Genomic DNA, 117,254 nt, shown 5'->3' with positions numbered 1-117,254 from the left:
TGATGGTCTAGAACATTTCAAATGTGTATTTAAAGTTAAGTTCATGTGGCACAATTCAGAGTAAACTTTAGAAGAGAAGCAAAATAATACATTAGATCCTCTAAAGCAAAATTATTTGGGGGCTCTGCCCCCACATCGTTAATATTTGGGGGCTCGAGCCCCCCCAAGCCCCATGGAGTCGGCGCCTATGGCATACACACAAAACGCAAGTAAACCTAGTAATAATCCAACAAATATGTCGAAGATTACTATCAGTGTCAAACCTCTTAACCCAACAAAACAAGTAAAGTAATTGAGCATCAAACCCAAAACCCCTAACCTAACAATGTAAAATTAACACCGTTATATCTAAACCAAATAAAACCGATCACATCTAAAAGAAAACCATTGTCAAGAAATATTCATACATGCATTGAAAATATGCATTTTGCACTATGTGGTTGAAGGGTGAAATGTTTCAAGTGGCACAAGAATGATGTAGTACGAACGAGTGGCATATTCTGAAAATTTGACCTGGTTTACGATGACAAATCTTATTTATTGTACATATTTCTTATATGTTAATTAGATATAATATAAAACACCAAATGCAGGCATGCAAGTGAAACATAAATCCGACAACTTATAGAAAGGAAAACAAATTAACCTTCGTCAAAAAACACACTTCACGATTCCTGTACACAGAACAACATTCTATGGGAATTCTTTCATAGTCACCACAATAAAAGAATTGAATGACCTCCCCTCACCACTGACCTCAGGGGAGCTCCACCCTGTAACATACAAAATAAATCTAAAGAAGTATCTTCTGTCCAAACAATAGTGCCTGGCTTTGTCTTTTCTGTAATGAATGGGAATGAGGTATTGGTTGTAGTTTTAGTTGTAATAATTGTATTCTAATTGTGGTTTTAGATTTTACTCTGTACCTTCAGTACATTAATTGTTTACATTATGAGTATGAATGTTTTTTTTCTTTTTTGTATTTTTATTCTTTGTACTGCAACAATGGTCCTCCTCCGTAGTCGAGCGGGTTAAGGCGTTCACTCGTCTTGAGATCGTTCGCTGCGGGACGGCGTAGGTTCGAATCCGGCTCTGGTCGGAATTTATTCGGCCTACGTATAGGGCCGGTGGCAACCCACCATCGTGAGGAAATTGGGGAGCTGTGAGCGTAATCCGGTCGATAACGGCTGGGGATACGTCGGGCTGACCACCCGACTATTCCAATACTGGTTGAAGATCTCCATGCTTAGAGGTGACGAAGGAAAGCGTGGGAGGGAGACCGGCAGTCGGTAGGTATGCCTAGGCCCTTCATGGGCTGTTGCGCAACGGATTATTACTGCAACAATGATTTTCAAGAAGTGGAAAGTGTCAATTGTAATATGTTTTTTTAAAGGGTTTGTTGTAAGAACGACCCGCGAGGCCGAAACATGCCCTCTCAATAAAGACGATATTATTATTATTATTATTATAGAAATTGCCTGAATATTTTAAGGAAACAGTTGGTTAAACGGTGGTATAGCAGATAACATCACTGCAACAAACACAAAAATATCAAAAAGATATCATTGAATGTTCACAAATAAAAAACAAAAATGCATGGAAATTCTTAACGACAGTGAACATAACATTTCTAACCTAACAAAAATGAAAATTTACTATTATCGCTGGAATGGCACTGCAAATCATGGTCACTGATGTCAGGTCAGGACTCCCACCTATTAGTACGAAGTACTCACCATAATCATTTTATAATAGAAGCTGAAACATAATGCATTCACATGCAACTTGCTTTCCTATTCTTCTCTAAACCATGATGCACAAAACCAATAACATTTTGTAAACAAAAATCCAAATAACAATGCATGTACTTTTCCACATACCTATTCGCGATTAAAATTACCACCTGAGCGCTAGTGTCGCTTCCAATATGGCCGCTCTAAGTAGGATAGATCTTTGTTTACATTCAGCAGTAGTATAAAAGAGCAGCGTGTTGGCATGACTGGTATGGTAGAAAACGTTTAAATTACGCATTATTTTTAAATATTGCGAATGCGATGTGAATTCCAGGTACTCTAACAAACGTGAAGCTGTACTGAGAACGAAGCATTTAATTATGATAGGCAAAAATAACACGGAAAATGCAGACGAAACTATGTATACGCACTGGTTGTCCAAAGCAGTGCTGTATCATCTGCACGTCATGTAACTGCGGTTCTCGGAAATTATTTGAAAATAAAGGAATTGAAATTGACCTGTACTTGAAAAGCTGAGACAGAAGAAAATTGCGAACATATCGTTGCAGTTCTTTCTCGAAAGAGAAAGGCTGGTTTAATAATAATATTCACGATTTCATGACCAGGCTACACTCACTGAAAAAGGACATCGTACTGAATGAAACAGTAACATTAGCACGTCCACTTTTTTTCTGGTTACATTTGACATTAATTCATTCTCAAACTATTTTCATCTTCCCTCTTAATCGACTTGCACCTGTTCCAAATTTCACATATACGTAACACCGGTAATACATGGACGCATTGGTTAAGACGCTTCATGATTTTTCGAAAAAAAAAAAGGTTTATTTATAAAGTACAATTTAAAACTTTACTTTCATGGAAATATATATTTATCTTTCGATAAATAAAGTAAGCAGACTCGTGCATTCTTCGTAATTTCCTTGCCGAATTACAGTGTTATATCCCCCATACCAATCTTCTGTCAATTACGTTTTCCCTGATTTATTAACAAATTTCACTTTGTTGATTCCACGGGGTGGAAACACATGAAAACTTTTAATTTGTTCTGACCCATAAAACTATTTAGAGCAAAAAAAAAAAAAAAAAACCTGAACAGTAGACCTTACTTTCTCGCATATTCACCATGCTTTAAACGACTTCAACACAACGTATCCTACTTAGAGTACTTCTTGAAAATCCCGGCAGATGGCATATCGGTTAATTTTAATCGCGAATAGCTCATATCACAATGATGTAATGAGGTAATAAATAGTACCACACAAAACTATCCATTACTTCATTAAGATGCATCTCCACGGGGTAAAAACAACAGCAAATATTCATAAACAATCTAATCTTCACAAACAATGCAAGATTGTACCTTTATTAGATTTTGCACTTTTGCAGAAAATATTTTTCATGTATTTCTATCAATCCTGAAAGGACCAGATATGATTTTATTTGGGCTCTTTACGTTTTTTCTACTTTCTACTGTCATTAAAATTATCACTTATATTTACTCTCTCAGGACTATCGTTGCCACAGCATTGGGAGCATATGTGGAATCAGGCCAATGTGTATTTCAGCCAGTGCGTTGCTTGGATGCTGTTGGTGCGACTGGAATATCAGGACTTGCATGGAAGAAGAGTATACCAAATAACATCACTGTGACAATAAATGACTGCCACGACAAAGCATTTGATATAATAACTCACAATGCTAATTTAAATAATCTGGATGTCACTCTACTTAAGGAAAAATGCTTGTGTATTACTTAACGAACAACCATTCAACTTTATGTATGTAAGGAAAACCTGACTGAATTTTGTTGTATAGCGTGAACAGTATATTGAACAGCAGGCCTGTACCCAGGGAAGGGGCCATGGAGGCCATTCTGTGGCGGGGATTGGAGGAGTATGGGTGGGGTTAGTTGCCCCCCCCCCCTCACTATGGCCTCTTAATGCTAAGCTTTGTCTACCCAGGCCTGGTGGAGGCACATAGTGGTTCGGATCCCACTTTGAAATGTAGGTCATGTCTCAATTAGACTGTGGATAAAAGTGGACATAAAACAAAAATTCCAACTCAAACTTGTCTACTAAGGGAAAATAAACGGTCCTTACCCTCCAGTTTTGGCACCCAGTCGCAGCTACTGACTCTCAGGTAAAAATGTCTCTCTCTTTTTATTTTGGTTAACCATAACTCACATTTAGAAGTCTTTATTGTAGTAGTAATTGCTAATGCGCATAATTTAATTTATAAATATATTATTTTCTAAACATAGAATTATCGTGGCTGTTCAATGGTTCTGGTATAAGGAAATTTGAAATTTTTAATTTGCAAAACTCAAAACTATCCGAATACTTCTGCTGACCAGTATCGGCGATTGGGTGCCAAAATTGGGGAAGGTGAGGGGGCAAGGACAGATATTTCCTCTTGGTAGACAAGCATTAAGAGGCCATGGTACGGGGGCAAAACTGGCAAAAAAGTTGAGGGCAATCGTGCCCGGGTTTACCCAAGTAGCCGCCACTGTACTGTCTGGCTGCCTTAGCTGAGACTATGGACGGAAGTGCGCATGTGCCAACTGGACGTGTTCATTGGCAAAATAGGGACCACGGCACTTTAGTCAGGAAGCGGGTTCCGTGAAAATGGTCTGCTGTGGAAACAACAATGAATTTTCAAACATAGAAACATCGTCCCTAAAATACCTAGAGATGTTTACGAATTATTTAAGGGTACAGAATGAAAAAATAGCCATCCATATGCTATATAAGCAACAGAATATATCAGGAAAGTATTCATCACGTCACATTAGTAGATAAACTTATTTTTAAACCAGTAACCACAAATGTACACAGCAGTAATCAGGGTAGTATTCACTAATAATAATATTACTATTATTGCACATAGTATTATAAATATAATAAAGAAAATGTAGTAACTGAATGGTTTGTGACATTGTGTATTATATCGAGGGTGTTTTGTAGAATGTGCAACAGTGACCAAAACGACACAGTTTTCTTTGTTCCACTTCGAAACGGTTTGTTACGAATTGTAAGAGACATCACAAACACAGCAAGCAGTAATAAAGCCAACAAGGGAACCCATACAAGCAAAATGCCACAGGGTGGTTTGGTGTGTTCTACCTGCTCCCTCTCTCGCGTTTAAAATCACACTTTCCAGCTAGTTTCGCTTCCCTTGGCCGGACTGTATGTGTGTGTGTGTGTGCGTATATATATGTATATAAACACGGATATTGCTCCTCCCTCAAAAAAATCCTTGGTACAGGTCTGTTGAACATGATAAAATAATGTAGCACCTGCAGAAAGTGGATAATTGCCAAAAGTGTGCTACCCACAAATACATTCAAAGTGTCTATCTGTTGTTGATTTAAGACTACCAAGTAATTTGAAGGCCCACACAAGAAGATGTGCAGGCTGCATATGGCCCTCAGGCCCTGTAGTTCGCCAGCCTTTCTTTGTAGAATACATTAGAGGAGTTTCCTGTACCAATAAAGTTATTTAAAATTTAATGTACTGTATTTCAAGCATGACCTTTTTCAGTTCAAGTCCGTGAGTACATTCGTGAAAACAGCTCAAATCAATGGAATTATTGGATGTGTATTTATTTTTTACCAGTTTCTGCTATCTTTGGATTATGGCGACAAAGACGATGAATGATGATTAGATTAAATTGATGAAAGGTCTTCCAACTATGCCCAAACCAGGAACCTACGGGTCGCAGATGTAAGACAGAGGATGAGAACACCCGCTTACACGGAAATCTCCAAGAGACTCTCTACAACAGATTTGACCCAGAAATTAACTACTAACCATAATAACTATTTCCACTTTAACATGTCAAGTATTCTTACTCCTATAACCTCTTCTATTACTAACCCCCTTCTTCTTCCCTCACCTTCCCAGCCCTAACCTTTCCTGAAGTATCCCGGGAACCTTATACCATTGTGATGTTTCCAGGAAAACCATCTCCCGCATTGACGACCTTCCCAGTATGACCACTTCCTGCTGGCACCTCAGCAAGATCACCTCTTTTCTCTTTATTATTATTATTATTTTACTAATTCTCATATTTTAGAGACTTTAAACTTATTTAATTAAAAAATAACACTCGTTCTACTCCCCCTCTTGTTCTATTACTAACATACTGATAAATACATACAAATTTCATGTTTTTGCACTACTAGCACATAAATCTTAGCTGTAAACCAAGCTTGTATGTGGTACGCCGAAACAATCTTAGTCCACAATATCCGTGAAGCATTAAGCAGTTGTGGGTTATCGCCTCAAACATGTGTAATTGGAAGTATCAATAAAGTAAAAGGAAAACGAGGGGAACAAAATTCTGTGAATCTGACGGCCTTAACCCCTTAAGTGTGGAATTTGTTGAACAGTCGCTACCGGAAAATGTAGGTTTTCGTCAAATTCAGTATACGCCTTCCACATTGTGCTGCTGTAGTGCGGAATGCATATATATATACACTGTATGTTTGACGTTTGGTGAGATAGTTCTAGCTGTAGTAGTAACAAAAAATAGTAGCAAGAGAGGAAGAAGAGGAAGATAAAAATTAGTTTCGTCTTCTTCTTTTTCCTCTCTTGCTACTATTTTTTGTTTCTACTACAGCTAGAACTATCTCACTAAACGTGTGTGTGACTATATACGCCACAGTAAATCGAATATAGTTGAAACTACAGCAGCACAATGTGAAGGGCATATATATACGCCATCCACACTTAAGGGGTTAAGCACCTACCCCTGAATGTATGCTGGTGGAGGTTGGGCATCTATGGGTTCTCCCATTTTTCTTTTTTCTGTAGATGACGAGATTGTGAGTCAACCACCCAGGTGACTAGATGATAAAATAATATTTTAAAAAGTTTTACTCTATTAGAATTTTATTGTATCATGTATGTATATACACAGTATATATTTTTTTCTTTCAGTTTCCTCGATTGCCATTGGGCATCAGGGATGTATATGGATTCAGCATTCAGGAACCTATCCAAGAAAGGTATTCTGGCTGTTTCAGTAACTGACGATGCTGCCTTATATGGAAAATTGCCTGAAATGGCTCTAAGAAATTATGGAGGATACATCAAAAACATTTTACTCCAAGGAGTTGGTTGTTCGACTGATAATCTCGGCCATAGCAAAGTAAGAACTCTGAAAAGTTAAGGTTGTAGTTAAATTATTGCCAAATTTACAAAAGTTTGTTCATAAACAATAGTATTTACTAATTTTATGGGATTGAAGTAAATTTTCCTGAACAGTTCAACATTCTGTATAACATCGACTGGTCCTTGTTTCAGGTTCTTGTCATCAGAAGACTTCACTTAATTCCTGTTGCTCTTTTCAGAGCATAGGGCATCTGTGAAACTTCTCCATCTGGTCCTGTTGACAGCCATCTTCTTAATTTCATTCCATGATTTTCCCATTTCCAAGGCTTCTTCTTCAATGACATTTTCAGGTCTTCCTAGGTCAGCCACGTCTTCGGTTGCCCTGAGGATTCCGGTCTAATGCAGATTTCTTTGGATCCAGCAGGTTTCTGAAGAATATATTCAATCCATTTCTACTTCCTTTTCTTTTATCTGGATATCAATTGGTTCTTGGTTGGTGACTTCCCATAGATCTTCATTCGTTATTATATAAGGTCATTTTACATGTATTATCCGCCGTAGGCATCTATTAAGAAAAGTTTGCAGCCTTGGCTCAGTCTCCATGTCTCGCGAGAATAAAGCAGGACTGAGTTAACATTCGTATTGAAAATGCGGATTTTTGTATTTCTGGAGATATTTTTATTTGTCCACATTAGGCGTATAGTTTGTAAAAAGGCTCCATTTGCTTTTTTGATTCAACTTTGGACATCTTTATCTGCTCCACCATTCTTGGTGAATACACTTCCCAGGTATACAAGTGAGTCGACCTGTTCTATTATTTACCCTCATCTCCTTTGTTTTATTCACAACTGGTTCGATACCCGGTACAGGCACAAGTGGTTGGGATCTCACTTTAAACTGTAGGTCCAGTCCCGATTAGCCTTTCTGTGCATAAAGTGGACTTAAAACAACAAATCAATCAATCAATCAACTTTAGACCAGGCGAACGAGAACAAGTCTCTGTGCAAGTAGTGACGCGAGATAGCTCCACCAATGAACAGCGAGAGGAACGGGATTGTGTAATGAGCAAGGTGAATTACCCAATTTCCTGTAAGTGTTGAAAACTTTTGAAAAGGATAATTCCGAATGCACATGGCAAACGAACCGTATTTTCATCTCCAGGTCCGTACAATTGGTTTAAGAATTTCTTAGGGAAATATAAGGTATAAAACTGCAAGTGCAAATTTTGACAAGCCGTGCATTTAGCCTACGGACTAAAGTCTGGACCGTACGTCCGTACATGCCATGAAATTACCATACATGTACGGTTAGGACCGTACGGTTGGCAATGTTGCACTTTCACCACTCGATTTTGCTCCTCCCCCTTTGCCGATATGCGTCTACAGTTAGCTGGGACAGGGTATAGCATTCTTACCTTAAAACCTTCCCATTGTTCATTCATATTAACACAGATCTAAAGACTTCTCTAGTAGTTCTGGAAAATAAAATTCTAATATTAAAGTTGAAAAAAATATTTAAATGGTTTCCTTATTATATTTGTTTCAACATGGTAGCATTGGTATTTCACTCCATTCTTCATTTTAGTTGTGTTGTAGAATTCTAATTTTTCTATTTTTTAAAACCATTTCTTCTGGTTTTGCATCTTCCTTTTTCTGCACATATCTTAAACCTGTACCAATCTAATATTGTGAGTGTTCTTGTTTATTTCAACTAATGGCTCATTGTTACCATATTATATTGTTACCATGGGATTGAATAATAAATATTGACTGGTAATTTTATGAAGCCCATGATTCTACCATTTGGCTTTAATTCTGACGAATGTAAAAGCATAATTCAGCTACCTTGTTTTTGTAAAGTAAGTTACTGAATATGCAGTGGACACTCCATTGAGTTTCTATTCAGCCAACAATGCCTTTAGGCTTTGCACTTTCAATAGAATACGTACCAATAGTCACAGGCCCCTGAAAATCATATAACTGAGGTCCTAACAATGTGAGAATTAAAAGGAGAGTGATACACTTGCACCTAAATAAGAAAGTAAGGTAAATTTTCCATATCCGGAAAACAGATTTCTTCACATTTACAGGAGAAATTACTTACCGAATGCAGTTTCTTTAGAATTGTGGAAGTTCGGGGAAGTGTTTTCTCGCATCGTTCATTGAATTTTGCCGGTAAATGATCTATTTTTCGATATAAATGTGTGACCGATGCACAAAAGCTCTTGCATTCATTTACTTCCAGGTGGATTTAGTCTGTGTGTGATGACGTAATCCTGGTCAGTGTTTCCAAACACGTGTTTTTGTAACTGAAGAAGGTACAGTTCCGCAAATGGTTTGTGGGGCTATGTGTCAATGGTTCGTGGGGCTATGTGTCAATGGTTCGAGGAGCTATGCGAGAATGGTGTGTGGGGCTACGCATATTTTTTTCGAAACCAATTTTTAACTATTGTAACCTATACGTGACCCTACCTAACCTAACTTTACCGCAAATGTTTTGTGGGGCTATGTATGAATGGTTTGTGGGGCTACGTTGGTATTTTTGGGTGGAGTGGGGTGGAAACACTGCATGCCAACTACCATAGTGAAACTGTGACCACCGTTTAGCGTGTTACTGAAGGGAATAAGAAACAAACAAAACTTACTTCATACGTCGAAAATATAGATTATTTCCGTGAAAAATGCTAAATGCCACCTTCAGCAATGTTTCTCAATGCAGAATTCGTAAGTAGGAATATGGAAAGTGGCATAAATAGCGAGTTTCAGTCATTTTCCGGATACGGAAAATTTACGTTTAGAGTATTATTTGTACTTGATGTTCAAAAATAGCCTACGTGCTGACGCACCCAAAATTCTAAATTCAAATTCAAAATATGATTGATCTTTTTATATTTACCAATTTTTTTTATAATACAAAGTTTTTTGACAGTGGCAAGTTCATGTTAAACATCACGTGGTGTTATTTGGTTCATAAAGTAAAAATATTGAAAGAAAGCAATGTAATATTGTATGATTTTGTTTTTAGCTCTGTACATAGTTAATAACAAATTATGTAAAATAAAAAAGATCAGTAGTATTCAGTAAGGGTACAAAAATACATCTATAAAAAAAAAACAATAAGCTGTTGAGGCTTTGTTGTTTGTGCATTAGTCCAGTCAGTAGGGCAAATGACTACCACATGAAAAACTTGAGTTTCGTTCCTGGGTTAGGTGATACTGGGTGGGAATTTTTCCAATCATTCATTAAGCAAGCAACTGGGCAACCATGCGTATGTAGAGACAACCAGAGTATGGTGCTGGTCACATCGCTTCCACTGTTGCCAAGCTCGAGAATGTGTGAGGACCCTACTGCCACACTGGCTATTTGCCTTAATGGCATGGTGAAATGCACAGGGGATATCCTTACCTTGTCCCATTAGTATTTATTGGACAAGCAAGGTATTTTTTTTGCAGGGGGGAAGGCAAACAAAGCATTTTGCTCGTAAAAACACTCCTTCACTTTGAGGTAATCATGTTCCTGGCAATGCACTTTTATTAAATAAACATAAATTTCAAATTACTGCGACTGAAATGGAATTATACGAGGCATATTTTTAAAGTAAGTTCCGTTTTGCAATTAGGCCGCTGTGGCGCTGCACCTGCCGTTTCGCACATGCACGCTGAGGATCTGCATCTATGGGCTTGCCACAGACGGCGGTATGCAAACGTTCACCTGAGTAGGCAGTTGTTCAGGTGTGGTTACAATGCCTCAGACGATTGAAAGTCCCACGGAGTGTGAACTATGCGCTGTCATTTGTTTTCTAAGTGCAAGAGATGTGAAAGTGGCCGAAATCCATCTGCAGATTGTAGAAGTGTATAGAGACAATGCTATGAGCGATAGCATGATAAGAAGATGGGTGAGGGCATTTAAAGATGGCCGTACAAACGTGCATGACGAGGGACAAAGTGGCGACCATCATTAACGATGCAGCAAGTTGATGAAAAAGTGCACGAAAACAGACGCTTTACGATTTTATATCCTAGCGCCCAGTGACTATCACTTGTTCCTGCACTTAAAGAAGCACCTTGCCGGTCAGCGCTTTAACACAGATGACTACGTGAAAATGGCCGTGCAGCAGTGGTTATCAAATCAGGCGGCCGATTTCTATGAAGATGGCATTCAGAAGCTGGTCGTATCATACGATAAGTGCCTTAATGTAGGTGGCAATTATGTTGATAAGTAGATGTAGGCCCAGGCTTTCATGTAAAAATAAAAATATTACAACATGTATCCTTGTGTTTATGTAATATCAAAACTGAACTTACTTTAAAAGTATGCCTCGTATGTGTGAAATGTATACTTGTAGGTTGACGTTCATTTTCCAGGGGCTAAAATTGCCAGTTATGAGCCAATATTTCTATAAATGGAGTTGAACAATTCTGACATTTTGTTGTTGTTGCTATTTTTATTAATGTACATCAAGGTGTAATTAGTGTTCTAGGTTTTAAGTAAATTTCTAAGTAAGTAGTTTTTTTCCAAGGCAAAATCCATTGTAATTGTGTGGTTACATACATTAATTGAGAAGGTAGATGAAGCAGTGAAGGTCTTGACATAACATTTGCCACTCAATATGAGATTAGTAAAATATGAGTTATTGGTATCAATAAATAAATTTTATATCAGGGATTATCAGAATCAGCCATAAATCATATTGATTCAACACTAAGTTTTCTTTTTTATATACATTTTGATGTTCAGTAGATACAAAGTAAAGTATGAGTACATTTTTTGGAAGTAAGAACGCTATTTCAGTAGATATCTGATGTAACCAAGCTATTGTAATTATTTAGGGGAGCAGCTCATTACAACAAGGGCATCAGAGGTCTCTGTACGGTGGCTTTCAAAGTCTACAAGATAACCGCAAGCTTATCCATTGTAACATCTGCGAAGATGGAGCTTTCTACCCAGCTACAGTGTATCCAGTAGGTGAGTTCCGAGACTACCAATCAAAGAAATGCAATAGTTGTAAGAATAATTTAGTATGCTTTAGTATAATTTTTATCTGTTCCAGAGCCTGGTTGCAAATCACAAAACATCATCAAAAAACTAATAATGATATTTCCATTTTTTTATACATACGGTTTCATGACACACTTGAATAACTAAACAATACAGTTACTTTTAGTGTTTTTTAAAATTGCTTTTACTCCTGGAATGGAATAACAACAATAAATATATATCTTAATAATGAACCCCGATGACATGACACTCCTGTCCCCCCATTTTTTTTAAAAAAATACTTAAGACAATTTTCTGGAAAAATTAAATTTTGTGAAAATTTGGAAATTTGTATAGCCTGCTCAGTGTGAACTGCAACAATCTGAAAATGGTGCACACCGAAAAGTGCTTGCTTTGACAGGTCATTAGCATAGAGCATTTACTTCATTCCCTATGAACTTTGCATACTGTTCAAATTCCTTATAAACCAAACTCGATATCAACACTGGTATCTGTAGTGAACAAGCTTGTTCACTTTGCCCAACCGTTCCAGGATAAAGCTTGCTGAAAGCCACCACGATCTGCCAACACTGTCATGCAACTTCGTTCCAGTACTTTTGATGATAACGCAATGCCATTTCCGCAACTAACAGTCTCCTATCCCTTGTGACATCACTCGGTTGCCAGCATAGTCACATGCAACGCCACCATTTGCAAACTGTAACAGTCTCTCCGTAGAACACGACAGCCTGCTGTGACAAATTGTCTCTGTAGTGGCGGTCCTGGATACAATTATTCATCCCGCTGAAGATTCGCCAAAGTTATCAGTACGACAGTACCTTCGGATTTTCAGCGCTGAAGCTTCAGTTGACATCATCGCCTATTCCACCACTTACATTCGAATTTTCATCACAAATTGTTTCAAAATGGGGGCTAGAGTTGCTCTTTACTCTGCAGTTTTGGCTGTTGCTTCGGTTTTTATGGAAACATCGTCGTTGGAATGAAATTAAAAGAACGACTAAGGTTAGTACGAAGGAAAAGGAAGATTTATTTCTACTTACAAGTGCAGTGGCAGAACACACACATTTATTCTGTAGATTTCCAGCCCGTAATTCACTTCCAGTCTTCTCATGACGCCATTGTAGCTCATCGTTAGCAGACTACAATTACCCACAATTCCTTAATTCCACCGCTTGCACCAGCCCCAGTTTGTGGTGGAAGAGATGGAATCTGATGGATTCAGCGCTGAATCCATCGGTGAATATCCGAATGAAAATGCTTAAGCGCTGAAGTCAGCGCTGAAAATCTGAATGTGCGGCAATGCTCGTGGCCTGCTCGCACACGGTACAGTTCGGTAACTATGCTACCTGGCCTGTGTTTGCTTTGCTTGGGTGCATGCAGGAGTGCGTCCCAGATTGTATGCAGCGAAGACAAGAGATGTTGCTCCTCGACTGTATAGGTGGTAGTGCTTACGCCCTCTAGGTTATTCAACAAAATTCCTTGTTGGCAGAACCAAGCTCCAAGTATGGCATAGGGAAAAGATTTGTCAGTTTCGTCTCGTTATCGGTTTAATCTCGTTCGTGTCTTGGTCCCGAGTCTCAAATTATAATGGTATAATGGCTGCCTCTGTGGGGAAGTAGTCAGAGGATAATGCTACGAAGCAAGCCAAAGGCCCCAGGAACGAAGCCTGGACAAAACCCGGATGTATCATTGTGTTTGTCGAGCAAATTCATATGTTCATCCTCCGTGGTGAAGTGGTTAGTACAACGTTCCGGGTTCAAATCCCAAAGATGGCAATGAATGGCAAAAAGATTAAATGGATGAAGGGACAACCACAAGCATATACCAGGTTTTCGTAAATGATTGTCGGGGTTTCCTTATTGTTATAATCGATCTGGGTGAATGACACGGTGAACACAAATGCACGATATTGTTGGGAAACTCAACAAGTTTTGTTCCTTATTTGTTTCATAGAGCTCTGTTTCCCGATTCTGCCTCTAGGCAGCAGTTTTCCAAAATGGTGGATATTGCTAGTGAGAAGGCGTTCTGTGTCCTTGAATATCACGCAATGAGGTCCGTTACAGTTGTGCAACGACATTTTCGTGCGCGATATCGGAAAGATGCACCGTCAGACAATTGGATAGAAGGTGGTATGCACAGTTCAAAGAAAAAGGTTGCAAAAGGCAAAAGCAGTGTCGATCATCAGTGTTGGAACATGATGTGGAGCAAGTTTGTGAAACCTATCTACGGAGCCCAAAGAAATCGATTCCTGCTGGATCCAAAAAACTAAACATTCTGAAGACAACATTATGGAGTGTTCTACGAAAACGGCTAAACATGAAACCATACCGCCTAAGTCTGCATGAAAAGCTAACATGTAACGATCGTCGTGTACGGGAAACCTTCGCCAGCGATATGCAAAATCTCATGGCTGACGATGACAATTTCATCGAGAATTTCGTTTTCACTGACAAGGCGACATTCCACCTAAGTGGAAAAGTAAACACACACAATGTGCGCATATGGGGAACGGAAAATCCTCATCAGTTTGTTGAGTTGGATTGGGACTCGCCTAAAGTGAATGTTTTTTGTGCTGTGTCACGAGAAAAGGTGTACGGTCCATTCGTCTTCACGGAGAAAACGGTTACTGGATTGACATTCCTGGATGTGTTGAATGAGTGGCTATTTCCTCAAGTGGAAGTAGATTCTAACACCTTCATCTTGCAATTGGATGGAGCCCCCCACCTCACTTCCACTGTGAAATGCGATCATTGCTCAACAGAAAATTACCACAACGTTGGATTGGGTGCGGGAGTGATGAGGATGAAAACCTTTATCATGGCCACCTCGTTCCCCTGACCTTTCTCCTTGTGATTTTTTCTTTGGGGATACGTAAAAGATACGTTATTATCCTCCATTACTCTACCATTCAGGAACTGAAAACCCGCATAACGAATTCCATCAACAGTGTTACACGTGATATGCTATCCCGAGTGTGGCAGGAAATGAACTATCGCTTAGATATCTGCAGAATATCGCGGGGCGAGCACATGGAACATTTGTGACTTTGTTATAAAAACTTGGTGAGTGTTCTAACATTTTGCAAAAAATTGCATCTATCTATCTTTATTACGTAAAATACAGTGCTTGTTTGTAACCCCGACAATCATTTACAAGAACCCTGTATAGACAACACAACACAAGCCCAAAGAGAGAATTATAGTGGATGTGAGTCCACTCGCCATTGCCTCGTTGTTCTGCAACCTTGGAAGCGATTTTGACTTTCGGATGCCTTAAGCAAAGGGGACCCCTTAGCCCCCAATTCAAAAAAAGATTACAATTTTGTTTCTTTCTTTTAGCAAACCAGAATTTTCTTACCATCCATCGAATCCGGACACTGCATATCTATGATGATTCACAAAGAACATCATCACTCATATGATGCACGATTTGATGATAATATCAAATTGGCAATAAATCAACAGCTCTTTATTATTTTCTTATTAGTAGTATATAATAATGATTTCTAGCATTCGATTTTATGTATTCTCTGCCTACCTACAAATATTTCTGATTTTTACCTTCCCTGTAATGGAAAGGAAGTGTTTATCAGACTTATTCTTACCGAATCGCTCCCAGCACATCCATTGTCTTAATTGTCCGATTGAAATGTGTCTGGGTAACGGATTGTTTCTTGGTAATATTTTTCATGGAGTGCAAAAATAAACTATAGTCTTAATTTCCTTTTTTTGAAGTTAAAAGTACAGTGAATAATTTTACCATCCTTTTCGATTAAATCTTCCTTGCAACAGCTTACCGCATTCCATAGCTTCGCCATTTCACTGACCCTCAATACTGTCGTCACTGTCATACAGTTAAGTTAAAACCGTTCTAAAAACTTCATAATAGAAGTCTTAAATCTAACAGTTAAGTGTACTTTCAAGTCAATAGGCATGCCGCTAACAATGCATTTGTTACTGCTTAAGCCAAGATCAACTGGTGAATGTTTTGTTTAGGGAGAAATATTGATTTCTTGTCAATAAATCGACCAAGGAAGATGTTTATTACAAAGGGGGAATATAGGCTGAAAAACTAGTCAATCAGAAAGCAAAATGTATTTAAAAAAGAATTCACTTTTTTAAAAAAGGGCTGAAAAAGGAGGAAAATGGAAGTCGAAACCATGTAATCTTGTTGATGGAAGATAATTATCAACACTCTTGTTATATTCCATGATCCGTGTTGAAAAATTAAAAAAGGAATTCCCTTTAAAATCCAGTCTCTAGTGATAATGATAAATAAACATAGTATGTGTGTATTTTTGTTATTTAGCGTCCCTTTCTGCTAATTTGACTAAGGATGAGTGATGATTACTTAATCCACCAGTCAAGAATGATAAGAAAAAGTCAAGAAATTATGCTTATGGTCAAGAATTTTTGCTATATTTTGACAGTATAGTGAATTCACATTGTTGAATACCTGTACTGGGATTTGATAATATTGAATTTTTGGAAATCTAAAATTGTATTGAGTTGTAGTTTAAGATTTTTTCTCTTTGTTTCTAAAGAACTACATTCTTGAAAGCGTGGTTTTGTAAATATATTAAATACAGTAATGTGGCCATTTCTCATCCTGAATGAAGTCTGGAGCATTAATTTTTACATGCATTAATAATTAAAGCAAGTCTATATCTCTTGTTAAAGTATAGCTTCAGTGTTCACCTTAAAACGGCCTTCTGGATAGCGTTTTTACATTCAATAAAAATATCTATTATCTTAATTTCCAACTATATCTTAGTAAGGGGGGGATGAAATAAATGTTAAGAAAAAGAGGTTCATCTGGTCTAGTAGCTACCTAGCCAAGTTCAACCATATAAGTAAATCCTACTCCATATATACAATGCCATATGCTCACTTTGTACGACAGTTGTGCAAAATGAATAACTGTGCCAAGAAAAGGAGAAGACATGACAAAAGGCCAAAATAACAAATAAGAAGCCAAAATTGCAGGTGAGATGAGAGCCCCATGAGCTTACCTGAGAGCCATTTTTTTTTTAATATAAAAAATGTTTATTGGTTGTGGACAAAATCCATGCACCAGTTTGCAATTTATCAATTGGTATTATATACATGTATGCACATAATGTTTACTCGCAATTATCCCTGTCATAATAAATAGTTACCAAATTTCTCTACACTTTTACAGATTTATATTCGACTTATTAAGATATTTTGTAAGAATATAGATTACCGAGGATGACGGCGAAGTCAGTAAACAAGGCAGTGTCAGTGGAGCTTGATGTCCACTCCTGTACAATTCCTGTAAAAATGGTTCTCTGTAAGTTTCATAAAGTTTGGATTGAAATATAATGTGGTTCAGAGTTGCAGTATATTCATAGCACAAACAAACTGGTGAAGTCAGTAAATTCTTCTTGTAAAGGTGAGCTGCGGCGATAGTGTGATTTAACCTGCAGCGCATTATAGTTGTGAGGGAACTCCGGGAGAGTTGAATTTGTTTAAACCAACATTCCTTTGGAATTCTTTCTTGTATAGAATAGTAGGCCTTACCGCATTGAGTGCCAGTATCTGTCCACAAGCTTTGCCAGTCAGTAAATAGTATTTTCTTAGTGTGTGATTCCAAAACTACAGATGGAAACTTTATTGAAAGCAGCCGTTGGATTGTTTGCTTCGCTGCATATTTTGCCAAAGTATCTAATATAATGTTCCCTTCTATTAAAGAATGTCCAAGTGTCCAAATAAAGTTGATACCATATCCCAATCTCGTTAATTTCAGTGTGAGTATTCTTATGTTAACAATGTACCATTCCGTATGACATGGCCATGGTGCAAACTGTAAAGAATTTAGCACAGAGGCTGAATCTGTTGCAATTAGAACTGAATTCAACTTCTTCTCTTGTACATATTGCAATGCCTGTCGTATTGCAATAGCTTCTGCAGTGTAAATGGACAGATAGGATGGCAAAGGAAAAATTTTGAATTCTGCAGATTTATCACAGCAAAATGATGCTCCTGTTTTTCCAGATGTTGATTTTGAAGCATCTGTATATACATATGTGATATTCGCATTGTAATTTTGACTGTATGTAGTCTTGATATATATTATTTGAAATTGTAGGGATTGTCTTCGTGAAATCTCTACTTGGATAGCAGGAAAATGAATCCTCATGGGAGATATCATATTAAAGAAGTCTGTCATGAAGCATTGTGCATTAGGTAAAGGAATAATATTAGCATGAAATTTATTACCCGGTGGAGGTACATAGTGGTTCGGATCCCACTTTAAACTGTACGTCCAGTCCCAATTAGCCATACTCTGCATAAAGTGGACTTACAACACCAATTGAATCAATCAGCCAATCTTCCTTTTTCGCAGAAATAAACTGTGCCTTTAGATCTGTTTACGCAGTCTAAAAGCAACAACAATTTTGGTTGCAATAAAATACGGCAAAAAAACTCAAATAGATTCTCACGGAATCTGTTGACCTTAAATGCCGTTAGAGAAAAGAAAGACTTGCTTCATACGTCAATATTCCATTCCTTCTAAATAGGCTTCTGTTCCCTCTGTTCGCGAAATCGTATTTTTTGTTGACTGGAATTCAAAATGTTTTGGCCTCCTCCTTTTTTTGTGTGCTTACCTAAGTTCTTAATATCTCGAATGGTTTTGGCCGCAAGACGGCTAACGAATAACCATTGCGTAAGCAAGTATGCCCAGCCCTTCTAGGATAAAATGATTGTCAGTGTTGCCAGGTAGGTTATATTTAGACCTTGGATTTTAGGTTTTTAAACTATTTTTTCCTTTACATGTATGTAAGAAATAATAAGGTATGTTGCCTCCCTGATGGCGCAGTGGTAGTGTTGTTGCCTTGTAATCAAGGGGTCCCAGTTTCGAACCCGGTGGAGGCACATAGTGGTTCGGATCCCACTTTAAACTATAGGTCCAGTCCCGATCAGCCTTACCGTGCATAGAGTGAACTTAAAACACCAAATCAATCAATAATAAGTTATGTCAGTGTTACATTAAAAAATGCAACAACTGATGAAGTTTTATTGTGCCTAAAAAACTATTTTGCTTGTTAGAACCTATTTTAGGCTTATGCACCTAAATGAAGCCTTTTTTTAGGTTTTTGTATATTTTTAAAGGTTTTACAGGATTTTTATGTCACACAGAGGCATTTGCTTTGTTTGGTCACGAAGAAATTCAATGACGAACATGTTTGAAACGTACTCTCTGTGGATTTCCCTTCCTCCAAGTCCATGCGATTTTTAAAAGCTCTAAACAAAGCAAAATGTCTGTTGCCACTGTTACCTGCACAATCCAAAGTGGTCTTGCTCACTTTTGCGTCATTTTGGTGCTTTGTGGCATTAACGCCTAGCAAACTAACATTTCAGCATTGAAGTTTGCACCAGTGACTATGCTTTGGTTGAATGATTATTTTCAACATCTAAGATGATCCTCGCAGACAAAATTGCGGAGTTTGACTGTAGATAACATGAAAAAAGATTGTTGCCTAACTATAAGACGAAGAGTGGATTTTAATAGCAAATTTCCAATGGTAAGTTCTGCCATCGCCGTAGGGTTAGGCAATACACATAACGTTATGCAAGATAGTGCGTATTTCAGGATATAGATGTCCCATTTTCATTGCCAGGAGTTTTGAACTATTTTAAGTTTTTTTGAACCTACTTCAGGATTTTTCAAGCCTAACTTGAGATTTTTAGGACCTATTTTAGGATTTTTAGAACCTATTTTAGGATTTTAGAGCCTTTTTTAGAACCTAAAAATCCGAGGTGGTCATAGTTCTCAAAATAATGTTAGTTTTTAAATTTTCTTACCCTTTACGTTACTGTTCTACATCTGTAAGTAAGTCGTACAATGAGGAATTCATGAAGATACAAAGCATTCACATGTCAGAAGCCAAACCAATGGCGTAAGCACTAGTGACAGGAGGTGGGGGGGGGATAGACATGTTTGTGTGTGTGGGAGTGAATTTGTGTTGTAATATAGTGTGCGTGTGAATGTGTATGTATGGACCATTCCATTTTGAAATAGGTAACATACCTCTAAATTGTTTAAAATAAAATTTGCAATTGTAAAAACGTTATAGCTTGATAGATAGTAATAACATATAGTCTCACCTCAGTACTCTGGCAGTTTGTTTATACAAATGATTCAATTCAACTGCGTTAAAGTCGTAATAATTTGCAACGTCCCCCCCCCGGTTGTACACCAGTCGTCACAAAGTTAGTCCGCTGCTACTTTTGTCGGGAACATGAGACGCTTTTATCACTCATCAGGGCTTGCTGGGTAGAAAAGAAAACACAACATTCTTTTCAAAGTTAAACACAGTTTTATAATCGCTTATATTTCCTAATCACTTACCAATAAAAACACTAGAACATTCAATACTAACGTGGGCAATTCACTCACATATAACGAAAGTCAAATGACATAATTAATAGTTTACTTTGAACTTATCGGCAAGAAGAAAACTCGAAAACCAAAATCTATACTTCAATTCTCTCCGTTTTTAAGTTCTTATTATTTTTCACCTTCACCTGTTTTTCAAACTCAGTCTGTCGTCAGGTGAGGAACATTCAGGTGGGTTCACTTCCTCGGCTGAGATTAGAAAGTGTCGTCAACACGAACAGATTTTGACGTATTTATAAACATATATAAAAGTTCCAACTACAACTGTATCAGTCTAACTATAATTATCTGTGACAACTTGAACATTATTTGAAGTAACAAACATTTTAAAAATCTTAACTTCTTACATATATAAAATCTTAAACTCTCAGGTTCGTTACAAATTTCTCTATTTCATTGTTATTTATTAGGTGAAAAAGCTTCTAACCATGCATACAAGGACTCGTGGACCCTGTACAGTTGCGGAACAGATAAAGCTCTGTCTCTTATTCCGTATAGCTCGTTTCTGTGCTAGTGGTTACAGCGAGTCCAAGTGCGGACGAAATATTTTTCACGTGAACTCTACTTTGGGAGTTATGGACACTAATTCTTTATTTTCTTGCTCTTTTCTTACTCTTTTTCTCCATCTTTCTCCACTCTTTCTCACTCCCCCCTTTTTCTATTTCTCTCTCTCGCCTTCTTTATCTCGTGTTCTCTCTGTTCTCTGTATCATTCTTCTCGTTTTTTCTTTCGCCATATCTCTATTTTTCTTTCCCTTTCACAGATTTCTTTCTCTTCTTCTTTGTTTGTGTATCTGCTTCTTCATACCTCTTTTTACTGTTGTTTTAATTCCTTTTTATCTTTCTCACTCTTCCTCCTTCCCCCATATCTCTTTTTTTTTCTTTTTATTTCTTGTTGTCTTCCTCCGTGGTATTTCTTTCCATTTTTCTCTTTTTCTTTCTGTCTTCCTCTGATTTACTTTCCTGTAACTATCTCTTTTAGTCTCTCATTGCTTCACTCCCTCGTTATCTCTATTTGTGGGTTAATCCTCCTCTACTGTAAGTAAATGGTTCAGAAAATGTCTTACCCAGGACATCAGCTTGGACAAGACTATTCCTTGGTGAACTTGGAACCCATCATCTCCCACACACCCTGACACACCTGTGTTGAACCAAGAACCTTTTCGTTGTGAGGTTGTTACTAGCACCAATTGAGAAACAATCGCCGGTCTCGTTCTAAAGCTCATGTCTGAGAAGTTTAAAAAAATACTTATTAAAGAACCCCCAAGGAAATATATTTTTTGTTTGTGTTGGGCAATCCATATAACCTGAACATTTCGCTAAGCGTGTCGTTGTAGACATGGGGAGGCAATTAGAGTTGAGAAGACCTGATGTAGAGTTCTGTAGAGGCGGGTAGAGTTTAAATGGTGTGTCAAAATTGGATTGATCTTGCGATTTGTGAGAGCAATGAACCTTCTTGTGTGGAAATGTGTTATATCCGCTGAAATTCCGGCAACTCTTCTGGTCCTTGCAACCCTGCTTCGACATTTGTATGTCTCCGAAAAGTATTAGACATGCAGTCATCAGACTAACTGCTGATGGAAAATTACAGGCCAGGAAAGGAAGAAGAGAAGTCCATTATGGAACACTTCCCTTGAGGTTTCAGTCCTGCGCTGCTCTTGATGTTCGGCTCTTCCTCGGACCAAACCATTCTTCAGGTTGGGATGAGAATTTCTCTGCTCATTCTCTTCCAGGAGTCATTTTTGTGGAGGTGAATTCTTTCCATCTTCAGTGAAAATTCTTGAATAGTCATTAAATTATACAGTCTGTCTTTCAACCAGTAAGCTCATTAGGTAGGTTATTCTGTTCCATGTGTTACAGAGCCTAAGCGGCGCCAAAGGAGGGTGCGACGGAACTGCCTAAGCATTCCTTGCGCACCCCCAGTTATTCTATTTAAAAAAAAATGATCGGAATTTTAAAGCAGTAACGCGAAATTTTCTAATTGGATTATGTAGTTAATTACTTATAAAATTAATATCTAAATCATTTATATTATATTTATTTATTATTTTATTACTATTGTATTTATATACATATTCCTTTACGTTATGAGCATGTAATACCTTAGATAAGTATTGATATTATATCTTTAATGAGCGTAGAACAAGAAGCTTATCTGTTTCGTCATAAAAAGATGCACATTCAAAAATGCTAGCAAAAGTGCAATTTTTAATAATAATAATCATATGCTGTCACAGTATTAAAGAATAAACAGAACCCGAAATAATACACCCGGGCACACCCTAGCGGCTAATTTGTAAACTAAGCAAATGATCCATCTCTCGTAATTACCTTATTGAGTGGAAAGAAAAAATCAGAATAGAAATTTTAATTTGAAAATAAATTGAATATAGACCAATGTTTAAAACTGATCTAACTGGTCCCCGTCTTCGGACTGCAATGTTCTCATCAACATCCAATGTCTAGATTCAAGTTACTTCAAATTCTGCATTGCGTAGACAATGACAAGGATAACAGTAGGCAAATTGTCCATCGCAACGTTCACTCTATTTTATTCTACAATGGAATTCTGTTGATGCATATTTTGGAAACAGATCGAATGAAATTTTTGATAGATAATTCATCTACCTTTACTTTTGCCATTGTGTAGAAACTAGAGAGTGGCATGGATAAGTATTACCAAGGAAATTGTCCATCCTCATGTTTATTCTCCTTGTTTTACACAGAGAATCAGCTCACCTCTTCACCAGCATGCAAGAGGAAAGTTAATCGTAATAATCGGACAATTTGCCTAGAAAAGAACAGATAGGGAGGAGGAAAGACTTAAACAGAGAAACATAGGCGAGAGGGAAACAGAGAGAGAGAAAAGGAAGATAGCGAGGTAGCGAATAGAAAAGAGAGAGATATTTGACTTCCTTCTATTTGTCTCTCTCTTTCTACAATTCCTTCTCTCTCTTTCCTTCGTTACGTGCTTCTGAATCTCTTTCTACAATTTCTTCCATCTTTATCCTTCATTCCCATGTTTCGCAATACTTGTCCATCTGACTGTACATTCCGCATCCGGATCCTTGTCCACCGTCCGGTGTGGCAAACCAAACGGTAGATAATGGCTCGAGGCTCATTTCCCTAAGGCATCCGTAATGCTGTTTAACCTCGCATATGAGGTTAATCTCTGCTTTGTGCATATTATATTCAAATAAGCAGTAATGGTCGCTGAACCGTTGAGATATTATGTGAGACCACTTGTGGAATCCGGAGGAAGATGTTTTGGTCTTCAGCCGGTATCAGATGAAGAGGAGGGCATTGACTTCGTAAGAAAGTTTATGTTCACTTTGGAATTTTAGGGAGTGTGTTGCTGGGATGTTGAGCTAGATAAGCAGTGGTTCTCAACCCTTTTCAGTCCTGGACCCAGCTTGAAGGATATTACACTTCATGGGACCCATAAGACTGGTCGTCGGCAGAATTACTTGTATCGGTGTGCACCCAGTTTATGATCATAAATTTGCTAACATCGAGTACTTTAAGAAGGCCTTTTTGACCTTGTTCAAGAATCAGGTTTACAGTCTGATGCATTTTTGCATATCATTTGTAAAGTTAACAACGAAGTGCATCGAAAGATGCAAGTGAGTCTGTCTATGTCGAACTGTTCTTTAATTCATCAATTGCTGCATTTTAATGTACCTTGCTGCATCCTTCTTGATGATGCACTTAAACATTTAGTCTCAGATACAGGCTGTATGCATTATTTTGTTTCGTCTGATGCATTTAGTTTTGTGCGTGCACCGGGGCAACAGAGTGACAAGAAACAAAATCATAGACGGTTTTAAAGTATTGACGGGGGACAAATTATTGAGTGGGGTCGAGGCCTGTGGTCCCCTTAGCTCACGCCGCTGTCTAGGCAGTAATGAACCCAATCCATGTGCATGTTTGACATCTGATTTTAAACAATATAGATTACTGCATTGTTGGTGTGTAATAATGCTTGCAAGTTAGTTGTTTCCATAGCAATCAAGATACTAAAGAACTATACAAAATAAATTCAAGTTGTTATTAATAAATAACACATTGGCCTTTGTAACTCTTGCAATTTTAACCAAACAACAAAAAAAGAAAGGTATGTAAGATTCATACAATAATATAAATACTATAAGTAACAACGAAAATATGAAGTGTCAAAAATTGGCTGTTTAAAATTCCGCATGATATACCTTATCAGAACTGTATTATGAATTGAATATTCTGTGTTGCCCCATTTCCAAAACCACGGGTTCGAATCCTGGCCTGGATGTTTGTGAGTGTCCATTCATCAATTTCATCATATCATCATTCATCCCCATCTTTGCAAATTAACCAAAAGTGGCACGAAAAGCGAAGTAAAATAAAGCAAATCAATGAATCCATTTCCAAAACATAGGTTTGTTGTGTAAGTTAAGATTCCAATGGTAACAAAAGTTGCTCATACACAAATTAGATAAAGTAAATTGTAGCTCATTTGTCATTTTGTTGTTTTAAAGTTCAAACTTGCCTTCAACAGTGAAAAATCTAAGGGAGAGTTTGGTATACAGTAAGCTATTGCGCTACGGTTAGTATTATTTTTATTCTGGAATATTTGAAATAAAGGATTGGGCAGGACATTTGGAATACTATTTTTGAAATTTTGGTTAATATTCCTTTCAAAGGTCAGCCTGGATTAATTGAAAAGATTAATTTTCTTTCTTTTCAGAAGTATTCTCTGTACGCTTCAAGACTTGAAGACAACCTGACTTCCAGATTCGACTTCAGGGCGTCTCCTTAGAAGCCAATGGGACAACGGATTGGTTGAACAGAATCCATTCAGCAGCACCTGGCAAGAGGAGTACTATATACGCAGTAGGTGAGAATACTTCCTTCTCTACCTATATATATATGGGCATCCCCGATTGCGCAGTGGTTTTTGTCGTCGCCTTGTAATCAAGGGATCCCTGGTTCGATACCCCTGGAGGCACATAGTGGTTCGGATCCCACTTTAAACTGTAGGTTCAGTCCCGATTAGTGGACTTCAAACAACAAATCAATCAATTTACTTATATACAGTGATGAAGATGGTTGATCTGGGATAGATTTTCTGTTGTTTTTTGTGGTCAATGCTTCATTCTTAACAGTGTGAATCGCAACTAGGGAGCCTTCTCTGCTGTCAAATTTCAGTTATCTTTAACTTTAGTTCAATAAATAACATTACAGCATGGGTTATTTGTCTCACCTTGTACCTTTCAGAGGCAACACAGTGACACGCGGACAGAATGGGAATGGAAAGCTGTGCTTCCGGAGAGGGACAGCCATGAAGGGGTTGGTGAGTACATGCATTTCATGTTCTTTGTCTCTTTGATAACATAAATGCCCTTGACTAAGGAAAAAATTAGAAAAAGTCATGTTATCCCTTGAGGGGTTTCAAGAACGCTACAATGTCTTTCGTGAAATTCACAGTGAATGTACTGGAGCAGATGCATTGCATATGATTGCAAAAGTAAATGCGTTTAAATGTTGATGTTATATGTGAAATGTCCGAAGAATGTTAATCCATCTAAAAATTGCTGAGACTCCGAATTGCACATTGCCTAAAGAGCCTACCTCAAGGGGTATTTCTCGAAGATTAGAAAAATGCAGTTGTGACACTTATAATGAAAACGACTGCCTCCCTTGATGTTATAGATCTAAGACCAATAAGCGTACTACCAATTATGTCTAAAGTTATAGAACGCATAGTAAAGAAAGGGATGGATAATGATAGGTACTACTTGATTATACGAAGGCATTTGACTCCATAAAACCACAACCTCTTGGCAGAGTAATTGGAACCAATGGGCACAAAAGATAAAGATTTGTTATGGATTCAGTCGTCTTTATCGAACAGGCAACAATGTGTACAATTAGTACACGAGAATAAGTCGTGCATATCTAAATGGCTTGGTATCAAACAAGGAGTAGTCTGTGACCTATTCTCTTTTCCCTATACATCAGAGGATTCCAACGAAGCACCAAAGCACTGCAAATAAAGTCAGTATGCAGATGACACACAAATACTTGTATATAAGTTGCAAACAACATTAAGAAACAATGCAATGGCCCTAGAAGCTCTGCAACAGGACCTCAATTCAATATCTAATTGGAATTGGATATGAAATTTTCATTTGCCGAGAAAGTTTTGTAAGTTTTAGGCTGGCAGGGAACAAGAAACCAGTCCTCTTCACTGGTGCAAGTGCATATCAAAAATGGCGTTTTGAATAGTGTTGGAGCTTTGAGGTTGTTTTTTAAATAACAATTCATACCTCATGTAAATTTGGCCTGAAGACAGTCTGTCCTACAATTTTTATTAGACTTTTAAGGTTTTCATGTGAATTAATCTCGCAAGTATAAATGTTTTTTTTTGTATTGTTCTTCTACTTTAACAGTAATTTTCAGAAAGTGTCAACTGTAATATGTATTTGACAAGGGTGTGTTGTAAATAGAAGGAGAAACACGCTCCTTCAATAAAGCCGATTCTATTCTATTATGTTCTATTGTATTTATGTTGCTATAATCGAATTCATGTAGGTAAACGATTTGTTTCAAGAAGAAAGGAAGTAATCAGAATAAAGTAGGCTAAACAACTCATGATTTTAGGGAAGTGGCATAAGCAGCAATCGTGCAAATTGATCGCACAGTTAGAGGCGTACTTTCAAACCGAATGCACTTGCCTAAAATACAGGGTGCACATCAAGTCCTCTAACCATTTTAATAGATCATCGTGTTGCAAGGATACGAGGTACAGCAGAGTTGTATTTTGTAAGTTTCTTTCCCTTTGACAGCATGCTTCATCTGAATGGAGGACACATCCCACGGTGCCTTGGACTACGACATTGTACGCAGGAAAATAAATGCATCAAATCTATTTCCCAAGAATCAGCTTTACAGCTTGATGCATATTTGTATCTCATTTGTAAAGCTCGCGCCAAAGTTCAACACATGAGCAAGTGAGAATTTCTTTCTACGTCAAGTTGTACTTCAAAGCATCACTTAATGCATTTTTTATGCATCTTCCTGCTTCTTTCTTGATGATGCACTGAACTACATACTTTATGCATTCTTATGTCTCAGCTGATGCATTTACTTTTCTGTGTGAATAGAGAGATATTTTCTCCACAGGAAGACTGGAAGGGCCGATATGCAAATCGAAAACTGCTCTCCTTCGAAAGTTAGTTATTAATATCTAGGAAAAATGCATTAAAACTGCTAAGTCTGCATTGTATTTTAGATCATTCCCCATCAACAGTTTTAAAGTGAACATTGTCTTCTCTTTCAGGTTCCAGAAAAAAAATTAATAATTTGAAAAAGATCTCTGTTCTGAGTTGTTATTTCCCTCCCTCGCTAGAAAGCCTACTCAGGGGCAAAATAAAAACTGGGGTTTGTTTTCCAAGGGTTTCTTCAGCTTTAGGGGAAAGGGGTTGGGCAGGGGAGGGTTACAGAGGGGGGAGAAACAGCACTGCGGAGGGGTGAATGGTCCTTGGGGGATGTAACCCAGGCCGGGAGGGACGTAGGCACCAGCGGGTTGCTGAAAAAGCAATCGTTGGTGAAAACTCCATACTTCCACCCTTTAACGAGCCATGTCCTAATGGCTCCTCCCGAGCTCCTGGGTGTCATTGAGGTGGTAAACAGCTCTCCTCTGTTGGCGTTCGTGAGAGGCAGGGCAGACAGCCCCCTCTCCCCTCTTAGTTGTGTTAGGTTACTTTAAGCAGGGGAAGGGTTGCAGGCGATGTAGTGGTTGCATGGAAACTCGCACGACTCTCTCTTCTACACTTTACGCTGATTGGTCTTCTGTCGCCTGGAAGCAGTTCGATCTCCTTTTCCCTTTCTCCAGTGACTCATGGTGCCACAATCAGAACAGCCAGTTGCAAGGAAAAAGCAGTCTCTGTCCACATTCTAGTTTGGATGTCGTACGTCCATTTCTAGCTCTGTAGGTTAATAGAAACGAGCACGAATGAAAAAGCTTCAGTTGAGTTTTTTGTCCACTTTTATGCACAGATAGGCTAATTGGGACTGAGCTTAGAGTTCAAAGTGAGATCTGAACCAACATGTGCCTCCACCTGGTACCAAACCCTTGATTACAAGGCAACGACATTGACCGGAACGACGAGACAAACACACTCCAACCTATTTTCACATCGCGTTACTCTAACCGCTCTGCCAATGCAGTCACGGATATGGAGAGCATATACAATAAATAAATGCATTCAGCATTTTCTAACATAGCCTAGAAGAACATTTTCGGGGTAAGATTTCTATGCTCTGTTTGGGGGGGAGGAGATGAGGAGAAGGTGTAGCTTCAGTCACTGACACAATATATGAGACAACATCCTTCTTTGTACACATTGAAACAACAATTTGCGTACGAGTACATAAGCCTCCATTTCCATCCTTATACCATTCTAAACTCAGTTTAGCAATCAAGGTATTGTAGAAAACACACACTAACTCAAGGTCTATTAATCTTGCCTTTACAAGCAATATTCCTCTCTTAGACCTAAACCTCTTCGGGCAGTCAAATTTATTTATTTTTCTTGAAACACCTCTTCTAGTGATAGATATTGTACTTTCAGCAGTTTATATCCTAACACTAACTTATATGAGTCTGTAGGGCTCGACACAACGTGACAATTTGCCTGATATATTTTATTTTAGAAAAAAAAATAGAGATAAAAGTTTCTCTAAACTTAATTACCGACTGGGTGTTATCAAAGCATTTCATAACAATTTCTTACAGTATCCATTGTCACATCGTTATTAGCAAAGAAAGGGAGGATATGGGCTTATGATAAGCACTAAAAGCTCGCAATTGGCAGACAAAAAAGCATCGCAAAATACAAAATTCGCACTGACATTGACTGATTTCTCATAACATTCTCGGATGAGAAACTTAGAAACCCTTCGAAATAGGCTCTTATGACTGAAATAGATGAACAGAACAGCCACTAAGAAATTCATGTGTTCTTCTCAGAAATGGCTGAAACATTTACATTTTATGTCCAAGGAACAAAACAGGCCTTTTAGGTCAAATCATCAGCCTACGTAAGTCTTATACAACTTGTATTATTGAATAAAATTATAAAAGTAATGTCAGAGTTCAGCCCATGCAATTTTTTTAAAAGTTGGAGTGACTGAACATTACGAAGATATTATACATTAACTTCACCTAAGAACAGAAAGTTCCTTCACTCGAACTACTTTCACATTCACATTCTCCCCCTTGGTATAATGATTTAATACTTAGGAAGTACATCTCCCATTTACTCATGGTCATAACATCTATGCACGTACATAAGGTATCACCCAATGTGTTGAATGTTTCTTCTCAAGAACATTAAGGGCATAATATCATTTACATTTACAGCTAGAGATAATTGGCTTGCAATAGAGCAAATGGTGAATTTCTTCAATTTTGCATCCCCTTGTTAATTGTGACGAAGAGGTATTGTTGAATACTGATTGATCGATTCATTTAGGTCATTTTGCATAGCATTTCTGGCACTTTTGACAAATCACGACGATGAGGATGCGATGATGATGTCATCAAAGGACACTCACAAACAGCAATCATGCTCAGAACGACATTCGAACACAGGGTTCCTGGCGTCGTTGCGTGTTATGCTACCCACTTCACTACCGAAGTAACCCCCGTGCCCATGGCTGCAATAAAGCAGTAAGATCGTTAGTTCACCACTCGACACTCTCGACCACCATGTTCTTTTTACTTTTGGTCTTTTCACGTCTGCTTTCTCTCTCTCTTCGTTATTGGAAGTTTATGAAATAGACGGGGAACAAACTCTCAACGTTCATGCCTACACCGGACGTAGACATCTAAAAGCAACTGGCTATTGAATGTGGCCCACCACGAGCCACTGGACCAATCATTCTCTCTTCTGTCACTTCTATTCATATTCATATTTTCTCCAATTGAACCGGTCTCATGAACAACGATGTAATCAACATTTTTTTTTTGAAATCATATTGGTGATGGTGATATTAGTTCTAACTTTGCTACACAGATAACAGCACTTTATGTGACACTCAAAGAACAACGTTGTCACAGAACTTAATATCGCTGAGTGTTACATCTTGACGTCTTCTGCAGAAACAAAACTCAACAAGGGCAGATGGCGTGAAATAAATGTAATACAGTTCTCTGAGAAACTGATTTTTTTTTTTTTTTTTTTTTACACCTTAGCGTATTTCACTGACAAAATCGTTACTACGTTTACCGGTATTCGCATCTCGCGTGGCACAACCAATCAGAACTGAGCAATATGTCACAAGTGCAGATATAATGGCATAAACAATTTATCACTTTGCATTTAAAGAAAAGCAATAACTATTCAGTTGAAATGAAAAAAGTTCCCTATGAAACGTTTTTGCGTACAAATAAATGAAGCTGCTTAAATAAATATTTTATAGCCCGAACAGTATACGTATGGAAGAATAGTTAGTTACTTCGATTGAAAATGATGGACATTGCCTCGTGGACAGAAATGATTTATGAGGTTGGTGTTTACATAATGTTCCAAAAAGCATGAAATTTTCAGTTTGTTTGCACAATACGTCATTAACTAAAAGAGACTATTTCTTCTCTTAAATTACATCTCTTTCTCTTTCAATTTATTAGTAACAGCGTAACTAGAATCTGCCTTTCGTGATGTATACATTATTTAATGTTCTCTGCATGCTTCGCATCGCAAATGTCAACCGGAATGTTACATGAAATGCTTCCGTGTAAAATACTGTCTTCTATAAGATTTTTCGGGATCATTAATGCAGCAAAATTGTTAAAGGAAATGCATCCGCCTAATCTGCTAGCCATGCAGGCATTCTAATGCTTTCATTCATTGTTCTTGAAATTCTCGTTGCTGTCATACCTCCTCTAACCACAATGACATGGAGTGATGAAATGAATATGAATAGGGCACACACAATGGAACATCTATGCCAACCCAGGATTCGATACTAGAACCTCTTACTTCTTGAGAGAGATGCTAACCGACCCGTCACACAGACCTACTTTAAACAGATGACGAGATCAAAGTGCCTCGATGCCACTTAAATATAAGTAAATTTATTTTATTTCTTAATCTGTCCATCACAAATCACACTCATGTCATTTCTTACATCCGTTGTTCTATTACTCACGATCTTACTCTCATTTCTCGTTATTCCTATCTCCTCTCTGTTCCACCATAGTTTCTTCATGTCACTTGCCTCGTCCCTGAATGTTACTTTTCTTCTAGAGCTGGAATTTCATTATTTTACGTCTCTTTTCTACCTCGTTACATTAATCGTGACAATCAGGATGAATGGGGAACTGACGAATCGTCCATGTCCTATCAAGGATGCGAACCTTCGAATCACTTTTCGGTGGTTGCTTTTGTTCTGCGTCGCTTGAGACGTCTCTGTGATAATCACGAATGACGAGGATGGATGATGAGTGATGCAATGTCCCAGCCTTGCCCAAATTTCGAACCTAGGACACCTAGCTTCCGGGCATGCTACGCAACCACTCTGCTACAACGGGTGGCATTCCCTTATGTTAACAAACCCCTTAGAAAAGGAGATCGGGCTGAATCTATGTTCCTTCTTTGCCTCTCGTTGCCATGCTTTCAATTTTTCTCTAGATTACTCTCTTTGTGAATGTCCATGTTTCAAATCCAACAGTTCTTGAGTTCGTACTGAAACCATTCTTCATTATGGCGTCAGACCTTCTGCATCAATTCCCATCATTATGCAACAACTAAACTCTTTGTTACACGATTAGCACCTTAATATACCTTCGCGAAAATGTCTCTAGGTTATAGTCCAACATTTATACTAGTTTTTATACTACTTAGCTCTAAGGTTAAGAGGGGGTGATTAAAGTTATTGGCATGAAGAAAATAAGGAAATCGACCAAAATAGGTCACGCTGCACTGAAGTTAGTAAATAGGGAAATCTAGGAAGTATATTAGGATAGAAATATAAGTGGACATGATTTCTATGTATTGAATAAGGCGAGATGAATGTTGATATAAGTACCAGCAGGAAGAAAATAAGGAAATCGACCAAGATAGATCACACTGCACTGAAGTTAGTAAATAGGGAAATCTAGGAAGTATATTAGGATAGAAATATAAGTGGACATGATTTCTATGTATTGAATAAGGCGAGATGAATGTTGATATAAGTACCAGCAGGAAGAAAATAAGGAAATCGACCAAGATAGATCACACTGCACTGAAGTTAGTAAATAGGGAAATCTAGGAAGTATATTAGGATAGAAAGGTCCATGGACATGATGTCTATGTATTGAATAAGGCGAGATGAATGTTGATATAAGTACCAGCAGGAAGAAAATAAGGAAATCGACCAAGATAGATCACACTGCACTGAAGTTAGTAAATAGGGAAATCTAGGAAGTATATTAGGATAGAAAGGTCCATGGACATGATGTCTATGTATTGAATAAGGCGAGATGAATGTTGATATAAGTACCAGCAGGAAGAAAATAAGGAAATCGACCAAGATAGATCACACTGCACTGAAGTTAGTAAATAGGGAAATCTAGGAAGTATATTAGGATAGAAAGGTCCATGGACATGATGTCTATGTATTGAATAAGGCGAGATGAATGTTGATATAAGTACCAGCAGGAAGAAAATAAGGAAATCGACCAAAATAGGTCACGCTGCACTGAAGTTAGTAAATAGGGAAATCTAGGAAGTATATTAGGATAGAAATATAAGTGGACATGATTTCTATGTATTGAATAAGGCGAGATGAATGTTGATATAAGTACCAGCAGGAAGAAAATAAGGAAATCGACCAAGATAGATCACACTGCACTGAAGTTAGTAAATAGGGAAATCTAGGAAGTATATTAGGATAGAAATATAAGTGGACATGATTTCTATGTATTGAATAAGGCGAGATGAATGTTGATATAAGTACCAGCAGGAAGAAAATAAGGAAATCGACCAAGATAGATCACACTGCACTGAAGTTAGTAAATAGGGAAATCTAGGAAGTATATTAGGATAGAAAGGTCCATGGACATGATGTCTATGTATTGAATAAGGCGAGATGAATGTTGATATAAGTACCAGCAGGAAGAAAATAAGGAAATCGACCAAGATAGATCACACTGCACTGAAGTTAGTAAATAGGGAAATCTAGGAAGTATATTAGGATAGAAAGGTCCATGGACATGATGTCTATGTATTGAATAAGGCGAGATGAATGTTGATATAAGTACCAGCAGGAAGAAAATAAGGAAATCGACCAAGATAGATCACACTGCACTGAAGTTAGTAAATAGGGAAATCTAGGAAGTATATTAGGATAGAAAGGTCCATGGACATGATGTCTATGTATTGAATAAGGCGAGATGAATGTTGATATAAGTACCAGCAGGAAGAAAATAAGGAAATCGACCAAAATAGGTCACGCTGCACTGAAGTTAGTAAATAGGGAAATCTAGGAAGTATATTAGGATAGAAATATAAGTGGACATGATTTCTATGTATTGAATAAGGCGAGATGAATGTTGATATAAGTACCAGCAGGAAGAAAATAAGGAAATCGACCAAGATAGATCACACTGCACTGAAGTTAGTAAATAGGGAAATCTAGGAAGTATATTAGGATAGAAAGGTCCATGGACATGATGTCTATGTATTGAATAAGGCGAGATGAATGTTGATATAAGTACCAGCAGGAAGAAAATAAGGAAATCGACCAAAATAGGTCACGCTGCACTGAAGTTAGTAAATAGGGAAATCTAGGAAGTATATTAGGATAGAAATATAAGTGGACATGATTACTATTTATTGGAGCATGCAACAGCTAGGGTTAGGTGGAGAGCATGAGGATGTTAAGGAGCGATAAATGTAGGTAATAACTGGGGTGGTGGACACTCCATAAATGCAGGGTGGTTCACTAGTTATATTTCTACCTAAATAGAAAAGCATAAATCAGGAGTGGTGACATCGATAAGATCTTGAGTGCATTCATAACTCTTATCACTAGATGCAATAGTAAGACGTAAACAATTTATAGTTAAGTGTTACGTGTCTTTAGATAGAACTATTGATAGTAATATTCCAGATGAAAGAAAGAGGCAGTTAGGTTAGGTTTAGGTGAGTTGCAAGTTAGGTTATGTGAAAATTTAGGACAAGTAAAAGATAGTTTGCTGTACGTTTAAGTAGTTTTAGACGTGGTGACACCCATCTCATTCTGCATCATCATGAGGTTCTGGCATGGGCGTCTGCAGGGTTTCCAACTTTTAAGTTAGGTGCAACAAGTGAAAGGAAAGGAGGGATGGTGAAAGACCAATAGCAATCAAATGGTAAGTAAATGTTCGTAGTTGTGAATAAATATGCTATTTCAGGACACGGTATATGCAGGCACGTAGCAAGAGTAGAACACCATTCAACGAAGAAAACAAAATCAGAAAATGTGACTGGGAAATTTACACTTAGCAGAGGAATATTTCGGGAACAAACTGTAAGAATTTTCAGTTTTCCAAAGAAATAGTAATTGTATGTTTTTAAAGATGTTCTTCGTGCAGTAAAATATGACTAAAATATTCTTAGAAATGCTAAGCAATTGTGAACACAAATGCAAGCTACGAATCTTTAAGAATGATCTATATTATTTTTATGAGTTTCTTCTTGCTCCCTCAATTCAAAATTTGTAGGATGTGGTAAATTATGGCATAAAACAAAAATATCGAAGGATGCACATAAATTGTCAGTGCTTGGTAGTGCAGGGGGCCAAAATATCTATCCACGTGCCAGAGAATATATAGAGAGACGAACAGGTCTACTACTTGTGTCATTGATGGCAGTCTGCGGTTATTAAATTCACAAAGGTTGACCAGGGCCATTGACTATGAAATTGTGCATTTCAGTTGAAAGAAAATCTGAATCTGATAGGCTTTACTGTGCTGTATATATTATTTCACAATCTTTAAGTGAATCACCACAGATGGGTGATTCTGAAAATAAGTCAGTGTTCATGCCTTGTCTATGTTTGAAACCCAGGATTTTGTGCTTTCAAGATTATGATAATATCAGTTCAAAGTGTGCATAGGCATTACCCTCCTGCAGGCGTCCATGGCCTCCAGCCTTGATAGTTTCCAGCATCTCTTCTTGGTTAGGGATAGCACTGGCATCGAGAGACAAGTGGGAATGGCGAAGAGGCTGGGTCTAAACATGCTGTTACACTAAAACTATCTCCACACACCAGAGAATTTCTGTGCTACCACTATTTCTGAGGAAGAGTAAGGGTCTTTATGCTTACTTTAGTGAGTAAGGGTGGTCTCCGGCTGCTTCGAGGCGGCTGGAGACCACATAGTGTGTAAGGGTGGTCTCCGGCTGCTTAGAAGTGGCTGGAGACTACATAGAATAAGGTAAAATGTTCAGCTGCTTTCAGCTGACACTACTGTAGTTCTCCCTCCAATTCCCACTTAGTTCTTAGTAATTAGCTAATAACTTTTTCTTTTTTGTGTGAGTGTGTGTGCTTGCGTTTTTGTGTGTGTGTGTGTGAGTGTGTGTGCTTGCGTTTTTGTGTGTGTGTGTGTGTGTGTGTGTGTGTGTGTGTGTGTGTGTGTGTGTGTGTGTGTGTGTGTGTGTGTGTGTGTGTGTGTGTGTGCGCGTGCGTGCGTGCGTGCGTGCGTGCGTGCGTGCGTGCGTGCGTGCGTGTGCGCGCGCGCGCATGCATGCATGCATGCCTGCGTGTGTGTATGTGTCTCTCTTGTCCCTTTCGGCGCTCACTACGGATTGTTGGGTACCGGGCACGCCTCTCTTGCACGACACACGGTAACTCGGGGGGACTCATTCTCACGTGGAGGGGGGTTTAGGTGGGAAGGAGGGCGGAAGGCATGGAGGTACCCCACGTCCCCCTCCGACCTGGGCTGCTCCCCCATTGTCCAGGATCTCCTCTGCATGCTGGTTTTCCCCCTAGGGGAAACTGGAGGGTTCAAAGGGGTCTCCAGGGGCCCTCAAAGGGGCCTAGGGAAACCCTGAAAGGGGCCAAGGGGACTAAAGGGCCAACCGGGGTCTTAAAGGGCCCATAAGGCACTTAGGTCTTGGGAAGGGAAGCTCAAGGAGCCAGGGAGGGAACATCTAAAGCTGGGGGAAAAAAAACTCATGAGAAAATGAAACTCCAGTTCCGTGGAGAATAGCCTTTGGAAAAAAAAAAAAAAAAAGGAAAGATAGAAAAGAACACAGGACAGTGATCTTGCTGAAATTATGAAGTTACCAGGATCGAGGAGTGCAGCATGCAGAAGTAAGTTCATTTTAAAAATTATTGTTTGGTTAAGTATACATGGAAAATACGTATCTCTTGGAAAAAGTAAAATAGTTTGAACTAAATTGCACTATAATGTAAACCTGGTTACTGGAGGAATTATTATTACATGATATATATATATATATATACACACACACACACACACACACAAATGATGAAGGAGACAGTAAACACTTACCACAAGAAGAGAAATAATTCTATATTTCGCGATCTGTGTCGCATTTTCAACGTAGAAGAAAAAAAGATCAGCGTCTCTCCATCATTTGTATTTATCTGCCCTTCTGCCACCTTTTCTGATCCTATTCCTGATTATATATTACATACATAAAAGTAAATCACTGTTAAATATATATATTCTATCATATATGCCTAAAGTAGCAAACTAATTACTTTACGAATAGCTTACAAACTATTTGAAATAGTTTTATTTTCTATGAGATTATGTCTAGTTATTGCTTTCTATTAAGATAAATAAGTAGATTTAATATTTGTATGTGTCTTGCACTCTTCTTTAATTTCTAATGTGCATTTAATGTTGTTGGTGTAATTTGTTAATGTTCTCTTGAAAGAGAAAAAACATGCAACATTCAAATATGCATACAGAAACATATCCTTAGCTTTTTGTGTGAATTTTGAATATTATCTTCAGTAAAATATATCTGGTCAAAACTAATTGCTTATTTTGTTGTTACAACAGAAATCACCCTCACAATGATTTGAACGCAGAAATATATTGAATGTTGTTACTATTTCTGTAGAATTCAAACACAAACATGCATTCAAGCTTTAGTTAATTTGTGGGGGTAAAATTAGTATTTTGTTTACACAAGCATTTAGTAAGTGAAGCTTCACCACTGAAATAAAATTCCACCTGGGAGTGTTTCAGTCAAGAAATTTCAGGTTCTGACAAAGTGTAACTAATTAGAAGAATATGGAGATACCAAAGTCCGAAAAGTTATCTCCGAACGCGAAGTAATTTGGTTAAAAATGCTGACGTTTCTGACTAGATACAAAGACAACATAACTTTATACTATAAGGCTAGGTACGTGATTAGAGTATTTCATTCTTCTTGTATTTTTATTGAAAATAATTTAAAGTTTTTCTTTCAGAGTGAAGAGAGATGTCCTACAAGATGAATGAATCACTGAACCAAACTCGCCTCATCTGATCCCAGGTGCAACTGTACATTACAGGAAGAATAAATATTACTACTAGCAAACAAACCTTCGATATTTATTACTTTAGTATTTTGTAGGGTATATAAAGACATATCTATTGAGAGGCTCTGCAGATTGGAGTGTAGATATAATATATTTCTCTCGTAACATGAGATTTTAATAACAGGGAATATTTAAGGACGAGTTGCCTCGAAAATGTATATAATCTTAAATTGTTAATGTTACATGAAAAAGTCTATTCAAATGATAATATAACTATGAGCAAATGTAAGTATTAAGTATGGAGTTTATAACATACTGGGATACACAATGCATTACTCATGCCCGTTTGCACGAACATTGAACAAAGTCGCAAGTTTGAAAATCCACTGGTCAGGGTAACACTCGAGTTAGGATAATTTTTCATTGCGCCACTCTGAAAGACATTTCACCCTGTGCGAGTCACAAAACCCCGACTTTACTCTAGGATAGCAACTAGCCTCAAAAAAAGTGCCTAAATGTCATACAGATGGAAGCATGTGATTGGTTACCTGTTTGGAGGAGGCGTGTTTCCACTCGTGGTGTGGCAGCATGACAGATAACAAGAGAAAAGTTGGAGGTAACGGTACTTTGGTATCCCCATATTCCTTGGGTATCTCCGTAAACAGTGACAAAGGACTGCCACAACAAAATTTCAAGCACGTGATAAAGATGAGGGAAAGTATTTGCGTGAATAAATGTTGATATTTTATTGCAGCTTGCGATCATAGTAAGTAGTTTTACAGTTATATTTGCAGGAGATTTCGATGTATATATGTACCTTCACGTAGTATTCACGATCGTTTATGGCTAGGGCTATTCCATTTTCTCCGGCTAGGAGGCTTATGTTCATGTTTGTATTGAACGTTCAGATTTAGAAACTCTGTACTGAAGAATGTGCACAGTACGCATCTGCCAAAGTATATACTTAATAACATACTATATATTTATAGCTTTTCACATTCGCAGTTTGAGTCTGTTACTTCCCATTTTATAATTAGTAGTTTTGAAATTCTGAAGTGATACATTAGCGGTTGCGGATGGCAGCCATTACTCCGCTGCACGTGGGTTAACTCCGCTTTTACTCTCCGATCTCGGAGGGTAAAGTTTACCCTCTTTTTACTTCCAGGTTACCAGTCGTTTCTGTTGGTGCAACAGATAATCAGCTGATTCGTGGGTTAACTGTGCGTTTACTCTTACTCGAGAGTAAATAGTTGTTGGTGCAAACAGGCATAAATCACGCCACCTCAAGCAGCTGAGACAATTAGCACGCAATGTTAACTGAACACTATCCATTGTGTAGTGCTTTAAACTATCCTCATTCTAACACTACGTTTAGCTTCTCTAGTCTTCAGGTGAAATTTCTTCTTACTTTACTACAAACCCTGTGCTCTAACGAGCTACTCGACGGCATCCCACAGAATTCTGTACTAATTCTCGCTTCATTTATGCTACTAATTCTAATCTTTGAGGAGAGGGGACCATATTTGCTTGAGTTCTACACTGAGATGACTTATAGGATTTTGAGTCAACTAAAAGAGCCATACACAGCCAGAGGAGCAGAGGAATTAAGACTGATTCAAACGGCACAGTATCCACACCATACATCCATGGGTTATCAGTAGAGGCATGCATATTTCGTTTTTGATGAAAACACTAAATGTGGAATAAGAAACACATTGTATGTTTCTGAAAGGTGTGAGGTGCATTTTGCTGCCCTGTTTTGTCACAAAATGATGTGAAATAAACTGCAAAATACGAAATAGATTCTTAAACATGAAATTTAAGGTTTATATACAAACGCGACACTTTCTGAAGTGTGAATTATCCCGCAAGTTATGCAATTCACGGAAAATTGATTAATACTGCTGTAAATATTGCAGAAGCAAAAATGAACACCTTCATGCAGGAATAAACTTAATACTCTGATAACTACATAAGTGTGCTATAGAAAGGATATGTTTATTTTGTGTAATGAGTGCAGTTTTTAAATCAAATTTTGGATTATATTCACAATTTTAAAACCAAAATGTCATTTTATATACTGCTTTTGATCCGATTTTTCATCGCTATTCACGATTAAAATTACCACCTGAGCGCTATTAATATATATTGCATCCTATGAGATTCGATTGGCCTCTGCCGAGAAGGGCAATGATCCCAGCTTCCCCACAGTGGAGGATTTCCAAGGAGCCAAATTCAAAGTCACCAGAGGTGATTACTCCAAACTTCTTCAGTCGGTAGCTGAAAATCTGGAGAAAGCAAAGGTTATTTGTATTTTATAACTGTATTGCATTAGTATCGAGAGAGTCGAGTTTTCATGCAACCACTACATACCCTGCAACCCTTCCCCTGACACAACTAAGAGGGGAGAGGGGCTGCCTCCCCCGCCTCTCACAAACGCCAACAGAGGAGAATTGTTTACCACCTCAATGACACCCAGGAGATCCGAGGGATTCATTAGAACGCAGTTCGTCAAAGGGTGGAAGTATGGAGTTTTCACCAACGACTGATTTGTTAGCAACCCGCTGGTGCCTACGTCCCTCCCAACCTGGGTTAGGCCCTCCAAGGACCATTCACCCCTCCGCAATGCCGGTTCTCCCCCCTCTGTAACCCTCCCCTTGCCCAACCCCTTCCCCCTAAAGCTGAGAAAACAAACTCCAGTTTTTCTCTTGACCCTGAATAGTCTTTCTAGCGAGGGAGGGAAATTACAACTGAGGACAGAGATCTCACCTATTTTTTGCGCAAATTTTTATGTTTTTTTTCTTTCTGGAACCTGAAAGAGAAAATACTGTTCACTTTAAACCCGTTGGTGGGAAATGAACTTAAAAACAATGTAGACTTAGCAGTTTTAATGTATTTCCTCCTAGATGTATATTAATAACATGTAATTTATAGGAGAACTTTTGAAGGAGAGCAGTTCTCAATTTGCATGTTGGCACTTCCAGTCTTCCTGTGGAGAAAATATATCTATTCACACAGAAAAGTAAATGCAGCAGCTGAGACATAAAAATGCATAAGGTATATAGCTCAGAGCAAATTTTTTAAGTGCATCATTGAGAATGAAGCAGGAAGATGCATAAAAACGGAACCTAAAAATGTAGTCTTTGTTTTTGTATTAGTGACACTGGATGTGAGGAATTCTGACAACTTGATTCCTTTGACAAAGATTGATATTGGAATTGGTGCCAAAGATCTTGTGTAGTATCGGTGGTGTGTATGTATGTGTCTTGTGTTGTAGTTGTGCTGTCTCGTATGTTGGTTTTGTCTTGCGTAGTAGTTGTGCTGTCTAATTTGTTTGTGTTTGTCTTGTGTAGTAGTTGTGGTGTGTTTGTGTGTGTCTTGTGTAGTAGTTGTGCTGTCTAATGTGTTTGTGTTCGTCTTGTGTAGTAATTGTGCTGAGTTTGTGTTTGTCTTGTGTAGTAGTTCCTCCATTCATATTGGGGGTTAGGCGTAGAGCTGACAACTCTGCACTGTAAAAAGACATGTCAAGAAACAACAATATAAGGCCATGGATGTTCCCAAGGTAAAATATTCCGGAGGTAAAATAGTCCCCCGTTCGGATCTCCGGGTGGGGACTACTTTGGGAGGTCCCTGGACTAAGGATAAGATCTACGTTAGGAATAAGGATATTAAATTAGGCACCTGGAATGTTCTGAGCCTTTACCGGCCTGGGGCATTTCAGTGTACAGTTAATGAGATAGTTAAGTATAAATTAGATGTAGTAGCCGTCCAGGAAGTTAGGTGGCCAGGAGAAGGGAATTGTAAAACTAAAAATTATACTTTTTTCTATGGTGGTACTGAAAATCATAATTTTGGAACAGGCTTTTTCATAAATAATAGAATTATCTCGGCTCTTAAAACAGTAAAATTTATTAATGATAGGATATCATATGCAGTTTTACAGGGTAAGTGGTGTAAAATTATTTTAATAAACATACATGCACCAACGGAAGATAAAGATGATAATACTAAAGATGATTTTTATACAGAGTTAGAACAGGTCTTTGATAAATTTTCTCAGTATGATATGAAAATTCTGTTAGGTGACTGTAATGCACAGATTGGCAAAGAAGAGACATTTAAACCCACGATTGGTAAAGAAAGTCTTCGTGAATTAAGTAATGATAATGGTATAAGATTGATTACTTTTGCAACCTCAAAGAATTTAATTGTGAAAAGTACCACTTTTAAACATAAAGATATCCATAAATATACCTGGTCTTCTCCAGATGGTAAAACTCATAATCAGATAGATCATATTCTCATTGATAAGAGAAGGCATACTAGTATAATTGACGTTCGTACACATAGAGGTGCTGACTGTGCCAGTGACCATTATTTAGTAATTGCTAAATTAAGAGAAAGACTCTCAGTGATAAATCATAAGCAACAAAATCTAAAAATTCTAAAATTTGATACAGGAAAGTTTACTGATGAAAGAATTAAGAAAGATTACCAAATTAAACTGTCAAATAGATTTGATGTTTTGCAGGATTTAAGTGATGATGAAAATATAAATGAAACAGACGTAAATAAGAATTGGGAGCACATACGTAATGCAATAGAATCAGCAGCTAAAGAAAGTATAGGATACCATAAACCGAGAAAAAGTAAGCCCTGGTTTGATAATGAATGTCATAATCTAATAGAAATAAGAAATCAGGCTAGACTTAGGTGGTTAAATAACTCTGATGATACAAATCTAAACAATTATAATAGAATAAAGCGAGAAGTTAACCGCACATTTAGAAGTAAAAAAAGAGATTACTTGAAAACCAAAATTAACGAAATTGAAACAAACAGCAAAAATAAAAATATCAGAGATTTATATAAAGGTGTAAATGAGTTTAGAAAGGGGTGGCAACCTAAAGTAAACTTGATAAAAGATAAAGACGGTGATTTTCTAGCTGACCCAAGCGATATTCTAAATAGATGGAAGAACTACTTTAATGACCTTTTAAATGTCCATGTAGGACAGGCATGTCAAACTCAAAATCTGAACTGGGCCAAATCGTCAGTAGTGTTAGATAGGGCGGGCCGCAAAGAAAAAATTAAATTATCTTTAATACTTTATTTTAAAGAATGACTAACATAACACTTAATAAAGTATATTGAACATTCATTGAAACTTGATCGTTGCTTCTTGCCTGACAGCTGGCATCTTTTTTCTGCCACCAACTTATCAATATCAGGAGACATCTTATTTAAAGCAGCTACTTTCAGAACACGACTAAGATGAACGTCTGATAATCTGGATCTCGTTGGTGACTTGTTTCCTTTCACGAGTGAGAAAAAAATTTCACACTGGTAAGTGCTACTGAACATGGAAATTATTTCACACGCAAATTTGCGGCTTTCTGGAAAACGTGCAGGCAAGTACTTGTAAAAGTCAGGGATACCCACTTCGCTGTACTTTTGTTTCAAAGTTGAGTCGCACTGAATTTCAATTACTTCCATCTGCAAATGTGCTGCCACTTTTTCTAAGTCAGTTGTAAACAGGGCTGAAAACAAGGAGATCTTGTCTTCGAAAGAACGAACATCGTGGAACCTTTTCCCGAATTCAGTATTCAAAAGCTGAAATTTTTCGGCGTACTTTTTGTACAAAACAGGGTCCTTTGAACTTGATCTGTATTTAGAACAATTTGGAAAGTGCGTCAAGTCTTCGTTTCTTAACTGTTTTTCCCAAAGCACTAACTTACGCTCGAATGTTTTGACTTGATCATTCATGTTGGTGATTAATTGATCTTTTCCTTGCAGTTTCAAATTTAAATCTGACAAGTGTTTAGTTATATCAACAAGAAAGGAAATATCTTGTAACCACGTTCGTTGCGAAAAAAGGCTGGTGTTTTGTTCTTTCATTTCTAAAAATTGGCATGTTTCATCTTTCAAGTTCCAGAATCTTTCAAGAACCATAGAACACGATAGCCAGGACACTTCTGTGTAATAGGACACTCCAGAATATTCGCTTTCTAAATCTGCTAAGAAAGCAGAAAATTGTCGCTGGTTTAAGCCACGGGATCGTATGAAGTTGATAGCTTTTTTCACAGGCTTCATCACACTTTCCATGTTGATTACTTTTGAACACAAGACCTCTTGGTGAATGATGCAATGCACATGATGGAACATCTGTTTATCGCAGGTTTCACGAAATTAGTTTTGCAGTTTTGTCACAAAACCATTGTTTTTTTCCCGTCATTGAAGGGGCACCATCCGTAGCTACACAGGATAACTTTGACAGAGGTAAATCATACTTCCGCAAAAGTTCACGAACAGTAATAAATATATCCTCACCGGTAGTAGTGTCATGCAACGGTACAATGTCCAATAGCTCCTCATCACAAGCACGAAGAAACACAGCTAAGTGAGCTACACCACCGATGTCTGTACTCTCATCACAAGCGATGGAATAAGCAATGAAATTTGACACTTTTGTTTTAATCTGATCACTCAAATCACAGGCCAGTTCGGTTACTCTTTCAGCAACCGTGTTGCGGGATACTGAAATGCCTTGAAAAGCTTTTACACTTGCGGGATTAACTATTTCAGCAGCTTTTGCCAGGCACCGTTTAATAAACTCGCCTTCGGAAAAAGGTTTTGAGTGTTTAGCTATCAACTCCGACAATGCGTATCTTGCGCGTACCGCAGCTTCGCTTTCTTGAGCTACTTTAGTAAACATACCTTGTTGTTGTTTTAATCCTGCCTTCAACTCTCTCAGCTTGTCTTGCCCCATTAATCCGTCGTATTGGTTGTATGTAGCTCTGTGTTGCTCATAATGACGTTTGACATTATATAACTTCGGTACACTAATGGTTGATCTGCACACAAAGCAGGCAGACGACTTAGCCTTGGACTCGGAACAACTGGCAATCACTACATTCGTTAACCCAAGAATGCAACACGACCACCTTTTTGAACCTACCGACGGGTATATCCTGTTCAAGAAAAAAAAACGTGAAATTTCACATCGTGTTATATAATAACAGATATTTTAGCAACTACTACATTTGAAGGCTCTACTACTTAAAAACAGGTAATAGCAAAGGGGCCGCACAAAAATATATCGAGGGCCGCATGCGGCCCGCGGGCCGCGTGTTTGACATGCCTGATGTAGGAGATAAATCAGAAGTGAATGAAGTACACACAGCAGAACCTTTAGTTCCAGAACCTAACTTGACTGAAGTTAAAGATGCTATTAAAAGGCTTAAGAATAACAAAGCACCTGGCATTGATTTAATACCAGCTGAGTTAATTAAATATGGTGGAAATTCATTAATATGTCAAATTCATAAATTAATTTGTTTAATATGGAATAAAGAAGAAATCCCTCAACAGTGGAAAGAATCCATAATTATCCTTGTGTTTAAAAAAGGTGATAAAATGAACTGCAATAATTACCGTGGAATTTCTCTACTCTCAACAACATATAAAATATTATCTAACATTCTTTTAACAAGACTAACACCATATGCTAATGAAATTATAGGTGATTATCAATGTGGATTCAAACGCAACAGATCAACTACAGATCAAATTTTTCACATCAGACAGACACTTGAGAAAAAGTGGGAATATAATCAAAATGTCCATCAGCTATTCATTGATTTCAAAAAAGCATATGATTCGGTCAAAAGAGATAAATTATATAATATATTAGTAGAGTTTGGAATACCTAAGAAGCTTGTTAGTATGATAAAAGTATGCACCAGTGAAACAGAAAGTAAAATTCGTGTGGGTATTAATGTGTGTGACAAATTTACAATTCATGATGGGTTAAAACAAGGAGATGCATTATCTCCATTGCTCTTTAATTTTGCCTTAGAATATGCTGTTAGGAAGGTAAAAGAAGCTAACGAAGGATTAAAATTAAATGGTATGACTCAGTTGTTAGCATATGCAGATGATGTAGACTTATTAGGGGATGATGTAAATACAATTAAGAATAATGCTAAAATATATTTCAAAACTGCTAAAGAGATAGGTTTGGAAGTTAACAAAGAGAAAACTAAATATATGCTTACAGGCCGAAACCAAGTGTTAGGTAATAATCAAAATCTAATTATTGATAACAACTCGTTTGAACCAGTTTCCAAATTCAAATACTTAGGAGTAATATTAACAAATGAAAATTATATTAAAGAGGAAATAAAAAGTAGGCTCAATTCAGGAAATGCATGTTACTTCTCTCTTCATAAACTTTTATCTTCTCGTTTAATATCTAAGAAACTAAAAGTTAAAATATACAAAACAGTAATTTTGCCTGTAGTATTATATGGATGCGAAACTTGGTCCCTTACATTGAAAGAGGAACATAAATTGAGAGTATTTGAAAATAAGATCCTTAGGAAAATCTTTGGACCTAAAAGGGATGAGGAGACAGGTGAGTGGAGAAGGTTACATACTTTAGAACTACATAATTCGTATTCATGTCCAGATATTATTAGAATAATTAAATCAAGAAGACTTAGGTGGGCAGGCCACGTGGCATGAATGGGAGAGGAAAGAGGAGTTTACAGGATTCTTGTTGGGAAACCTGATGGTAAGAGGCCTGTAGGAAGGCCAAGACGAAGATGGAGGGACAACGTTGAGATGGACCTAAAGGAAATCGGTAGGGATGGAAAGGAGTATATAGATCTTGCTCAAGATAGGGAAAGATGGAAGGCCTGTGTTGCTGCAGCCATGAACCTTCGGGTTTAAGAAGGCTAGAGAGTTAGTTAGTTAGTTAGTTACCTGAGCGCTAGTGCCACTTCCAATATGGCCGCTTTATGTAGGATAAATCTCTGTTTACATTCAGCAGTAGTGTTGTCATGGTTGGTATGGTAGAAACGTTTAAATTACGTAATATTTTTTAAATATTGTGAATGCGATGTGAATTCCAGAAACTCGAACGAAGGTGAAGATGCTGTCCTGGAAACTAAGCATTTAATTATGATAGGCAAAATTAACATGGAAAACGCAGACGAAACTAATGTATATGCACTGGTTCTTCAAAGCAGTGCTGTATCATCTGCACCTCATGTTGTAACTGGGGTTCTCGGAAGGAAATCATTTGAAAATAAAGCAATTGAAATTGGCCTGTACTTGAAAAGCTGGGCCAGGAGAAAATTGTAAACATATCATTGCAGTTAAACGTATAAACGGCGGGGGTCGCATCCCCAGAATGTCAATGAAAAAACATAAAAATGTGGAGTTTGCCCCCTCTTCTCCAGCTATTTTGGAAAGAAAACCCGAACATTTGCCTTTTTTTGAACGAATGGACCTTTCGCAACAGAATGAAACTTGTTTCATGTTTGTGGGTGCAATACAATTTCAATAATGAGCCAAAATGTAAATCTCTGTTTCTTTACAAAAAATAGCCAATTTGCATATTACTCATAAAATTGTTATCACATGGACACTATGGGACCAATCTACTTCAGATAACTTTTGTTTTGCAGCTAGAATATCAGCGCATGCAACCGTGTAAAATTTGGAAGCCCCAATCGCGGGGCCTGAATCCCCCGAATGTCAATTAAGAAAAACATAAAAATGTGGAGTTTGCCCCCACTTCCCCTGCTATTTTGGTAAGAAAACCCGAACTTTTGCCTTTTTTTAAACGAACGGACCTTTTCGCAACAGAATGAAACTTATTTCATGTTCGTGGGTGAAATACAATTTCAATAATGAGCCAAAATCTAAAACTGTTTTTTTTACAAAAAATAGCCAATTTGCATATTACTCATAAAATTGTTATAACTCGGACACTATGGGACCAATCTACTTCGGACAACTTTTGTTTTGCAGCTAGAACATCAGCGCATGCAACAGTGTAAAATTTGGAAGCCCCAACTGCAGGGGGGGGGGGTTAACGGGCGGGGGCCGCATGCCCCGAATGTTAATGAAAAAAAACATAAAAATGTGGAGTTTGCCCCCCTCTTCTCCTGCTATTTTGGGAAGAAAACCAGAGCTTTTGCTTTTTTTCAACGAATGGACCTTTCGCAACAGAATGAAACTTGTTTCATGTTCCTAGCTGCCATACACAGTGAAATAAGTCGCAATATGTGGAACAATGCAATGACTAAAATACTATGTTGGGTTACAATATTTGGCAAACCGTTTGAAAAAGACATGATCGAGGGGTAGTTAGTTAGATATAACACAGGAAAATAATTAGGGTTATATAAATAGGTACTCACCATCTATTGTGTCGTGTGGAACTCCTTGAAACAGGGATCAAGGCACTCTACACTCCTCGCACTGAATGTATGACTGGCGGTGAACTTTTTTCTTATAACACACTTTGCATCACATGCGGTTACTAGTCTTTCTAGGCCAATGCTTGTTAGCAGAAGCTTCCAATCTTCCATCTGGGGAGGTGGATGATCAGCAAGCAAAGGTCTAGAAGGACCAGCCTGTTCCATAAATCCCCGCCGAACCAGCTCTTCATACAAAGCTATCCGTTAGTCTCAATGTCTGCGACTCCGGGAGACCTGGTTGAGGAGGATATGTGCATTGAGGATACTTTGGTTCAGGAGATAGAAAAAGTTTCTTGGTCCACTTTATTGTCCTTCTGTCAGTCAGGTATGTACACGTCATTCTGTCTGCCTTATCCACGTAACCCATATGTTTGTTGTAGTCTATTATGATCTGGGGCTTCAACGGGTTGCCGTGGTCGTCAGTGAAGTTTCCTTGTGCAGGGGGATGTGTGGAAATTTGTCAACACAAGGACGTCACATTTGCGCACCAACGTATAGCTGTCAGGTCCCCTTTCGTATGTACAACTAGGTCACCACGTTTTGTCTTGCCTGTCTTCAAGTCATTGAGCATGGAACGCTGATTCGTATTGACAGTTCCGCAACATTGGGTGCCCTTTGTTGCGAGATCATCAAAAAGTTCGGGAGAGGTAAAGTAATTGTCCATAAACATTTTATGACCAATTCCTAACTAACATATCAACAGTATATCCCAAAGCATCACAAAGCAAGTACAGCTTTATGCCAAATCGCTTGTGCTTATTTGGGATATATTGCTTGAAGAGCACCTTTCCCTTGTAAAGAACAATAGCCTCGTCAATGGCTACGTGTTCCGTCGGATGATACAAGTTCGAAGTAACGTTGTCTTAGATGTTCCAGAACCCATCGCAGTTTCCAAAGTCGATCGGTGTTGTCTTGAGGAGAAGAATTGTCGGTGAAGTGCAGGAAAGTACGGATGTGTCGGAAACGGTTGCGTGACATAACATGCCTGACCCAAGGTGTGTGAAAGGAATTTGTTTGCCAGTAATAGTTCATGTAGTTGTGCTTATTGTGTCCAAAATAGATCCACAGGGCAAGGAAAAGGAATAATTCTCCAAGGGTGGATTATTCTTATCGACAAACTGCTGGTAGTATCAGGTAGATTCTACCAGAAGAATGTCGAAAAGAGCATCCGTCCGGAATAGGCGGAAGGAATCAAAACGTGAAGATTCAGGTGTCAAACCTGATGTCTTGGGTCCGGGCCGGTCAGTAAAGGGTAAAGGCGTTGGACCCTGAACATGAGCAGTGCGCGGGCCCGAAGTTGATGATGACGCTCTTGGGAGAGGAGCGTCATTTTCATCAGAAGAAGAATCAGATACAGCCTCCAAATCAACATCGTCATCATCTTCATCAACATCTGATCCCATGCTCTCACATTCATTGTCCGTATCATATAAGAGCTCACCGATCTCCCTAAAGCACAATCATTTCCTTCCGGACATATTTCTACAAAGAGCCAAGTCAACAGGAAAGAAATGGATTCGCAGTACACAAGATGCAAGTGCGGACGAAAAAATCAGAAGCACATATGAAAAACAAGCTCAATACAGCCCAGGAAGCACAAAATGAGAAAACACAAAACACAGTCTTCCACATTCACTGCTCAGACCGATTCTGGTGAGGCCTCTCCTAAAAGTGCAGGGGGGAGCCTTTTCAATCCAGCTTCGTTTTGTCCATGCTTCTTCCTAGCTTCCAGCTGCATTCCATTTATAGCATAGAGGTGACAGAAATGTATGTGGAGGCATGAGCATATTCCACATGTATATTAACATCTTATAGTGTCTAAAATCCTGTAACATGAAATATATATATATGTATATAAATCAAGATTTAGTATTGTATATATTTTATTATACGAAGTTAGGGTTCTTTTTGTTTTTTATTATTTTTTTTTTTTTTTAACAAGATTGAACATTTTTGGGCAATTACAGTACATCAAAATATATCTTTACAACGTTCGCTTTTTTACATGCTTTTATGTAATCGCCATGATGGCATACTTTGCAAGCTTTTAGAATATTCAACAATTAATAAGCATAAGTTTTATGTTTATTTTACATTGCCTTTCTAGCTCTCGACATTATTTGTCATGAAATTATGTTATGGTAATTGCATATAAATTAATTCATACATTTTGGTACATAATGCACATATTATACAACTGAAAATAACAATGATTAGATTTAATTAGTGCAAATATATAAACACTTCTGGTAGTGTTCCTCAGTCACTTTGAACAAATGCTGGGATGGTATCTTTCACTGAGACCATGAACATTTTCTCCCACTTCTTGCAGTAGCGATTATAATGATACAAGCAATCAATGATAATTTAATCATGTAAGACTAAAACTGTGTCATGGAGTTACTTTGAAATAAGCAGAGAGCCTGTGCCAGTATTTAGAACCTTCTTTTATTTTTAATATTAATATGTAAACTTACTACTCACTTTAATACCACAGAGCTGTGGCGTAACCTAAAGTTTGACTTCCAGCGTATATGATCTCGGATGGGATTTTTCCCCCCAATAATGTCCTGGCTGAGTAAAGGTGGCCAGAGCATGGTGCTGATCACATCACCTTCCCTATGGCCAAGATCAAGAATCTATGGAGTCCCATCTAAACACACACTATGTGAAAGCATAGCATAAAGCAATGCATTGGGGAATACCTAGCTTTTCTTTTAAACAAAAAAAAAATAAAAAAATTCTAGCAGTGTCTATTCACCAATATCAGACCAATTTTTTAACAATGTTTAATCCTACATTTGTTCCCCTTTTACAGCATAATTCTAAAAGCAATAAAAAAAAGATAGTGCAACAAGCAGAAGGGTTATATTTCAGTACTCGTGAACCTTCTGATTGCAAAGCAATCCCAGTAAGGTTTCACGAACAAAATGTTAGGTCACTCCCTTTTTGAACGTACAAAAAATGTGGGGAAAATCCAAAAATACTGTGAATTACAAATAAAACAGTGTTTTCCATTATAAAGTGCAATTGATTACACAATAAATGCCAAAAAAAAAATAATTGTGACATTATAAAGACACACACACACACGTTCCATAAAAAAATGTCGATTAAAAATAGAGATTTGACTTCCGTTTTACCCACTACTACTACTTTGTTACAAATACATGTAAGGCCTTTAACGTTGTAAAAGTACTAGCAACAAAGGCTAAAATGCCTCGATTAGCTACTAATTGCACCTATGAATGGATGTGCAAAATTCATTGTACTTTCAGTTGCGTACACAGTTCAGCATCTGCTTTTCTGAATCTTATAGCAAAACTACGCACCGTAGAATTAAGACACTTGCGACTCATTTCAAATCAATATCGCTAACCGATGTATTCTTGGGCGAATCTTCTAGAATGGCAGAAATTTCTTGAAGAAACTCTGTACTTCTCCTTGGTTGAACTTCAGAAAAACCTGGACTATTACTTCTACGGTGTTGACGACTACTGCTTGGTACGCTTGTTGCTCTCGTAAACTCCCTAGGGGAATTATCTGCACACGTGTGATTCTTGCATGCACAAGGCACATGATGGCTCCCGTCAACATAACCATCCCTTGGGACGGACTGAGCGTAGCAGTGCGGACAGTCTTCCAAACTAACGTCTGTCATATCGTCCAAACTGCGAGATCGGCGTACTGGCGATGACGACGTAAGCTCCAGTAAAAGTCGCTCCAGACTATGCTTTGATAAAGGCTTGTTTGGTTTTTGTCTCACTATGACGTATGGCGAGTTTTCGTAAGCAGCATCCGAAGAATCAGATGTCAATCTTAACTCTTGTATTCTTGGTCTATCCTGTATGGCAGGAGGCTGCAAGAGAAGATATGGTCAATAAAAATATGCTGTTTCAATAATAACACCACATTTCTTTGAATTCAATAACCAAGAATGTAAAGCTCACCTGAAATACTGTATAATTGTCGTACCCTGTTTCTTCAGTAAAAAAAAAATCAGTTTTTAACCTTTCACCAAGCAATTGTTGCATCAGCACGTCCGATAAAGTCCACACTTCACAACACTGTAGTAAATTTTCTCAAGTGTAATATTTCAACTACTATAATGCAGAAATCAATAACAACCATTGTGTTAATATATATTTTTTAAACCTGAAAAATGTTCATAAAACTGTCCCAAAAAAGAAGTGTGTGCATCCTAATTTTTCACCAAAGACAGTTTAGTAATAATAAATAATTTTTAAGTACCGGTAATATGCTACTTTTTTGTAAAACAAAATACATATTAGCACAAAATATGGTGAAATACGAACTGATTCAGCTTTTTAAGAAAAAAAATACTTCGAACTTAAGGCACGCAGATTATATACCCGTATTTTACTACAACAATAGTGACAGTATTAAAATTGTTGTTATATTATTGTTTTGTTAAGGGTGATTTTTATTAACACTGGTATTTTCGTATAACATCAAGGGGAAAAACTTGATTCTGGCAATATATATATATATATATATATATATATATATATATATATATATATATATATAAAAATTCAAAATTTTCGCTAATTTATAGCATCATCGGTGTGAGAAGAAACAGAAGACGGAACCGACGGTTCCGTCTTCTGTTTCTTCTCACACCGATGATGCTATAAATTAGCGAAAATTTTGAATTTTCCTACTGTCCGGTGAGTGTTTCCTTTTACCTTATTTGATTTTTACTTAGCCCTTTTGGCCCTCCTTGCTTTTATCCATTATATATATATATATATATATATATATATATGTATGTATATTTACATATATACTTTAATCAAATCCAAGCTGCACCTCAAGAAAACCTTGGATTCAAAGCAAAATGGTAATAATAATACAAAACGATACAAGTCATAGTTCATTTGTAATGTTTTAGAGGATACGATTGTATTTTCAAGTGCTAAAATCTTTACATGGATCACAGACATGATATTTTGGTAGACAGCAACAATACCCTGTTAAGCTACAGCCTATATTTGAATCAGTATTTTAGAAACAAAACTAGTATTGAACTGAAAAAATAATATGGCACTCAACATCCCAAAGTTTTTTTTTTTATTGAACACAAAACAGTTGGTTTTGTGAAAAGACTAGGGTGACATTTGAATACACACATAAATTCTGATGATTAAAGAGCAATTATTACAATCCCCACAATGGAAAGAATATTTACATTTATTGTACTGGAAACAACATGATGAATGCACTTTCAATAAAGGTAATTTACCATAGTGAATAATAATAGAAAAATGGAACATGAACCTCAAATAGTAATGTTTAAATTTAAAAAAAATAAAAACAACAGATGCTCAAGAGACATTTTCAAAACTGGGTTATTTTATCAGTGCCATAACAGTTATTACACTCCGTGGCAAAAAAGAATCGCCCCCTAGTAATAAAGTGTAAACATTTTTTTGCACTGTTTGAACCGTTTCACTAACCATTTTCATCCTTTATGCCAATTTAGTTTCCTTCAAAATATCAACTTTCTTTCTATTGTTTTAAGTACATTCATGGCAGTGTGGGGGCATCCACCTTTACTTATTCTAAAACAATGAATTGTTGGCACCTTTTAACAATGGATTTTCACGCATCATCCAAATTTATTCTACTTCTGAATCTCAACTTTCTGCATTGTTTGAAGTATGTTGAAACCAGTTTGGGAGCATCCATCTTTACTTGTTGAAAATCCAGTTAAAAGGTGCCAACAATGGTCGACCAAGCCTCATTGTTGGAGAATTAGTAAAGATGGATGCCACCAAACTACCGTAAACGTGGATGAAAAAGTGCAGGAAAGAAGAGAAAGCAGAAGAAGAAAGAAAGCGACAGGTTAGGTAGGTGGAAAAAGGAATATGCCCGGTGTCCCAAGTTGACATTAGGAAGTTCAATAAATTTGGATAAAGTGTGAATATCCATTGTTATAAGGTTCCAACAATGGAGGAGCAAGATTCATGGAAAGATGGAAGCTCCCAAACTGGTTTCAACATACTTCAAACACTGCAGAAAGTTGAGATTCGGAAGGAGAATAAATTTGGATAAAGTGTGAAAATCCATTGTTAAAAGGTGCCAACACTCGAAGAAGTAAAGTAAAGTGTTCCCCTGTGCACAGCACCAACGCCATGAAGGGATATAGGGGGTGTGGGGGTAATGCCCCACACTTTCTTGATCCGGTCGTGAGTGGGGGTGATGTGATCAGCATCACGCGCCTGACCGCCTTTACCCCCCAGGGTTTCCCCCAGGTACCCATGTTATTCTATGCTGGGTGGGCGCCGGGGCCGCTTCCATCGTTAGATAAGTTTCCGGATTTGAACCGGCCGGGAATCGAATCCGGGACCTTTAGCATGGTAGTCAGACACGTTACCGACTGAGCCACCGTGGTAACTTACACGAATAAGTAAAGATGGATGCCCCCAAACTACCGTAAATGTACTTGAAACAATAGAAAGAAAGTTGATATTTTGAAGGAAACTAAACAATAGCGGGAGGCAATAAAGGTCATACAGCTTAACAATTAAATCAACTAACCGCTTTCTTTGTTGATTTCTTCATTATTACCTTCATTGTTAGAGTAAGTAAAATATCAGAAAATGTTAAAATTATGTACAGTATGTACAATTGTCAAAATAATTACAAAATAAAATAAAATAAAACACACTGCTTGAAAGAAAATATTAGATTTTATCACTAGGGGGAGATTCTTTTTTGCCGCGGAGTGTACTAGGTTAGGATTTTCATGACTATTTTTTTTAAGGGTGATGTGTTTCCTAAACATATAGAAATTCATATTAAGAAGAAACAAATTAAATTAAGAAGCTTTTTAAGGGCATAGTTGGCCATTTCTGCATGATAGAGCATATTTTGATAGATTTTCAGTCATATTCAGAATATTTTTGCTTTTTCGAAGTCGATTTCTTGAATTTCTTCCAAGTGTAGATCACTGTATATTTTCTGCCAAAGTATGAGAACTATCTTCCTCCCCTATTGCAATGCAATACGAATTTTCTCTCGATACTATAGAACTTCAGTCAAATGATGTTGTTTACTTTAAATACCTTTTGTGTCAGCCGAAGTACAGAAGCTTCCTTCAGTACAAGGCTTATACTGGTTCATAAAAGGCAATCATTTTCATTTGAAAATTTGCAGATAGTATTTATTGTAGATTGCAACTCAGGGTTTATAAGGTGAACTAAAAGCAGTACGTGAAAATATCTCAGCATATGTTAAATATTGATGTTTGAAACATTTCAGTTGTAAGGGCATATTTTTTAAAAGTTTAGGAGATGAGTATTTTTTTATTTTGCATATTTTCATGATTTTTAGATCTTAAGAATCCTAGCGGTAGTTATTAAATTAAAAGCATCATAAGGTTTTATCATCTTCACTGACCTGATCATGGGTGCCCGGAAGGGGGGGGGGGAGCAAGGGAGGCCATGGCCCCCCCTGGAAAATGAAAGTCAACCAAAAATTATATATTTTTGACATATAATTTCAATTCAGCCTGAACAATATTTATTAATTATTGTATGAATATGATAAATTCAAATTTAAGCAATGTTTTTCGAGGGAACAATACTATTATTGGGGAAAATGTGCCTTGTTTTCCCTCCCCCTGGAAAAAAAATACCTTCCTTGCCCCTCCCTGGAAAAATTCTGCGGACATCCATGGACCTGATAAACAATGTCATCTCACTGTGTGCCCAAACAAGAATCAGTGAAAAACAAAAAAAAGAACAACAACACTGCAGTCACAAAGTTAAAAAATACTAACTTCACTGACCATTAAAAAAAAACTACAAATTACAGACAACAATGAAAAACTTACCATTTTCCATCCCTGTGTCAAGAGTAAATTGTAGTGCTGAGCCGATCGGTACCGGCGGAAAGTATGGGATTGAATTCATATACCGATACCAGCCGATACTTTTCCGGCAAGTTGGTGTTTCACGGGGTTCGCAAAAATGCCGCACAACATTTTTGCAGAGCGTAATTATCCTGGAAATTATGCAAAATTCAAACTTTCCTTTTATTTTGCATCAAAAACTGTATTTTTTTATTACATAACATCTATTTTAATATTCTAATGTAATTCTTGAATATTCTAAAGCAAATTTCTTAGTAAATTCAAGCACATAATTGGAGAAGAATATTGACACAACAATATTGGTCAATATTTTGAACAAATTTTAATGACTGTAATTTTTAAGTATCGGTGTCGGTTCAAAGTGGTATCCGCTCAGGCTCTAGTAAATTGCCTTGTTAGGGACTCATTGGAAAAGTCGCTGATATTCCTGCAACTTACATTCGATCCGAAAAACATAATCTTGTATCATGCATTGTTTGCCAATAAAATAATACAATTACAGGTGTTTAGTGTACACTTCAATGATTCCATAACACTGCAATTTCCTCCTGACTGTCACATATTCTTACATGAATATAATTACCTGATTTGCTGCTGCGTACAGTCTTTCCGCTGGTACTCCAGCAAAATCTATGCTTCCAAGGAAAAAGGGAAGTCGGAGACGACCTCCACAACAGGCCAGAATCAGCACCATAAAAATGAACACAGCAACAACAACAATTATTGGGAATAAGATCCACTGGTAGGTCACAGGAAATTTCTCTGCAAGAGAACAAAACAGCGCATATTTACAACCATGATATTGATTCAAACGTGAAAAGGTGCCTTAGTATATGGTCTTAACTGTTAAAATCAGAAGATTTTTATTTATTAATTGATTAATTTGTTTGACGTGGGTTTCCTGCCACATGCGTCTAATCGCAAAGATGAGGATGAATAGTGATAAGATGAAATTGGAGAAAGGAAATTCAAAGCCAAAGCTATTACATCACTAAATCGTACAACTTCCAACTCTGTGTGTTGGTAATTGCTGTGCTCAAAAAAATACGAGATAAATAAATGACTGATCAGTTAATTCCTTGAACTTCCAAGAGATGGCACCACAGATTTATTTGCAAGATTTTTGTCGTAATCGCGCCAGCTGGAACTCTGATGTAACAGGAAGTGAAAGTAGCGTGTGTACAGAAACAGTCGCGCCTTGTTCTTCGTATCGTCGACTGTTCTTATTCACGCACTCGTCCGCAAACGTTGCTCGGGACATAGTTTGAACTTAACCATGTGTTCTTGCCATTTTATAACTAGCGATGAATTGTGGAAGTTTGCATGAACACGTTACTTCGATGTAAATAGACATCGCAACAGTTTAAAATATGGTACTAGTTGGATAATTGACGTATCAAAGGAACATGCCATTTAACAATATGCTGCAGGCAGTGATATTGGTAATGGAGCAACGAGGTACTTCAGTTTCCCATGACTAGGTATATACACCCATTTGGATTAGTTTCCAAAAGTGAAGGAAGTCGTCCCTTTCAGAACCTTAAGTTTTACATCACATAAATTAAGGTAGGCAAGTAATCTTCTTATTTTGGTGAACTTGGTGCGAGTGATAATGCCGATTTTGACTCTACAAAAACTACGCGTTTGACGTAACATTTGCGTAAAAGTGATTAGAATCGCTAGTTTGTCAGTAGAAATGTTCTATCTACCCTCAATATAACGATTTCCAAAGAAAGGATACAATAGAAACTTGTAAACGTTTGAGAACAGTAACTTAAAAAGGCAGCGTATTGTAAAAAAAAAATAAAACTGTACGTCACGTGCTGACTAGGAACTATTTCTTGGTTGAACATAAAGATGGAAGTTTAAAATGGTGATTTAAATGCGTGCGTGCAATATTGTTGATGAATTGCAATTCATTAAGCATGGTTTTGGAGAGACTTGTGTGATTTGTGAAACACGTCACAAAAAGTCACCTGAACTAATCGCGACAAAGTCTCACTTCTCCTCTTCCTCCCCATTTTTAAGTTTCAAATAATTACTGGCAAATTGAGTAACGTTAGTTAAATTATTTACTTAGGATGAGCATCTAGGCAACCTTCGACATAAAAAATGTTGATGTAAAATTTGTCACAAGCCTCTTAGTACCGTGCGTCCATTTCGATCTGCAGCCGAGAGATCGGGAGAAGCGTGGCGGGCGGCGCTGACGGAGGTGCCGACATTTGCGGCCTGAAATGCCCGCTTATTTTTATGGACATATGCAGACATTTATATAAATATTGCAAAACTAGCACTAACCTGTGTTATAAGAGTTGTTCAAAGTGATGTCCACCTACATTCACACATTCCTGGCATCGTTTGATGAAATTTTGATTCACACGCAAAAGTTCTTCTTCCGTAATTCTTCCTAGTTCTGCCCTTATATTGTCTTTTAGTTCGTCGATGCTATGAGGTTTATTTCGGTAGACTCTATTTTTCAAGGTTCCCCACAAATAATAGTCACATGCGGTAAGATCTGGCGAACGTGAAGGCCATAAACCTCTTGAAATTATTCTGTCATCAAACACCTCCCTTATAGCGTCCAAAGAATCAGCGGCGGTATGGGCTGTGGCCGAATCTTGTTGAAAATACCCATATTGTCTCTCATTATCTGATAACAACTGAAAAAAACGGCGCGAGTATTTGTGTGCGGTACCTCTCTGAATTTATTGTGTCTTCAAAAAATATAGGCCCTATTATTCTTTTGGCACTTACAGCACACCACACACCAATTTTTGCATCGTGTAACGGAACTTCGTGTATTATTCGGGGATTTTCAGTGCTCCAGTATCTATTGTTCTGTGAACAAACATGACCACGCAAGTGAAACCATGCCTCATCCGAAAAAATTATTAACTGTGGATCAACAATACCATCTACAATATTCTGCAAAACCCAATTACAGAAATTTACTCTACTTACGTTGTCAGGGGGCCGTAATTCTTGCACTATAGAAACTCTGTACGGTTTTAATTTTAGTAGCTTAGTGGCTGTATGTGCTGATGATTTTGACACGTGCATCTCCTGTGAAACACGGCGTAGAGGTTTGTTTGGAGAACGTTCTAACGCTGCATCAATTTCATCGAGTTTTGCTTCGGTTAGAATCCGTCGTTTTTGCTTAGGTGTTTTAAAATTTAACGATCCAGTTTCTCGTAATTTAAGGACAAGACGTCTAACCGTATCTATGTGGAGGTGAAACGCCTGGGAATTTCTGTACAAATTGCCTACACACGTCTCGACACGAGTCTGTTTTCACGTACGTGTCATACATAAAAAATCTTTGTTCTAACGTGAACCTTGCGGCTGGCATTCCAATCGTCTGACTGACACAACACACATACACACTGCAATAACACAAACAAGTAACGGCAAATAACCAAGAATAACACTCTTACGCACAGTACGAAATTAACACGCTCTTGGTTTACATCTGCCTGTTACTATATTCACAGCTCTGTGGTCGCGAAGGAACAAAAAACTTAAGCTAGGAGATTTCGGATTGCAAGGAAGCTCACGAACACCATTAGCTTTTAACGGTTCGTCTGCAGCGTAATCTTGATACAGTGTTGCACATTCGAAACCTCCAAACGATCCCCATCGACACAAAACTCTTTCAAGGATATAAACTTAAGCAGGATGTTACTGGTCAAAACTATGATTAAAATGTCTTACAGAGTATTATCTGTGGCTCTTAATATAATTTCTAAAGCGTATTTATTTGTGTATATAAGGGTGGAACTTGGAAGAATTACAGAAGAACTTTTGCATGTTATAACACAGGTTAGTGCTCGTTTTGCAAGATGTCCACAAAAATAAGCGGGCATTACAGGCCTCAAATGTCGGCATCTCCGTCAGCGCCACCCGCCACGTTTCTCCCGATCTCTCGGCTGCAGATCGAAATGGACGCACTGTATAAATTTCCGCAATTTAGGAAACCCATTAATAATGATGATGATGATTTGAAAGATTAAATTCATTGTATTTTGTGTTGATCACAAAACAGTAAAAGTATAAATTTGAAGGCGAGTTAAAAAAAAATAGTAGCAAGGTTAGAAAAAAAGACATTGTAGATTTATAATTTTGCTGGTTCAAATTTTGAAATCTATTAAACACTCAGATTATTTGAAATTGTTAATAGAAGCCATAGTAATACACGTGCTATAAGTTGTTTTATCCAATTGTTTCCAGTCATCGTAAAAATGACGTAACTTGTTGTTTGATTTATATTTGCCAAAGTATGTGAAATTGAAGAATGTTGTTGATGGTTTATACGGCACAATATTGTTATTGAAAATTGGAAGGGATGATATTTTCTTGTTGTTAAACTTTAATAATGAATAAATTGCGTGATTGAATTGTTAAAAATTTGAGATCTGAGTTTATCTTCATGTATATTAAATTTTCCATACCATGAAGCTCTTGATGAAATAGAACGAAGAGTAAAAAAAAGGCATTGTAGTAAGAAATGTTTCTAGTTTGGTGAAGGTTATTATTATATTGTAATTACAATAAGGTTTACTGTATTGTGTAACGCATTTTGGAAAATTCATTGCAGTATATTGTACGACATTCTTATTTTCTAGGATCAACTTTAAAGGGTAATATTCTTACGCATATGTACAAATTGACATTAGAATTTGTGAAGTTCTTAGGTAACTTTGAGGCGTCGCGAACAACGCGACAATAACCTACACCAAATTGATTTTGTAGGTTCTGTCAAGGTGCTTAAATCAGACCATGGCATTTGAGGTAGCAGAATTAACGATCCAAACCAGTCACGACTTTTAAAATAAAAGCACCTTGCAACTTGAACGTTACAAGCCTGTGGAGAATACCCAACATTCGATCCACTTGAAAATCTACTTTCAAAAAACAACTTCAGCAAACTAGCACTCCCACTACAGGTACGTGACTTGCCCTTTCTATACAAAGTAATTAATGATATAATTCCAATACTTTATCAGCCATAACATATAGTGTTCTCGTTTTAAAAGGAAGAGTGACAATTTCCCAGACGGCCTCCTCTCTGAGGCAGCTGAGGAGCACTGTTGCCAACTTAGCTCTTTTGGAGCCACATCTGGCTCTATCATGCACTCCTTTGGCTGTGAAATGTGGCACCAACCCCCCTATGATGCGATCACTGGCTCCGGCCCACAAAGACCAACTTTTGCCATGAGTATACATTTTGTACGTGACTTGATATTGCATCACCCCAAGCTCCTCTTACCTCAGGAAACGTTAAAAACTCCTATTTGATTAGCCCTAACTTGATTTCCCATAAGGAATACATGGGATTCTGTAAATAGTTATTGATCATATTTTTCCAACATTTAATAATCATCTTAAAAAACTGCTTCCACTCGCAACATGGAGAGAAATTCATACTGTCTTGTATACTTAAGGTTTATTTTTCGTAGCAGTTTCCATTCCGACGATACTGAAATACATGCACAACTACAGTGAAATTGTCACTCTTCCCCTTAAAAACACATCCCAACACAAAATCTTTCATTGCCAGATAGTAAAAATGTCAGTTCTTTCAACTTCGGTGTGAAGAGTGCAATGCAAGTGACATTTTTGCAATGAGTTTATACAAAGTAATTAATAATAAAAAAAATTACTGAAATATGCCAGTGAATGAATCTATTCCAATATGTAATATGTAAGTACAACACTTACATATTACATATTGCCCAGCCTGCTGGGCTCTATCAATAAATAAATAAAAGAAATCCCAAACACACCCAGACAGGATGCAACATAAGTCCTGCTGCCAAAATGCAGACCAGGGTGTACTATTTGGTCTAGGAATTAATTCGTGCGGTTGTTACGCACACATTGAAGCTGTAGTTCAAACACAAAATACATAAATACCTTAAGAAAAATATTGTCCATCGCGAGCCACCACTTTCGCCCATCTGTCAGGCAAGTTACGGATTCCGTGGCGAAAGAAGTCCTCATCCTTTGAAGCGATCCAGTCAGAGACCCATTTTTCGATATCTTCTGAAGAAGTGAACCGCTGTCCAATCAAAATCGTTATTCATGCAATCGAACAAGTAGTAGTCCGAAGGTGCAACGTCTGGTGAATACGGCAGGTGGGGTAAAACTTCCCATCCAATATTTTCTAAATAGGTTTTGACCGGTTTTGCGACATGTGGGCGAGCGTTATCATGTTGAAAAATAAGTTTATCATGTCTCTTCTCCCATTCTGGTTGTTTCCTGGCCAGAGCTTGCTTCAAACGCATTAATTGTCGTCGATAACGTTCTCCATTAATAGTTTCACCCGGTTTCAGCAGCTCATAGTACACCACACCTTTCATATCCCACCATATGCACAGCATAACCTTTGCACAGTGAATATCTCGTTTCGGTTGTGATGGACCTGGTTCACCTGGCTTCACCCAGGCCTTTTTTCGTTTCGGGTTCTCATAATGGATCCACTTCTCATCGCCAGCAACAATGCGATGCAAAAACCCCTTTCTTTTCTGTCTTTGAAGCAGCAATTCGCAAATGGTTTTTCGTCTTTCAACGTCTCTGTCTTTCAATTCATGTGGAACCCAATGTGACATCTTTTGAATCATTCCCATGGCTTTGAGGCATTTGGAAACTGTTGTTTGATCAACGCCTAATGCTTCTGCAAGTTCTTCCTGCGTTTGACACGAATCCTGATCGAGCAATGCTCTCAATTCTTCGTCTTCAAATTTTTTTGGCTGTCCAGGTCGCTTTTGGTCTTCCAGGCCGAAATCACCACTTCTAAACCATGCAAACCACTTCTGACACGTTCGCTCAGCTAGCGCATGGTCACCATACACTTCCACCAAAATACGATGACTTTCGGTAGCACCTTTCTGCATGTTAAAGTAATGAAGCAGAACACCCAGCAAAAACACTTTATCTGGCACGAACTGCACCATGTTCAGTTGACTACAAAATGCTGATGTTGATGCGTCAATCTACTGCCCTATACTACGAACGATGCGCGCTGACAGGAGTTTTCAACGCATGTGTGGATACACGGAACTGTGGGACGATATGCTCGTTACGCCATCTCTTGTCCAGGCGCACTAATTAATTCCTAGACCAAATACATGGAACAAAGGTTGACATTTGAGGGTGTTCTGACAGGGTTACCCCTTACTCCCCTTAAAATCAGAACACACAACTGGCCAACTGAAAGAAAAATACTTTGGAAAATCAAGGCTGTCCTAGCAGCATGGTTGTGCAATTATGGGTGAAAAGGTTTTGTACACGACATGTAAATTTTGCTTAAGAAAACAGTAAAATATGTATAGGTCAGGTTGCCCCTTACACCACATTATACAGAAATAAACTTAATACTCTAGCAAATACATAAATGCGCTATTAGAAGGGATATGTTTATTTTGTGCAATAAGTGCAGTTTTTAAATCAAATTTAGGGTTATATTCACAATTTTAAAACCAAAATGTCATTTTATGTACCACCTTTGAACTCGAAATTGACTGCTTTTGTACAGAAATTTTGCTCTCTTATTTACCAAATATATGTGCTTCTAATAATATGCTTCCAAGTAGCGATCATTCACCCCTTACCCCAATCCATCAATACCTCAGTACGGAAAGAAAGGAGAAAGCTTACAAATCAACCATGAGTGCAACCATACTCTGCCTCACACAACCTGAATTGGGCCACTTAGTAGAAAAAAAACTTTGCCCCTCATCACCATCCCAACTGAAGATAAACTACAGGATGTTCACAAAGTGCAGTGGCGTATCCTGAAAATTTGACCTGGTTTACCACAATAGTCCTTATTTAGTATTGGGCATATTTATTTCGCCCCTATCTATATGAATTACATACAATAAAAATAAAGCCCCAATGCAGACATGCAAGCAAAACAAAAATAAGAGAGTGACTACTCCAAATTTAGTGGCAAATTCGATATTTTTCATAAAATTTTCCTTTTCACTGAAAATTGCATCTAGATTTTCCTTGACCAAGGTTGTCGTGGAGTTGGGTGTTTTAAGTCCACTTTATGTACTGTAAGGCTAATCGTGACTGGACCTACAGTTTAAAGTGGGATCCGAACCCGAGACCCCTACATTACAAGGCGACGACGCTACCACTGTGCCATCGGGGAGGCCTTTCACCAAGCTAAATTCCTCTTCCTCTGTCCAGAAACAGAAAGTAACAAGCAGCTTCTTTCTCCTTCCAACTGTTTCCAGCGGTGGAACTGACTCCCGCAGGATACGTGATTTTAAATAGCCACTCGAATCGGGGAGGAAACCCAGTCATCAGAGGGATGCGATGGAGAACAATCAGTGGCATACATAAACCAGTTTCCAATTCTTTACATAATTTTCTTAAATTCTGGTTTAGAAAGTTGTTTCAATAGTTTGAATGAAATACCAGGTGTGCCGGTTAATAATTCTTAATTGATCCGAAAGAAAACAAGTGTATCTGGGGAGAAAGGTAACAAATGCTTTATTCAAAGTATGTGCCATCCTTGGCTATACATTTTGCCCATCTGTCCGTCAAATTGTGGATGCCCTACCAGTAAAATCATTCACATTTTGAGGTGATCCAGTCAGCAAGCCATTGTTCGACATCTTCGTAATTGTTGAAGTGTTGCTGGGAAAGTGAGTGAGACCAATGAAAACAAGTGGTAGTCCGAAAGGGCTAAGTCTGGTGCGTATGGCGGGTGGGGCAAGAATTCCCAGCCAAGTGCAGAAATGGTGTCTCTGACGCCTTTCACTGTGTGTGATGAGGCGTTGTTGTGCTGCAAAATCACTTTTCTGTGTCTTGTCGCCCAATCTGGATCTTTTCCATGGCATGAAGACAATCAGATATGGTTTGGCGACCAACATTTAACTTCTCTGCCAGTAGTTTTTGCGATTGCGTATCGTCTTCGTCCAACAGTGCTTGCAATTCGGCACCTTGGAATTTCTTTGGCTGGCCCGGGCAATCTTTGTCTTTCAAGTTGAAATCACCACTTTTGAATCATCGAAACCAACACACACATGTATCTTGCGTTAGGACATTGTCACCGTACGTTTCCACAAGGATACGATGGTTTTCACTCGCGTTTTTCCTTTAATTGAACAAGAAAAGCAGGACATGCCGCACATGCTCCTTATTTGGATTGAAGGTAGACATATTTCCCACACAAACCCAATATCACGATCACTCTAACTTAGTTGCACATCAACAGCATTTTGACAGGTACAGTCCTGGCAACACACCGATGTAACAGTTGAGACTGTGCACCAACCCTTGCTTCCAGCGCCATCCAGCGACGAAATTAAGAATTAATAACCGGCACACCTGGTATAATGAACTACATCTCAAATATTACAAGGTAAATGTATAAAGACGTGTGCGTGAGAGAAAAGTTGGTTTAAGCAGCGGTAAACGTGGTAACATGGAGAATACACCATTGAATACATATTTCTTATTTAATTTTTGTTTCTTGTGTTTTTCAATTATATAGGCACACTTGTAATTTTCTATATTTTGTACATTTATAAACATTTAGCTTAATTCTATAGCTTAACAAATTAATTCATGTAGGGCAAAAAGCTGTTTTTATATTAAGATAATCTGTGTAAAATACTGTAAGCTTAAGTGTAACCCTACTTCAAATAAATAATAATAATAATAATAATAATTGAAATTTCGCCATCTCCTGGGCTACCTTTTGACCCACACTATGTATAACGTTTCACACATACACACACACACACACAATGACATCTGAGAGCAAAAAATATAACACTTACCCAAGGCACTGAGGCTGAAATCTGCAAGGGCTGCTCCGAAATGCTTCAACGGAATGAACAAGACCACTGACAATGTCTCGACAACAGCTCTGATGGGAGAAACCTTCAACATGGGATCCAACATGATCGATTCGTGATACTTCTGACACGTATCTCCTGCAACACATAGAAGAAACTTACTTTCTTTCATTGCTTCATTTTAAAATTTGTTAGCATCACAATGGCTATTTAAATCCATCCAAGGTGGGAACTCTAAGAAAGAGATAAAAATTCAAGTATCATTCCAGACTTTCGACGTGAAATTTCCACATTTTCCAATGCTAAAATGGAATAACATACAAAGAAACTACAGTGGAACCATGCTTTTAGGGAACCAAGCTGGAAAAAAATTAAAATGAGGTAAATTTCATAACACTTTGCATGTTGGAACATCAAGATTGAATGTACAAGGTATGCCGAAATGAAAAGGAGACCTTTGCTGTAGCGGAATTGTATCTAATCGAAGAAGGTAAATGTGTTTGCCGAGAGATGGTGCGGTGTCTGTCCCAGTTTGCAGGTGTAGCGAACGGCTTCCTCAGTTGGCGAGAGTTGTTTTGCGTAGACGGGTGCATTATGGATTCCTCGAGATCAGCACAGAGAGCTGTAATCCAATTTGGAATGAAGGACCTCTACTCATCAACTGGCTGGAACGAGGTGAAGAGTGAACTCTGAACGGCACTGCAACACGTTGTTCAGGCTTAAACATGCCATCAAAAACAAGCGCAGACGTAAGCTCTCGAATGGGATAGTGCTGCTCCAGGACAACGCTAGGCCACATGTGGCCAAGAGGAGCCTCAACCTGCTGAGAACATTTCATACAGCCCCGATATTATCCCATGTGACTCCCATATCTTCGGTCCCTTAAAACAATCACTGAAAGGTCAATGATTCACCTGCGACAAGGAGAACACCGTGGAAAACTGGATCCGTAAGCAACCCAGGAGTTTCTACACTGAAGCCATCCACTCCCTTTCTACGCACTGGGATCAGTGCAGCAATTTCAATGGCAATTATGTGTAGGTACCACGTTACACATTAACTGTACTTCACATATTATGCAATGCAAATATTCTGTAATATGATATTCTTTAGATATAACTGTAGTCTCCTTTTCATTTGGGCATACCTTATATAATGCGGGGAACTGTAAAATCAGGTTCCAAGGTATTTGGTACATAAATATCAATACTACATTTTTTGTAGCTATTTCAAGTGTCTTTAAAAACTCAAATAGACTATTCAAGGCATCTACCAAGATAACAAATCTAGAATTCTTGACATTTTCTTGACCTTTCCCCCCCTTTTTCGCAACATTTATTTAATCTACTTAGGTATAGTTGGAAATTAAGACAATAGACAATTTTATTCCCTGAAAACCCCATACCTCAAGGCCAGTTACCATGGAAACTGAAGCTGTACTTTAACAAGAGATTTAAAAATTAATGCTTCACACTGCATCCTGGATGGGAATAGCCACATTATTTTATTTAATATTTTTACAAAACTTTGCGCATACAACAATGTAATTCTTAAAAAAACAAATTTTAACCCCAATCAGTGGCATAGCGGTCACTCCAGTGATGAGGTGTAGGGGCCCTGCAATGTGCTCCTGCGATTTACGAATAAGCAGTGGTGTATTATCTCAGACAGAGGGACCCGGGTAATTTACCACATGGGCCCCCTCCGAAATGTGGAATTAACTTACTAGCTCGCAGATGGACATCGATAGGAAAATATCCCTCATCTCATATGCAGTTTGTCGTAAACGTAGTTCAGTGTGCCAATTGTCTACAGTTATGAATCAGTAGACAGATTCAGTTGGTCAACCAGTTGATTCCTTTTTGCTACACAATAAACATCGAACTTGGTAATTCATGACCTTTTACCGCTAATATTAGTTTTACACGTGACGTTTAAAATGTAGTTTCACATTAAATATTTTCAAGGGGGTTCCAAGCCTTTTCATATTGAAATAAGAACTGAAATGAATTTCCCACATTGTCTACACATGTTACGTTTTACCTCAAATGGCCCCATAAACTCAGTAGAGCCCAGGGACAATTCCTTTACCATAAGGGTCATCATCCCCCTCCTCTCCCACACAGGCAGGGTGTAAAGCGTATGAGTTAAATGTGACCATTATTTTGTGTAATTTTGTAAGTTTATTTTTCCTACGTATTGAAATTTTGTGGACATTTCTGTCAAATGAGTTCGTATTTTCCAATGTGTTACGATTTTTTGATCTGCAGTGTTCGAAGTGAAAATTCGTAGCTGCAAATTTCCTTGTTCGAGTTTGGAGATAGAAGGAACAGCTTGAAGACAATGCAGTATGTGGAGGAGAATGCTTATGCAAATTTGAGCACCGATGATCTATTAATAAAAAAGTTCTTGTAACATATGATCAATGGTCTATCAAAATGAAATGGCAGCCAGAGGATTCAATTCAATTCAAATTTTGTTTATTGAAGGGCAAGGTTTAGCCTGTTGCTGTTTTCCCACATAACCCCGTTCATACATTTATCTGGTGTACAAAAACTAGACCATAAAAAAAAAAAAACATACATATGCATACTAAACATTTCCGAGCAGGACATTCACGCAAGGATGTTGAGATTGATGTACATGATTATGCTACTTTTATGAGGTACGATAGAACAATGCATACGTAAATATTACAATACAGTTGAAGATTTGTCAAGGATTGGCAAGGCTCGTAAGCAGTTTAAGCTGTATTGTGTAGTGTTACTCGTGGGAGCTTAAACAGAGATATTGCTCATCTCATGACTTACAGGCTGAAGGTGCATCCAGCTCAAAGTCCTAAAGAGGAGTGTTTACTATCCTTTAACAATTCTCCCAAAAATAGTATTTTTTAATATCTGTGTATTTTATGTAACCTCATTAAAAATGTTTTAAGCAAAAAATACAAACGATCATGAACAAAATATTTGGCAGCGGGAAGCTTCCTCCTCCTCCTCTCCAAGAAAGATTCCTGGCTGCGATTCCTTACTTCCTGAATTGAAGTAAGAGAAAATATTTCCAGTTTCTTCTTCCAGTTATTTATCAGAGATTCAGACCATCCTGATTTAGTTTCAAGAAGGTACTACAGTGATATATAAGTTGATAACAAAAAATGGGATGGCAGAGTATTTGGGGTAGAAGTTAATTTCTTGTGCGATTGAAAGGGGTTTACTGGCTATTGCGTGGCCGTCCCTCTCGGCATCATCATTTTCTTGTTACTAAGAGGAGCCCCGAGAGAACTGCGCTACGCCACCGACCCCAACTAAATACAATTTTAGATTTCCAAATATTCAGTTTTATCAAATTCTAGTACAGGTGTAACAATGTAAATTCACTATACTGTAAAAAAGAAAAAATAAGCATAATTTCTTGACTGGTGGACACCCTGCTATTGTTATGCTTACTAAAGTATAAGATTTAGTGAACATAATACATCACAGAACATGTACACTCATGCACTTGGGTATGCAGGATTTTTATTTATTTATTTGAAGGTGCTGGAATTGTGAAAGTCGGTCACATTGCATAGGGGCAGATACACTGTAAAGTATTTAGTAATTACTATTTTTAAGCCGGGATCGGTCGCACTCAGTATAGTCACGTCACCGGTTGCAGGTGAGAGCGGTGCTCACTCTTGCTTTTCAGGCATATTTCACCGTATTTTAATTTTTTTAAATTTATTTTTTGCACTTGTAATGATCTGTATATTATAATCCTTCTTATTCATTATGTTTATTTGTTTTCAAACAGCGTAGTATACACCGTCGAAGCCAACAAGTCCCAGCGTTAACAAAAAGTGCATGTTCCTCTGAGGTAGTTGCATCTGATCTCCAGAAATCTGATGATATAAAATCACTGTGACACTTTTTGAATTTTCTATTAACACGACAAGAACATATAGATACGAAAACTCACTAGAAACAGGATAGACATATTGACTAAATAATGCACAAATGTACATACAAAAATATATAATGTAGTCAGTTGCATGTGAGCTCTGCGCTCACTCTGACAACACTATTTCCACAACAATGGTCTCTCTAATAATGCCGTTTAAGTCATCTCATAAAAATGTGATCAGGTCGCTCGTGAAACTCTAGAAGTCAGCTAGAGAGTGCTACAGGCCAATATTTTACACACAGTTAAAATGGCACTTCATTAAAATTTAAAGTGAGCACGGCGCTCACCCACGAGCGATCGCGGGTTAACTGTCATTTTAAAAGTTGTTCAAAGACAAAAATGGAAGTCCAGTGTCATTTTAAGGAGGGATTGCATTTACCATTTTGGTTTATCTCTAGTTCTATGCTGCTTTAATTTGATATCAAAATTTTATGAGGGGCTGTAGCACCTTCAGCTCACCCCTAAATACGCCAGTGCAGTCACCAAAGTAAATTGCATTTAATTACAAAACAGATCCAAATTCAGTATTCCACATTTCTAGTTTACATTGCATTGCTCTTGATGCTAAATTAATAATAGTAATAACAACAACAGATTGGCAATAAAACAATAGCTTATCATGACCATCATCATTGCACTATTAAATTTTATGCCATGGTCTGACCACAGCTATAAACATTTCTGGCCATACCATGGGTCAAAATAACCAATATTCTACTGACAGATATAAAATTGCAAATATTTATTGAAGAACGTGAACGGTAATGTTTGTAGCTACCTGTCTGCAACGAGTTTTACCTTTTGGAAAATAACTATATTTAGACATTCACTTTACAAACCTAGGACATGTGAATTCTATGTTTATAAATAAAAATAATAAAATATAAAAATGAAATTTTGCCCTAAATTACAGGCCTAATAAAAATTTGAGTGGTAAAATTCTTAGTAAATTTACTGATACACAAATATGCCTATATCGGTCAGTACTGATAGCATAATGATTAAACTGTCCTATACTATCCATTTTCTTTGTAGTGACGAGACTTTTTATAAAGTCAATTTTACATGTGCCTTTTCCTCTGAAACCTCTTGAGGAATTAACTTTCCTCTGATACTGGTTTCAAGTGAGTAAGCTTTGCAGTTTCCCCTTCATATAAGGTCCTGTCTATCACATAAAAGTTCGTAAATGCCCAAATTTTAGTTCTTGTGCTGCTTTTACCCTGATGTATTCAGAGTAACTTCCAATAACAAACATTTATCGAACTCTACCCTGTGGTCCAAATTTTCCTCCAAACCCTCCCTGAGATGGTTTAGTGAAGACTCTCAAGAGTCTCCATGTTCAAGACTGCTGCAGCAAAGGGGAAAATAACTGGGGGGGAACGTAACAAAATGAATCCCCATAAACAATTTTTGATTTGTGGAAATGCCCCAGCCTTTCCCCAAATATCTTTGAAATACAATATTACATAAAAAAATTTAGGGAATGGACTCACCTAACTGAAACCTCGACCATAGTTTATGAAATGAATCGGACCAGGTTTTTGGTGGCATGCACTCTGGTGGGATCTGAAAACCATGTTTTTTGTGTTGGCTGTAGGCCTCAATCTCTGCAATCTAAAGAAAAAAAAATCGTTCAGTTACCAATGATGCATTGGAAAAAAATCTTCACTAGCATTGTTGATAAAAGAGCTTTCAGCTACTAAAAAAATAACTAAATGTCGTGTGGCCAAAATAAAAACTATTGAACAACATTATATTCATGAACTTTAATGTATTTTTTAAAAAAATGTTTTGGAATTCAAAATATCACTACTTAGTTATACATTTAGTCACCACGTAAATTGTCATTAACAATTTTACAGAGGGTGTTTCTATTTGCACTTGGCCCCTGATTTTTGCTTATAAAAATCAAACTATTGTCCATAATGTAATGAAAATTTGCTATGGTCATACCTTGGCATATGAGAAGTCATGGTGACATCATTGAAGATGGAGCCACAGTGTCTCTATACAACATATGCTTTCAGAAGGAACATGAGTTAAGCCAAATACACAGCCAGTGCTAATGCACTGTTGCCAAACTATACCCTGTCCCAGCTAACTATGGAGCAAGCCCGCGCATAGCGTCAGAGAAGCGAGGGAAATCTATTGGCCAGAGCGAAGCAGTCGACACTGATGGGAAGGCTGGTAACTTCAGTCTCTTTCCCCCACTCCATGCAATTTCGTTCCTCTCAAGTGTTCATTGGTGGAGCCGTCTCACGTCACTACTTGCTCAGAGACTTGCTTTCGTTTGCCTGCTCCACAGTTAGCTGGGACGGAGTATAACTGCTAGTGGAAGGGAAAGACTGAGCATTCACTGTATCCAATATTCAGCATTTTTTTATATACAGGGTGTCATTTTAATGGTGCCCACGGACCACGGAAATGTGTAGAGGACATCAAAACAAACAACTTTTCTCAGTAACATTTTTTCTCGTTGGTGCGTCGTTTCGGCACTACAGTCGTTCAAAAAAGCCTGTTTTGCCACCTGAATGCTGGCAACCACACACAACATTTGATTGCATTTGTGATGTCCCGCCGTGAAGAGATGTGTTCCAGGTTTGCCAGGAACACACATATTCTGTGAAAAATGACATAGTCACATTATGTACCATAAAACAAAACTAGAAAACACGTTCTGTAACCTAACAGGAAGTAAACAAACGATGCGAAAAATGGTAGAAAGAAAATTGAATTCAAGTGGAAGTGGTCGTATGGAATTTTGTCTCAGCTTACATGTCAAATATTTGCAAATCTAGTTACCAAGTTGGCATCTACAATTTTGTCTATCCACTTCGTCCTCTGATACTAGTTGTCTGTGACACACTGAACAGAAGACAAAATAGAAATGAAAGAACTCAAAATTCCAAAGGTAAGCAACACATAATATAATGTATATTCAGGGCATTATGAGGCAAGTCGCAAAAATGGTTGAAAATAAAGGGATATAAGTAGTAGCAATACAAGCTCTCTGACGACTGTGTTTATCTATGCACCGGATACACATGTAATAGTTTGCAACTGTGGACAGGGCAGTATATTCGCTACTGATTCATCATTAGACTGTTACTGTGGTTGTACGTATTTTAGCCGTAATGTAACAACGTGAACCTCGGATACTTCCGTTATCACTACAAAAGAGCCACAAGGCATCTGGACACAAACCTGTACATATCAACCTTGCAACAAGATTTGCAAATATTTGACATGTAGCTGGGTGTAAACAGCCACATGTAAGCTGCAAGTCCAATAAAATTTATTGTTGTTATTTGACACGTAGGCTGAGACAAAATCCGATATTGGCACTTCATTTTGAATACATATTTTACCATTTCTCATATCGCTGGTTCACTTCCCCCTTCCCCTGAGATGACTGCTGATCTTCTGGCTGGTAGGCTATGATGTTTGGTCTTCTGGACGAGTTTCTCGCTGAGTTTTACAGCTAATAATGTTGTTTGTACTTTGTCATTTTTCACAAAATTTGTGTGTTCCTTGCAACCCTGCCGTGCGCTGTTTCGCTGTCAAATCGACGCACGAACAAGAAAAATGTTACCGAGAATAGTTGTTTGTTTTGATGTCCTCTACACGAATCTGTGGTCCGTGGGCACCATTAAAATGACACCCTGTATAATGCATGCACATTATATTTGAGTACAGTGAAATAATATAGTGAATATTTCTACACAGGATTATAATATCATATCACTGCAGCATATAAGAGAAACTCGTACCTGAAAGAAGTTTGAAGGTATTTATTGTAGAGGAACTGCAAGGTCATAATCATCGCTCTCGTTTCTGTTTTCTAGCATGATTCCCAGGAGATTTGAATAAGGGTTCACCAATTTCTATGGTAGATATTTTACCCTGCTTTATAATACGCGACACTGTTTGCACACTACACCACTTGCTTTAGCTGTAAGTTCTAGAATGTGAGAAAACACTGTTTCATCATGCACTTCTTCCAACGTCAATTCCTTGAAGTAAGAATACACTTTAAAAATAAGATTTCTGTCTTGTGAACATATTATTTTTCCCTTAGTGCCTGTACTACTGGTGCTAACTTTCGAGAGTGACATTATTAAATAACACTCACGGAACACACACTATTGTACAAAAATTGAACATAAGGGTTGCATTTCACAGTGTGCTATGATGCCAGGAGTCCCAGGTTCGAATTCCGACCCGAATTCTGTTTGTAAGTGTCCCTTCATTAATTTCATCATATCACTCGTCCTCATTTTCACGATTAGCCAAAAGTGGAAGAAAAGCAAGGTAACATAGATCAAATCAATCAATAAGGGCTGTATTGAATTCTCTTACAACTGTTCTTCATGGCGTACGAGTAAATTCATTTCACCACCCTTGCTACTAAAATGCTGAACTCAAACTGACTCAGACTCGCAGTGTTCGTGAAAGCCCACAACAATGAAGTGTCATTATGTATATTCAGCCGAATTCAACACCCATAGCTTTCCCAAGACACAACTCAGCGACGTCAACACGGTGGCAACAAAAAAAGCAGACAAGGGAAATGTGTTATAGAAGGTTATTTTTGTGTGTGCATGTGTTTTTTTTTTGTTTCTTTGTTTGTTTGTTTGGAGACGTGCTATTTTCAGTGTTTCTTGTAGAAACAATAACTCCGGCTGTAGGCAACTGAAATTTATGGGATTTGACAGTCAGGTTGAAAATGCCGTGCCCCATCGTATGATGAACCTTCAACTGGCGAGTTTTCTGAAAATTTCTTGCATGCAAGAAAAATACAGAACACGATGTTTAACTTGCATGCCTCATTTTCCTAACTGTACAACACTGCACTTCTGCCATTGGCTGGTCGCCAAGGACACGCTCTGCTTGGCCCCGCCCAATATCGCTTCTAAAAACGTATGCTGTATAGTCCTTGCATTGGCAGGCGTGTGCATCTGAGCAATACTGCTGTTAAATTCCAAAACTAGGGTTGCCAGACATCAGGCTTTTTCTGGACATGTCCTACATTTTAACCTTATGTCCATGTTCGGGAGGAATTTGAAAAATATTATAAATGTCCTACATTTTGAACATCACATAATATTAATTAGGAAAATTCATTCATGCAAGTTACAAGTCTATGGACTGCAGTCCAAACTCAATAGTGAAATATATTTCGATTGAGTCATTGCCCAAAAAGAAAAGAAAAGTTTGTCCAGCCAGAATGAAAATGGAACCAATTAATGACCAAGTTTTGGAGCCACATTCTGATGATGTCACTGTTTAGTGACTGAGCGGAATGTCTTACCTTGGGGTTCATACTGATGGAACAAGATGTTTTCTATTTCTATTCAATATTTTGATTGTAAAGCAAAGGGTCTGGAGAACTACCCTAGATGAAACTTCTGGAACCATTTCAAGCTACTGAATAGTAATTGCTGAATATTTGTTTGACATTACAGGTCGTAATGCAAATGTTGAGTTAGTATTCTCAAGGTTTAGTACTGGCTAAGTAAAATTTCAAAGAATTTGACTGTTCAGTTTCTCATAAATCTATATTTTGACTGAAGCTGAAATTTTGAGAAAAAATGGAAACTTTGAGATGTACCAGTTAAAACATGTAGTACAAAATGTATTGTTTAGTAGTGATTACAACTTTGGAAATTTTGCATTTAAGAATTAATTAAGAAATCTTACAATTTTTTTTTTAAATTGAAAAGTGTTAATTCTAAATTACTTCCTAACGTGTTCTAACACATTATTTACTCCGAATGTAGTGTGTCCTACATTTTGGGACAGTACCCCTCATACAGGTCTGGTAACTCTAACCAAAACAGAGTCCATAAAGGCGTGTCGGTAACAATTTATTGCACATTTTGGGGTCTGGAAACCACCTGCAAAGTCTGCCATTCAATATTTGGTGAAGAAACTGGAAACAACGGAAACATTGTTGGATGTACATGAAGGAGAATGTCCACAACTGCCAGAAGCAACAGTGCAGAAGCAAAAAAAAACAAGATTGCTGGCCTCACCAAAGAAGTCATTGTGTAGACTGTTGCAGGAATTGGGAGTTTCCACAAGCACATGTCAATGAGGTGCCAAAAAAGCAAAGCAATATGCATATTGTGTTACCTCTCAACGAAGTGAATAGAGTCAATTAAGAGACCACTTCCAACACTCGCTGTGATGTCACAATGCTTCTCGTACACGAAGGTATGTCCATAGCAAATTTCATTACATTATGACCAATAGTTTGATTTTCATAAGCGGAAATCAGAGGCTGAGAGCGAGTGAAACACCCTTTAATAATTTTACAAAAACCTGTGCTTTAGTGTTGAACATCATAAACTGGACTGTGCTTACCTGATAGAGACGATACCATTCCCACACAAAACTCAGGCACAACGTAAGTAGCAAAATGGTCATGAACATTCGTAGTAAGCCTCTTCCACTCAGGAACATGCACGACACCATAAGAATCATAAGTGCTGCAAACATAAGTGGATAAAACTGTGGGAAGAAAGCACAGGAGGACATTAGAATGCTGAGCCTGATAAAACTGCAAAATCAAAAAACTATAACACTACCATGCTATATGAGTAAGAGGCAGCTGGAAGTTAACCTTCTAGCCCTTCTTTCCACCTCCCCTACAAACACATCTGCCTGGCTGCAGTGTTGCCAGTACATAGTAGAGATCCCAACTCAATCCATCTGTCTCCTACTTGCCTAAATTGTACACACACAATCAAATGACCAATTTTACAATACACCAAAATGGTATTTAAGCAGATGTGTTTCGGCCTCATGTGCAGCTCTTAGAACCAACCCCTGTCAGAGATGCAATAAATCAATAATAATAACATAAAAAAAGAAAGAGAAAACAAACATAATGATCACAATAATACAATAAAGATTATACAATGATAAAATAATACATTGAATTGATTAGTATGTATACTGTGGAGTAAAGATGAAAACACTAGTAGTGCATTAGGAAGGGGTGGGGGGGTGATATGTATGCATTATATGATGTGTAAATGGAGGTTTAATTATTTAGAGTATTGTAGGTTAAAAGTAGTACTTGGGACAATAGTAAGTTCTATAGTTTTCTTAAAACTATGATGGCAAATAATGTTCGTCGATGATGCAGGCAGTTTGTTTCATTCTCTAACCCGTGTAACAATGGACTTGACTTTTGGTTTGGATTTGAGAGAGAGGAGAGGTGAGAGTGTCGCTGGTCAACAAGCAACGAAATCCAAAGAGAGTTTAGATAAATTGTATTCTATGACATTTGAAATTCATCATTATCATTCTTCAGATAGACAGGTATTTATCCAACCAACATGCATGATTCAGGTTTGAAGGTTCATAAAACCGAATGAGTGACCGTTGTCTTTTCTAGTTGCTTAGAGATTCTATTTTAGATTTGCCTCTCGCAGCCAAGCATTTAGATTTGTCATCTTAATGACAAGTGCTCTCATCATTTATGAGGATCAATGATGAATAAGCTACACCCATTGATTTATTGTGGAAGTGGTAGGTTTCGATCCCATCATTCAGTCGAATGATACGTGGTGGTGATGCTGGTCTTTTCATTTTTTTTTCGGAAATGAAGAGAGTTGCAGTTTATTGTTAGCATTGGAATTTTCATTTATCTCCGAATGATATGTGGTATAGGTGCTGGGAGTTTCATTTATTTCACCAGGAAGTAAATGAAAATTGAAAGGATAGGTTCAATAAGCAATGATACGTGGATGGAGATGCTTATTTTAAACTTCACTTGCGTAACATAATATTCATTTATAATAATTATGGCACTAATAATATTCAAGGTTAAAAGCAGTTTTATTATTTAATAATGTTCTTTATGCACAAAATTATTTTAAGCAGGTATTAAAAATACTAGCCTAGCAAGTACATCACTAAAATTATAGTTATACTTCAGAAGAAAGTAAACATGTACATTAGAAAAACTTTTTTTTGAGAAGCGCAAACCATTGGGAATATTTATTTTATATGAATATGTATACGTCGACGTCAAGATTTTATTGCGTCCAGATAACAAGTATTTTCCTTCGGATATTGGATCTAGACTAAAATCCAGGAAATCCATTCTGGCATCACAGAATGTTTATGGTTAAACCACTACGGTTTTAGTTTTAAGCTTTGCCACAATAATATGCTAAGCATACTTTAGAATGAGTTGAGAGAATTATAGATTCTTCGTGTTTTAGTGATGTTAGTATTTAAATGCATTTTTATTTTATTTCAGTTAGTCAAAAGTGAATCAGTTTTAATTTTCCATCACCTTGTACCTAAGTACAGTTTGATTGATTTTTCAAGTAGGTATTTAAAAATAAAGATAACACTTGAGATTAAATAAGATAAGTTTGCAGTAATCTTAAGATAAGTCAATAAACAGTGCCTAAAAATTTAGAAAATAAATAAATTACATCAGTTAAATAAATTAAACAGATAAATTGTGCCTAGATCAAGAAATAAATAAGTTGAGTTAAAATACCTAATAATTTAAACTAGGCAGGCTTAAAGTTTTTTTTTTTTTTTTTTTAAAGAACTGTTTGGTTTTGTTGCTTAGCAACATGCAAGTCATTGCAATTTTAGTTATGTTAAACGGATTTCTCCCATTCGTAAAAGCCTCTAATTTTATTCATCTGCTTCAGAAATCTTTTGAATATCCTCATAACATTATTACGAGTTCATTATTAGTATTTTTACAATTTTCGTAATTTGTTACTGTAAATGTCAACGCAAGAAATCTGTTATTTATGATCAAGAGCGTACCAAGAAATTAGCCTGAAGTGAGCTTAAAAATGATCCACCTCCTGTGGAACAGCCTTATGATGATGTTGCATCACTTGTTGAAGTTGTACAGTTAAATGTCATTCATCCACCAAAACCTCCACCCATGCCTCCGTCCCGTATTATTCAGCAAAGTGTAAAAGAAAAAGTTCAAGGTTCATTCTGAAATATTGTAGTTGTCACAGACGAAGTTTTAGATTTGCCCAAAAATATTGTATCTGTCAAAGATAAAGTTCAGAAGTAATGTTTCAAATTTTGATCAACACAGATGCAAAGTTGAAATGAATTTACTAGTTGCCGGGTGTACAGCCAATTGCAAATATTTATTTGAAAGTCAGCAAACAGTAAAAGTTGAAAATGTGTTTTTTTACTCAAAAAGCAGAAAGTAAGCCAAAGTCTCAGGTTGCAGAACCTACTGTATCTTTTACTGATCACATTTTTTATGACTACAAGTTTGCCTAAAATTTTCCTTAATATTTGTTGTAATTACTATTATTTTTTCTTTGGGTATATATGTATCCACTACTAAAGCCAATTGCATTTCCATGCAAACCTAATTAGTCCTTTATTCTTGCTTGCACCTTCCCAAGTCGTCGTTATTATGCGATCGCAGAAGTTTTCGAGTTTTTTGCAGCCGTCCGCTGAAAGCCCGACAACTTTCCCTCCCCCACCTCCTCGCTACGATCACATTCCAGTCCCCTTGGCATCCACTCGACCAAGCGCAGCTCTTACTAGACTTCGTCCGTAGTAAGTTAAAGTTACGTCAATATTTATGCATCACGCAGTGACTCAACGAATCCTAGCGCTCCATTTGCTTCTTCCTCCCTCCTGAAGTTGTATTTTTTTACGCTGCCAGCTTCGACCCGGCAGGAAAATTCTCCGCTCCGTGCACAAAGCAACAATTCCCCTGCCTGAGCCAGCAAACTTCCTCGCCTAAGAACTCAGTTCCTTCAAGCGACAATGAAAACGCAAGATTCCAAGAATTTTGAATACCTACTGTCAACACAATCCATTCTCCGGACTGAAGCCTTCCCGAGTGCCTTTCAGCACGTTCAAAACTTAGCATGGGGAAGTCAACGAAAACTTTAGACTATGCATATTTTTCAGATCCAGTGGCGTTTGCTCATTAAATTTTCAAGGGACAAGTTTTACTTAGATATTTTATTTAACAATAGAACTTAATGTTAACGAAGTTAGAAATATTTCGACCCTACATAGACAAAATTTTGCCATAAACATAACTTTCTGACATTTACTTCTTGAAAATAATTTCCGGCATATGTCCACCACGACTAGCTGTGATGAACCGGATTCCATCAGTCCAATTTTGAACCATTTTTTCAAGTAATTGGGGACGTATGTCGTTAATAACACGAGTTATGTTGGCTTCCAAAGCGTCAATTGTTGCTGGTTTATCAGCATAAACCAGAGACTTTACATATCCCCAAAGAAAATAATCCAGTGGCGTTAGGTCCCATGATTTTGTGAGGCCAATTCACTGACAGCACCGATATTTCCGAAGTGCTCTATACGTTTGGCGAACAGAACATTGATTTTGGAAATATATTTCCACAATTTGTAAACGTTGTTGCGGCGTCAGTCTTTCCATGATCATTTGCCAATGCTCACTGATATGACATGACAAAACAACATGTCATCAAAACAAAACAAAAGACAGCTATACCTATCGAAAGTTCTATCACTCTTAAAAAACACCCTATATTTTACATTGCCCAAAACAAGATAAAGAAGTAACATGAGTAACAATAACAAGAGAAGAAAGAAGAGAAGCAGAGACACCAGATATCCCACAGCAGCAGTTTTGGTTTCAACAATAATCCCAGATTTCTTATTAAAACTGTGCTTCGTTGTTTCCCCACACATGCACATGTAAGCCTTTACCATGTGTACTTATGTGGACTTTTCCCATGTACCACAGGGAAGAACACTTTTCCATAGTCTTTCATCATGCATCAAGCTCCGTACGATGCATGCCAGCCAGTTTTCTTAGCATGCACACAAAGAAGCAAGAAGAAATGAATGCATGTAGCTTTTATTAACATGCACCATAACACATGGAAGAAACATGCAGCAGTTTTGCCAATTACCAAGTGCTAGCTACAAATATTGTCCACATTTTTCATAAGAAGAATTTCCCATAACGGACTACAATTTTACAGTTCCTTTCCCAATCACTGTTCCAGAATAACAAGAGAACAACAACATACAATTGTGATTTTGTTCCGACTTATCCAGGAAAATACATGACCTCTCTCCGAAGTGGTCATATTTTAGTATTGCTACAAAATGCATCGATATGAACATGCAAATATAAGCAAAGAATTCCTACAGCAGTCTAGTTCTACAGTACTTCCGAACATGTTCCAGGAAATGTGCATTGTTATCCCAATTTTCATGTGCATATGCTCATTTACAAGCCTTTTACCATGTGAGCATCCAAGCATTCATTTTATTTTCACCAAGATGAAACACACTAAGTGACATTTCATGCACATTCAACTTCAGCTATGTTAGCATGATAAGAACAACATGACACTCCTTTTTATGTGTGAAATTTCATTTCTGATGTCTAAAGACAGAACAGACACCTTTTTTCTTTGGACACATGCAAGAATTTCTAGTTGTGTGCAATGCAGACACACATCAACAGTGTTTTACAAGGCTATAATACAGTACATAATAGCAATGCAGTGAAGAAAACCCAGTGTTATTTTGATTTTCTGGTTTTCATGTCAGTAGCAGTTCCATATCCCAGTGCAAAACAATTTTGTGCATAAACTATTTTATGCTAATCTTTCACCCTTCGTCTTATAACAGTGAAGTGGCTACACAAATAAGCACGACAAACACGTTGGTGTAACCAGCTTTCTTTTACATGTACAACTCAACAAAGCAACAGTGTTACGTATATACGTGTTTATTTTTGCACGTGCGGTGGTGAAATCTGGTTACGTTAATAACATAATTAGTGCTATGTGCTACGTATATTTTTCATATACAATACATACCTTTATCTACATACTACTTACTAGAGGCATGCAAATTTTGTTTTTGACGAAAACATGAAATAACATGCTGTAATGTTCACTTTTCATGTTTCTGAAAGATGTGAGGTGCATTTCTCTACCCTTTTTGTCACGAAATAATGCGAAATGAACTGCAAAATATACTCTTAAACACGAAATTTACCTTTTATATACCGCTGCGACACTTTCTGAAGTATCCTGTGAGTTATGCAATTCATGAAAAATTGATCAATTCTGCTGTAAATATTTGAGAAGCAAAAATGGACCTCTTTACACAGGAATAAACTTAATACTCTGGTAACTACGTAAATGTGCTATTAGAAGGGATAAGTTTATTTTATGTAATAAGTGCAGTTTTAAATCAAATTTAGGATTATATTCACAATTTTAAAACCAAAATGTCATTTTATATAGCACTTTTGATGTGATTATTCACCGCTATAACACAGACATTTTTTATTTTATTTGCCACTTTTGAACCCGAAATCGACTCTCTTTTTGTATCGAAATTTTGCTTTTTTTATTTACCAACAATATGTGCCTCTACTACTTACATATTTGGGAATCCACGCTATCGTGAACTTAATTGTGGACATTTTTTGTTCACGATATCTACTTCAAAGGTCCAACTCAGGTTCGATCATATAGAAAACATTGGTGGACAGTTGGTTCCATACCAACACACGGTGGCCATTTGTATGTAGTACATTTTGTTTACATCCAGGCTGAAACCACGCCTTGGTATCGCTCTGCAGTTGTTCAACTCGCTCACTGTGACTACGCCAAGAGAACATTCTCGTGACTTTGTGATGGTGGCCATTTTGGACCAGCCACGAATGGGATTGAAGGGCTCCGAAGTGCCTTTTGCCTATGGACAGAAGACAAACGGCAACAGCTCGGGGTTCAGCTATTGTGATTGTGTGTTCCGTGGAATGAGCGATAGTACCTCAAATTTGTATATCAGCAGTTTTCTATTTACAATGAAAGTTACAAGGCAAAAGTAGAAATCAGTTTGTGTTTTTTCTCTATACTTATATAATTAAATGAACTTTTGCTTTTGAGTCATGCAATATTATGCACAATACTTTATCCAATTTAAAGACATGCATAAAGTTCAAATGTGTGTACAAAGAATTTCCTTTTACCTTTAATTTTTTATCATCATCAATTTGTGTATTTAATTTTATGATTTAAATTATAAATTTTATTAGGATAACAGGTAAATTTTGGTAAAGGAAAAAGAGAAAGATATATATCTAGTTATTCAATCACTTTTTTATCCTTTTGTTTTTATATTTTGTGTTTGTCTTTTTTATAAATATATCAAACTGGAGAACCTGGGTCATGACAAGATTTGCAATTTAAATTTTAAATTTTCAAAATGGATTTTTTTTCCCACGGCGGCAGAACGTATTAATCCATAAGATTGTATTTCATTTAAACCTTCTCTGGAAGTTTCATATTGACCAGGGCATTCACTTGTTTTCACCAGTCGTCTACCCTCTGTGGTATTTCAGTATTGCACAGTTAAGCATTAAGCAAAACTTCCTGATGTGTTGAGGAAACAGGAGTTTGATCAGGAAAATAGGTGGTCAGCTGTTTGCAATAAACAGGTGGAAAACTCATGATTCGGCATGGAGGAAGAGCTCCATGGCCTGGGTTTTTAGAGAGTAGACAGGCTGGGAAAGGTCGGGACTTTTTATTTGGATTTGACACAGAGGACTTGAGAGGAGAGGTGAGAATGTCGCTGGTCAACAAGAAACGAAGTCCAAAGAGAGTTTAGATACATTGTATTCTACGTCATTATCATTCTTCAGATAGACAACCAACATGCATGATTCAGGTTTGAAGGTTCATAAAACCGAATGAGTGACCATTGTCTTTTCTAGTTGCTTGGAAATTCTATTTTAGATTTGCCTTTAGCAGCCTAGCATTTAGATTTGTCATCTTAATGACAAGTGCTCTCATCATTTATGAGGATCAATGATGAATAAGCTACACCCATTGATTTATTGTGGGAGTGGTACGTGACGATCCCATCATTCAGTAGAATGATACGGTTTATTTAATTTTACTTCAAGGTTTTTCTGTGTAAGTGGGCTTTGCATGATATAGTAGTCAGTCAGTATCTGAAAATGTATTTCACGTACATCAGATTATAATTTTTTTATATTAGGACTAAAACCCAAGATTAAAAACGATTATGGTGGCCAGCAAAGAAAGTATTTGAAGTGCTGGAGGAAAAATAAATGTACCACAATTAATTATTTAATCTATTGCCAAACTTCCAGTTAAAAATAATATTGTGCATTTCCATTGACCCTATAGCAAACTTGCTAAAAAAAAAAAAAAAAAAAAAGACAGATGTCAGGAAATTTAAATACATAAATTATGCTAGCAACTGCATTTAAAATTCACGAAACACGGGAGAATGAAAATAAACCTCCAAAATGAAAAAGAAAATAAAAATACTGAAAAATTACCTAAAAGCCAATAAATGCAAAAAAAACAACAAAAAACCCAGTGTTTTCTGGTTCTAACTTATTAGTCCAGTAAAAGTAGGCAAAATGTCATCAAAGAATGGAAAAAATTCCAACAGAGATAAAAATTGGTAGATATCACCAGTATGGTATTTCAAACAACATACTAAAAGTCCCCGACAATCCGAGTTGTGCTCTGTCCGCCATATTGGAAAATGGCGGATGAACGGTGACGTTTGATCATAATTGCTTTATTAACTAAAAATGGTGAAGGTTGAGCCGAAAATGTGTTCAGACATAAATTAAAGAAAATAAAATTTCCAATAACTGTAAGAAGATAAATTTTTGTGATTTAACCAACCTATCTAATAATGTTAAAAATAAATTTAACCAATATAATCCAATAATGTAAAAAATAAATTTAACTCTGTGGAAACTTTTCCCATTATTTTGTAATCAAATTTTCCTGGTGTTGATTGAAGTTTTACACTTTTATTTCCCGACTTGTAACAAATAATATATATTACTGACCAAGCTTCTTCCAATCCGCTTCCCCTCATCATGTATCCTATCGCTCCCATGTACGACATAAGCATGTGGAATCCACCTAGACGGACAACTGACGACATATATCCGTTGTCTAGAGAAGCCGCAACAATTTCAGAGGCTTTCACATATAGAGGTTGGTCGAAAGTAACAATACATGTCTTTTGACCATGTTTCATGTATTCTTCAACTGCGAACATAAGGGATGAGTATATGGCATCTGGACTTGTCGGCAGCAGCTTTATAAATGGTAATATACTTATTTCAGAAATGTGATATTCCTTGCTACCTTCAGTGGCAAGCTCCATATAAATACTCCAACTTGGACTTGGTGACAATGTAAGGTGATTTCCACACATCTATACAAAATCAAGAAGTAATGCAACATGCACTGATGGTGCTACCTGTTTGGTGTATTCAATTTCTTTAATCTTGATTTTCTGCAGGCCACGGACAGCAGGCACAACGTATGTGCGTAATGGAACATTACCAAATTTGGCAAGGTAACATTATGGTGGTTGCTTCTTTAACCGAACAATTTATTTTCTGGGATGAACAGATCTTGCAGGAGTAGTGCACATAATGCTCGCAGTATTGTGGAAAGTTCCTAGTCTGTCCAAGGTCCGAACATTGACGTCTGCATTATCAAATACAAACTGATTCAATAATTCCTTGTCAACAACAATTTCCTCATCACTTAACATTGCAGAACTAAGATACAATACGGCTTCATTGTAGGATGCACATAAACCCAAGCTTGATAACATATCAATAATATTTCTTGAACCAAAATATCTATGTGGATGAACTGCAAGTCCAATCTGAATCATTGAATTGAATGACCGTGGTCTTACTGCTGATATAATAGCATGCTCAATACACGCACATTTTCTTTTGATGGAGTCTTCATTTCCTTTTATTCGTTTCATAATCACACTCTCTGTAAAGACTCTTAATGTCTCTGGAACCATATCATCAGCTGTCTTCAAGCATTAATGAGGATTTGGATACATATCTTTAGCATATGTTTCAGATCGTATATCTTACCGAATTATTGCGGCAGCAGTTCTAACAATTCTAAGTCTTTCGTTCTTTGGATCTTCTTCTTTCTGTGTGTACCAACTTTTGGATAATATTTTATATCCTGTATCACGGAAACATACTGTAGTGGTTTGCCCTTTACGTGTTTTATTATCATGTCTTCTCCATAGTGATCACATAGGCGTTTCTTAAGAGTTGTTTCTGAGACATCAGTATCTTGTGGAAGATATTCCTTCATCTTCGTCATAAGTTGATTCATCGAGTACTGACACTCGTCGTTATCATTATCAAGGTAGCAGCATAACTGCAGAAATGCTATAGAAATACATTCATCTTCAGGCCTACCACGTTTTCCCGATGTAGGTGAGGATGTGTAAAATTTAGTGAAACAAGGATGGTGATACCTAGCCTCAACTGCAACTAGATCAATAACGGTGTGCATTCGATCAAGCACTGTCCTTCCCCAATCATCGTTCCTCTTGATGGCAGCTTCAATGATTTGATTCTTGAATGTTAAGGATCGAACTTCAAATATTTTAACTCGTCTGTTCATTTTTTTTTCATTTCTGCTTGAAAATCACAAACTTCACTGCAAGACAAGCAATCACATTTGAAGTGAAATATATGTACTGCTGATCGAAGGAGTATTGCATGTTGTGGTGAACAATTACTTGCAGCAGTAATACTACTCTCACGAGTATAGTCCTTACGGCACTTAATATGTAACCTCACATTCGTCTCATTTTCCAATTTCTCAAATATTCCAGTGTCACCTTCACTCAACGTTTGTTCACAAATAATACAATATTGGGTTATATCCATTGTTGCCTTGCCAAAAAGGTTATTCAGTTTGTTTTCTGATGATCAGATCCATTACATCGAAGTTCCACAACAGGCAGCACCCTTAAAGAAATTACATATATTATTAACAGTGAAATGGTAGGTTAAATCACAAAAATTTATCTTCTTACAGTTATTGGAAATTTTATTTTCTTTAATTTATGTCTGAACACATTTTCGGCTCAGCCTTCACCATTTTTAGTTAATAAAGCAATTATGATCAAACGTCACCGTTCATCCGCCATTTTCCAATATGGCGGACAGAGCACAACTCGGATTGTCGGGGACTTTTACTATGTTGTTTGAAATACCATACTGGTGATATCTACCAATTTTTATCTCTGTTGGAATTTTTTCCATTCTTTTTTCTAATTTGCCTGGACTATTATGGGAAACGGACTGACATTAGGTTTAGCATCGTTTTCAAGGCTCAGAAAAAAAAATATGATTCTTTATGAACTTCCGAGCCCTAGAAGTATTATGTTGCAACTTAGCCATATCAACATAGCAGAGCTGGGCTTTACAATTTTCAATGTATTTTCTTTCTACCTTTTGAGGTTATTTGCAATGTTGAGCATAATAATGATGTGATAAATGGACATTCACAAAGGGCACCCAGCCCAGGGCTTCAACTCGGAATTTTTAACTGCTAAGATCAGGACACAAGCGTTAAATGTGTCTGGCCTATGAGGCAGCTGGTTTTATTGATGTTAATAAGGGCTGATAATGATGTATCGATTATTGGAAATGATCAGTTCGAATTTATTCACCAAGAGACTGGCCCATTGTAAAAACAAACCAACCCTAACAACTCTTTAAGGATCAAGACCTGTCAAGAAGTTTTTCCTTGGGTGATGCATCATGTTTCATCACCAGGGAGCAGATTTATATGTAGTAAAAACATGCTCAATATGTAAATACATACTTAGTTATTTTCACCAAAATATGAGGTTAAATATGCACTTAAAATTGTAAAAATTTACCTTTATAACACTTTCATGGGCCAATTTTTTCTAAAAGTAGAACGAAATTGGTTTCTCTGGATAATTTGGTGTTACTTTATGTCTTTTCCATGGTTTCCCATAATTGTATGGTGTGGGAAGTATTCTTCCAACTGGACCAATTCATGTCACAGGTACTCAGGAAAGTTTTAGTTTTCATTTTCATTTGCAACATTATGTGATATTTTGTGTCCAATATGAAAAATAAGATTAACTTTCAAATAAAATTACATTCCTGAAAAATATTCAAAATAAATAACATCGTGAATGGATAATAACAATGTGGTAACGGCAATGATACCCTTTGAATGGTTCACTGACATTGGTACAGGTGTTGGTTTTTTTTTTAGAATGGGAACACACTTCACTTTTGTAGTTTTGTTACATTTGTTTGAATATATGCTTTTATCTGACAACATTTAATTATTAGAATATACTGTGAGTTTTCACAGAAGGAAACAAGCCATGACTCGTACTTTCCATGGAACTGTCCGAAACATGGTTCTGTGCATAGTGGAACATCACATTCACTATATATGTTCTTCTTTCAATACCCCTGGAGCTACATCTACGGCATCCTCTGTACGTAGTTTGTTTTGTAGGCACTAAAAATTGGTGAAAAGTGCTTAAAGCCACAACACACAGATTACTCACAGCTTTTCAAGATTGTGAGAACCTGTCCAAGAACCCCACTCGAATATGTTACTGAATAGAAGTTTCAATTGCATTAAACATAATAAAATACCACAAATTATGACTCCCGACTCCCTATGTATTGAAGTTCGTTAATGACATTTTTTGTTTGTTTAGAAGAACAACAATACAATTTTAGTTGTTGCAGACCAAAGGAAAGAGAACAAAGTTTGTGATTGTTACTTCGCAGGAAAGAATGAAAAATATATAAAAATATGATACAATATTTGCTCAACAGATGGCAGAAGAGCCCCACGAAGGGCATTAATCAAATGTTAAGATATATACTAAATTGTCTAATTTAACAATCAAAACATGTTGGTAGTGGGAATAATGCTTTCCAGTGGACCAAACACCATCCAATTGATCTTTTAATTATGAAATTCGCTGACTTTTCCAGTACAAAAATGATTTTTTCCAGACAGGATTTTTGCTTTTGAACCTGTGTTTTTCAATTAACCATATAATCTGTTAATTATTATGAATATTTACTTTCACAACTTTTCTTTAGCAAATTTCATTCCACACACACACACACAAGAATATGTGAAAATTTGAAGAGTAAAATCTGAAATTACAATCGGCATCAAATGTATCAAATCACGTGCATCCAGCCTTCAGGCTAAGGTAACGGAGGTACATTATTTCACCATAACAGATCTCCACAATATAAAAACAACAGAAAAAGTTCATAAACCATACACAATTTTTCATTTTCTGGCAGGTTTAAAGTGTCGTAGAAAATGCTGCTTTTTTGCTTACATTTATAAGTACACAGCATCCGGATAAATTTTTGTTCCATATAGGAATTCTATAGGAAATGCCAACAAGACTAAGATCTATAACATAATATACGATAACCTCATCTTCACCAACCTTTCCGATAATTATGATCATATTGCAATCAGGTATCTGGACAGCAAGTTTTACTTTGATATTCTTTCTAATCTGGTATTATAAAAGTGAAAATTTATTACAGAAATTCGAAGGAACCATAATTTTTGCACACAAGATTGAGAATCATAAGAATGAACAAAACAAGTTTCTGAACTGAATAACTTTTGGGAGTGGAATCAGAAGAACCGAATACAGAAGTGGAAGTGTTCATTTTGCAAATTTTTCTCTTGCAGACTCAAAAATGCATGTAAATTCCAGATGATCTGCAAAATTTCCTAGCATTTCCCAGTTTTCCAGACGCGCAGCAACCCTGATAAGACATTAGACGAACTACATAAAATACAGACTCAGCATTATAACTATTACTGTGACTGTCTTTGCTAGACTTGGGACTCTCTTCAAACGTTGCCAAAATAACGTTTGTAACAACTAGGAGCTGATGCTTGAGCCATCATTCTCTACTGTTGTCCGGAATTTCAATGTTTTACAATAGCAAAAACTGTTGGGAGGTGTCAAATTGAAATATGAAAGGAACACTATTGCTTGGGGACAGAAAACTTGTAATTAACACAATTGGAGGGTATGAAGAAGGTTACAAAACTATAGTTTGTTTAACGACGTTTCGGACTTTGTGTTATTCACAAGAAATTCACCCAACCCTTTCAGTCAAATGGGGACATGTGGTTATTGCAAGAATATGGAGTACATGTTGAGAAATGTTCTGAAATATGCAAAAATAACTCAAATTATGTCAAATATAAGCCAAAACCTAACATATGTATAAATATGGAAAATAAAAATGGAATTTTTTGAGTCTACATGCCATGATGCGCAAAGATAATACAAAATGTAACTGATTTCAGTTTCATACATACATATGTTTTTACATATAAATCAGTTCACTGCTCATCGCTGATGATTTCGAGCCTGGAGTCTGGTACTTTTGTTCCAAGTAACTCCACAATTGTCAACACTCAAATTTTGGAGCCACATGGAAATTGAACTCTGACTGTTTGGGAATATTGCAGGTTCACAAAAATTCCACACAGCACTTTTGCAGAGTGGAAGAAGAAGTACAGAGACAGCTTGATAGTTGGAATGAGGAAATCAGAAGAGGAGGAATCAAATTCAGTGCAGAAAAGAGGGAGGTGTTAATAACAACAAGAAACAGAGCCAGAAATGAACCAAGAATAAAGATGGACACGGAAGAGTTGAGGGTAGTGAGAGCTTCAGATATCGTGGAAGCATAATTGAGAGAAGTGGAAGAATAGATGAGGAGGTAAACAGAAGAGGACAAATGGACGGTGGACTATATCAAAGCGTTCGAAGATTAATATGGAACAGGGATGTACCTATGAAATGCAAGAAGGTAATATATAACACATACTATGTGCCAATAATTACGTACGGAGCAGAGACTTGGATGGATGCAGAAAGACTACCAGTAAGAGCTTACAATGCACACGGAGTGGGAAAAAGGTCAAGGGGGAGACATCAGTGGAAAGAGCACCTTTGACTCTGTCCCATTCATATTAGAATTTCAGCAAAGCACTCCATTAAATGCATAACAGCATTTAAAACTACAGACATCAAAAAGTCAAGAGGTTTCAAAACTAAAACACCCATTACCGATTGTGGTGTGAATGCATACGAAATCTTCTCAATCCATGAGCCTGCATCGCACGATGCACTCTGCGAGAATGCTTCACTTAAAATTTCATCTACATCAGACATCGAGTTCAAATCTTCACTTGCAAAGGCATTCAGCAGCTCTATCTGCTTCCCAGTAAGGGTGATCGTAATGCCACTGCTGATGGCAGCATCAGAACCAGGTTTAACATTCTGAAAGAGAAAACACACATTGAATGATACATGTTATTATAAAAATTCTTGCAGTTGCATTTCATACTTGGTTGTTTGGATCACTTTAGGTTAATTTCAATGACGACGGGCAATTTGAAAGTCTGCATAACTGTTGTTAGATTCATAAAAATATTTCACCCCTCTTGCTGGTACACTCATGTTCACATGAAGTGGCACATTTTATAAGGTTAGACAATTGAAGAATGTGCCACTTTATCTGAACAGGAGTGTACCATCCTAACATTGAACTTGAGAAAGACACTACAAGTCAGGGTCAATAAAAATCATGATTTTTGATGATCTTTTTAATTGTTTGTATTGTTCTGGGCACCATACATAAAAATACATGTTATTTTATAGAAAAGTTTTTCTAGTAAACAGCCCTGTAAAATATTTGAACAGTTTGATTAAAGGAAATAAAAAAAATATTCGTAAATATGCATTTTTCTGTTTCTGATACTGTACATATGAACCTACTAGATAGATTTGTTTGTTGAGTGTGTTAATGAAACTATAATAATTTCAGTAACTTTTCTTCCGGTGAAAATAAAACATTCTGGATGTATTCTATGAGAATTTTGGCATTTTCTTTAATGTTAAGGTGTAACATGATTAGTATTTTGCATATTTTTCTACAGAGAATGTTTGCTATTTTGCCTACATTAGTTCTTGAATTTTAAATCAAGAGAAACGTAAGGGTGTTTATAGTTTACATTTGTATTTGAATGAGCTTCACCTCATCAGAACATACCGGGTGATCCGTTTGAGATGTCAGAAAAGTAAACCTTGATACACAAGACGTTAATGTACGTATCTCCGAGCAGCTTCTTGTAATATAAGCACAAAGGATGTACATTTCGAATGAGTGGAGGTTTACGGACCTCAGCTGCATGGCGGCAGTAGCATGCATGCATACTCGAAACTTTTGCATACCATACCACATACTGTGTGCGCTGTTGTGATGTGATCACCACCTTTGTTACCATGCACAGTAGCGCCGCCATGTAGCTGAAACCTACACTCATTCGAAACTTACATCCTTTGTGCTTATATTACAACAAGCTGCTCGGAGATACGTACATTAACCTCTTGTGTCTAAAGGTTTACTTTTCTGACATCTCAAACGGATCATCCGGTATATTTTGATTCCTTTGTTTTCCTTTCTTAGAGGGTAAAAACACAATTAAATGACTAAGAGATTAATGATTGATTGATTTGTTGTTTTAAGTCCACTTTATGCACAGTAAGGCTAATCGGGACTGGACCTACAGTTTAAAGTGGGATTCGAACCACCATGTGTCTCCAGACTAAGAGATTAATGTACTTTCACCAAAAGTGATTGATATCCACAAAATCCTTACATACATTATCTTATAAATTACACTGGGTGGCAAATTGGAACTTTTTTTCCTCCCTGGCAAAATTTAAAGTGATTCTTATAGATGTCGAGGTCCTGATTCAGAATCTCAAAATAGCGCATCCACGAGTTCTAAAATATTTCACTTTCAAAATTTCCAATGCATTCAGTGAGAGTCGAATATGACAAATAGATGGTACTGTACTACAAATAGGAAAAAGAAGAAATGAGTAAACGTTTTGGGCTTGAAACTAATTTTATAAACGGACACACCATACATGAGGGCATTTAATTTTAAACGCAAAACTTACATGTAAAATATCAAATATTTCATACAGTTAATAGCGTGAAAAATTTACATATTCATACTTAATGGTCCAGATTAAATTTCTTCACATCTACATACATTAAGAGAACATAAAGGTGGCACAAAATGTAAGGTAAAAAGTGTAACATTTTCACAATCTGCAGACATGCTTTATCCACACACGTAGGTTCGTAGAATGTTATTTTGTTGTCTTCTGTCCCTTGTATTGTTGCTTTTGGGTCTCACGCATAAGAGTCCAACAGTAATCGGCTAACATGTTTCCATTCCATCTCCCACTGTATCGTTTCTCCACTTGGGCCACATCTTGGTGAAACCTCTCACCATGTTCGTCTGAAACTGCACCCATATTTCCCGGGAAAAAATCTAAATGGGAATGCAACAAATGCAGCTTCAGTGGCACTATTTCCACATAATTTTCAGACTTTATATTTCCCAGAAAGTTCTTGCACACATTTTCAAAATGATCCTATGCCCATCTCTTAGTGTCATTCAAAACTTGTCTGAAATTGGGATCCTGAAATAGCTGTTTTACTTGTGGACCAATGAAGATACCTTCCTTTATTTTGGAACCCTTGTCGCTGTTTATCATTGCCTTCACAAACAGTTTCATCAGGCCGAGCTTGATATGGAGAGGTGCTAACAACATTTTTGATTTCTCGACTAAAGCTGGCGGTGATACATTTTTCTCTCCTGGAATGTTTTCTTCACGAAGTGGCCATTCTTTTACAGTATAATGTCTGTCCTTTCCTCGGCTGTCCCACTCACAAATAAAACAGCAAAATTTTTGTGTAACCCCCTTGTAGCCCGTCAGCAATGCAACAACTTTTAAGTCCGCACATATGTTCCACTGACATTCTTGGTAACATATTTTCTGCAATATTTGTTCAAGGTTCGCATACGTCTCTTTCATGTGAAATGCATAAGCCAGCAGTATTGATGGCAACTTGTTCCCATTATGAACAAAAACAGCCTTCAAACTAACCTTTGATGAATCTATAAAAAGTCTCAATTGATCAGAGTCATATTTGATCTCAAGTTCCTTCATCAATCCTCGAACACTATTAGTATACACTAAGTCACCCTCAATTGAAAACCACTTTACAATCGTTGATTCCCTCTTCCTGTAGTATGACACATTTACATCACTTTCCAAAAGGTTCCACTGTTGAAGTCTGGATCCAAGCTTTTGTTTCGGGTAAATCCAAGTCTCAAACTAGGTCGTTCAGCTCAGCTTGCGGGAAGTTGGTCATGGGTGGATGAAACTCATCATCTTCTCTCATTCCAAAAAATGCATCTCTTGCATCATCTTCCAGTTCTAAATCCACGGTGTATTGTTCCGGAGGCTTTGGCACTGGCATTAAGTTATTGTGAGGGATAGGTCTGAGAGCAGATGGTATGTTCGCGTACTCCAATTTTCGTTTCAATTTGCTGGAGAAACCGCTAACCTTCACCATACAAAAATAACAGTCACCTAGATGATTACACGGTTCACGCCACACCATTGGCACAGCAAATGACATTCCTTTATGGGTATCATTCAACCAACTAACAAGAGTTCTCGAACAAGTACTGCAACATATTTTGGGGGCCCATGCTTTATCTTGATCACCAACCTTGCAGCCAAAATAAAGCTCATAAGCCTCCCTCACAAGAGGAGTTAAAGGTTTCCTTTGAGATTTTAGTTTTAACTCCCCACAAATGTAGCAGAAGGTGTTCGGTTGGTTACGACACGAGACATTTCAGAGAATTCACTTCACTTTGACGGTAACGAAGAAAACACAATTTGCATAGATTGAATATACAGAAGTATAAGAAAATAAGTTCAGAAAGAAGTAATGCATTTCCTCAACAAATACATGTTTACTGTTTTCTTCTAATTGCTTATACAAGAATTCTAAGAGGAAATTGGATACTAGCTATATTAAATACTTGTCCTTATGAGAATCTCTGTAGATACTTCTTTAAAATTTAATACAACAGTTATTCACTTATATACAGAGCCATCTTAGGAGCAGATTATAAAAGCCTGATATTTTGCTCGATGAGCTCATTACAACGAATCAAGAAATATCTTCTCCCTCAAAATTGATGGGCAACGGAACAATTTGGCTATGAGATCTAGATTCAGAACCCTCGAAAACATAAGAAACACCCATTCTCATTGCAAGGAGGAATTCCATGCCGCCCAGTGTTATTTATTTAAAGTGATTTTAAAGGTTGATTTAAATTGCGATTTTAGTCAATCTGATTTAAATCAATCCACAAGTACAGAAAAACCCTGATAAGCCGGACTTTGCTTCATCTGGATCGGCAAAAGGCAAAAAAAGCAGAATGCAAGGTTTTAAACTTAACTAGAACTCAACAATCGCATTCGTCATATTGCTCTGTGACGGCCAAGAATAAGTACATCCAACGTTCATGGGAGAACTTTCCAAAGAAAAGGCAGTCAACCACTGATGAAATTCTGTTTCCGCAGACTTTCAGGAAGTTGCCGCATCGACACAGGAATATCCTTGGCATATTCTCGTAAAACTCTGGTCACTATAATACGTGGACTATACTCTTTAAATACACCATAATAAACGTGTTTTGTTGCTATAAACGGAATTTTAATGCACTTTCTACTGTTCTTTTAGGTTATTTCAGTTAATGCGAACTTTCGTTAAACCGGTCAACTTATCCCCCCAATACTTCGGATTAACAAGGTTTTACTGTACCATATTGCACTGCATAATTGCCACACCCTGTTTTTTCAGTCCAAAAATTGGTTTATAACTAGGGCTGAGTCAATACCACTTTGAACCGATGTTGATACTCATACCGATTCCCACCGATACCGATACTTGAAAATTGAAAGTTGTTCACCATATTGGTTGATATTCGTGTCTAAGTGTTCCACTCTTAATAATTAGGAACAATTTACCAACACTTTTCCTTAAAATATTCAAGAATTAAATCAGATTATTAAATTATATGTTATTTTATTACAAAATTCAGTTTTTTCACACAAAACGTGTGTAAAATAAAAATAAATTTGAGTTTTGCCTAATTTCCAGGCATATTTTGCGGGGTACGTCAAAACCAAAATGCCGGAAAAGAATCGGCCAGTATCGGTAAATAAATTCCAACCGATACTTTCCAATACCGATACATTGCCATCGGTTACATCTCAGCTCTATTTATAACCTTTAATCATGTAATCATTGCATCAACGAAACTAACGATAGTGGATCTTCGGACACAGAAGATTACATTTTGTAAGTCTGTACTTTCAAAACTGAAGTAAATTTCCTCAGGTGTAGCATTATGACTATAATACACAAATCAATAACAACTAATGTGTTAACTTTTTTTGCAGACCAGAAAAATGTTCGCTAAATTGTCACGAAGAAATTATGTGCATCGATTTGAACTTTTCAGTGTTAACGAAACGTTCAACGTTTCAACGTTCACGAGGCCGCAAGTATTTGTGTTGATAGAGGGAAAAAATTAAACAGGGATGACGGTAACCTGAACGAAACCTGGATTCACATGTTTAAGCGATGGGGAAATAATAGGAGTGAATCTGTTACATTCCATGTCACACCGGAAGTGACCCGCGCTGCTTCTGAGTCTGTGGAGTTTTCATTAGAAGGAATGTAGCACATGTATGCTACTACAGACACTCCTTCAGTATGGTAGTACGGGCACTAATCTTTTAGATTTATTTCTTAGCCTACATGGCATTTTTAACTTCAGGTATTTTTAATTCCATATCCTATCACCCCTTTTAACCTAATCCTGGATTTCTTATGTTTTTGACGAAGTATTTTTAAATACTGATAAGTGACCTGAAGCAGCGAAGCGTAGCTTCGTGAAACGTCGTCTGCAAAACTTTTATACTCACTCACGTAAGTTTTTAACATTTTTATTTATTCTTTATATATTTAGTGAGTAAACGCACAGTTTTCCATAATGGTTAGTGTTAACGAGTATTGCATTCATCCTAATCTTGCACAAAAGAGTTTATCTAGCAATAAATAATCGTTAAGTACTTTTTTTTTTTCCGCAAGCTTCACATTATGGCATGCTGCTTTTTTTTTTTGCCCAAAACAAGGCATAACAACTGTGACGATTATGTAGTGGAACATAGTAGGTATCTTATTATACAGTAGCTAGTGAATGATTGTCTACAGTAGCAATCTCTACCCATATCTAGATCATTCATAAGAGATGAACTAAACTACTGTATCATATCTTTCAATATATTGCATTAAATACAATAATATCCCTGTCAAAAAAAAAAAGCATTTAACCTTTAAACAGCCAATGGGTCATATATGACCCATGGTGCCGATTACAACATTCATGTGCTTTTAGGACCTTCATACTTGTATGTGAGGTTGTAAACGCTGACAGATGTTGAGATAAGAGATAAGATAAGAAATGTCATGTGGAAGAAAATTAGCTATTTTTAGCCAAAATGCAGGATTGTACATATTGCGTCATATTTCAGCCTGTATGAGGACTAGGGACTTGAAACAAGTTTCACTTTTTTGCAATAGGTTTATTCTTTGAAAACAATGCAAAAGTTTGCACCCTTTTTCCAGAATAACAGGAGAAGAGGGGGCGGGGCGAATGCCAGATTTTTTTTATCATTGAAATTTGGGGACTTGGCCCCCTCCCAACTTTCAACTTTTCTCACTTGGGCTTTCTGAATTGTACACGGTTGCGTGCTCCGATGTTTTTGCTTTCAAACAAAAGTTATCCGAAGTAGATTGCTCAAATAGTCTCGGAGATATAACATTTTTCTGAAATAAGTGTAAAAATTTAAAAATCACGTGCAAAGGCCGAGGCGAGGGAGGGGTTACTTTCGAAAACCGGCTCGGCTGTTTAAAGGTTAAAAACTCTAATTGGGAAATGACTTACTCTGTATGTTGAATTAAAATTAAAACAAATACAGTTGAACCTGAGTTATACATATGTCAAGGTGAAGACAACAATTCAAAAATTCACATTCTATTTTCTACTGTATTTTAAAAATATAATCGTTTACATTTTGTGACCTATTGCAAACCAGTTTTCCCTAGTGGTGGCCTATATTCAGGCCTGCAAGAATTACTACATGTGGCGTGAACAACAGACACATCTGGGTTTCAAAAGCTGAAGACAGAGATCGGGTAACCGGCAGTGGCAAATGCAATTCTTTCCACTAACTTGAAACAATCTACCTTCTGCAGTCATTTTGTTGAAAAGTCAAATTCACTAATATTTAAACATGTTTCTACATATACACAAAATGGCAAAAAATTATTTTTTTCTTCAACACTAAACAATGTTCACTTTACAAATCCAGGAACTAAAAAGGTATACAAAATTATAAGAGCATACAAGAGTGTTCTTAAGGGGAAGAGTGACAGTTTCGCATCAGCTGTGTATTTATTTCAGTACCGTCCGCATGGGCACTGCTACTAAAAAAAAATTGCGTATAAGAGAATATGAATCTCTCCTCATGTTGCAAGTGAAAACATTTTTATGTTGATTATTAAGCTATGCTACAGCCCAACACGTATATTTCTGCCGTGCAATGCGCGACACAACTCAAGAAGCAGTGTTGCTAATGGAGCAGATAGAAAAATCTGCTGTGCGCCGATGCACAGCTGTTAAGTGCAACAAGAAAATTACAGAATTCAGATCTATCTAACGTTGAGTTTTAAATGCCATGCATTATACCAGGACGAGGATTAATACGTACTAACAAGAGGCTTTGTATGTAGCTACATACATATGGACTAAAAATTCGCAAAATATGGACTAACACATATGTAAAATTACCAAAAATGCTGCAAAGAAGACTTCTTTATAGTGATTCCTTATTTGAGTGATTTCAAACAAAATACACACTTTATTATTGTCCATTGCATTAATGCAGTGGTGGCGTTCTAACTGTTCACTCCCAAAACCCGTCTACACTGGTGCGGAACTGCAACGACAGATAATACACGACCGACACTACCACTGCTTTGAGAACTAATAACATGCGAACGTGTTAAACGTTACAATTGGACCACAGCACTCCTCCCTCTGTGACCGGCGACAGTCAGTTGATTTTGTTGTACATTTACAAACGATGCCGGCTTTCACAACAACAACAAGTTCCTATTCTGCCACTAGACGATAAGCTGCGAGGTGTTATTTTTTTTTTTATTTTTTTTTTGTTGTTGTATGAACTTGTCACCCATCAAAGCATGGTAATTTTAACACAGAAAACAATATGCATAGCATTAAGCAGCAAAAATGACAGCCTCCTCTATGCAATTTCTACAAGAACACGTGCCGGAGCCAAGAGTTGAAATGCTCATGGAGCCACATAATTTATTTCTTTTGAACGATTCGAAAATTATGAAATATGAACAATTTGTGAATTTCCCGAGCTTGGCTATGCAAGGCTTTTGATTTCAACTTTGACAGAACTGGAGGCATTATGAAATTTAACGCTCATTAACAAACACACACACAATACACGCACACAACGTCAAACTGGTCAAATACTTAGTATAAAATAAAAATATGGTGCTTCCAATCCAACAAAACTCATTGTCACTTTATCTGCCTTTCTCCTTCCGTGACAGAAATAGTGCTTCATTATTACAATTGGCAACACTAGTTACTAGCTATCCAATGAACAAGCACTGCATAAAAGAAGCAACCACTTCGTCATGCTATATTGCCACATTACCGTCCCTGTCGAATGGTGTGAACCGCGAGCTGGAGCGCTATTCAATTGTTTTCAATTATGTTTGCGTGAGTGTGTCCAGGAATGGAATGACAATATGGCAACAATGGCGAGCAGCGTAGAACACGTGATGTTAAGAGAGGGAGACGAAACGAAAACTGGTATCCGCGAAACGGCAAAGATATGTGTGATGTACTCTACACACAATATTTGCAAAATGTGATAAATAAGAATATTCAGAATCCCATGTAATCCTGATGGGGAATCAATTTCAATTACAGCTAATCAAATGGAAGTTTCAATTTATTGGTCCATACATAGTTCCTGGACATGCAGTCCTTGCCAAGATGAAACTCAAAACCTTTAGTGACAAGGTCTATCATCATTTTATTCTGAAGGGAAACACCAGAATTGACCAGATTAACGAAATACACAAACATTCAGAAAGTTAACTAACCTTCCATTTCATAATGTCAAGAATGATGTTGACAAACCTCCTCATATATACAACATCTGCATTGTCTCTGTTTGTGGACTTACTAATCGCATCACTGCTGCAATTGCAACTCGTACCCAAATGCACTTGCTGCAATCTATCATTGCAGGCTTTCAGCTCCTCTTCGGCTTTCATGCATGTGCTCTCACAGACTTCAGCATGAAAAAGAAAATACAAATTTAGTTGGTAACAAACATTTTATACCAAGAAATAACAATAAAGAATTGAACAGGTGTTGTCGTGTTACCAGCCAGGTTAAACCGGAGTTAGCTTCAAATGTTTCAAGGGCATACAATCCTCTCATCTTCAGGGAACGTAAAAATGGAGACCATTGTAGGTTAATATACATGACTATAATGTGGCATTGGACTCTTGTTTTCCTATTGGCTCGCTCTGGATCCTGGTGTTCTCATTGGCTGGTGTCTTGTTTTTATGGAGTGGGTTCCAGGCGTGACTAAGCCAGAGTCCCACGTTCCTGTTGAGATTGGTGCTTAACCTTTACTCTGCCGAGGGGGTCGTCAGGAAGTAACCCCGGTTTCGCCGAGGCCTTTGGCGCGAATTTTAAATTCGTACACTTATTTGACAAAAAATGTTATAACTCGTAGACTATTTGACCAATCTACTTCGGGTAACTTTTGTTTTGCAGCTAAAACATCAGGGCATGCAACCATGCAGAAATCAAAATGCCAAACCCAATAAGAGGGGTTGGTTGGGCCGCGGCCCCCAACTTTCAATGAAAAAAATCATAAAAATGGGGAGTTTGTTTCATATATTCGATACAGTTGAGAAAGGACCATTCTTTGAAAATAAGGCTAAAGTTTGCATCCCCTTCTCAAAATAGCGGGGGAAGAGGTGAAAGTTGGGGGCTGTGGCCCACCCAACCCCTCTTATTGGCTTTGGCATTTTGATTTCTGCACGGTTGCATGCCCTGATATTTTAGCTGGAGGCGGGAGGTTTGCATCCACATGACGTGCCAAAGCTTCGTTTAACCCACTGTAAGTGTTTCCGACCTAACAGAAAAGTATCAAGATAATAAAAAAGACAGGAATTTTGTGATGAGCTGCATGGTCGAAAAATCGACCAAAATACGAGTAAAGTTTAACCTACACTGGTCTCCATTTTTACATTGCCTGGAGATGAGAGCAATGTATGCCCTCGAAACATTGGAAGCTAACTCCAGTTTAACCTGGCTGGTAACCCGAGAACACCTGTTCGAATCACGTCGGCAGGAAAGCTACAATTCATATTAACAATAAAGAAATTAAGCTCATGTACTTAAAACATAAAATGTTTCTTCTATACATGAACTGTACCAAATATACAGGGTGAGCCATACACCAAAGGTATGCAAGTCTGTGCTGTGGTAGTGGTTCGTAGTGATATTTGGTAGTAGTAGTAGTGGTGTGCAGATATAATTGCCATGCAAGAATATCTTAATAAAGTGTTTCGTAACAAATGGATTGCACGTGGTTCTCCAGTTACTCAATGCTGTATAGAATTTCACACCATACCTGGAGGTGCATAATTCTCTGTTATGAAAATGATGGTGTCCACACAAACATTCTGGACTAAGTTGTTGTCTGTAACCTCCTCAGCTAACATGTCTCGTCTCTTATCATACTCTATTTACTTCAGATCCATAACCTTCCCTTGTCGCAAAACAAATAGGGGATAATGGGACTTTCGGCTCACCCTGTACAGGGTGTTCAAAAAAAGAACTCTGTATTTTGAATTGGAAGTTATTTCATTACCTTTTGTGTAATTCAATGTGTGCACCATTTACAACACTACAGACATCAAACGGATACATCGCTCAGTCCACATTCAGGTGACCATGCCTATAGGAATTTCTTGGCACAAGCATTCAAGTTACATACAGGGGATGGACAAAAATATGGAAATACCTGCAGAAATGCACATCACCTTCATTAATATCGAGTAGGACCTCCTTTGGCACGCAGAACGGCCTGCAGTCGACGTGGAATCTACAAATACAGGTCGCGTATGGTTGTCAAAGGGATGATGTACCATTCTTCCTCCAAAGCAGCTGCAAGTTGTTGTAGAGACGATGATGGTGGGTAGCGGGCTCGCACCTTGGTCTCCAAAACCGACCACAGGGGATCAATAATATTTAGGTCTGGCGATTGTGGAGGCCATGGCAGATGTGACACTTTATCTTCGTGATCATCAAACCAGTCCTGGACGATGTGAGCTGTATGAACAGGGGCTCTGTCATCTTGAAACATGGCATCACAATCTGGGAACAAAGTTTGCACCATGGGATGCAGCTGGTCCCTCAAAATGGTTACGTAGTCCCTGGCAGTGCCATGTCCATGCAGGGTGATGATGGGTCCGGCAAAATACCAGGAGATGGCTGCCCAAATCATCACTGAACCACCGCCATGCATCACTCCCGGTAACAGATAGTCTGTATCGTACGCTTGTGCTGGCATTCTCCACACGTACACTCTGCCAGCAGTTGGAAACAATGTAAAGGATGACTCATCCGACCAGATTACAGCCAGGGTGTATACTGCTCCATTGTCCAGTTTTTATGGGCGTTGCACCACTGTCTCCGTCTAGCAGCATGGTCAACAGTTACGAGTGGTTTGGGAATTGCAGATCTGCCATGAATACCCTGCTTTTGGAGTTCTCTTCTGACTGTTTTGATGCTAACAGGGTTTGTAAGCACTGTATTCAGCTTAGCAGTAACTTTTGGAGCCGTGGTGATCTGCTTGGTCACAATCCTACCCAATGTGCATCTGTCTCTGTCATGCAACACGCACTTGCGTCCACGCTGATGCTTCGCTGCAGTTTTCCCGGAAGTCTCGTAGGCAGTTATGATCTTCGAGACTGTGCCTCTTGATACACCAAACATTTCCGCTGCTTTCGTCACAGAAGCTCCCACCATACGCGAACCCACAATTTGCCCTCTTTGAAACTCTGTCAGCTCAGAGAAGATTCACGATAACCTGCACGGACCGGTTGCTGAACTGTAACTGGTCCATCTCTCAGGTTGGCCAGGGTGTATACTTCGCAGGAAGTGCCAGTGACCACAGCGCCACCTACCATTCAGATGCAAATCGTGTTTGAAATGGCTACCTGTTTTACACCAGGTGTTTCCATATTTTTGTCCATCCCCTGTACATTCTTTCTTGTCTTTTATGCAACCCCAAAAGTAAAATTCAATGGGTTCAAAGCGGAACTTTGCTGTGGCCAAGGAATGGAATCGGTTGCACAGCTTAGCCTGTGCCATTGCTGCCATCTGGTGGGAAATGTGTAAAGTAAAACTAGCTTGTCGGCTCTTCAAAATTACACTCCAAATGCCATTGCATGCTGAAACAAATAAAATACATTCATGTTTGCAACCCCGGAGTTCTCTTTTTGACACACTGCATTTTCAATAACCATAACACATTCTTTTAGGTACATAACACTAAGCCATAGCCTTACAATAATAATTTTATTTAATAATTCCACCATCTCAAATTCTAAATGTATAATTTGTTACTTACCTCTACTAATTTCTGACTCCGATTCCTCCTTGTAAGCCCTACAAAATAATAATAATAACTTACATTCACTCATGTAATGTAACTACTACATAAGATCTTGATGTAAAAAAAAATATGTATTTTTCTCTTCTAAAAAACGTAAATAGCAATGATAATAGATATAGTTTGGGAAAGAATGGTATTATTGAGGGTATATTTGATTAACTGTGTTAAAAATGTAGAAACATTTTCTATTTTTTCTTGCTTTAGGAGGATGTTTGTAAATCAAATTGAAATTTGAAAATTATACGAGGGCTGATCAACGAAGAGTGAGACTGATTTGATTTCTGTATTCCTCATCTCCATTGTGTTATGCACAATGGGCAGTGCCTAGAACAAAGAGCGTTGCTGCCAAATCTGGGTATTATGTATGAAACTCCATTCTCGTCCAATATGCACACTGCAAACGCTGTGCAAAAAAATCAGTCTCATTCTTTGTTGATCAGTCCACGTACTATTTGATTCTATTTACAAAAAATATAAAGTACTCTAGTTACGTGATTGTGCATATTCTTGGAAACACTGCATACCAACAATGTGAGTCAAAATGTGCCCGTCATATTGTGTGTTGCAGAAGCGAAGAAAGGAATCAAAAAAATCACTCTGTATGTGAAAATTTTTGTTTGTTTTAGTGTAAAAAGCATAATGGCACCTTGAACTATGTTCTGCAATACACAATTGGTAAGTACGAACCATGCGAAACACAAAATATCCGATTTTAATGTGTCTCCGATATAACGAACTGTTACCCAAAAATCACAAGAATACATTGTTATCATCCCTAAAAAAGAAATTTTATTTCTGATGGATGTTTTTTGCAGCGAAATATAAGCTTATATCTCAATACAGAACACGCATTAAATTACTCTCCAAAAGTTCCTTTAGACTGTTTTAGACAAATGCATTCCCTTTAACACCTTTGCTAGCAAAAGTATTATCACATTTTTTTATAGCTGATAAATCGTAACGTCATAATAACTGCGTAAAGTTGCACCATTCATTGAGAATTTCCCTATATTTAAGCAGCACCACTGATGTCTACTTAACACCTTTTTTATAGAAAATGTTACTCCTCTCGGTTGAATAGTTATCAGCTTTTAAATAATGTGAAGCGATTCATTGTTTATATCTCACTTGGTGAGTATAACAGCATATGACAGTGCGAAACATTACTTGCAGTGAGATGGTTTGTTAACAGAGGATTGCAAAGTACATGGTTCCAACCATCAGTAATAGATAGAGCCCAGATTTATAAGCACAATCAAACAGTAAAATAAGCAAGTTAAGAAGCACAAAAAATGAAAAAAAAAAAAAAATTAAAAAAATAAGCACAAACAAATCCAGGAAAATCTGAAAAAATATTTGTTTATTAGATCTATTACCTTATTCGAAACTGTTAAAGTATGTAAGGAAGGTCATCCTGAGATTTTCTTGTGTGAAGCTCCTTCGTCTGTCAGTGAAGAATGATTTGTACAGTGAAAATGTTCTTTCCACGTAGCATGACATCACAGGCACATCTGAAAAGCACCACAGTTCTTCTTCGGTGAATTCCTCTTCAATGTCTGTTTCTTCACCAGAAATCTTTTTTTAAATTTGGCACAGTGTTTTGTAACCGGGATTGTTCAGTAATTCCTGACAGCGGACACGATTTTACCAACACTGTGAGTTTCTGAAGACAATGTTACTGAAATTTCATCAATAAGAGAAAGCGAATGTTGCAATGTATTATTTCGAGCTTTCAACTGTGTTATAATATCAGGTAATTTGGAAAAAATGATTATGGATGTACTGTATCTTTTCTAGGATGCTGTTTCTCGTGCGGCTATTTAGAAGCATTGATCTCATCATCCCGTAGTGTCATTGAAATATGACAGATTTGAGTAAAATATGCTATTTTAAACCAAAATCATAAAATAAGCAAGCATAACCGTTTCCTACAGAAATAAGCATTTATAAGCACTTTCAACTTTAGTTAAATAGCTCAACAAGGTATGTAATACGAAGTATAATCTTTCTTCTTACCATTAGAAGTCTGGAAAAGAATACGCATTTTGCTTATAAATCAGGGCTCTAGTAATAGATCTGTGTTCCCATCTGCAAATGCCATTCCCCTGTCAAAATGCATACGTTCACTAGGTTTGGGGTAAAAAAGGTTGGTAGTAACAAATTTCTTGTAATGCAAGTAACTGTTACTCTCTCACGTGGGTTACTATGACTCAGTTACTTCCCTGTGCATTTTAACTTCTCAAAGTAACTGACATTGTAGGCCTTTCTCAAGACTGCTCATTCTCCTGAAAAAAAATTGAAAAAATCGTTTGGCATACAGAAGTCAGATTAAAGATCTCCTTACAACGAAATAATGCTTGCTGCTTCCCTGGCAGCAAAGGATATGGAGCTTCTCTCTACATCTGTTCTGATTTAGTTTCTGAACTTTCGAGAATGAACATCAATCCTATCTTCATCACATAAATCAAAGCAAATGACAGAAATCTTGACTACGAGACAAATAAACACATTTTCTTTGTTTTTTAAGGGAATTGACAGAACAACAAGACTCTTACCCATAGACACCACTCTTCCTCATTGTTTTTGTGACATGATCATAATTGAACATGTCCGTGGGATCCACCCAATTTGAAGTATCTGGTGCCTTGAAAAAGAAGCTATCTGCATTTGCTATCAACAGCAAAACAACTATTGCAATTGATGAAAGCTCCATCCTGCAATAAAATAATAATAATAATCATGGTACTATATTTGCTATTTCATACTTAAAAGAAATGAAGATACAGTTCATAGCACACTCCCAATGAAACGTTTTCTTTAAAACAGGATTTTTTTAAAAAATCCTGGATGTATTAGGCAACCATGTCAATATATCCATTCTAGTTTTTGGGCTAGAATAAATCACCACTGATTAGCTACAAAGAAGCATGTGAATCTAATGTTCATTTTACTAAAAAGCTGTATTTTTAAAACTTTCACTGCAGATACTACAAAATATGTACAAAATGCTACAAATTATTTGTTTCTTCTAACCACATACTTTTTTTTTGTAAACTTTACCATCGTCAATTAACAAATAAATGTCTCACAAGGGGGAGTGAAAATTAAAAGAAGCAATACATGCATACAAGATAAATTCAGTAATAATAACAATAGATACAAATACTGTTATTTTATTAGTAGTTAAACATGCGGTAACAGTAGTATAAGCCGGAGACAGATTTCTTAAAATTTACAGGAGAAAAGACGAGAAAGTACTTACGGAATTGCGTTCTTGGGGACTTTCTGAAGCCGGGGAAATTGTTTTTTAGAATCGTGCAACGTACGATAGCTTGTGCCGCCATTACCGTCGACTACGTGAATCAAACGTTCCGTGCGTTCGGTTATGTAACCCCCTCACAGTGTAGCAACCACGCGGAAGTTTGACAAGATGACGTGTGAGCGGTTTTTTTTTTTTTCCAATGTAAGGTAAGACTCTAGTTTACGTCCTTTTCCTAAGGAATAAGTGTCATATATCGTTGGAAAGCTTATTTTATAAGGAATTCAACAACGTAAATCCCAAAGCGAGCAAAAATTTCCTGCAGGAATAAATCGAGAAAAACCTATGTTGTCCGGATATGCGCAATTGAACATACTGAGGAATTTTTTAGATGAATATTTAGGGGTGAAATGAGTGCTAATGGAACCTAACCTAAAAGGCCTAACCTAACCTCGTAGGCATACCTCGACCTCGTGAATGGATAGTGGGGCTATCGTGAACAGAAAGTGTAAAAAGAAAAAGGTACTTACCCGAAGAGATGCGCAATTGAACGTACTGAGGATTTTTTTAGATGATGAAGCACATATTTAGGGGTGAAATGAGTGCTAATGGAACCTAACCTAACAGGCCTAACCTAACCTCGTAGGCATACCTCGACCCCGTGAATGGATAGTGGGGCTATCGTGAACAGAAAGTGTAAAAAGAAAAAGGTACTTACCCGAAGAGATGCCGGGTGCCACACCACGATCGCGCACCGCGAACGCAAAGAAGCAATCACCATGCAGATAAGGACGTAAAGTAGAGTCTAGCCTCAATTTTCGCTTAAAAACCTTTCGTGAATAGTTTGTGCGGCATTTATCGGTTCATAATTTTGGAAACACTGCACATCAGCTGACGATAGACAACGTGAGTCAAAATTTGCGAGCCGAATTAGCAACGACCAATAAATGATTATAATGTTAAAAATAACGCTTTTTTCATGAAAAAAAAGTGATCCCCAGCTTGAAAAATCTTCCGCTATGCATATGAGGTAAGTAGCAATGATTTTTATTTGAAAACAAACGAGTTTAATGTGTCTCCGGCTTATACTACTGTTACTAAACATGCTTGTAATAAGCTTTATTTCTGAAGAGACATTTGAACTACTGGATGAAAGCACACGTTTTTGTGCAAGGCACAACTGTCAAAAAAATCCATTAATAATATTCAACAACCAGTTATGGATACGTAACATGATATTATACTATTTTTCTAAATTTAATTTTGTGATACAACTTATAATACTTTCCCAGGGAACAAGATTTGTAGGCAACGGTTTCAAGTCATTTACAGATACACAGATGTTTCCACTGAAATGAAATCTATCAATTTCTGATGGGTCTACAAATCGCACTTGCCCTTAGCATGCACTACAAAGTTTTGCATTCACCGCGAATTTCCCTCTGAAATAATCCTAACAATTTTATAGTAGGCTATCTTCATTGAAATGTACGACAAGGCCATGTGTACGTAAATCTATCAATCAAGCTTTCCTTCACCGATTTTTCACTTGTACTTCTTTGATATGGCATGGTTCGTACAGTTACCACCTACATTCATCAAATGATATTCCAACTCTCCAACAAAATAAAATAAATTAACATTCAAAATGTGCACAACTGGTTGCAGAACAAAGAATCTAAACATGTCCGTACAAAGTTTGTTCTGAAGATTAGTCATTGGCGAAATAGAACGCTATATATTCTTACCTACTTTCTTGGTTCCTTAATTATGTACTTAAGTAAATCAAAAGAAATATTCTTCGATTGAACTGATAAATCGATGACATCACAAACATATCTTCACAGCATATCATCCCACTTCAAAATCCTAAAGTGCTCTCAAGTAGTGATGGGTCGTTCCGGAACGAATCGTTCCAAAGGAACGAAACCAGCAAGTGAACGAATCGTTCCGATTCCGGAAGTCAGCTGGAATCGAATCCGGTTTTGTTTTTAGCTACTGCGCCTGCGTCGTTGTCAACACATGCGAGAAACTTCTACAAGCGGCTTCTCTTGTCCTTTTGTTCCCTTACTTTCCCGCCATCTGCCTCAGCATTGAAAAGGCACTCCGAGGAGAGGGAAGAGGGGGGGGGGGGTAGGAGGAAAGTTGTATTGTGAATTCTGCAAAATTCTTCCCTGGCTCGGAGAAAAATTTCCCTCCCGTGTAGCAAAAAATTTCCCTTTCGACTTGAAAATTCCTGGTCTTCCACAACCAAGAAATACAACAATAAAATAGAAAATAAATTATCCATACTTTTACGATTTATCCAGAACTTCTAATCTAGGAGGGTGTAAATGATGTAAAGGCAAATTTAACACCAAATCAGACTGATTGATTGATTTGCTTTATTTTACTTCGCTTTTTGTGCCACTTTTGGCTAATTTGCGAAGATGGAGATGAGTGATGAATGGACACTCACAAACATCTATGGATTCGAACCCGGGACCCCCTAGTGTTAGCGCGAAGTCCTAACCCCTCCGCCACGGGAGTCGGCTACCAAATTAGATGATTGTGAATAAATTTAAAAGGGGTCTGTTGCGAAAAAAATATAGCCGTGATATGTAGAGGTGGATAAATCATTGAGTATGTACTTAATTTATTTTCTTCATGTTGGACAAAATCTGTTTTATTTGAGTCGTTATTGTTAATTAATATTTTTACTTGAATGTTGATTGATTGATTTAGTTTATTTTACTTTGCGTTTTGTGCCTCCTGGCTAATTTGCGAAGATGGGGATGAGTGATGAAATTGACGAATGGACATTCACAAACAACCAAGTCCGAGCGGGATTCGAACCCGGGACCCTTGGCGTCGCAGCGCGATGTGCTAACCACTCAGCCACAGGCTCCGGCTTTACTTGAATGTTGTTACACTTTTTAACTCAATCACGATTAACTGCGATCAACTGAGTTCGAACTGAAAGAAAATACATTTCAGGTGTTTATAAAAGATAAGTATTATTTAATGCAAGACATCTAAGTCCACCGTTTCTTGCACATTTTAGACGTTTCACCCTTTTCCCTTCCTTGGCTCCAAAATTTCCCGTTTTTAGGAAAGTTTCCTGCTGGGTTCATCGCGGTTAAACTCCTCTCCCTCCTTCACCCGCTATTGAGGTCAGAAGGAACCAACCAAGAAGCCAAATATAATGGAGGGCGTTACTACAGTTTTTAACTCGCTCCAAGCTCCCCAATAGGCGGACTGTACGTTTGAAGGACTAGTCAGTGAGCCTTGGTACGAGTTTTTGGAATCGGAACGAGAATTTGGAGTCGGAACGAATCGTTCCGAGGTTTCGTTCCGCCCAAACAGCCTGGAGAGAGGCAAGGGTGCGGGTGTGTTTGAGATACACCTGCACTTCGTAAAATCAAATGTTCGCTGAAATCTGAATCATAAGAACATCGAATTCTAAAAAGAAAGGGACGTAACTATGTATTTGAAGTTAATAAAAATACATTTACATTGAGAGAAGAGGGCAGTAATCATTTGGCACCCATGACAATTTAATTTATTAATTACATTCGACGGTTCATTTTTCTCCCCCTTTCCCTCCCATTACACAACCTTTATTAAGAATATATATAAGGTAAAAAGAAAATATCAGTTATGAACCATTCCTGTTGTCGACATAAAAGAAATTTATATTTCTAAAAACCCGGTATTGATATATTTACGTCGAATCAATTACGCGCAATCGGCCTTTTTGAGAGATTTTGTTTTACCACATGGCATATTTTTCTTAGCTTTATTTCCATCGCTTTTAGTGTGATTACAATTTGTTATAGCTAATATCAGTAATAAATGGGGAAAAAATGCATGATGATAATTTTCTCCTTTCAAAGTAAAGTACTTGTAATTTCACATTGTTTAGCAGTGCACCCGCGAAGTGTAAAACGCTGCAAAATAACATTGAATGGGCCCACCCTTTAGCCGCGTGTAATTAACACACACACATATTACCAGGTCCACAAAACTCCATCCTACATTATTTTCAATTTCCCCCACCTCCTCTCCTGGCAAGGAGGAACGAAACATGAGCCTCGTTCCTCGGAACGAGAGGAAATGATTCCAGGAATCATGATTCCGAAAAGGAACGAGTGAACGAAATCATGGTGGAACTGGAACGAGACAGCCGGAGTCGGACCGACTTGCAGTGGAACGAAAGGAACGAAGGAACGAGTTGGAGGAATCGATTCCTTTAGGTGAGCGGAACGAAAGGAATCGAATCCGCAAAAGGAACGACTTTTCCCATCACTACTCTCAAGTGTCAACAAACAGTGTTGCCAAATCCAGCGACACAAAAACTTGACCGATTCAGCAACGCTAGGGCCTCTTCATCGCGAGGACAGGACACAACCACAATTTTCTGCCAAATTAGTAAAAATATTCTTCAAATAATTGTGGGGATCTTTCCATTTTTGTTCAAAATAATAACACTACCTAGAAATTGCATAGGAAAAGAGCAAAATGTGGTTTGGTTGGCAATCCTGACTAGAAGCGATGGGGTGCATCCAAAACAATCAACAGCTAAATGCAAATCTTACTAGATATGGAATAAAATGTAGAATTTGTAATATTTTCATCATGCGAGCATGCATGATGATTGTAGTCAACAAATTCGCAAGGACGTTAGCCAATGAACGTTCGATCTACTTTCAAAGTACAACATCGAGCGCCATCATCTGTTCACTTCAAGGAGTAGATGACAGCCAGCGATGAGTTTCCCACCTTGTAGAATTAACCATGCCACGGCAGTTTTATAAGACTGGAATCACTATGTTACTGCAGACGACATCGCGATTTCTTCTTTTGCGAAGATGAAACAACTTATCATGGATGGAGATTACCGACAATTATATAATAAAGTGAATGTTTATAAAAATCAAATGAAATCCAACAGCGTGGGTTACGTAATGTGTTATATTCTGCTACACTTCTTAATTTAGCGGGAACATCCCGAAACGTATAGTAAAATTTACGTCAAGTCTACATCCAATGGTTTCATGAACTTCCACTCCCATTTCCGCACGGTCAGGGGCGGCTTATATATTTATATATTTTTACAAAATATGTGTACAAATTTTACACCTCGAATGCACCATATTTAATCCATTAGATGAAGAAAAGAAAGTGTTTATGGGTATTATCGAAGGGGGGGGGGGGAGAAATATCTATTCTATTCTATTCCATTCTTAAGTACATATTTATAGGCCTTAATTGACATGTGGGTTCTGGGGGGGATTCTGAATTTAACATTGGGAGGAACAGTATCCAACTCTAGGTCTTAGATTTTGGTGGGTATTTTAGTTAGAGCGGGATTGAGCATTAAATTAAGGGGTATCCAATTCTTGTGTATTACTATTGTCTTAGACTGTTGCAGAAATTCTGTTGTGGAGACAGAATTACATTTTTGGAAGAGGCAATATCCACTCTTCAATATCAACAGCAAGTCTAAAATTGGCATGGAAATTTTGGTGGTGGATTGAGTATTAAATTTAAAGGAGATAGAAAGCTCTTGATAAAGTGTCAAATCTTAGATTGTCAACGGATTTCTGCAGTGGAGAGAGAGTTCGAACATTAAATTTTGGAGACTGTATTTAGCGATATGCTATCCACACATTTTCGACCCCGAACGTGCCAAAAGAGAAGCTGGAAAATACTAAATATCTCAGGATCCTAAGGAAGTATTGACACTCCATTAAATTAATATTCTTGAAAGCCTGCAAAGAAATGGATACATTTTGTAGCTCTCTTCGCTCGCAATAGTATGTTACTAGGATGTGTGTTTGGAGCTTTACTGTGGTGAATGTGAAGTTTTATACTATAGCTGAATTAAAAGACATAAGCGATATTCTCGATATTCATTAATAACATCACTTCTTAAAATACAATTCTTAGTGTTGGTATACTGCTTAATTTAAAGCAGGTGCATCATTTGGAACAAAACTATATCGTATCCCAATTTCTAACTTCTTGTCACAGGAAAATTTTACTTTAACAAGTTAAATTTGCACTGAAGATAAAATCCACGTATATATTGTTATGGGTTACTAAAGTAATTATACGTATCTACCCCAAGGAAACGGAGGGGGGTGAGTTCTTTGAAAGAGGAACCCAGTGGCGTAGTGCATTTTCTTTGCCCCCCTGCAAGTAAAAATATTGGGGGCCGTTCTTAGTGAATAAAAATATTGGAAGATGCCAGAGTGGGACGGACGCAGTAGCTAGCCTCCCCCCTTCCCTCAGTAAATTAACTTTTAACGCAAATACTCTGCCTTCCCATTTTGTGTCATCGACTGATTTCCCCGATGGTGTAGTGGCAAAGTTATCGCCTGTAATCAAGAGGTCCCGGGTTCGATACCCGGTACATTCACATAGTGGTTCGGATCCCACTTTAAACTGTAGGTCCAGTCCCGATTAGCCTTACTGTCTAGAAAGTGGACTTAAAACACAAACTCAATTAATTGCCATCGACTTAGGTTGTACCAAAAGTCCCATTACCCCCTCTTTGAATTGTAGACAAACTTGCAAAATGTTATTTTGACAGCATGCGTATGATGAGAGGATGGTATACAATTAAATCAGACCAATGGCCACCATTTACTCTGTGTGCACACCGCCATTTTCATGGCACAGTATTATTCGCCTCCAGGCGCGATGTGAAATCCTCCGTAACTTGGCTGGCGTGAAGAAAGCAAACGCACTGCGAACAGCTTCTTGAAGTTCCTCAGTTGTCTGATAACGATTATGGGCGACTTTCTGTTTGATGTGCCTCCATAGCGCATTATCACAAGATGTCAGATTTGGACTTCGGGGTGGTCATTTTAAAGGTGCTGGTAAATTTGGCGATCTTCGTCCAATCCGTTTGTCTCTGAACACATCATTGAGGAATTCTCTTAAAATGGCCACCCCGAAATCCAGATCTGCCATCTTACGTTACGGAAGATTTCACATCGCACCTGGAGGCAAATAATACTGTCCCATGAAAATGGCGGTGTGCACACACATCCTCTGGAGTAAATGGTGGTCATTGGTCTGATTTAATGGTATACCATCCTCTCATCATACGCATGCTGTTAAAATAACATTTTGCAGGTTTGTCTATAATTCAAAGAGGGGGTAATGGAACTTTTGGTACACCCTGTATATCAGTGTAGTAATTTCTCGAAACTAAACCAGGTTGGTCTGAATCCCTGATAAATAACTGGAAGAAGAAATTAGAAATATCTTCTCTTACTTCAACGCAGTGTCACAGCCAGGATTCTTTTTCTGAAGGAGGCAAATATTCTGTTCGTGATCCTTTGTATTCCTTGTTCGAAACATTTTTTAAAAAATACTGTTTGGGGAAATTGTTTAATGGATACTAAACACTTCTCTTTTTTACTTTGAGGTGTATGCCTCTTCAGCCCCATAAGCCATTCACTGGCTACGCCAGGCCAAGATTCAACGTGAGAGCGGCTCACATTAGAGTTTTGATTTGATTTTGATTTTAAAATTGTGGGAGCGTCAGCACTTAGGCTATTTTGCTCCCGTCACATTATACGGGGGCCAGCCCCTTATCATTACAAAGAACAACTCAAACGTTGCATAATTAAAAATCTTAAAATGTTCTTACTTGTTAAAAGCTGAGGCTGTAAACGGGCACTCAGCACACATAAGGACAACAGGACAATACAAACAAAATTATACTGGCCAGAGTGCCAGTCGCCAGAGCCTCGTTAGTCTTCAGTTCAGGGTGTACTGACGTGGAAGTGAGGTTGACATTTGGGTGTAAGGGGTGACCTTCCACGTAGTGTACTACGTGGAAGGTCACCCCTTACACCCCGGCTCACATTAGACTTCTAATACTAGTGAGTTATATACTCAAGCAAACGTAGCATTTTACTCATGTGGGTTGAACTGGACGTGCAAATTGTCGATGGTGACTTAACATCAACAGGTAAATTTCAATCTGCTCCGAAGAAATAGCAGCGGACTCCAGTCTTGAGAGATAGACAATAAAGCAGCGATGGGACTTTATTCACTGAAAATTTGTCACTCAATGAAATGCCGATTGGAAGGACTGGATCCCCCTAAAAAATGGTTGTTGACGCACGGGAACTATTTAATTTTGGTGTTAGTGGACCTCAATATTATAATTCATAATTTTAACAATGCCATGATATTTCTTAAATACTTTTCATGAAACAAGAACGATTTTGTTAATAAATCATCTGTGCTCGAAGAGTGTTTGAGGGGGCAGGGGGGGTGTAAGCATGGCCGTATTTAGAGGCGGGGTTTAGGATTCAAACCCATCTAACCTTCTGGCATGTTGGATTAATGGAAGTTCAGAAACCAAATTTGTAACACATTTTCAAAAATTTATTCGCAGTTTCACAAAAATACAACGGGGAGAAAATCCTGGAATGATCGAGCTAGAATTTTCAAACATTTTGAATTCTGAAATTTGAGCGAAACTGATTTAATTCTCAGAATCGCAGCCCACCCGCGACCCCTTCATGTTCACTTCTGCTGTCCTCTTTCCAGTGCTGTTCCTGGATCAGACTGAAAATTCCCTCGTGATTGTCCCAAAATTCCCGTTCCAACTTCTAAATTCCCCCTTTATAAGAGTTCAAACCTAGGATATCCAGCTTCGTAGCACGTGACATTCACTATCCTTCACCCAGCGGTTCGATATAGTACATACATTTAACCCATATGTGGTCCTATATAACACATACTTGTATAGTGCATAGTGGTTTTATATAATGCTGTTTGGTAAGCATAGGAACAATATGAGCGGAGGAAAGTAGGATCGAACTGGTTCATAGAACCCCCCCCTCCTCCCCGAATTGACATAGTTTATTGCAAGTTACAAAATAGCATAATGTTTGTTAGTTTTATTGTTAATAACGGAAATAAAGTCCAGTTAGTTAGTATTCGAACAGAATAACCAAAGAAAAATTGCGTTAGATCGAAAAATTGAGATTACAATACAGGCACCAGGTTATGTGTTACCATTTAATCCAAAGAATAACTGGCTCCACAGTTTTCAAAATTCCAAAAATTAAGTTTCATGTGAATGGTCAAACAACATGAACTGTATGACTAAAATTTCTCTCTTACTTTTAAAGCTTTTTCTTGAGGAACCTAAAACTTAATAACAAAATATAATAACTGTACATTTAAGAATACACTGCATGAAACGTAAAATAAATAAATAAAAACAGTTGTGCTGCATATTTACACTTCTGATGGATAGAGTAGAGAAATGTCCTCAAGGATATAAGGACAGCAATAATAATAATAGTAGAAATACGTTTGGAATTAATTAGTTTATGAAATTTTTCAAAATATTATTATTATTATTTACTATTCAAATTTCTTGTGACGCCCATGGGAACAATTATGAGTGACCCCTGCCCCCGGAAAATGTTTCCTGCCTACGGCCATGAGCGTAATAGACACAAGGGAATGCTATCCCCCCAGCTAAGAAAAAATCATCAAGCATCCCCCCAGGTAGGATAATTTGCATAAGCATCATCCTCCACCTACTGCATTGTCTTCACCTTGATCCATATAAGAATCCTTCCTTCTATGCCCTAACTCGAACAAGGAAACTCGCAGCTAGGAATTTCCACTTCGAGCACTGTATACGCTGTATACCTTGCGTGTCGCAATAGGTGCTACTAGATGTAAGGGCAAAGGGATAAATGTCGGTGAGTTTTTGGGCCCCTTTGAAGTAAAACGTAACAGGCGTGGACAATGTGGGAAATTTATCTCTGATCTTATTTCAATTTCATATTGAGGCTTGGGGCCCCTTTGAAATATTTGGTGGGAAGTTACATTTTAAATATCATGTGTAAAACTAATATTACTGGTAATAAAAGGTCATGAATTATCAAGTTTGTTTGTTTAGGTATTGTGTAACAATAAGGGATCGACTGGTTGAGCAACTGAAGATTTTTACTGGATTCATAACTGTACTGCACTACATTAAGTTTATGACAAACTGCGTAGCTATGAATGTATGAGATGAGAGAATTTTCCTATCGATTGCCATCTGTGAGCAAGTAAGTTAATTCTACATTTCGGAGGAGACAAGTTGTCGGGGCCCCTCTGGCTGAGACAATACGCCACTGCTTATTATAGCAGTCCTCATATGATACTTATGTTACTGGGAAACAGATTTCTGATTCCCAAATCCATTCTTTAAATAAGCGAAACTATCTGTTGAATTTCTGGGATTATATAAAATTTCAGGAGCACAGAGAGAGAACATTGCGGGCCCCCTATACCTCTGCCCCCCCCCTGCATTGCGGGTTTGCGGGGGCGGCCGTTACGCCACTGGAGGAACCCTAGTATATTATCGCCCTGAGCTTAAGAATTTCTAGCTAGGGTTCTGTAATGTCTCGTGAAACAATAATTGAATCGGTCATACGACTGGAGCATGTTGTTTGGTTTGCCAAGGCTGAATCTTCTATCTTTATCTTAAGTTGTGTAACAATTTGTGTTAAATACTCAAATTGTGAGTTTTATAAACCGACCCACAAACACTATTTATATGCATATTTA

General features: G+C 37.5%; 2 protein-coding genes across 2 annotated transcripts; one reads left to right on the top strand and one right to left on the bottom strand.

Annotated features, from left to right (window-relative positions):
• Positions 1-6,716: 6,716 nt before the first annotated feature.
• Positions 6,717-25,616, top strand: LOC145979336 (uncharacterized). The gene is made up of 4 exons (XM_083112195.1): positions 6,717-6,908; positions 11,700-11,835; positions 25,015-25,164; positions 25,545-25,616. The coding sequence occupies exons 1-3, from the start codon at positions 6,726-6,728 to the stop codon at positions 25,041-25,043; spliced, it is 348 nt and encodes a 115-aa protein (XP_082968321.1). The 5' UTR covers positions 6,717-6,725; the 3' UTR covers positions 25,044-25,164; positions 25,545-25,616.
• A 25,178-nt stretch (positions 25,617-50,794) lies between these two features.
• Positions 50,795-103,389, bottom strand: LOC145979521 (uncharacterized). Its single transcript, XM_083112465.1, has 8 exons — positions 103,367-103,389; positions 99,813-100,003; positions 90,722-90,934; positions 76,091-76,237; positions 71,218-71,338; positions 65,768-65,923; positions 56,554-56,732; positions 50,795-51,929 (listed from the first exon to the last, which is right to left on the bottom strand). Exons 2-8 carry the CDS (start codon positions 99,984-99,986, stop codon positions 51,426-51,428), a joined length of 1,494 nt encoding a protein of 497 aa, XP_082968591.1. The 5' UTR covers positions 99,987-100,003; positions 103,367-103,389; the 3' UTR covers positions 50,795-51,425.
• Positions 103,390-117,254: the final 13,865 nt, after the last annotated feature.

This window comes from Lepisma saccharinum, chromosome 26 (genome assembly GCF_977018435.1).
Source record: "Lepisma saccharinum chromosome 26, izLepSacc3.1, whole genome shotgun sequence".
NCBI classification, from domain to species: Eukaryota; Metazoa; Arthropoda; class Insecta; order Zygentoma; family Lepismatidae; genus Lepisma; species Lepisma saccharinum.
This window is presented reverse-complemented; position numbering and strand designations above follow the sequence as displayed.

Excerpts from the sequence above, each read along its gene's own strand:
- LOC145979336 (XM_083112195.1), top strand. The coding sequence starts at position 6,726 with ATGTATATGGATTCAGCATTCAGGAACCTATCCAAGAAAGGTATTCTG. Across the intron at positions 6,909-11,699 it reads ATAATCTCGGCCATAGCAAA|GGGAGCAGCTCATTACAACA; the intron begins GTAAGAACTCTG and ends GTAATTATTTAG. Across the intron at positions 11,836-25,014 it reads AGCTACAGTGTATCCAGTAG|AAGTATTCTCTGTACGCTTC; the intron begins GTGAGTTCCGAG and ends CTTTCTTTTCAG.
- LOC145979521 (XM_083112465.1), bottom strand. The coding sequence starts at position 99,986 with ATGAAAGCCGAAGAGGAGCTGAAAGCCTGCAATGATAGATTGCAGCAA. Across the intron at positions 76,238-90,721 it reads ATGCATTCACACCACAATCG|TTTTATCCACTTATGTTTGC; the intron begins GTAATGGGTGTT and ends TTCTTCCCACAG. Across the intron at positions 71,339-76,090 it reads AATGGTATCGTCTCTATCAG|ATTGCAGAGATTGAGGCCTA; the intron begins GTAAGCACAGTC and ends TTTTTTCTTTAG.